Here is a 138,126-nt window from a genome sequence, read left to right as displayed (position 1 = left end):
ACATATGTTTTAATAACTTTTATCGAATACAACCAGACTTTTTCCTCATCTGTAGTCAGTATGCATTTTGGAAACATACTTAATGGTTTACTTCATATTATGAAGCATGTCTTACCTTAATTGAACATTTGACCATAGAAAGGTGGAGGCAATTCTTTTATAGACTTCATAGGCAGTGCGTGAATTTCAGGTTTGGGGAAGCATACAAAAGATCTACTTCTATGATCCATTTCTACTGATCTGCATGTCAGTTAGGATTTTCATATGTGCATTTTCGTGGAACAGTTTGATTTAAATAATAGCAGTTTAGTTTCTCAATCATTGTCATGTGGTTAATGATAATGATAAAAGTTAATTCAACTAAGCCTCTGCCGTATAGACAGGCTGATACACTGGGATCATTGGCGGCTAAATAGCCTAAATGAGCACTTGGTCTATAACTCTTGTCAACTAAGTAAAAATAGCCTTACATAAAGCTGACAAAAACGGTAGATAATACTAATGAAAATACTGTTTTTATCAATCACATCTATGCCTGTCATCCTCCCTTTTCTATCTGTCTTGACTTGAGCTATCGCTAGTGAAGTGCAACATTGTATCAAATCAACTGAATCTGACCTGAAGTAATTGTTTACAGACAGATTATTTCACTTATACGTCACTGTATCACAATTCCAGTGGGTCAGAAGTTTACATACACAAAGTTGACTTTTCCTTTAAACAGCTTGGAAAATTCCATAAAATGTCATGGCTTTAGAGGCTTCTTATAGGCTAATTGAGTCAAATGGGGGGGTACCTGTGGTTGTATTTCAAGGCCTACCTTCAAACTCAGTGTCTCTTTGCTTGACATCATGGGAAAATCAGCCAAGACATGGCCTCAAACCATTTTTCTCTACGTCACCCACGCACTTTCAACATTAAGATAATTAAAGCATTTTTATATTTTTTTCTAATGCTTCTATACCTTTAGTTTTCTATGTAGACCAATTTATTTGTGAAAAATTCTGAAAAGCTATCCAAGGATTGTGTTTTTAGTGAGTGATATTGGTTCTTGTTAGAATAGGTTTCACTTTCGTCCATATTATTATTATTATTATTATTTTTTACCTTTATTTAACCAGGCAAGTCAGTTAAGAACATATTCTTATTTTCAATGACAGCCTGGGGCAGTTCAGGGGCAGAACGACAGATTTGTACCTTGTCAGCTCGGGGGTTTGAACTCGCAACCTTCCGGTTACTAGTCCAACGCTCAAACCACTAGGCTACGCTGCTCTGTTCTTAACTATGACGTTGTTAACAGAGGTCGACCGATTATGATTTTTCAATACCGATACAGATTATTGGAGGACAAAAAAAGCCGATACTGATTAATCGTCAGATTTTTTTACATGTATTTGTAATAATGACAATTACAACAATACTGAATGAACACTTATTTTAACTTAATATAATATATGAAATCAATTTAGCCTCAAATAAATAATGAAACATGTTCAATTAGGTTTAAATAATGGAAAAACAAAGTGTTGGAGAAGAAAGTAAAAGTGCAATATGTGCCATGTAAGAAAGTTCATGTTTAAGTTCCTTGCTCAGAACATGAGAACATATGAAAAGATGGTGGTTCCTTTTAACATTTAACATTTAACATTCTTCAATATTCCCAGTTAAGAAGTTTTAGGTTGTAGTTATTATAGGACTATTTCTCTCTCTACCATTTGTATTTCATATACCTTTGACTATTGGATGTTCTTCTAGGCACTTTAGTAGAGCCAATGTAACAGTATAGCTTCCGTCCCTCTCCTCGCTCCTACCTGGGCTCGAACCAGGAACACAAAGACCACAGCCACCCTCGAAGCAGCGTTACCCATGCAGAGCAAGGGGAACAACTACTCCAAGTCTCAGAGCGAGTGATGTTTTAAACGCTATTAGCGCACACCCCGCTAACTAGCTAGCCATTTCACATCACATCGTTACATCAGCCTAATCTCAGGAGTTGATAGGCTTGAAGTCATAAACAGCAGAGCTGCTGGCAAAATGCATGAAAGTGCTGTTTGAATGAATGCTTATGAGCCTGCTGGTGCCTACCATCGCTCAGTCAGACTGCTCTATCAAATCATAGACTTAATTATAACATAATAACACACAGAAATGCGCCTTAGGTCATTAATATGGTCGAATCCGGAAACTATCATCTCAAAAACAAAACATTTATTAATTTATTCTTTCAGTGAAATACGGAACCGTATTTTATCTAACGGGTGGCATCCATCAGTCTAAATATTGTACAATTCTGGCAAATTAGTTCGCAATGAGCCAGGCGGCCCAAACTGTTGCATATACCCTGACTCTGCGTGCAATGAATGCAAGAGAAGTGACACAATTTCACCTGATTAATATTACCTGCTAACCTGGATTTCTTTTAGCTAAATATGCAGGTTTAAAAATATATACTTCTGTGTATTGATTTTAAGAAAGGCGTGGGTGTTTATGGTTAGGTACACGTTGGAGCAAGGACAGTCCTTTTTCGCGAATGCGCACTGCATCGATTATATGCAACGCAGGACACGCTAGATAAACTAGTAATATCATCAACCATGTGTAGTTATAACTAGTGATTATTACATTATGATTGACTAAGTTTAATGCTAGCTAGCAACTTACCTTGGCTTCTTACTGCATTCGCGTAACAGGCAGGCTCCTCGTGAGGCAGGTGGTTAAGAGCTTTGGACTAGTTAACCGTAAGGTTGCAAGATTGAATCCCTGAGCTGACAAGGTGAAAATCTGTCGCTCTGCCCCTGAACAAGGCAGTTAACTCACTGTTCCTAGGCCGTCATTGAAAATAAGAATGTGTTCTTAAATGACTTGCCTAGTTAAATAAAGATTAAATAAAGGTGTAAAAAACAATATAAAAAAATGGCCAAATCGGGGTCCAAAATGACAGATTTCCGAATGTTATGAAAACTTGAAATCGGCCATTCAGATTAATCAGTCAACCTCTAGTTACCTTTATCCTTTGAAAATAGACAAGTGAAGAGATTCTGGGGGATGAGCATGCGCATCTTCCTTATGTAGCCATTGTTCCTCTTTAGTGCATTTAACCATATGTCACAAGTAAAAGCCTTGGTTAGCGAGATAATGCAATTAAGTCTGGATGGTTAAAACCACCTTCCGACTTATTCAAGATATAAAACTTTATTACCGTATCACCGAAAATACAAAAATAAACGCAACAATGTTAAAGATTGAGTTATGGATCATATAAGGAAATCAGTCAATTAAAAAATTAGTGGTTCTTCCTTTAAAAGGAAGTTTATGAGTTTGTCGCAACCGTTAGTGTGGAGTAATGACAGAATGCTACCACTAACGCAATGGGGAGTTAGAACGCTGATCTATCGGTAGTCTAAACTGTCTCAATTAATGAAGGAATTTTCAGTCTGAGAGTCTGTTCTCTGGCGCTAGAGTCATGCATCAGGCAACACAAAAATCTGTCGGTGGTTCTGGAGAGAACTAAATACAATGTGGACTGACGATTTCGGAAAAATAGGCACAGTGGGCTTTTGGTTTCTCTCCCACTAAAAACAGAAGTTAATCATTCTAAATAACAAACTGGCTTTATTTACAAATCAATAAGAATGTCTCACCCCATGTTCAAGAATGGCCTTCCCAAAATAGTTGGTAAGAGATTTTCAGTATACCGATGGTTTATGAATTGAAACGCATTTTACCATAACCTGCTGCAGGCCTAAAACCTGTGGGTTTAACCTTCTGAATTAGTGATTATATTGAAGATAGAAACCGCCTCTTAATGTGTTCACGAGAGCTGATCTGTTATCCAACTATTATTAACCCTGTATTTAATTATGTTAAAGCCCCTTAGATTCTCACAGATCAGATTTGCCCTAACGAAAAATGCTTTGAATGTTTTTACCATGTTAATCTGCTGGTGTGTGTGTGTGTTCAATTATTTGTAACATTGTGGTTGCAATGAAGAATGTAACAAGCTTCTTTAAAAAAAAATCGAATTCAATAATATATTTGTATCACTTTAGATGCTGTGTTTTTATTTACAGTGGTGAAAGACAGCTGGAGGCATTTAGATTTTCTTTTTCACAAGTGGACTGTAGCAGGTGTAGCCCATCATGCAAACAATGTTTCCATGATGGGCTATTAGCAGGACAATAGACTCTTCATATATCATTTTATTTACAAATGGTAGTTTAATAGCCCAGCTACTGTAGATGTGAAAATCCCCCTAACAATTCCAGTGGGTCAGAAGTTTACATACACTACATTGACTGTGCCTTTAAACAGCTTGGAAAATTAGAGAAAATGATGTCATGGCTTTAGAAGCTTCTGATGGCTAATTGACAATGAGTTAATTGGAGGTGTACCTGTGGATGTATTTCAAGGCCTACCTTCAAACTCAGTGCCTCTTTGCTTGACCTCATGGGAAAACTGCCTGTACTCCCTGTTCACCCACGACTGCGTGGCCACGCACGCCCCCAACTCAATCATCAAGTTTGCGGACGACACAACAGTGGTAGGCTTGATTACCAACAACGACGAGACGGCCTACAGTGAGGAGGTGAGGGCCCTCGGAGTGTGGTGTCAGGAAAATAACCTCACACTCAACGTCAACAAAACTAAGGAGAAGATTGTGGACTTCAGGAAACAGCAGAGGGAACACCCCCCTATCCACATCGATGGAACAGTAGTGGAGAGGGTAGCAAGTTTTAAGTTCCTCGGCATACACATTACAGACAAACTGAATTGGTCCACCCACACACACACAGCCAGCATCGTGAAGAAGGCGCAGCAGCACCTCTTCAACCTCAGGAGGCTGAAGAAATTTGGCTTGTCACCAAAAGCACTCACAAACTTTTACAGATGCACAATCGAGAGCATCCTGTCGGGCTGTATCACCGCCTGGTACGGCAACTGCTCCGCCCACAACCGTAAGGCGCTCCAGAGGGTAGTGAGGTCTGCACAACGCATCACCGGGGGCAAACTACCTGCCCTCCAGGACACCTACACCACCCAATGTCACAGGAAGGCCATAAAGATCATCAAGGACAACAACCACACAAGCCACTGCCTGTTCACCCCGCTATCATCCAGAAGGCGAGGTCAGTACAGGTGCATCAAAGCTGGGACCGAGAGACTGAAAAACAGCTTCTATCTCAAGGCCATCAGACTGTTAAACAGCCACCACTAACATTGTGTGGCTGCTGCCAACACACTGACTCAACTCCAGCCACTTTAATATTGGGAATTGATGGGAAAGTATGTAAAATATATCACTAGCCACTTTAAACAATGCTACCTAATATAATGTTTACATACCCTACATTATTCATCTCATATGTATACGTATATACTGTACTCTATATCATCTACTGCATCTTTATGTAATACATGCATCACTAGCCACTTTAACTATGCCACTTTGTTTACATTCTCATCTCATATGTATATACTGTACTCGATACCATCTACTGAATCTTGCCTATGCCGCTCTCTACCATCACTCATTCATATATCTTTATGTACATATTCTTTATCCCCTTACACTTGTGTATAAGACAGTAGTTTTGGAATTGTTAGTTAGATTACTTGTTGGATATTACTGCATTGTCGGAACTAGAAGCACAAGCATTTCGCTACACTCGCATTAACATCTGCTAATCATGTGTATGTGACAAATAAAATTTGATTTGATTTGTAAAAAACCCAGACTACGGTTTGCAACTACACATGGGGACAAAGATCGTACTTTTTGCAGAAATGTCCTCTGGTCTGATGAAACAAATATAGAACTGTTTGGCCATAATGACCATTGTTATGTTTGGAGAAAAAAGGGGTAGGTTTGCAAGTCGAAGAACACCATCCCAACGGTGAAGCACGGGGGTGGCAGCATCATGTTGTGGGGGTGCTTTGCTGCAGGAAGGACTGGTGCTCTTCACAAAATCGATGGCTTCATGAGGTAGGAAAATTATGTGGATATATTGAAGCAACATCAAGACATCAGTCAGGAAGATAATTAAAGCTTGGTCGCAAACGGGTCTTCTGGACAATGACCCCAAGCATACTTCCGAAGTTGTGGCATAATGGCTTAAGGACAACAAAGTCAAGGTATTGGAGTGGCCATCACAAAGCCCTGACCTCAATCCTATACAACATTTGTGGGTAGAACTGAAAAAGCGTGTGCGAGCAAGGAGGCCTACAAACCTGACTCAGTTACACCAGCTTTGTCAGGAGGAATGGGCTAAAATTCACCCAACTTAATATGGGAAGCTTGTGAAAGGCTACCTGAAACGTTTGACCCAAGTTAACCTCTCTGGGGTAGGCGGGACGCTTGAGTCCCACATGGCCAATAGCCAGGGAAAATGCGGAGCGCCAAATTCAAGTACATTTCTATAAAAATCTAACTTTCATTAAATTACACATGCAAATTAAAGCTACACTCGTTGTGAATCCAGCCAACATGTCAGATTTCAAAAAGGCTTTTCGAGAAAGCATAAGATGCTATTATCTGATGATAGCACAACAGTAAACAATGAGAGTAGCATATTTCAACTCTGCAGGCGCGACACAAAACGCAGAAATAAAATATAAATCATGCCTTACCTTTGACGAGCTTCTTTTGTTGGCACTCCTATTATGTCCCATAAACATCACAAATGGTCCTTTTGTTCGATTAATTCCGTCGATATATATCCAAAATGTCCAATTATTTTAGCGCGTTTCATCCAGAAAAACACTGCTTCCAATTTACGCAACGTCGCTACAAAATATCTCAAAAGTTACCTGTATACTTTGCCAAAACATTTCAAACTGCTTTTGTAATACAACTTTAGGTATTTCTAAATGTATATATTAGATCAAATTGAAGACGGGATGATCTGTGTTCAATACAGGAGCAAAACAAACTGACGCTACCACACTCTACCAAGAGAGGACCCAAGAGAGGATATTCTTCGTAGCAGTCTATTTGCCACCACAAACCGATGCTGGCACTAAGACGGAACTCAATGAGCTGTATACGGCCATAAGCAAACAGGAAAACACTCATTCAGAGGCGGCACTCCTAGTGGCCGGGGACTTTAATGCAGGGAAACTTAAATCAGTCCTACCTCATTTCTACGAGCATGTTAAATGTGCAATCAGAGGGAAAACTCTGGACCACCTCCATTCCACACAGAGACCATAATTACATCCTCCTGATTCCTGCTTACACAATTTAAAGCAGGAAGCACCAGTGACTCAGTTAATAAAAATTTAAAAAGTGGTCAGATGAAGCCGATGCTAAACTACAGGACTGTTTTGCTAGCACAGACTGGAATATGTTTCAGGATTCTTCCAATGGCATTGAGGAGTACACCACATCAGTCACTGGCTTCATCAATAAGTGCATAGATGGTATCGTCCCCAGAGTGACCGTACGTAATACCTCAACCAGCAGCCGTGGATTACAGGAAACATCCTCACTGAGCTTACAAGGAGCGAGACTAACCCGGAAGCTTAAAAGAAATCCTGCTATGCCCTCAAACAACCATCAAACAAGCCACGTGTCAATACAGGACTAAGATCCAATCGTTCTACACCAGCTCCGACGCTCATCGGATGTGGCATGGCTTGCAAACTATTAGACTACAAAGGAAAATACAGCTGAGACCTGCCCAGTGACACGAGCTTACCAGACAAGCTAAATTACTTCTATGCTCGCGTCGAGGCAAGTAACACTGAAACATGCATGAGAGCATTAACTGTTCATCACAGTCGTCCGGACGCTCTCCGTAGCCAATCTAAGTAAACCCTTTAAACCGGTCAACATCCCAGGGCCAGAAGGATTACCAGGACGTGTACTGCAAGCATGCGCTGACCAACTGGCATTTGTCTTCATTGACATTTTCAACCTCTCCCTGTCTGTCTGTTATACCAACATGTTTCAAGCAGACCACCATAGTCCCTGTGCCCAAGAAAACTAAGGTAACCTGCCTAAATGACTACTGACCCATAGCACTCACATCTGTAGCCATGAAGTGCTTTGAAAGGCTGATTATGGCTCACATCAACACCATTATCCCAGAAACTCTAGACCCACTCCAATTTGCATACCGCCCCAACAGCCCCACAGATGATGCAATCTCAACTGCACTCCACACTGCCCTTTCACATCTGGACAAATGGAACACCTATGTGAGAATGCTATTCATTGTATACAGCTCAGCGTTCAACACTGTAGTGCCCTCCAAGCTCATCACTAAGCTAAGGACCCTGGGACTAAACAACTCCCTCTGCAACTGGATCCCAGACTTCCTCACAGGCTGCCCCCAGGTGGTAAGGGTAGTTAACAACACATCCGCCACGCTGATCCTCAACAGGGGGCCCCTCAGGGGTGCGTGCTCAGTTCCCTCCTGTACTCCCTGTTCACTCATGACTGCACTCCAGGCACGACTCAAACACCATCATTAAGTTTTTTCTGTTGACACAACAATGGTAGTGTCTGATCACCGACATCGACGAGACTGCCTATAGAGAGGTCAGAGACCTGACCATGTGGTGCCAGGACAACAACCTCAACGTGATCAAGACAAAGGAGATGATTGTGGATTACAGGAAAAGGAGGACCGAGCACGCCCCCATTCTCATCGACGGGGCTGTAGTGGAGCAGGTTGAGAGCCGAGTTCCTTGGCGTCCACGTCACCAACAAACTAACATGGTCCAAGCACACCAAGACAGTGGTGAGGAGGGCATGACAAAGCCTATTCCCCCTCCAGGAGACTGAAAAGATTTGGCATGGGTCCTCAGATCCTCAAAAGGTTCAACAGCTGCACAATCGAGAGCATTGCTTGCCATGGCAACTGCTTGGCCTCCAACCGCAAGACACTACAGAGGGTAGTGTATGCTGCCAAACTTCCTGCCATTGAGGACCTCTATACCAGGTGGTGTCAGAGGAAGGCCCTAAAAATGGTCAGTCTCCAGCCACCCTAGTCATAGACTGTTCTCTCTGCTACCGCACGGCAAGTGGTACCCGAGCTCCAAGTCTAGGTTCAAGAGGCTTCTAAAGACTCTACAACTGTTACAAAATCAAGCTGGAAGAAATACTCTGCTGTCCTCCTGGTGTAGCCTTTTTGTGAAACATGTCATGTGATGATGCATGAATGAATTTCGGACTTCTATTAAATATGCTCACACATCACAGTCCATATTCTCACCTATTAATGTTAGATAGGTAGAGAGCGTGAGACCGTTTGAGCCTAAGCCTACTTATTATCCTAGGGCCGTGTGAATTAGAGGTCGACCGATTAATCGGAATGGCCGATTTAATTAGGGCTGATTTCAAGTTTTCATAACAATCGGTAATCTGTGGGTTAACTGCCTTGTTCAGGGGCAGAACGACAGATTTTTACCTTGTCAGCTCGGGGATTCGTTTTTGCACCCTTCCGGTTACTAGTCCAACGCCCTTCCGGTTACTAACCACCTGCCTTACTTTGCATTCCACGAGGAGCCTGCGTGGCAGGCTGACTACATGTTACGCGAGGGTAGCAAGAAGCCAGCTAGCATTAAACTTATCTTATAAAAAAAATCAATCTTAACATAATCACTTGTTAACTACAGATGGTTGATGATATTACTAGTTTATCTAGCATGTCCTGCATTGCATATAATCGATACGGTGCCTGTTAATTTCTCATCGAATCACAGCCTATTTCGCCAAATGGGTGATGATTTAACAAGCGCATTTGCGAAAAAAGCACTGTCATTGCACCAATGTGTACCTAACCATAAACATCAATGCCTTTCTTTAAAATCAATACACAAGTATATATTTTTACACCTGCATATTTAGTTAATATTGCCTGCTAACATTAATTTCTTATAACTAGGAAAATTGTGTCACTTCTCTTGCGTTCCGTGCAAGCAGCTTGGGCCGCCTGGCTCGTTGCGAACTGTGTGAAGTATATTTATTCCTAACAAAGGCCGTAATTAATCATGACATAACATTGAAGGTTGTACAATGTAACAGCAATATTTAGGCTTAGGGATGCCATCCGGTAGATAAAATATGGAAAGGTTCCGTATTTCACTGAAAGAATAAACGTTTTGTTTTCGAAATTATCGTTTCCAGATTCGACCATCTTAATGACCAAAGGCTTGCATTTGTGTTATGTTATAGTTAAGTCTATGATTTGATATTTGATTGCTCAGTCAGACTGCTCTATGGTAGGCAGCAGCAGGCAGCATTCATTCAAACAGCACTTTCGTGCGTTTGCCAGCAGCTCTTCTCTGTGCTTCAAGCATCGAGCTGTTTATGACTTCAAGCCTATCAACTCCCGAGAGTAGGCTGGTGTAATCTATGTGAAATGGCTAGCTAGTTACACGCTAATAGCGTTTCAAATGTCACTCGCTCTGAGACTTGGAGTACTTGTTCCCCTTACTCTGCAAGGGCCGCGGCTTTGGTGTAGCGATGTGTAACGATGTTTCGAGTGTGGCTGTTGTCGATGTGCCCCTGGTTCGAGCCCAGGTCTGGGACAGGTAGCACGTCCGGACCAGGAGGTGAGGCCTCATTTAACACAGTCAATTCATCAGGCTTAAGCCATGTTTCAGTCATGCCAATCATATCAAGATTATGATCACTGACTATAAATTTATTTGTAGTGAGGGATCTAACATTAAGTAGCCCTATTTTGAGATGTGACGTATCACGATCTCTTTCAATAATAGCAGGAATGGAGGAGGTCTTTATTCTAGTGAGATTACTAAGGCGAACCCCGCAATGTTTAATTTGGCCCAACCTAGGTCGAGGCACAGACACGGTCTCAATGGGGATAGCTGAGCTGACTACACTGACTGTGCTAGTGGCAGATTCCACTAAGCTGGCAGGCTGGCTAACAGCCTGCTGCCTGGCCTGCACCCTATTTCATTGTGGAGCTAGAGCCCTGTCTGTGTTCGTATATAAGATGAGAGCACCCCTCCAGCTAGGATGGAGTCCGTCACTCCTCAACAGGCCAGTCTTGGTCCAACAGTAAAGCAACCTGAGACTGTTCATGTGAGGAGTTGCTTCTCAGCCAAGGGAGGAGGCTCACTCACAATTTTCTCTAAGAACACAGCCATGAATAAAGAATGGTATCAATACATCCTCAGAGAGCAACTTCTCCCAACCATCCAGGAACAGTTTGGTGATGAACAATGCCATTTCCAGCATGATGGAGCACCTTGCCATAAAGGCAAAGGTGATAACGAAGTGTCTCGGGGAACAAAACATCGATATGTTGGGTCCATGGCCAGGAAACTCCCAAGACCTTAATCCCATTGAGAACTTGTGGTCTATCCTCAAAAGGTGGGTGGACAAACAAAAACCCACAAATTCTGACAAACTCCAAGCATTGATTATGCAAGAATGGGCTGCCATTCAGGATGTGGCCCAGAAGTTAATTGATAGCATGCCAGGGCGGATTGCAGAGGTCTTGAAAAAGAAGGGCAACACTGCATATATTGACTCTTTTGCATAAATTTCATGTAATTGTCAATAAAAGCCTTTGTAAATAAAAGACTACAAAGCCTCCGTAGTAACATCTGACAAAAATATCTAAAGACACTGAAGCAGCAAACTTTGTGGAAATTAATATTTGTGTCATTCTCGAAACTTTTGTCCACGAGTATATGTAGTGGGTGAGTCTCGCTCCCTCACACACACACACACAGCTGAAACGGGATGCCACCAACACCATGTTACTGTGTGTGTGTGCAATAATCACAAAGACTGGATGAGGACTGTAATTAACCACTCAGCCATCTGAGCATTCTAATAACCTGTGATGCCAGGGCCATCAGTGTGGTGACATGGACTGGACAGACCCTAGATTTAATCAACCCACTCTCACACACTGTGACGCCTTGTGCTTGGCTTGTAGCTTAAAATAGGTTGATAAGGGTATTTTATTATCCAAACCTCTCCCTTTGAGGAGTTAAGGTAAGAACCATTTATTTTGCAGAAGTAGTTCATTGTAGGAGAGACAATTCATTTAGCATTTTGTTCTAGTTTTTAAAGCTCTGGTTATGAATCGATGATGTGTGTGAAATCTTTGGATCTTTTTTTTCTGGGCCAGTTTGCTGAACCATTCTTTATTCAATGGCTGTGTTCTTAGGGAAAAGTGAATGAGCCCACTCCCTTGGCTGAGAAGCAACCCCACACATGAATGGGTGGCAGGGTAGCCTAGTGGTTAGAGCGTTGGACTAGTACCTGGAATGGTTGCAAGTTCAAATCCTTGAGCTGACGAGCTACAAATCTGTCGTTCTGCCGCTGAACAGTCACTGTTCCTAGGCTGTCATTGAAAATAAGAATTTGTTCTTAATTAACTGACTTGCCTAGTTAAATTAAATAAAAAAATAAGAAAGACATAAAACATACCTGATTAAAAAATATTCCAAGCTGAGCTCTGTCCTACCATGTCTCATGTCATCTGTTGTGTATATGGCATCTCAATCCCAAATGACTGGAAAAGAGCACTATTTAAATGGCTGTGTGTGTGTGGGGCAGTGGAGGCTGCTGAGGGGAGGACTGCTCATAATAATGTCTGGAACAGAGCAAATGGTATGGCACTAAACACATGGAAGCCATGTGTTTGATGTATTTTTGATACCATTCCACCTATTCCACTCCAGCCATTACCATGAGCCCCTCCTCCCCAATTAAGATGCTAATTAAGTGGGGAGTTGGTAGGTGTGTAGTGTGTTGGGTAACATGGTGCTGGGTGTGTGTGTGTGTGTGTGTGTGTGTGTGTGTGTGTGTGTGTGTGTGTGTGTGTGTGTGTGTGTGTGTTTAATAGTATGGATAGGGAGAAAGGGAGCGTCAATTGACAGTGGGTTTCTGAGTAAATGCACTGTTTGCTATCACCTTGTGTAGGCTACGTGTCTGGCAAGTAGTTGTGTCCATGTGAGTCACAGAATAAAACATTTATTTATTAGTCTGATGTGTGTCTGAATGCTCCTACCTACATCATACTCTGCCCCTATGTTGAACATTTTGTACTCACTCATATCCAGTTGACATGCCACCACCTTGTGGCTACCAAGAGCATTGCAAGGAAAATGCAATAGTCACCATAGTCACAAACCTGAGTTTGGAGTGTTACGTAAGTCTTGTAGTTTGGTGAGAGTCTTAAAGATTAAGGAAAGTAAACTGGGGTGCTCTCTTTAAAAACTAAAAGCATTTGTTTGTGAAGTTAAACCACCTATAATGTCTCCACTTGTTCCCTCTCATCTGTACAACCCAGCACTAATCTCAGTTTCTGCCCTAAAGTGCTCAGCTCTTAAAGTGGGGGTTGTGCACTCAATAAACTTTTTCAAAATATGATCATTATCATGTTTCCAATCATAAAGGCCTGAGCATGTTTAATTTGTAGTGGGCAATATCTGCCCATGTTACTGTCTGCACTTTTTACTATGCTTAGTTCTTGTGGATTTCAAATCACATGACACAGTGTTTCGGGGGATCATTTTGGCCAAGGCGAGCAGTATCGCTTATCTTGATCACATAATGAGTAGTTAGTTTGGATGCAAGGTGATTTGTAATTTGCCGTCCGAATGCAATATAGTCAATCTCAAACATGCAAATTGTGTAATGTGGTTGCTGTCCACCAGGAAGAGCTGTGCAGCAGAATGGCCACTGTGCTGACATCCTGTTAGAAGATAACGAATCATTCATTTTATGACAATGGTTAAGATGGATTTCCATTGTATTCCATGGTGTTATTCACCCCTAGTGGAGCTTTCTGGTACTTAGACTGTAAGGAAAACAGAAAGAGACACGCAGAGCAGGAAACAGGAAGAGACGCCGAGAAGCAGCTAAAAACAACGCTACAGTGCAGGCCTTTTGTCACGCTTCAAAATATTTGTTTGTAAGTTCGATTCAAGCATTTAGCTAGTGATGATAATCTTGTTATTGTTATAATTGCTTACATATCAATGTTGGTTGCATTTACTCACACAAATTGCATTGCAGCTGTATTACCTTGCTCGTTCGTCATGCAAACAAATTGTAAAATATACAATACTGTAGTTTTGTTACTGTTTCTAGTGTAATATGCTTTGTTATTCTACAGAGATGGTTGTATATTATCAAAGTAATGAAAGCAGTTAGCCAATTACTTTATGAGTAACAATTAGCTATATGGTTTGGCGTCATGCCAGATGCATGATACATTGGCACGTGCTTTGTATTTTCATGCAACTTCAACTTGAAATGTATAATGTACAGCAACAATATGTCAATTTGAATTGAATACTAAAGTATATTCTTTTCTGTATTTTACAGTTTCACAACATAAACGTTTTCAATATATTAAATCAAGAAAAGTCACACCTTGGGAGTTTTATTGAAGACTTACTTGTTAGCTATCTGTCTAGTTTTGCATGGGAACGTAATTCAAGGGGAGAATAGCCACACCATAGCAGAGAACATGATTTTTTATGTTAAGGTTTTGACTTGAGGTTATTATTTATAGGGGTGCCAGGTAGGTTGTGCCTACCAGAGAAAACATTGGTTTCTCCTTTTGGTTTGGGAGGGAATGAGTCCCATCTGGTCCGTCAAGTCTACACCAATAGAAAGGACTTATGTAAAAGTCAGGATGGAAATAAACTTTTCATAAACTCATCATTGAAAAAACTTCCAAAACAACTATATTATTTTGCGTGGGTTGTATTAGCAACATCAATGATTACACACACATATCATACTGAGTTCTGGTTCCTCCAGAAATGTCCTGTACCTCGGGCCTAAAAAGAGTCCAGCCCGGTAAATGAGTCCAGTGAACTCAAGTTACTTTTGTCACGCAATGTTTGTCCGTTCATTCAAGTGTAGCGTAAACCCAGTATTAATCATACAATCAATATAACAATTATTTTACCACAGAACTTTAAAGCGTATCAACGCTTACTAAGTCCTCAACTACAACTAACAACATAAATCATCACCGTATACATCACATCAAAACAAATGAAATAACGTATACAAAAAGGTGGTAGTCAGTCGGTCAGTCAGACAATCCAATCTGCCAATAGATCTCCAGCGGAGAAAGGCCACGAAGAACGAAGAGGTGTAGTCCACAGACACAAAGAGTGGATCCGATCCTGGGTAAACTCTATTAGGCTACAAAACACACGTTTAACGGCAACAAAACAAACGGAATACAGAAGCTTCTGAACTGAGGGTTGAACACAGTTCAAGTCTCCATCACAACCAGATGACATGATTGAGTAGAATACAGGAAAGGAAAATACTACACTGTTCCAGATGCCTTATCCAGAGCTCCTGCTTGTGATAACGGTGGCCCTCATCTTACATGTGCTACTGTCCTTGCCCATCTCTGATGAGGCCATATGGAAAGCCCAACAGGATGATCCAGAAGTACAGGTTTTGTACCAAACTATCCTGGAAGATGGAGAAAAGATGGTCAATCCTACCACAAAGCTGACCATCATTGAAAACAAAGTCTACCGAGTTGTACAACTACCTCACAGAACACTCTACCAAATGTACATACCTGAAACTCTACGCCTTCAACTGCTTCAACATTTCCATGAAGACCCATTTGCTGGTCATTTGGGCATGTTCAAAACCTACAAGCGGTTGCAAGCGTTACTGTACTGGCCACATCTGAGCATGGATGTGAAGTCACACATCCGAAACTGTCAGGTTTGTCAAATGTACAAACCAGAAGGTAGAAAGCCTGCTGGCAAGTTGCAGCAAACGGTGGTTACCCGACCTTGGGAAATGTTAGGAGTGGATTTGATGGGTCCATTTCCTAGAAGCTCCAATCAGAATGTGTACATGCTATTCAAAGTGGGTGGAGCTCTTTTCCCTGCGTCAGGCCACAGCAAGGACCGTCTCTAACATCCTTACGAAAGAGATCCTGACTCGCTGGGGAGTGCCTGATTACATCCTGTCTGATCGAGGTTCCCAATTTGTCTCTGATCTCTTTGAGGAGACCTGCCAAAGATGGAACCTGAGACAGAAGTTGACCACGGCCTATCACCCACAGACCAATTTCACTGAGATTGCACCCCTATAAATAATAACCTCAAGTCAAAACCGTTACAGTAGGGAAAGGGAAGTTTGGCGAGGTGCTGCTGGCCAAGGCGAAGGCCATCGAGGAGGGCGAGGAGGATACAGTGGTGCTGGTGAAGAGCCTGCAGAGACGAGCAGCTGCAGTTAGTCTTCAGCCGCCAGGCCAACATTTTCTCCAAGCTGAGCCACGACAACGTGGTGCGAATGCTGGGGTTGTGTAGGGAGGCCGAGCCTCACTATATGATTCTGGAGTACTATGAGCTGGTAAACACACACACACAAAGACACACACACGTGCACACAAAGACACACACACACATAGATACAGCACAGACGCATGCACACACATGCAGACACATACACAAGTGAGAATGAGCGCACACACACACAGGTATTGGGGAGTAACGGATTACATGTAATCTGTTCCATTACCAGCACAAATATTGTAATCAGATTACCGATACTTTAAAAAAAATAGATAATTACTTCTAGGATTACTTTCAAATTTAGAAGGGATGTTTGCAGAAAAAAAATGTCCATGAAACAATTGCCTGTTTTCTTAATGACCTTTTATTTTGACGTCAATCATTAACTGAAAAAGTACTAATTGATCTTCCTGCCTGAGCAACATACACGGTCACAAAAGAAAATGGTATAGCGTGCCAACGCAATGCATTTTTTGGATGGTGCTTCAAATAGCAATTTGTGTTCAAAGAAGAAAAGTGCAGGAATGTAACAGTTCAATCAATGCAAACTATGTTTGCCCACTGTAAAGCTGCTGTCAACATCCAGAGACTTGACTTCGAACCTGAAGAAACACTTAAGGATAACAATTGGCAGGTGTGGCGCGTTAGCTTGCTTAGCTAGTCTCTAGAGGAAGACAGGTGGTCTTCACAATGTTACCAATGTTCCAGCATAGGTCAGAGAGTACTAGCTAACTAGTTAGTCAGATTTCTAGCTAGCCTGTTTAGTTTGCTAATTTGCTTGCCAACTCTACTACACTATGGGGTATGCTGCTCACTTAAAGTTGCTCTGTCGGTTGCTAGCTACTGTAGTTAGAAAGATAACAAATTAGCACAATAGCATACTTGCTATGCTAACAATTGAGCTAATTAAGTCTATTTTAACTAAGATCAAATCAGTTGTAGATAGTTGGGTGAGAAACTGGACTTAATAGCCTAGTTGGCTAGCTAAATCAAAAGTTTAAAAAATAAAGTTTTGAACGCTAGTGCTCTGTAACTCAACATAACAAGATGCTCACTGTCAGGGTTGTTGCTAACTATGGTTTCAGATTAACATGCTACCCAAATCAAAGCCACACTGCAGATGTATTGCTGTTCATGTCACAAATCCCGCTTCCTGAGTCTGTGTTTGCCTGTGTTTCTGTCCTGGAGTGTGTTTCCGGTGTCCTGGAATGCACCCTGTCTGGTTGCCGGGCGAATTAGCTTGTTGGGAGATCGATGTTCACCCGCACCTGTATCCCATCAGTAATCTGCACACCTGTCCTGATCATCACCTCTCCCCTTCAAAAGCTCTGACCTGACATCCATTCCCTGCCGGATCGTTAGCCATGAACAGTATGTTGTGCCATAGTATCAGCCAGAATCAGTATCAGAATTTGTTTTGTACGTATTGCTTGCCTTAAACTTACCTCCGTTTGTTCTGTCTTCAGTTACTCACCCGGATCATTTACCCCATTCCCGCCTGGTCGTCGGAGGATTCCGCTACCCCATTGGATCCACCTATTTACTCCCATCAACTCACCACCGCTGCCTGCTACGCCACCTGGATATATCTACCCATTCACATTCACTTGTAAATAAATACTCACCTTCTTCCTACTCTCCATGTCCTGGTCTGCTTCTGGGTTCGATTTTGAAAGAACGTGACAGATCAATTGTTTTTCAACCCAAATAAAGGCCTGTATTATTCAATCATAACTCAAATATATATTTTTTTATATTTGAGTATTTCTAGACAAACAATATAAATCATATAAACCATAGACATCCTTGCATCCATAGCCTTATCCATGTGTGAGTGGTTCCATGTCCCAACCCCAGCCATGTGTTCATTAGACAGTGGCAGGCTATAGAAAGTGAAACATGTTTCAAAAGGAGGGCAAAAGTTGGGTAAAGCTACAATCCTTAATTGAAACAATAACAAGGTGCTCACGCCAATGTTATAATACTTACATTATACTGTAGTGTCATAGTTTAGTAATTACTATTTTTTTCAGAGGATGCAATACAATCAATGGAAGACCTTGAGCAGGAAAAGGCAGCCAGATGACATGATTGAGTGCAGAGATGCACAGCCATCTACAGATGGCCAAAAAGGGACATCTTGTACATCATTGAAACAAGCAAAACTACAACCAGGAGGTCCACACACCTCACAAAGCTGGGTGAATCACCTGGTATTTGACATCATCATAGAGGACTTGCAACCCTTTTCACTAGTAGAGGTGCCTTCATTCCACAAGATAGTAGCTAGTAGAAGAGGAAACAGTGGTGGGAGAAAGGTCATGTGTCGAAAGACTAATGCAACGAATTGAAGGGAATTTGAGTCCATGAAATATGCTCTCTCCACCAAGAGCATAAAGTCAGTCTGCACCACAACAGACATCTGGTCTGTCCATAACAGAAGCTTCTTCGGCATGACATGCCACTGGATCGAGGAGGGCACCTTGGAGAGGAAGTCAGCTGCTTTGGCTTGTGTGAGACAGAGGACGTCATACCTACGATGTGATTGCTGCAAAGTTTGATAAGGCGTTCAGTGAAAATGAAGAGGAACAAGATGAGACGGATGATGGAGTGAGGTTTGATGTGGGTGTGATTCTTGAACATTGTGTGGCACACACCCTCAACCTCCTGAACAAAGCTTCATCGCAAGGTCCATCACGAAAATTGTACAGAAGTGCAATGTCAATGCACACAGGTCCACATTAGCTTCAGAGGCAATAGAGGACATTGCAAGCATGAAAGTAACTGTTCCATGTGTGACAAGATAGAGCTATCTCCAAACTCATAGCCCTCACAGATGACCAGCTGGGGCAAATTTGTGAAGACCCGGGTGTGAGCAGCAAACTACATCCTCGTGAAATTGCTTTTCTCAAGGAGTACAGTACAGTTATACAGCCACTCACATTCTCTATTGATCTTCTTTAGGGAGAGAAGTGTTTTCTTGGCTTTCTTATCCCAACAATCCTAAGCTTGAAGCCTATGCTCTCAGAGAAAATACCTATTGCGACATTCACTGCACATATCATCACTGCGGTCATTGAGGCTGTAGACTGCCGGTTTGCACCCATGGAACAAAAATGACATCTGCTACCGTGACTGTGTTGGCTCAACCCTGGAAAGAGAGAGGAGATGCGGCGCACATTAGTTCAAGAAGCAGCTTCCATGGAGAACATACACTCCGAAGAGGTCGATGAGGGAGCACAGAACGAGTCCGAGGAGTCTTTTTTTTTTCTGTTCGAAGGTGCAACAACAAGGGCCGGTGGCACTGCAGAGGATGAGGTGAAGAAGTACCTCCAAGTACCTCCAAGTACCTCGAGTCTTTGGACTCCTTGAAATCGTCCCCATAGTCCAGAACTGAAGTACAACACTACACTGCCCTCCATTGCCCCAGTTGAGCGTCTTATGTTGGAAACCTGTTTTACCCCTCAGAGAAACAGGATGTCTGATGCTCATGTAGGGTATGTCCTCTTGGTGCGATACAACAGTAATTTCTGCCTTCAATCATCTGAGTAGGCTAGCTTCAGAATAGGCCTACTGTGTGATATGTGGGTTTATTGCACCTAGCTGCACTTTTTGCTTAAACGTTAAAAAAAACTACTTGGTGGACTAAATGTCTGATTACACAGTGCATGTTGAAAAAAATGTTTCATTCTTGATATTTCTATTTCTCATTTTAGTCATTTAGCAGACATTCTTATACAGAGCGACTTACATGAGTGCATACATTTTGATACTTTTTTGTACTGGTGTCCGGTGGGATAAGTGTTTAGCACCATTTACAGTTGAAGTTGGAAGTTTACATACACTTAGGTTGGAGTCATTAAAAACTTGTTAGGGATTAGGTCCCTCTGTCGGGATCCAATCAGCGGAAATTTCAAGAGCGCAACCTATAGTTTTTGATAAAACTCAAACTTTCATTAAAACACACATGCAAGGTACTGAATTAAAGCTACACTCGTTGTGAATCTAGCCACCAAGTCAGAATTGTAAAATGCTTTTCGGCGAAAGCATGAGAAGCTATTATCTGATAGCATGCACCCCCAAAGTACTGGAACGTCACCTAAAACAACAGATTTTGCGGTAGCCGGCGCTACCCAAAATGCAGAAATAAATTATAAAACATTCATTACCTTTGACGAGCTTCTTTCTTGGCACTCCTATATACCCCATAAACATCACAATTGGGTATTTTTCCCGATTAAATCCGTCATTGTATAGCCAAAATGTTGTTTTCCTTAGACCGGTCTGATCCAGGAATATTACATTTTACAAGACGCAACGTCACTTTTTAAAATTACAAAAGTTGCCTATAAACTTTTACAAATCACTTCAAACTACTTTCCTAAACCAACTTTAGGTATTAATAAACGTTAATAATCTATACAATTCACCACGGGGCGATCTGTATTCGATAGCAGCTAGTCTTGAAATCAGCGTCCATCTTTTCTATTTTAACAACATCCTGTGGAGAGACTAAAACCGGAAAGGCCAAAACGTCATACAACCAAGGATTAAGTCTGCTGGAAATGCCAGCACTGGCGACATCGTGTGGAAGCTGTTTATAGGGAATCTTCATTTATTTGCAGTCGCCTTAAACAATACATTGACTGGCGGATTAATATATTTTTTGTGTTTTTGGAGAACAGTTTTTCGAGGGATTTTTACTCCTAAACACGTTATGTTATAGCCACAGACACGTTTTAACCAGTTTTAGAGACTTCAGAGTGTTTTCTATACACACTTACTTATCATTTGCATATACTATATTCCTGGCATGAGTAGCAGGACTTAGAAATGCTGCGCGATTTTTAACAAAAAGCTGCGAAAATTCGCATGATCCATAACAGGTTTTAACTTAAAACTCATTTTTCAACCACTCCACAAATTTATTGTTTAACCTGTTAAGTCGACCCTCTACTTTTTCGAACATTCTGTTAAAAATCGCGCGACATTTCAGCGCCCTGCTACTCAGGCCAGGAATATAGTATATGCATATGATTAGTATGTGTGGATAGAAAACACTCAGACGTTTATAAAACTGGTTAAATCACGGCTGTGACTATAACAGAATGTGCGTTTCATCGAAAAGCGCAGGAAAATCTGATCACTGAAAATGGAAATAAATATCCTTGCGCTACTTCCAGGAATTGTTCAAAGTGAACCGAATTAAATGACATCCACACGATGTCTAGAGTCTTGTCATTTGATTCAGATTTGATTCTTCGTCAAACCGAATTAAGGGAACCGATTCCCTCCGGTCTCCGACCGGATGTTTTGGTCGAGCTCTCCAGACATTTTTTCGAGACGGACACCTATAGAATTTACATCGCCTCCTGATGAATTTTATCGCTTATTAACGTGTACTAATACCTAAAGTTGCATTACAAAAGTATTTCAAAGTGTTTTGTGAAAGTTTATCGTCGACTTTTTGAATTTTAAAAAATGACGTTACGTTATGAAACGCAATTTTTTTCCGTTTATCACACAGTCTTCATAGATCGATATCTAGGCTATATATGGACCGATTTAATCGAAAAAAAGACCCAATAGTGATTATGGGACATCTAGGAGTGTCAACAAAGAAGATGGTCAAAGGTAATGAATGTTTTATATTTTATTGTGCGGTTTGTGTAGCGCCGAATATGCTAATTATTTTGTTTACGTCCCCTGCGGGTCTTTTGGGGTGTTACATGCTATCAGATAATAGCTTCTCATGCTTTCGCCGAAAAGCATTTTAAAAATCTGACTTGTTGCCTGGATTCACAACGAGTGTAGCTTTAATTCAATACCCTGCATGTGTATTTTAATGAACGTTTGAGTTTTAACTAATACTATTAGCATTTAGCGTAGCGCATTTGCATTTCCAGAGCTCTAGATGGGACGCCTGCGTGCCAGGTAGGAGCAAGAGGTTAACAAACTATAGTTTTGGCAAGTCGGTTAGGACATCTACTTTGCGCATGACACAAGTACTTTTACCAACAATTGTTTACAGACAGATTATTTCACTCATAATTCACTGTATGACAATTCCATTGGGTCAGAAGTTTACATACACTAAGTTGACTGCCTTTATACAGCTTGGAAAATTCCAGAAAAATATGTCATGGCTTTAGAAGCTTCTGATAGAAAACCATCCCAACCGCGAAGTACGTTGGTGGCAGCATCATGTTCTGGGGTGCTTTGCTGCAAGACGGACTGGTGCACTTCACAAAATAGATGGCGTCATGAGGAGGAAAATGATGTGGATATATTGAAGCAACATCTCAAGACATCAATCAGAAAGTTAAAGCTTGGTCGCAAATGGGTCTTCCAAATGGACAATGACCCCAAGCATACTCCTAAAGTTGTGGCAAAATGGTTTAAGGACAACTATGTCAAGGTTTTGGGGTGGCCATAGCAAAGCCCTGTCCTCAATCCTATAGAAAATGTGTGGGCAGAACTGAAAAGTCGTGTGCAAGCAAGGAGGCCTACAAACCTGACTCAGTTACACCAGCTCTGTCAGGAGGAAAGGGCCAAAATTCACCCAACTTATTTTTTACATTTTAATTGTATTTATTTCACCTTTATTTAACCAGGTAGGCTAGTTGAGAACAAGTTCTCATTTGCAACTGCGACCTGGCCAAGATAAAGCAAAGCAGTGTTACACATGGAGTAAACAATAAACAAATCAATGACACAGTGGAAAAAAGAAAGTCTATATACAGTCTGTGCAAAAGGCATGAGGAGGTAGGCAAATAAATAGGCCATAGGAGCGAATAGTCACAATTTAACAGATTAACACTGGAGTGATAAATGAGCAGATGATGTGCAAGTAGAGATACTGATGTGCAAAAGTAAATAAAATAACTATATGGGGATGAGTTAGGTAGATTGGGTGGGCTATTTATAGATGGACTACAGTGTATGTACAGCTGCAGCAATCGGTTAGCTGCTCAGATAGTTAATGTTTAAAGTTGGTGAGGGAAATAAAAGTCCCCAACTTCAGCGATGTTTGCAATTCGTTCCAGTCACTGGCAGCAGAGAACTGGAAGGAAAGGCAGCCAAATGAGGTGTTGGCTTTGGGGATGATCAGTGAGATATACCTGCTGGAACGTGTGCTACGGGTGGGTGTTGTTATCGTGACCAGTGAACTGAGATAAGGCGGAGCTTTACCTAGCATGGACTTGTAGATGACCTGGAGCCAGTGGGTATGGCGACGAATATGTAGCGAGGGCCAGCTGACTAGAGCATACAGGTCGCAGTGGTGGGTGGTATAAGGTGATTTGGTAAGAAAACAGATGGCAGTGTGATAGATTGCATCCAGTTTGCTGAGTAGAGTGTTGGAAGATATTTTGTAGATGACATCGCCAAAGTCGAGGATCGGTAGGATAGTCAGTTTTACTAGGGTATGTTTGGCGGTGTGAGTGAAGGAGGCTTTGTTGCGAAATAGGAAGCCAATTCTAGATTTGATTTTGGATTGGAGATGTTTAATATGAGTCTGGAAGGAGCATTTACAGTCTAGCCAGACACCTAGGTATTTATAGTTGTCCACATATTCTAGGTCGGAACCATCCAGGGTGGTGATGTTAGTCGGGCGGGCAAGTGCGGGCAGCGAACGATTGAAAAGCATGCATTTGGTTTTACTAGCATTTAAGAGCAGTTGGAGGCCATGGAAGAGGTGTTGTATGGCATTGAAACTCGTTTGGAGGTTAGTTAACACAGTGTCCAAGGAAGGGCCAGAAGTATACCGAATGGTGTCGTCTGAGTAGAGGTGGATCAGGGAATCGCCCGCAGCAACAGCGACATCAATGATATATACAGAAAAAAGATAATTGAACCCTGTGGTACCCCTATAGAGACTGCCAGAGGTCCGGACAACATGCCCTCCGATTTGACACTGAACTCTGTCTGCAAAGTAGTTGGTGAACCAGGCGAGGCAGTCGTTAGAAAAACCAAGGCTATTGAGTCTGCCAATAAGAATACTGTGATTGACAGTCGATGAAGACGGCTGCACCGTACTTTCTTTTATCGATGGCGGTTATGATATCGTTTAGTACCTTGAGCGTGCCTGAGGTGCACTCGTGACCGGCTCGGAAGCCGGATTGCACAGCGGAGAAGGAACGGTGAGAGTCGAAATGGTCAGTGATCTGTTTATTAACTTGGCTTTCAAAGACTTTAGATAGGCAGGGCAGGTTGGATATAGGTCTGTAACAGTTTGGGTCTAGGGCAGAGGTGGGCAAACTTTTTGACTCGCGGGCCACAATGGGTTCTAAAATTTGACAGAGGGGCCGGGCCAGGAGCATTTGGAGGGAGTGTTTGGGCCGGATATACTAAAGCATTAAATGTAGTGTGTGCAAACCTCATAGCACAGTAAGAACACTACAACCCAATTTATTAACTGTCTTTCAAATGTGAAAAATAGCCCTTATCAGTTAATACATTTGTCTCAAGGAATATGCAAGATATGGCATTTACATACTATTTCGCAGATACTGGGAGGAGGAAATGTAAATAGATTAAAATAACATATGCACTGTGATTTATCAAGATTGCGTCTGTTTTTAATAAGTTTCAATCGAAGGTGCAAAGTTAAAGAAATCAACATTTATTGAAAAATGGAATCACTTTCAACATTCAAAACATATTATTACACAACGAAATACTCAAGCTCAATAATATCTACTTGTGTTAAACTCCGCAAAATCATGGATGGATTGTCCTGACCGCGCGCTCTACAAACTCGCCACGGATGCCCTCGCCTTCACGCGCAAACAGTACACGTGTATCGTTGCCAAGCACACAGACATAGGCTGTATTAAATATCCTACCTGCAGCTGAAAATTTAAATTTAAATTAAGAGCGATGTGCGGCGTGTTAATTAAGCTACTGTACCGCTGCTGTGCGTAAATGCGCATTGCTCTTAATTAAAAGACGCACTTCCAAACTTTCCATATGCATCTTTTCATAACACAGCAGAAAAACTCACCATTTCAGTGGGAACAGTGTTGTTGGTCTCCCTTTTTCGCCAGTGCATCAAAGTCTGGAGTTAGTTTTGTTGTGGCAATTCTCAGGACAGATCTGAGGTGTTGGTCAGTTAACTTGGATCCGTGATGGGCTTTGTTGATTTTCATGACGCTAAACGTCTGCTCACACACGTAGGTCGAGCCATGCACTCTTTCAAAAACTCGCCTTCGGAGAAAGGCTTGCTAGCCTTTGCTAATTTGAATGCCAGCAGATAACTTGCCTTGGTACTTAACTCTTGAATTGCAGTTTGTCGGTGAAAAAAGTTCTGTTGACTCTGTAAATTAGCTGCCAACCTCTGAGCAGTAGCCGCCCGTTCTTGTGTTGACTGCTTGCTAGCATAGTTTGCATGCTTCGTGGCAAAGTGACGGCTGATATTGTACTCTTTGAAAACCGCAACAGCTTCTTGGCATATCAGACATACAGCCGTTGATCGGACTTCAGTGAAGAAGTATTTTGTTGTCCACTCCTTATTAAACACTCGGCATTCGCTGTCCACTTTCCTTCTCTTTGGTCTGCTCATTTTCACAGAAGGGCTTAATGGTGACGTGAAACGAAGTGAAAATTAAAGTGAAATAAAGAGAAATACGCGCCACTCCAACAACGGTCAATGTGTTTTGAGTGCGCCATCTATTGGGGAAACGTGGGCATTGCAGGGAAAGGGGAAAAAAGGAGGTTTTTACTATAATTTGGACAAGTTCGGCGGGCCGGATTAAAAAGCCGGCGTTTAAAGTTAGTTGCCCGGGGCTAGTAGAAGCGTCTGCTCCGACGGAGGCCGGTTGAAGGCACAGCGGATGGAGTATTTGTCGGTAGACCTGGTGTCGACTAAGGATCCAAGCCCGATGGTGAAAGATGTGTTGTAGTAACTTAGTTTTCTATCCGGGAGATGTGTCTGGCTCATGGCTAACTGGTGCTAGTTTCGGGGCAGGGGCGTTAGCCACTATAGCCACTCGTTAGCAGCGGTGATCCGGCGCCAAGGTCCAGAGCTTACAGCAAGGATCCGGTGGAGTAGTGTGTTCTAGCCGTATTTGGGTGGAGTCCGGGGGAACAACTGAGTAGGCCCGGGAGGTGGGTCTCAGGGATAGCTTCGGTACTGGGTAACTCGGTGGGTGCTAGCTAGCTGTGAAGATCAGGAGAATGGTCCAGGGATTACGGCAGGAATCCAGCGTTGTAGTGGAGAGACAGTCCGTTACTGGTAGGTTGGCGGGTATTATCCAAGCTAAAAAAAGGACCTTACCAGAAGGTAAAGGCCGCTAGCAGTGGCTAAATAGCTTTTAGCTAATTAGCTGGTTAGCTTCTGATGGCTAAGAGGTTCTTGCTATGAGGTTTAAAAATAATAGCGGTTCCGTATCACATTGTGTGAGGCAGGTTACCGGAAGGTATAATTGAACTAAAATGGAGAAGAGATTGAAAATAAAATTGAAATATAAACAAAAAAATAAGAAAAAATACAAAAGTACACGAGAGGACGAACAAAACACGTCTGCACTGCTACGCCATCTTGGATTATTGTGGAAATTTGTGGATGGCTACCCGAAACGTTTGACCCAAGTTAAATATTTTAAAGGCAATGTTACCAAATACTAATTGAGTGTATGTAAACTTCTGACCCACTGGGAATGTGATGAAAGAAATAAAAGCTGAAATAAATCACTCTCTCTACAATTATTCTGGCATTTCACATTCTTAAAATAAAGTGGTGATCCTAACTGACCTAAGACAGGGAAATTTTACAAGGATTAAATGTCAGGAATTGTGCAATACTGAGTTGTACAATACTGAGTTGTGCAATACTGAAATGTATTTGTCTAAGGTGTATGTATGTATGTATTTATTCTGAAAGTATTCAGACCCCTTGACTATTTCCACATTTTCTTCATTTACAGCCTTATTTTAACATTAAGTTGTTTCCCCCCTTATCAATCTACACGCAAAAACAGGTTTTAGAAATGTTTGCAAATGTATTACAAAAAAACAGAAATTTCACATTTACATAAGTACTCAGACCCTTTACTTAGTACTTTGTTGAAGCACCTTTGGCAGCGATTACAGCCTCGTGTCTTCTTTGGTATGACACTACAAACACACACCTCTATTTGGGGAGTTTCTCCCATTCTTCTCTGCAGATCCTCTCAAGCTTTGTCAGGTTGGATGTATTTTTTACTGCACAGCTATGTTTAGGTTTCTCCAGAGATGTTCAATCAGGTCCAAGTTATGGCTCTGGCTGGACCACTCAAGGGCATTCATAGACTTGTTCCGAAGCCACTCTTGCATTGTCTTGACTGTGTGCTTAGGGTCGTTGTCCTGTTGAATGGTGAACCTTCGTCCCCAGTCTGAGGTTCTGTGTGTTCTGGAGCAGTTTTTCATCAAGGATCTCTCTGTACTAGTCTCCCAGTCCCCGCTGCTGAAAAACATCCCCACACCATGATGCTGTCACCACCATGGATTAAATGTCAGCAATTGTGAAAAACTGAGTTTAAATGTATTTGGCTAAGGTATATGTAAACTTCCGACTTCAACTATATGTTGCTGTGTTAAGCCCGTACTTATTCCTGGTTTTAAGATGTATCCTTTGTCCTGCTCATTGTGTTTGTGCCCACATTTTTGACAGGTGCACATGATAAAAAAATGCATTGTGGTCTGACTTTGATGAGATCTTATAGGTGTAAATGGAAAAGATCAGGATGCAGGGCGCATATTAGAGGCAGGTATAAAGGGTTTAAATACATTTTTGTCACAATGTTTTGTGATGTGTTCTAATGTGGCTCTGTTTAGTGGCATCCTGCAATAAATGTTAAATTGGTAATAATCATTTTTTTCTTATGTGTTTACGGGTGAAGTAATCCAAAAGTAACTGAAAGTAATCAGATTACATTACTGAGTTTAGGTAATCCAAAAGTTAAGTTACTAATTACAATTTTACAGGGAACTAGTAACTGTAATGGCTTACATTGAAAAAGATGACCTGCCCAACAACATGCACAACACACACACTACATGATAGATGCTGAACAATTACATACCCATATAACATAGTATAAAAGCCACTATATTCATTTAGACCAACAGTGTCAAACATACACAGATCCGCGAGGGGTTTGAATTGTCTCAATATACTTTAAAATGACTAAAACCAAATTGGCACTATGTAGAAATTATTCTTGACTGTGTCCAGCTCACTAATAATCCCCGAAATGAAAGGTAGAAAGTCAGGGAGCATCCAGAATTCCCAAAATGATAGGACTGTTTTTTGCACATTTTGACGGGGAGGTAACAATCAATTTTGTGTGCGGGCCTCTGGACATTGTTGAAGACTGAATGCAGTTGCTGGGGCAAAAATTGTTTGACACAACTGATATAGACTATATCAGTTATCTATGCAAGGTTTAGGAAGTTATGCAGTTTACATTTGAGTACTCTAATAGATTATGTAACTAACCTTGAGACATGCCTCCAAGTGTATTATATTTATTGTTATGCTGCTGTTTTGATTTTTTTTTACATTTGATTCTCTATTTAAAAAAACAAAAACATTTTTCAGTTTCCTTGGAAATAGGGAGATCTGAAACAGTTCTTGAGAATCTACCAAAGCAAAGATGAGAAAATCTAGTATCAACCTATCAGCACAAAGACCAAAGTAAGTAGCATTCACTACATGTTGGATGGAATTTGCTAATTTAATTTGAAAAACAAGCACACAACACAATCATTATGCTCTGTTGGAAACCTTATGTGCCAGCTGGAGGGTACACGGGTGTCTGCATTTTGATGCTAATGAGTCCCTTTTTCTCTATAATTGGATTGCTATGCCCTATGTAAAACCTACCTGATTCATGCCATTCTGGATCTGAGTTGAGCAGCTTTGTATTATATGCCAATGCCCTTTCTCTGTCTCTCTCGCTCTCTCTCGCTCTGTCTACCCAGGTATCCATCTGTGCCCAGGTAGCTCATGGGATGGAGCATATGTCCAATCACCGCTTCGTAACTGCCTGATCAGCGGCCCACGCAGTGTCAAAATCTCAGCTCTCAGCCTCAGCAAGAACATTTACAACAAGTAAGAGATGGTGCCTGCCACGTGTAGTGACGGTCCATCATGTGAAAAAGTATAGCACATTTGTACTAGGTTAATGTATGCAGCCTTGGTTAAGCATAAAGTCAAGACAAAATAGTAACATCATGCACATAATTAAACTCTCGACATTAGTCTGTTTGTCTGACCCTCTATACATGTGTTGGTCTGTCTGCAGTGAGTACTACCACTACCAGCAGGTTTGGATCCCCCTGTGCTGGCTCCCGGCAGAGTCTGTGTTTGAGGATGACTTCTCCACCAAGTCAGAGGTCTGGGCCTTCGTGTTGCTCGTGTGGGAGGTGTTTAACCACGAGGAACTGCCATACACCAAACTCAGTGATGATGAGGTCCTGGAAGGTTTGTATAAATCAAAATACATTTTGAAATTAAGTACTTTGACTAGTGCAATTTACCAGATTACATAGTGCCCACCAATCTTTGTAATCCAATGGCTGAGCAACCACTGTTCAGAAGGGGGGGGGGGGGCTTTGGATCACTACTGGCTGCAAGCAAACAACTAATGTGCATTTGGAGCAATACTAGCTGCATCCAAGGCTCAGCCAATCATTCACATAACAACAGAATGCAGCAGGCGACTGGAGAGAAGAGACAACCAACAGCATCAGCGCACGCTCTGGAAAGACAGCAGAGAGTGGAAAGGGAGTTTGTCAGTTACAGCAGCGTGTCCCCTGAACGATAATGAAGAGGTAGGTGAAACCCCTGACGATGGGGGTGAGATGGTGATGAAGCTACTTCATGATGCTGTAACCGAAAACCAACTGGCATTTGGAAAGTTTGAGGTGAGGAAGCAAGTGTGCTGGAACAATATTTTTATTTTATTTTTTTATTTCACCTTTATTTAACCAGGTAGGCTAGTTGAGAAGAAGTTCTCATTTACAACTGCGACCTGGCCAAGATAAAGCATAGAAGTGTGAACAGACAACACAGACTTACACATGGAGTAAACAATTAACAAGTCAATAACACAGTAGAAAAAAGAGAGTCTATATTTTATTTTTATTTTTTATTTTTTATTTCACCTTTATTTAACCAGGTAGGCTAGTTGAGAACAAGTTCTCATTTGCAACTGCGACCTGGCCAAGATAAAGCATAGCATGTGCAAAAGGCATGAGGAGGTAGGCAAATAATTACAATTTTGCAGATTAACACTGGAGTGATAAATTATCAGATGGTCATGTACAGGCAGAGATACTGGTGTGCAAAAGAGCAGAAAAGTAAATAAATATAAACAGTATGGGGATGAGGTAGGTAAATTGGGTGGGCTATTTACCGATAGACTATGTACTTTGTTAGCATTGTTAAGTATCTTGCTAGCTGGATCAAATTATCCGTTAGTTAGCCAGAGAACTGTTGACCAACATTAGCCAATTTAGCTGATCAAATAATTAAGTTTATGGTGTGAAAATTAGCTGGCTAATAAAATCAGACAGCTAGTTGACAACATATGAGCTAACGTTAGTAACCTAACCAATTCGCTATAGTATTAACTGGTATACGACTCCTTGCCGTTCCTCAAGTTATAACGTTTGTTGCTTACTGGAACCTGGCAATCTGTGAAATGTTAACTAGCCAACGAACAAACTATCTATGAACTAATATTTTCCCTCTATAGTATGTGGTTAATTTCAGAATGAGGGAATTAGGTGAAAATGAGGCGTTGAAGTGGAGCTGGGCTTGGCTTAAACGGGATGCCACTATAGAGGTGAAAGGAACACCACACTTTTTCCTATTTCTCACTTTTTCAATACAGTGGATAAAAAGGGCTATGCCAGGTGTACTCTCTGCCTGAAAGAGATCAATTATGCCAACAACGGGTCTCATGTTCTGCTTCTAGCACATTGTAGAACACATGTCCACAGGCAGAAAGTATACAATGTAAAAACGTGCAGTGTAGCCCAAAGACATTGCTTTTGTCTTGTTGAACTTGACATAGCGTAACACTTGTGAGTGAGGGGGGATTATAAAACATTTTACACAGTGAACATTATTTTTGTTGGTGCACTTCACGATGTCTACTATAGTGGCCGCTATAATAGAGCAAAAATAGAATGCCTGTTTCATTTGATTTCTACTATAAGATGCCCCCCCTCCCCCAATTGCAATATTTAGATGTATGTGGTCACAAGCGTTCTATAATAAAGTCTATCATGGCTAACTGCAATATTCGTGTATTGTTTTTTTTCTCTGGACTTGTGGCATTTGCAGTAAAGTCTAGGCAACAAATAATGTTGGTTTGCTTTCCTTACATATTTTAGCAGTGAGATAGGTTCACATTTTACCACTTTTTATTTTACACACAGAGACTGATCATGTAGATCGTATTCTTTGTTGTTTAATTAGTTAAAATCTGTATTTCAAGAAGGGATCCAGCCTTAGTCACTAGAAATTAGCATTTTAAAGCTGATGTAAAAAAAAAAAAAAATGTATCCCCCTAGCAGGGATTTCTTTTGCATGTTTCAGTGCCAAAAAAAGTGTCACCTTTTTGGACCCTCACCAGTTTGCATCCCTGGTACTTATGTTCTAAATAGTAGGCTGATCGGGTATGAGAAAATTTAAAAAATCTTATCTGCTCTGTGTATGTACCCTCTAGTGCCAAGGCTGCGAGGGCTGCTGCCCAAGTGGCTGACTGTCCACCAACATGCTGTACTGTACTGTATTGTATACAACACACCCCAAAGGTCTCTATTATTTTGTGGGACTTCAATCATTTCAAACTGGAAATGTCACTACCTGGGTATGAACAATATATTAAATCTGAAAATAGAAATATGTTACGGAAATGTTAAAAATGCATATACTGCTAGAGCCAAGCCAAACCATCCCTGTCTAACTCTGATCACAACATTCTCCAGCTCATTCCCACCTACCGTACTGATTGAGCAGTAAACCCCTTGTGAAATCTGTGAATGTGTGGACTGAGGACAGCATAGAATCACTTCAAGGATGTTTTTTTTGTACAGGATAGTTTTTATGAGTTTGACATGCACAAATCAATACAGATTTGTCACAGACTACATACATTTCTTTGTTGACTCTGTGATACCCCAAAAAACAACAAAGGCATATCCAAACATCAAACCGTACATCACAAAGGAGGTAAAGGACTGTATCAACTGCAAGAGACAAGCATTCAAAAATAAGGACCCACAACAACTGAAATGTGTGCAAAAGGAGCTCAGCCAAAAGCTCAGGGAGACAAGGAAACAACACATGGAATCAATTAAAAAAAGAGTTATTTTACAATGAACTCCAAAAAACTGTTGGGGTCAATGACAACAATCACCAACATGAACTCCAAAAAACTGTTGGAGTCGATGACAACAATCACCAACATGAACCCTGCAAAAATCATTGCACACACCAGATGAGCAGACCAAGGCCAATTAATTAATTGTTTTTTATTTCATTTAAAATGTGACGTACATGACTTCTCTGTTGAGGGTGATAATGTGATTGATTCCATTGTTATTGATGACTGTGCTCATAGAAAGTATATTTTCTGATTTCAATATTGACTGGCTTTCATCAAGCTGCCCACTCAAGAAAAAGCTTCAAACTGTAAGCAGTGCCTGCAACCTGGTTCAGGTTATCAGTCAACCTACCAGGGTAATTAAACAGCACAGGAATGATATCATCATGTATTGATCACATGTTTACTAATGCTACAGAAATGTGCTTGAAAGCATTATCCAGATCTATCGGATGTAGTGATCACAATAAAGTAGTCAAAACCAACGTTCCAAAGGCTGGGTTTAATATAGTGTATAAGAGGTCATACAATAAGTTTTGTAGTGATTCCTATGTTGTTTATGTAAAGAATATTTGTTGGTCCGTGGTGTGTAATGAGGAGCAAATAAACGTTGCTTATCCCAGTTACTAATAAGCATGCACCCTAAGGCTAGGCGTCCCACTAGCAGTACAACTTCCAGGGACACTGGAGGGCATGCAATTCAAATAAAGAATCATAAAGATTATGGATATTTAACATTTAGGAACATACACGTGTCTTATATTGGTTAAAAGCTTAAATTCTTGTTAATCTAACTGCACTGTCCGATTTAAAATAGGCTTTACAGCGAAAGCATGCCATGTGATTGTTTGAGGAAGGCGCCCCACATCAAAATATTTTTTCCACCAGCACAGGTTTCATAAATTCACAAATAGCGATTAAATATTCACTTTTTGAAAATCTTCATTTGATTTGTCATCCAAAGGGTCCCAGCTACAACATGTAGTGTCATTTTGTTATATAAAATCCATCTTTATATCCCAAAAAGTCAATTTAGTTGCCACCATCGATTTGAGGAATCCACTCGTTCAACATACAGAGAAAGGAATCCAAAAAGCTACTGCTAAACTTTGCTAAAACAAGTCAAAATACATTTCTATTTAATCCTTGGGTACCCTAAAATGTAATTAAACTATAATATTTCTTACAGAAAGAAGTATGTTCAACAGGAAAACGATATTAGCAGGTGCGTGTCCTCTTCGTCGCGTGCGCACATACTGATTTCCAAGTCTGTATCCCAGTACTAAAATTCATAATTCTTCCTCGTTTGGGAAGAAACAGGCCTGAAACCTTGAACAAACCTTGGACATCCAGTGGAAGCCATAGGAATTGCATACTTGGAGCTAGATTACATTTTTTCCCTATACGTTCTAATGGAAGAGCATTGGCTCTCAAAGAAAAAAAAATGATGGTTGGTTTTTCTTTGGATTTTCTCTTACCATATCTATTGTTTTATTGTCTCCTACATTATTGTAACATTTATACAAACTTCTGAGTGTTTTCTTTCCAATGGTACCAATTATATGCATATCCTGGCTTCAGGGCCTGAGCAAGTTCAGGCAGCTACTTTGGGAATGTCAATCAGGCATAAATGGAGAAAAATAGACCCTAGCCTGAAGAAGATTTATTTTAAAAATGACTGTAAAAACTGTTAAATCCCAGTGGATGGATAAAGGAATTAAAAAATTGTATGGTTGGGATGAGGCAAAAGGAATGGCAAATAAGTCTGGCTGCACAAACGATTGGCAAATGCACTGTAAATTGAGAGATCATGTGACTAAACGGAAAAAGAAGAAGAAACTATACTATGAAACAAAGATACATGACATGACATAAAGAATGATAGTAAAAAGCTTTGGAGCACCTTCAATGAAATTTTTGGAAAAAAAGGCAAACTCAGCTCCACCATTCATTGAATCAGATGGCTCACTCATCACAAAACCGACTGATATTGCCAACTACTTCAAAGATTAGCAAACTTAGGCATGACATGCCAGCAAAAAACACTGACACTACACATCCAAGTATATCTGGCAAAAATATGAAAGACCAAAATTTAAATTTTGAATTCCGTAAAGTGAGTGTGGAAGAGGTGAAAAAATGATTGTTGTCTATCAACAATGACAAGCCACCGGGATCTGACAACTTGGATGGAAAATGACAGGATAATAGCGGACAATATTTATTCTAAAAACATGCAGAGGAACTGACTCCGGCTTGGTGCCATATCTTTCAGTGGTCTGTTGACTCCCATCCTCTCCCATCCATTTGGAAAAAGGCCTTTATCACTCCAGTCCCCAAAAAGCCTTGCCCAAAAGAAAATAATGACTTTAGACCTGTTTCCCTGACCCCCATCGTAATGAAGTGTTTTGAAAAGACCATAGTGTGGGAGCTCCGTTCAGATGTGAACCCTGTGTTCGATTTTGTGTTCGATTTTGCCTATAAGAAAAATTGTGGGACTCATCATGCAATCAACATCTGGAAAACCCCAAGGCCTAAGCTAGACTGTTATTTATTGATTTCAGTTCAGCATTTAAGACAATACTTCCACATGTCCTACTCAGCCAGTTAAAGCAGATGCGTGTTAACTCCTATACCATAAGGTGTTACCACTCATTCCTGACTAGCCATACTCAACAGGTTAGAGTTAACAGGAGATGGTGTTTGTCCCCAAATCTGTCGGCGACCACGCGCCTATGGTTGTCCACAATGCTGAAAATAATGCTCCTGTTATACTATGCGGTCATAGAGTATCTTGAGATACGGCATCACAGTGTAGTTTGACAATTTATCAGTCCAACTGAAATCCCAAATTACCTGCCTGATACAAACTGCCATGAAGGTTATGGGTGTGATTACATCCCTCCTTGCAGACTATTTTTGAACAGATAAAACCAGATCCTTCCCATGTCCTTTACTCTGAGTATCACCTCAGATGCTATAGGGTCCCTCCTCCCTTCAGGCAGACACTACTCCTCCCTTCCCTCAGGCAGACACAGTCTCTCCTCGCCTCAGGAAGACGCTATAGGATACCTCCTCCCCTCAGACATACGCTATAGGGTCCCCACATGTAAGCTGAACAGGTGTAAGCCTTCCCATGTCCTTCATGGGAAGCGTAGCGTAGTGGTTAGAGCGTTGGACTAGTAACCGGAAGGTTGTGAGTTCAAACCCCCGAGCTGACAAGGTACAAGTCTGTCGTTCTGCCCCTGAACAGGCAGTTAACCCACTGTTCCCAGGCTGTCATTGAAAGTAAGAATATGTTCTTAACTGGTTAAATAAAGGTAAAATAAAAAAAATAAAAAAATACCTAAATGACAATAAGTAAAGCTGAGCTGTTAGTATGCAACTGACAGAATAAGGGAATAAGCAAAGTATGACTTATGTGGCTATATGAGAAGTGTATGATGATAATGGTAATGTGCAATGTATGTATTATGTTGAGTGTGTAATGTAGTGTCTATTTTGTGTACAGTAGTACTGTGTGTCTGACAATTTTCCCCTATGGACATTAAAGTTCATCCTTTCCTATCCTCCTTATGTGAAATTTCTAAAATGTTAAATGCCAGGATGTCAAACTAATTTGGCCTTTTCATCTAGTATGAGAATCATCTTTCCAGACCAACGTGCGTTTGACAACAGCCAATAATCAGATAAGGTGATGAGCTGTACCAAAATGAACAGATGGCTGGAAGCAACGCAATTGTGCATTAGACATACAGTATCATCATTTTATTTTATCAAGCTGAGGGCAGGCTTGTCTGTCCAATCATTCTTATGAATTCCCTACCAGAACCAGTTTTACTCTATTCTTATGATGATTTGACTTATTGCTCTATAAGAATGGAGTGAATGAGTCAAATCACATTGACCTGTACATTCTGTCTCCCAAGTCTAACCTCCCCTGTTTCTCTGCTCCACTCTTTTCTCCCCAGGTCTGCAAGCAGGCAAGATTAAGCTGCCCATGCCCGACGGCTGCCCCTCAAGTCTACAAGCGCATGTGCCACTGCTGGGCCCCCAAGAGCGCTCCTCCTTCAGTGAGTTCGTCAACGCCCTGGGGGAGCTGTCCTTGGACAGTGAAGCTTGAGAGGAGGACAACTGACCCCACCCCACCTCCATCTCTGCCCCCCCTCCCAAATGAACACAGAAATGCTGGATTTTTCTGAGTCACACAGATTTCAGGGACGAGGTGCGTGGCAAGGAGTTATTATTTCTAAGGACGTGTGGATAAGAAGAAGATAATACTTTTTTATACCCTTGCGTGTGTGTAGATGTGAGGAGGAGTGCCAGGAGTTTACATTTGCCTTAATTGCAGCATGGAAGGCATGCCCGCTGACGCTGTCCCTCTTTGCTCATGTGGTTTCACTGTGCCCATGCCTGGCATGAGTCTCTCAGAGTGAGTCCTAGAGACGCTCTCCCTCTCCTCTATGACCCTGCAGCACAGGAACCATAGGAACTACAGTGCCTCTCCTTGCCTACCAGGACCTCAATCTACCAACCCTTAAATCCCCCCAACTAATCCAGGAGGAGAATTTAAACTACTTTTGTCCAGCAGGGGGCACATTGTGTATGTGCTGCACTGGACTCACCACCCGAATGCTGTATGTACAGTACCGTGAAAACGTATTTGCCCCCTTTCTATTTTTCTCTACTTTTGCATATATATTTATTTATTCAATTTTTTTTTTACAAATGTGTATTTTTACCGCTTTGTCTCCCCAATTTCGTGATATCCAATTGGTAGTTAGTCTTCTCCCATCGATGCAACACTGACTCGGGAGAGGCGAAGGTCGAGAGCCATGCGTCCTCCGAAACACGACCCTGCTTCTTGACACACTGCTCGCTTAACACGGAAGCCAGCCGTACCAATGTGTCGATGGAAACACCGTCCAGCTGGCAACCGTGGTCAGCTTGCAGGTGCCCGGCCTGCCACAAGGAGTTGCTAGAGTGCAATGGGACAAGGAAATCCCGGCGGACCAAACCCTCCCCTAAATGCAGACAACACTAGGCCAATTGTGCGCCACCTCATGGGTCTCCCATTCTCGGCCGGCTGTGACACAGCCTGGGATCCAACCCGGGTTTGTAGTGATGGCTCAATTGCCTTAGACAGCTGCGCCACTCGGGAGGCCCTACTTTTGCATATTTTTGAAACTGAATGTTAACAGATTTTCAACCAAAACCAAATATTAAACAAAGGGAATCTGAGTGAACAGATAACACAACAATGACATACAGTACTTATTTCATTTATTTCATACAGAAAGTTATGCAACACACAATGCCCCTGTGTGAAAAAAAGTAATTTCCCCCTTACACTCAATAACTGGTTCTGCCACCTTTAGCTGCAATGACTCCAAACAAACTGTTCATGTAGTTGTTTATCAGTCTTTCATGTCGCTGTGGAGGAATATTGGCCCTCTCTCCCATGCAGAACTCAGCAACATTTGTGGGTTTTCAAGCATGAACTGCTTGTTTCAATTCCTGCCACAACATCTCAATTGCGATTAGGTCTGGACTTTGACTAAGCCATTCCAAAATGTCAAATTTGTCTGGGCCGGGTCATACATTTTCATGTAGACTTGATTTTGTATTTTGGATCATTGTCTTCCTGAATGTCCCAGCTGCGCTTCAGCTTCAGCTCACATACGGATGGCCTGTCATTCTCCTGTAGAATTCTCTGATACAGAGCATAATTCATAGTTCCTTCTATTAAGACTAGTCGTCCAGGTCCTGAGGGAGCAAAGCATCCCCAAATGTTTGTTTTTTATGAAGGCTAATGTGCTTACACTTAGGCATGTTTTTGAATCCGCTTCAGCTAATGGCCACAGTGACCATGATGTATACAAGCTGCTACCAATAAAGTTTCATGTGTTTTTAAACAAGGTGTTTCGTCTTTCTAATTTCTGTGTTACATAGAACTCACTCTGATTGGCCCCATACACACTCAAGTTGTGAAGCCGAAGAACCCTTCTGGAACCCTTTTCTCTAGTAGTGTATGGTTGTGATACAATGGAGTGTTTTTCTGTACAAAAATAAGTACACTAGTGTTGTGGACATGCCACACAATGGCTGTGTAGACATTTTGTGCAGACTAACCCTCCACTGTGTCAGAAAAATATCAGTTGTGCCACAACCATTGTGTCAAATGTGTTGTACATGAGTTTACCAACATGAATGTATGTGTACAGAGCGATGTAGACTGGAGAGATTGGAGATACTGAAGAGCCAGCAGTGTAAGGAACTTTTTAGAAGTTAAAGAAAGATTGTTTGACAAATGCCCCTCTGAGGCTTTAGGGACGTGTCATTGTAGGCCTGTACTCTGTGGGTCTATAAGAGCTGTGTTGTCTCTGATGTGTGTTTACATGAATGGACGGTCACACAGGACCGAGGCTGGAGGCAACAGGATCTTGGTCTGACACAGAACTTTTCATAGAACTTCACAGCCCCATGATGTTGCTACCTCTTCCTAGAAGGACAGAGCTTGAAAAAACAGGTAATGAGAGCCTAAGCAGTGTATAGTCCAGGCTGTTAATGTACAGTACCAGTCAAAAGTTTGGACACCTACTCATTCAAGGGTTTTTCTTTATTTTTAATATTTTCTACATTGTAGAATAATAGTGAAGACATCAAAACTATGAAATAACATATATGGAATCATGTTGTAACCAAAGGAGTGTTAAACAAATCTAAATATATCTTATATTTGAGATTCTTCAAAGTAGCCACCCTTTGACTTGATAAAAGCTATGAACACTCTTGGTATTCTGTCAACCAGCTTTATGAGGTTGTCACCTGGAATGCATTTCAATTAACAGGTGTGCCTTGGTAAACATTCATTTGTGGAATTTATTTCCTTATTGCGTTTGAGCCAATCAGTTGTATTGTGACACGGTAGGGGTGGTGTACAGAAGATAGCCCTATTTGGTAAAAGACCAAGTCCATATTATGGCAAGAACAGCTCAAATGAACAAAGAACAATGATAGTCCATCATTACTTTATGACATAAAGGTCAGTCAATCCGGAACATTTCAAGAACTTCTAGTTTCTTCAAATGGAGTCGCAAAACCCATCAAGCGCTATGATGAAACTGGCTCTCATGAGGACCGCAACAGGAAAGGAAGGCCCAGAGTTACCTCTGCTGCAGGGGAAACATTCATTAGAGCTAACTGCACCTTACATTGCAGCCCAAATAAATGCTTCACATAGTTCAAGTAACAGACACATCTCAACATCAACTGTTCAGAGGAGACCGCGTTAATCAGGCCTTCATGGTCGAATTGCTGCAACAAAAAAAAACACTACTAAAGGACACCAATAATAAGAGACTTACTTGGGCCAAGAAACACGAGCAATGGACATTAGACTGCTGGAAATATGTCCTTGGTCTGACGAGTCCAAATGTGAGATTTTTGGTTCCTTTGGTTCTTGGTTCCTTTTTTTGTCTTTGTGAGACGCAGAGTAGGTGATCGGATGATCTCCACATGTGTGGTTCCCACCGTGAAGCATGGAGGAGGTGTGATGGTGTGGGGGTGCTTTGCTTGTGACACTGTCTGTGATTTATTTAGAATTCAAGGCACACTTAACCAGCATGGCTAACAAAGCGTTCTGCAGCGATATGCCATTCTATCTGGTTTGCGCTTAATGGGAATATATATTTTTTCAACAGGACAATGACCCAACACATCTCCAGGCTGTGTAAGGGCTATTTGACCAAGAAGGAGAGTGATGGAGTGCTGCATCAGATGACCTGGCCACCACAATCACATGACCTCAACCTAATTGAGATGGTTTGCGATGAGTTAGACTGCAGAGTGAAGGAAAAGCAACTCCTTCAACTCCTTCAAGACTGTTGTAAAAGCATTCCTCATGAAGCTGGTTGAGAGAATGCCAAGAGTGTGCAAAGCTGTATCGTCTGTATACCACCCCTACCTTGTCACAATACAACTGATTGGCTCAAACGCATTTACAAGGAAAGAAATTCCACAAATTAACTTTCATTAACTTTCCACCTGTTAATTGAAATGCATTCATGTGACTACCACATGTAAGCTGGTTGAGAGAATACCAAGAGTGTGCAAACTGCCATCAAGGCAAAGGGTGGTGACTTTGAAGAATCGAAAATATATTTTGATTTGTTTAACCTTACCGTTGTCTCGGCGGGTCAGAGTGACCCCGGGCAGCGTTACGAGTTGATCCCCCTTGTCTGTGTGGGTCAGAGTGACCCTGGCAGTGTTAGCAAGGTGTATGTTGTAACCCTCCTACCCCTGTCTGGGCCGGGTCATAGTGACGTCAGAGGGACCCCGGGCATCGTTACGAGTTGATCCCCCTTGTCTGTGTGGGTCAGAGTGACCCTGGCAGCGTTAGCAAGGTGTATGTTGTAACCCTCCTACCCCTGTCTGGGCCGGGTCATAGTCACCCACACTACCACCTGTTGGATACTAGTTGAAGGTCCTGCCCCAGAATTGACATGCGCCACATTCCGGGCAAGGGCCCTATGTGCGAAGCGGCAGGCTATTCCCCCGTACGGGCCCTTGGGCCCTGTGTGAGTTTGGGTATTGATTCTAAAAACGCCCCCCTCCTACACTACCTTGTGGATATTGTGCCTTTTGGGTATGGTTGTTGTTACATAACCCTCCCCTTGTCTCGGCGGGTCAGAGTGACCCCGAGCAGGGTTACGAGTTGATTCCCCTTGTCTGTGTGGGTCAGAGTGACCCTGGCAGCCTTAGCAAGGTGTATGTTGTAACCCTCCTACCCCTGCCTGGGCTGGGTCATAGTGACCCGGGCCCTGTGTAGGCCCTGTGTTATGAGTTGTTCCCCTCTGGTGTCAGAGTGACCGTGGCAGCGTTAGCAAGGTGTATGTTGTAACCCTCCTACCACTGTCTGGGCTGGGTCAGAGTGACCCTGGCCCTGTGTTACGAGTTGTTCCCCTCTGTCTGGGCCGGGTCAGAGTGACCCTGTCACCACTTGTCCCCAAGAACTCAGTGCACGACCTCGGTGCAATCCCACGGGGAGGCCAGCCAAGCGTACCGGATGGGCCGAAGGGCCCGAAGGAGCAGACAGGGCCGACCACGCGCCTCGTCCATTCACGTGGCCACTGTAAGCAGGCCGTAGAGAGGCTACTAATTATTGTCAGGAAGAAGAAGAAGAAGAAGATGAGGATGACGACGATGAGGACGACGACGAGGAGGAATTACGACCCCGCTGAGCGTGAGCCCTCCACCTACGACTGTAAGCCGGCCGTAGAGAGGCTACTAAATATTGTCAGGAAGAAGAAGGAGAAGAAGATGAGGACGATGATGAGGACGACGACGAGGAGGACGACGACGAGGAGGACGACGAGGAGGAATATGACCCCGCCGAGCGTGAACCCTCCGCCTACGACGCCTCGCAGTCCTTGTTTCAGCGCAGCTCAGGTCCTGGAACAGATATCCTCCAGTGTCGACCAAGAAGACGAAGAAGACTACTGAGAATCCGAAGAGGAGGACGTTTCGGAAGATGAAGATGGTGAGGAATACAACCCCAAGCGTGATGCGGACGACGACGACGATGACTCGGCCTCGTGGTCGTGCTCCTCTTCGGATAAAGAGCTAGAGGGAGAGCGAGAGGGAGACATGGCCGCTGCCCGAGAGCGAGACAGAGAGCCAGACAGAGAGCGAGAGCGAGACAGAGAGCCAGATCGAGACAGAGCCAGACAGCCAGAGCGAGACAGAGAGCCAGATCGAGACAGAGAGGACGCGGCGGCAGCCGCCCGAGACCAAAGGGAGACGTTGCTGTCAAAAAACATCAAAATCAAATGGTCCTCCGTGGCCTATCACGGCCCGGACCGGCCCAGCGCAATCCGCCACCCCGGCCCCGTCGTGACGTCGGGCCCCACGGCCTATGCCGCGTCGCGAGCGCTCGACATCGCGTCCACCTTCCGGCTGTTTGTCACACCGGCGATAGAAAGGATAATTGTGGACATGACAAATCTGCAGGGGGTGAGAAAATACGGCGACAGCTGGCGACCCATGGACTCCACCGACCTGCGCGCCTACGTAGGGCTGCTGATCCTAGCCGGGCGTCTACAGGTCCCGAGGCGAGGCCGCGGCCAACCTGTGGGACGCCGAGAGCGGTAGGACTGTGTTCCATGCCACCATGCCGCTCAAGGTGTTTCACAAGTAATCGAGGCTGCTGCGATTCGACAACCGCCAGTCGAGACCCGCGAGACTCGCCACCGACAGACTGGCGGCCATAAGAGAGGTATGGGACCTGTGGGAGGAGCGGCTGCCGGCCCTCTACAACCCGGGGCCCGACGTGACGGTGGACGAACAACTAGAAGGTTCAGAGGTACCGTCTATGTATTTGTGTATGTACATGTAGCATAGAGAGGTAGCAGTAGTAGCATGGCCAGTAGTAGCAATCGGCAGTAGTAGCAATCGGCAGTAGTAGCAATCGGCAGTAGTAGCATCGGCAGTAGCGGTGGCGGCGGCTGCGTGTAATATAAACGTAGTGCGCCCCGATGGTGAGCCAGTAACGATGACGCTGCTAATCTCCTCTCCCCGCTCCCCACCGAGGACGCTGTCCTTTCCGACAGTACATTCCCAGCAAGCCGGCCAAATACGGCATCAAGTCGCGGGTGGCCTGCGACGCCAAGTCCAGCTACGCTTGGAAGAAGCAAGTCTACACCGGCAAGGCGGCCGGCGGAGGCCCCGAGAAGAACCAGGGTGCGCGCGTCATCCTCAATCTGACCGAGGGACTGCCGGGTGGTCACAACGTCACGTGTGACAATTTCTTCACCTCCTACAAACTCGGGCAGCGGCTCCTCGAGAGGAACCTCACCATGGCCGGCACGGTGCGAAAGAACAAGCCCAATCCCTCCCGCGTTGCTCCAGTCAAAGGGCAGACAGGTCTCGTCCTCCAGGTTCGCCTTCACACCCACTGCCACTCTAGTGTCCTACCTGGCAAAGAGAAATAAGAATGTGCTACTTCTGAGTACGCTGCACACGGAGCCCGACGTTAGCGATCGCCGCGACCGGAAGCCGGCCCTCATCCTAGACTACAACTGCAACAAGGGCGGCGTGGACAACCTAGACAAGGTGGTCGGGACCTACAGCTGCAGACGGATGACCACCCGCTGACCCCTGGTCATCTTCCACAACATCCTCGACGTGTCCTCCTACAACACCTTTGTCATATGGCGAGAGAACAAGCCCGACTGGATGCCTGGGCAGCGGAACAAGAGGAGGGTGTTCCTGGAGCAGCTCGGAAAGGCACTCAAGCCGCGTCCGCACTTGTCAAAGTCCTACAGGGTGCCACCGCCGAGGCTCGTCCGCAAGCCCGGGAGCAAGTCGCTGGCCCGGCCGACGCCCCAGCCGTCCCGCCGGGGGTGAGTAAGAGAAAGAGGTGTCAGCTCTGCCCACCCAAGAAGGACGTCAAGACACACACCGCGTGCTGCAGGTGTAAGAAATACATCTGCAAAGGCTGTTCACACGCATACTGTCACACTTGTGCCCATTGGGCCTTTAGCCTAGAGGGGACAGGGTGACCCGGGGGGACACTGTGTCGTAGGCATAATAGGAGGACAACGGGAGGTTCAACACTTTTTTTGGTTACTACATGATTCCATATATGTTATTTCATAGTGTTGATGTCCACCCTATTATTCTACAATGTGGAAAATAGTAAAAATAAAGAAAAACCCTTGAATGAGTAGGTGTGTCCAAACTTTATCCTAAAAAAAATATAGAAAACAAATCTGGGGGGGGTACTGATATGGGAGAGCTAGTTGGACTCATGCTTACGAATACTTTTTCCATTGAGTATTTGCATAGGCATTGAGGATATTTATGTGCAATACTGTGATCCTACTGTGCTCCCAATATTGTGTTGCCTGTGATATGTAGGCCTACTGCTTATCATTAATGATGACATTGACCCTTGATTTACCTGATTTATTCTACAATGATCTACTGGGCTTGTTGTCCATGGCCCTTGATTGAAGGTGATTTGTGTAAGGAGGAGTGTTAATTACCTCTAATATGTAAAGTTATAACATTTTATTACTAAGTATTTAACAACATCCAATGTCGCTCATTCTAACAAGATTATAGCAAAATTATTTACGCTATTACTATCAGATAAAGTATTCATCAAAATTTGGAACATGTAATGTTCCGATTCAATCTGCTTTTGAATTATTTTCTAAATGTGATATTTTAGATAGTACCACCATTTATTTAGCTATGATAAATGTAGTAAATTCTAAAACCCACTATCCTATTCTTAGGCACAAAACTTTTATTATTGTCTATAAACACGTTTATTATACCCTTTAATTTACTGTCTTGATACAAATTAAATACTATGCTGCTTTGAGGACATGCATGTTTTGATATTTCAATATCTCAACGCATGACCACATTGACGTCGTGTACAGCGCGACCATTTTGGTATTTATTCTAATAAACATGCTATATTGACCAATGGTAGCTCTACTGAGATCCCCATCGGCCAATCCGCAGACGACGCTTTGACTCGCCAAATAAGGAGAGACAACTCCATAAAAGGAAACATTGTATCTCTTTATAAGGAGGAAAGTAGTTCTTGGGTTGTAATATTCGTCCACTATCTGATACATTATTTCAAAAGGTATCAGGTTTGTGTGCAAATGCACGGCTAATATACTGCGTGACATTCGATTAAATATTTACGGCGTTTGTGCATTGAAGGCGGATACCGATGACACTTAAAGCGTTTAAGGTGTGAACTACATGACATGGCGGAGTAATAACTAATGCGCTCTAAGCTTTTTCCTTTTAGAGAAATTGCTCGGAGTTTTGGAAATAGAGGAGGTTGAGCCAAGCTGGACCGGGCTGAAGAGTCCTAGGGGCAGCATCACTTTTGGAAGTTTACGCTGGTGGTTTCAAACAGACGCCAATTTCGCAATGTCCTCATTTTCGCTGCTTCTTTACCTTTTGGGTGGTTGGGTTGCATGAGCTGTGCCGTAATTTTACTAACACACGCGCTCCAGCAGTCGGCTGACGATTTCAGAGACCGGGTCCTCTAAATAGAATGTTACCAAGCCAGGCTGGATCATCACCATCTGGAAACGGATCAGCGTCTGTCAGTGGTAACACAGGTCACGGTTCTGTGGTTATTGGAAGTGGAATTCGCCCCGTGTTGGTCAGAGCAGTGCAGACGACAACTGGGGTCAGCGACAGCACCGGTGCGGTTGGGATGTTGGGGGGCAACGGTCCAGAAGTGGGTCCAAGAGGTGGGGCAAGACCAGTGAGCGGGACGGGACTGACGACTCTACAGACCGCCGGCCAGGGAGGCATCGGAAGTATGAATACGGGAGTTGGGGTTCACGGAGGGAGCCGGTACGACCCGGACAAAAAGTGTGCACCCATGGGGTGCAGTGGGTCAGACGCTGATTCGGACTCGGGGGATGATGACGACATGATGGGATCAATCAGAGACAACAGAAGAGGTGTAAAGCGGGAGAGACTGGAGATGGAGGCTGCGGTGACAGGGCAGGGGACTGGGGTACCACCGGGTGCTTATGGTTTAGTCCCCGGAGGTGTTGCTGGGGCAAAACCGGGGAAGAAGACACGTGGACGTGTAAAGATAAAAATGGAATTTATCGACAACAAGTTGAGACGATACACAACTTTTAGCAAGAGGAAGACCGGCATAATGAAGAAGGTGAGTAATCACAGTGAAATTTCCAGCTGTTGCATCTCATCACAAGTGACAATTGATGTGAATTTTAAATGTTTCATTTGGATTTCAATGTTGTAAAAAAAAAGTGAATTGTTCTTCATCCTCCCCTGATTCAGAATATAAAATATTAATTGTCATGGCATGCTTGGTTCCATAGCTATTGACGAGCGAACCGATTTATCCAATATGAAACTAATTTTACCTTGTTGAACTGAACCATATCTACAGGCTCTCTAAAAAGTCTAGTAAACAATACTTTCCTGTGGATATTTTATCTCATTTCAAGCAGCTGAAGGACAAACCACACCTTCAACCGGTAGAGTAAGTTCAAATGCAATATTATTAAACATTGGTGGAAGAGGTCAACCGATAAATCGGAATGGCCGATTTAATTAGGGACGATTTTCAAGTTTTCATAACAATCAGAAATCGGTATTTTTGGGCGCTGGTTTAATTATTATTATTTGTTTTAAATTTAAAAACTTTATTTTTAAAATATTTTTTATATATACCTTTTATTTAACTAGGCAAATCAGTTAAGAACAGAAAGGTTGCAAGTTATATCCCCGAGCTGACAAGGTAAAAATCTGTCGTTTTGCCAGCAGCTCTTCGTTGTGCTTCAAGCATTGCGCTGTTTGTGACTTCAAGCCTATCAACTCCAGAGATGAGGCTGGTGTGAAATGGCTAGCTAGTTAGCGTGCGCTAATAGCGTTTCAAACATCACTCGCTCTGAGCCTTCTAGTAGTTCTTCCCCTTGCTCTGCATGGGTAACACTGCTTCGATGGTGGGTGTTGTTGTTGTGTTGCTGGTTCGAGCCCAGGCAGGAGCGAGGATAGGGACGGAAGCTATACTGTTACACTGGCAATACTAAAGTGCCTATAAGAACATCTAATAGTCAAAGGTTAATGAAATACAAATGGTACAGAGGGAAATAGTCCTATAATTCCTATAATAACTACAACCTAAAACTTCTTACCTGGGAATATTGAAGACTCATGTTAAAAGGAACCACCAGCTTTCATATGTTCTCATGTTCTGAGCAAGGAACTGAAATGTTAGCTTTCTTACATGGCACATATTGCACTTTTACCTTATTCTCCAACACTTTGTTTTTGCATTATTTAAACCAAATTGAACATGTTTCATTATTTACTTGAGGCTAAATTGATTTTATTGATGTATTATATTAAGTTAAAATAAGTGTTCATTCAGTATTGCTGAAATGGTCATTATTACAAATACATTTTTTTTAAATCGTCTGATTAATCGGTATCGTCTTTTTTGGTCATCAAATACTCTGTATCGGCGTTGAAAAATCATAATCGGTCGACATCTAGTTGCACCTTAATTGGGGAGGATAGCTTGAGGTAATGGCTGGAGTGGAATGGTATCAAAGACATGGTTTCCATTCTATTCGCTCCGTTCCAGACATTATTATGAGCTGTCCTCCCCTCAGCAGCCTCTACTGATTTTAAACGATTTTGCAGACATTAGTTTCAAGCTGTGTGTATACTAGGCTTGGGCGGTATCCAGATTGTCATGTCAACCATGTGCCATCCTGGGATATTCTGTAATACCGGCACTGAACACAAGGGGCACAATACATACATATAAAATCCCATAGCACTCTCTGACAAACTGTTTGCAGGGCAGACATCCCAGCTCATAAAGTGACTTATAAATCCTACTGACAGTTTCCTGCACACACAAAACAAATATTAGACCAAAAGTCTCTTGATCCAGTTGGGGGGATTCTCTGCTGTTACCAAGAAGAGCTTGATTGCAAGAAGCTAACCACTTAGCTAGCTAGATAACTAATTACTAAGTTGGCAAACCAAATGCACAACTGTAGAGCATTTAGCAGGGTTATCAAGTTATAGCAGCAATCTACCTCACCAAGCAAAGTGAGAAGAATAAGAGCACCACATTGAAGCTGCCCAGCAACACCCATTGAGGTCTCCTGGAGGGGAAGGAGTCTCCAATAAATGGCCATATCAGTCTGCCGATTATGGACGGCCCCATCAAGAGGATCCTCCTAGATTATGTATTTTGGAAGAGAATGGTAAGCAACCTGAAAATCCTGAAACCTATAGCAGTAGCCATTGCGCGGATTGAGGGAGACAATGCCACCTCGTCTGATGTTCAGACTCTGCTTGCAGATGTAAGAGAAGAAATCTGTACTTCCCTGCCCACTTCACTGTTGCTCCAAGAAGAGGAATCTGCAGCTCTGAAATACATCAAGAAGCGTGAAGACTTCTGCCTGAAGCCCATACATGCCGCGGCGTACATGTTGGACCCCAAGTATGCTGGCGAGAGAATCCTGTCTGGTGCAGAGATCAACAAGGCCTATGGTGTCATCAATACTGTGTCTTGCCACCTTGGCCTGGATGCGGTCAAGGTTCTTGACAGTCTGGAGTACAACTTCCAAGCAAAGGCTTTGGGATGGAGATGCAATATGGCAGTCATGCCAACATATCTCACCAGCCACCTGGTGGAAGGGACTTTGTGGATCTGAGCCTCTTTCCCCTGTTGCCTCCATCATCCTCCAAATCCCAACATCAGCCGCCTCAGAGTGCAACTGGTCCTTGTTTGGGAACACACACACCAAAGCACGCAACAGTCTGACCAATACAAGGGTTGAAAAATTGGTGGCTATCCGGGCAAATTCAAGCCACCCACAACAAGGGTGGAAAGTGACAGTGAAGGTGAGGCCTCAGTCTGATGTTCAAGAGGTGAGCAATTAAGGAGGTCCAGGGAGAAGACATGTAAGCCTGAGAGGAAGACAGCCAAAGCTTTAGATTCTAGACTATCATTTTACAGATGTATGTTGAAAATGTTATTGTGAGATGCGATGGATAATTCAATATTCCCTTTTGTTGTTCAGTGAAATCATCCCATGTGATGAGTCAACTCATTTAATTAAAGTTAAATTCGCAATTAAGTTGTTTTTATTTCTATTGGAAGGTTTAAATAATTTGCAATTATGTCCACTAAGGTTTATGTTTCTGTCTTCATATGATATTGTAAATATATCCAATGCAAAAAACATTTACATTTTAAATAGATTAATATTAATTTTCATATGTTTCTGTTAATTCCCACGGAAAGTTTCCACCTCTGACTATTCCCCAAAATGTGCAACCCTAGTCAAGAGGTATGAATACTTTCTGGAAGCCCCTGTATATTACGCTTCTTTCCCTGATGGGGCTGTATGTGTACAGAAGCGAACGTTTTGATCACATCGAATTGGGGGAGTGGTTAACCCTTTTACCTCAGATTTGTGATGTTAGTATAAGAGTTTTAGTCAACATAGTGACACACTCAATTGCTTAATGTATTTGGTTTTGCAGTGTTGAGTTGATAAAACGTGCTGGAACTTAGAACGCAGCTATAAAAAAATAAATCTCAAATGGTACTGGATAATTCTGGGGGAGGTCTCTCTATAAAGTCGTTGGCCACACATCAATATGGAGTTGACCGTCAAACTATCACTTAAATAGCAGCCAACTGTTGTCACTGTTAATATACTGTGGTGGTTCGGGATTCATTGAAGTTGACTAACAACACATTTTTCTTCCCTTTTCCATGATGGCAGCCTCCCGAAATCGACGTCCGCCATTCCAAAATATAGATGGAAGCCTTCTACAAATTTTCAGCTAACCAACCATGTATAGGTTATTCCAAGTTTCAGTGTGGCCTTTGAATAATTTTAGTTTAAACAGCGCTGCACCCCAAATGTTTGCCCACTGTACTATTGATTTCTGCGTAATACCGATGGAAGTGATTTAACAAAAGTGTTGTTATACTTACCACATTGGTGACCCACATGATTCAAAATGCAACACTTCTAAATGTAGCTTGCTGTCTTATACAAATTGTCCCCTAACCAGTGATGTACTTTAAATTATGTCTGCGTGTTGTAGTGTTCCCTTGGCTATCCGTAAATAAATACAAAATAAGATTGTGCTGTCTGATTTAGCATATTATAAGCAATTTGAAATGATTTATGCTTTTTGATACTTAAGTATATTTTTCACTTTTGCTTGAGTCATTTTCTATGAAGGTATCTTTGGGTAATTGGGCACTTTTTCCACCACTGCCAGATTTCGTGTGGTTTTTGAGCTGTGTTAGTAATTATATTGCTTGGGGGGGTTAAAACTATTATTGCACGTGTAGGTTGTTGTCAACAGGAAGCAGCGACCGCATCAATGTATATTCTTAAGTTAAAAATGAACTTTCAACATTTAATTTACAATGATATTGTACTTAATCAGGTAAAAACTGCTGAATGAGCTCAAAAACATGTTGTGATTTTATTTTGATTTACCTGAAATCACCCAAACTGGTTTGCCCTGCCTAATACGACATCTAGCTGGCAAATATTTCGCTGTGAATTCCATACTGTAACTAGATCAGTGTGTGGTGCACAACAGTGAGTGAGTTACTCACAAGGCTCCGGTCTCTCGTCGTTGTGTGCTTGTAAACAAACGTGACTAGGGACCATCTCTAAGCCTCATAATGTGACTGTTGAAATAACGTGAACTGCTTTATATCCTAACGTATTGCAGAAGTTGACTGCAGGTATTTAATTTAAAAGTTGCTACAAATATTCAAATGTATTTAAAAAAAACTTCAAAACCATCCCGTGGCTATTTCCAAGTACTCCGGTATACCATCCAAGCCTTGTGTGTGTGTGTGTGTGTGTGTGTGTGTTATAGCCTGATTATTCAGACTAGATGTTGCATTGCTTGATGTGTATGGGGCATCATCAAGTCCTGTGACTCTGTAAAACTCCTGAGTGGCGCAGCGGTCTAAGGCGCTGCATCTTAGTGCAAGAGGCGTCACTGCAGTCCCTGGTTTGAATCCAGACTGCATCACATCCGGCTGTGATTGGGAGTCCCATAGGGTGGCACACAATTGGCCCAGCATCGTCCGGTTTTGGCCGGGGTAGGCCGGCATTGTAAATAATAATTTGTTCTTACATGACTCACGTAGTTCAAGGTAAAAAAATATATATATAGATTAAAAAAACTAAAACTAGATTTAGCTGCGTGCCATTTAAAAAATGTAATAAAATATTCAAGAGAGGATGGTTAGGGGGCTCGAACATAAATACAAATAATTTGTAGGCTGCAAATTGACCGCAAGAAGCCCAAACGGATATAATTTAATCATTTCAAACTTTGCTTCCATGTGTATACGTTCACATCTCTCTATCATGCATGAAAATACTTTGGAATAGATTTCAAAAATTATAATCACTTGGAGCTTGTTTTTAGTCTTATGTCCAACAATTAAAAATATATATTTTTTGGGGGGTGCCGACGCTGCCAGTTGGGGAGCCCTGACCTATAGGCTACACTGACCAAGAATGTCATCATGAGGTAGATTTCAACTTCCCTGTACAATATCCTTCCCTTGTCACTTTGACTTATACATTATTTAACCCGTGGAAGACCCAATTCAACCCAAAATCCAACAGAATTTGCCATAATCTGATGTATTAAGACTCGCAGACATAATGTGTAAAGAACCAAGTGGGACATGCCATCTCTGTCCTGGCACTGAGTGACGGGAAGTCACAACATTCATGTCTGGATTTGTGTTTTAAATAGACTAGAGCAACTGACATTCCTATTTCTAACCACAATGTCACCTCCTTTATACATCTCTGTGTCTGGTAGGCATAGTTACAGTAACATATTTTCAAAGAGCAGTTTGTGCTCAGTATGTTTGAATGTTTCTCATTCAACCTTTTAAAGTAGCTATTTCTATTTATTATGGATCCCCATTAGCTTAAAATGGTGTGAACCAAAGCAGCAGTTACACTTCCTGGGGTCCAGCAAAATGAAGGCAGTTTATACAATTTTAAAAACATTACAATTACATTCACAGATTTCACAGCACACTGTGTGCCCTCAGGCCCCTACTCCACCACTACCACATATCTACAATACTAAATCCATGTGTGTGTGTATGTTATCGTGTGTGTATGCATGTGTCTTTGCCAATGTTTGTGTTGCTTCACAGTCCCCGCTGTTCCATAAGGTGTTTATTCAACATGTCAATACCTCTCATAAATAAAAGTAGTGATGAAGTCCATCTCTCCTCCACTTTCAGCCAGGAGAGATGGACATGCATACTATTAATATTAGCTCTCTGTGTACGTCCAAGGGCCAGCCGTGCTGCCCTGTTCTGAGCCAATTGCAATTTTCCTAAGTCCTTTTTTCTGGCACATGACCACACAACTGAACAGTAGTCAAGGTGCGACAACTGGGGCCAGGAAGACCTGCCTTGTTTATAGTGTTGTTAAGGCAGAGCATGGCTTTATTATAGACATACTTTTCTCCATCTTAGCTGCATTAATACGTTTACAGTTTACAATTTAGGGTTACTCCAAGCAGTTTAGTCAACTTGCTCAATTTCCACATTATTTATTTCAAGTTTTAGTTGAGGTTTAGGGTTTAGTGAGTGTTTTTGTTCCAATTACAATGCTTTTGGTTTTAGAAATATTTAGGGCTAACTTATTCCATGCTACCCACTCTGAAACTAACTGCAACTCTTTGAGTGTTGCTGTCATTTCATTCGCTGTAGTAGCTGACGTGTATAGTGTTGAGTCATCCGCATACATAGACACTCTGGCTTTACTCAGTCAGTGGCATGTTAGTAAAAATTGAAAAATGCAAGGGGCCTAAACGGCTACCCTGGGGAATTCCTGATTCTAACTGGATTATATTTGAGAGGCTTCCATTAAAGAACACCGTCTGTGTTCTGTTAGACAAGTAACTCTTTATCCACATTATAGCAGGGGGTATAAAGCCATAACACATGCTTTTCCAGCAGCAGACTATGCTTGATAATGTCAAAAGCTGAATTGAAGTCGAACAAGACAGCCCACACAATCATTTATCATCAATTTCTCTCAGCCAATCATCAGTCATTTGTGTAAGTGCTGTGCTTGTTGAGTGTCCTTCCCTATAAGAATACTGAAATTCTGTTTGTCAATGTGTTTACTGTGAAGTAGCATTGTATCTGGTCAAACAGGTTTCTTCCCCCCAGAAGTTTACTAAGGGTTGGTAACATTTGTTGATTTCTAGGTACACTGGAAGGAGAGCGAGTGCACAAATTGTTGCAGAAATTTATGGTTAACAGGCTAGTCTATTTGTTTCATTAAATGTAAAAAAAAAAATTGGTGTATTTACCGATGACCTGTCTTTTTTTTACTCTACCTGTAAATCGTTATCTCAGCAACATAATCTGTTTTACAATGTCTCTTCTCATGGAGGCTTCCCTGTTCAGATGTAAAATTTAGCATTTTGTGCGCTGCAGGAGCTGTATTTACTACGCGCTCTTCCAGGACAATGTGCACCAACTGGAGTTCCAATGCAACAATTGTTTACCCACAGAGGACTATAGAGAAGAAGTTGCTACTATTAACAAATAGATTTAAGAGCTTGCAAAATCGACTGGGGAAAGCACCCTCGTCTACCTTCTCCTCTATTCCACAGTCTGGACGATGTGCTGAGAGTATCACCGCCATGTCAACACTCATTGACTACATGGCCAATGCCTTCCAGGGACCCCTCGCCGAAGAAATCTCCCACTTCCCTGGAAAATGAAGCAGGACTGTCGCTTCTGATGGATTTAGTGGGTGATACTGCCAAATGGAGGGAAGCAGCCTGTGGCGATTGTCACTTCTTTGGTGTTGGGAGCCTGACCCAAATCCAGTTGTCAAACAGCCTCGTCCTCTTGGCTTTGGAGATTTCAGCGCCATCGGCCCCTATCCTGACTCCTTTCCTTCCCAGGGAGATTCTGACCCGGATTCTACCTTGGAGTCAGATCACTGGACCTTGAGGGTGTCTGATACACTAGTTCCTCTGTCAGCCACAATTGGTTTTGCGGCCGGCACGAGGTGAAAAAACTGCCGGATCCCCTCTGCCATCTCTTCCTACCTTTTTATGCCAGAATATGGAGGCTGTCGCTGTCGTAATCCATGTGCGATCTAATGACATTAGGATGGCTAGCTCGGAATGTCTGAATCTGGATTTTATAGAACTGATTGGAACTCTGAAAGACTCAAATAAATAAATTTAAATCAAATGATTTCAGGCCCAGTGCCATCACTGAGCATGGCAGCGAAAGATTCAGTAGGTTGCTGGCACTACATGACTGGCTATGAGTCTACTGCAATTCTGTTGGAGTTAATTTTGTGGATAACTTTGACACCTTTTGGAAATGGAAGATGTTCTATAGAGAGGATGGGGTCCATCCAAATCATCTTGGTGCCTGGACCCTGTCCTTGCATTTTAAGACGTTGACTTATCAACACCCCAAGTCCCACTTTGGTAATCCCAACCATAAATTCTTAGTATTATCATCATATTGAAGGTCTGCAACAATTCAAGCCAACCATGGTATTTTCTATTAGGGGGGTTTATCTGTTGAATCTGTATTAGAATCTCCATTTGATCTGAAATCCTGCAATTAGGGCTGTGGTGGTCACAATTTTGTCTGGTGATTGTCAAGCAAATAACTGTCGGTCTCACGGTAATTGACCATTTTTAATTAATATAAACACATTTAGTATCTCCTGGCTTCCACTCACAGCCTACAAGCCACTGATGCAGACTTTTTGGAATGTCTACATTTTTAAACGTCTAAATCGATGGAATGTAGTCTACACCTTCACAATAAATCCCTGATGTATTTTAGACGGGTCTAAAGAAACACCATGATATGGAGAAAATGTAGTCTATTTCAGAAGAACAGAATAGCGTACCCTTAGTTGTCCTGATCTGGCTATGCCATATGGCTGTGTGCTACACAAGTTCATTTAGTAGACAAGATCTGCTTAGAATTCCGTGGCAGAAGAATTAAATTGAACAAAGCTGAATACATTTACATTACATTTAAGTCATTTAGCAGACGCTCTTATCCAGAGCGACTTACAAATTCACCTTATGACATCCAGTGGAACAGCCACTTTACAATAGTGCATCTAAATCTTTTAAGGGGGGTGAGAAGGATTACTTTATCCTATCCTAGGTATTCCTTAAAGAGGTGGGGTTTCAGGTGTCTCCGGAAGGTGGTGATTGACTCCGCTGTCCTGGCGTCGTGAGGGAGTGTGTTCCACCATTGGGGAGCCAGAGCAGCGAACAGTTTTGACTGTGCTGAGCGGGAACTGTACTTCCTCAGTGGTAGGGAGGCGAGCAGGCCAGAGGTGGATGAACGCAGTGCCCTTGTTTGGGTGTAGGGCCTGATCAGAGCCTGGAGGTACTGAGGTGCCGTTCCCCTCACAGCTCCGTAGGCAAGCACCATGGTCTTGTAGCGGATGCGAGCTTCAACTGGAAGCCAGTGGAGAGAGCGGGGGAGCGGGGTGACGTGAGAGAACTTGGGAAGGTTGAACACCAGACGGGCTGCGGCGTTCTGGATGAGTTGTAGGGGTTTAATGGCACAGGCAGGGAGCCCAGCCAACAGCGAGTTGCAGTAATCCAGACGGGAGATGACAAGTGCCTGGATTAGGACCTGCGCCGCTTCCTGTGTGAGGCAGGGTCGTACTCTGCGGATGTTGTAGAGCATGAACCTACAGGAACGGGCCACCGCCTTGATGTTAGTTGAGAACGACAGGGTGTTGTCCAGGATCACGCCAAGGTTCTTTAGCGCTCTGGGAGGAGGACACAATGGAGTTGTCAACCGTGATGGCGAGATCATGGAACGGGCAGTCCTTCCCCGGGAGGAAGAGCAGCTCCGTCTTGCCGAGGTTCAGCTTGAGGTGGTGATCCGTCATCCACACTGATATGTCTGCCAGACATGCAGAGATGCGATTCACCACCTGGTCATCAGAAGGAGGAAAGGAGAAGATTAATTGTGTGTCGTCTGCATAGCAATGATAGGAGAGACCATGTGAGGTTATGACAGAGCCAAGTGACTTGGTGTATAGCGAGAATAGGAGAGGGCCTAGAACAGAGCCCTGGGGGACACCAGTGGTGAGAGCGCGTGGTGAGGAGACAGATTCTCGCCACGCCACCTGGTAGGAGCGACCTGTCAGGTAGGACGCAATCCAAGCGTGGGCCGCGCCGGAGATGCCCAACTCGGAGAGGGTGGAGAGGAGGATCTGATGGTTCACAGTATCGAAGGCAGCCGATAGGTCTAGAAGGATGAGAGCAGAGGAGAGAGAGTTAGCTTTAGCGGTGCGGAGCGCCTCCGTGATACAGAGAAGAGCAGTCTCAGTTGAATGACTAGTCTTGAAACCTGACTGATTTGGATCAAGAAGGTCATTCTGAGAGAGATAGCGGGAGAGCTGGCCAAGGACGGCACGTTCAAGAGTTTTGGAGAGAAAAGAAAGAAGGGATACTGGTCTGTAGTTGTTGACATCGGAGGGATCGAGTGTAGGTTTTTTCAGAAGGGGTGCAACTCTCGCTCTCTTGAAGACGGAAGGGACGTAGCCAGCGGTCAGGGATGAGTTGATGAGCGAGGTGAGGTAAGGGATAAGGTCTCCGGAAATGGTCTGGAGAAGAGAGGAGGGGATAGGGTCGAGCGGGCAGGTTGTTGGGCGGCCGGCCGTCACAAGACGCGAGATTTCATCTGGAGAGAGAGGGGAGAAAGAGGTCAGAACACCGGGTAAGGCAGTGTGAGCAGAACAAGCGGTGTCGTTTGACTTAGCAAACGAGGATCGGATGTCGTCGACCTTCTTTTCAAAATGGTTGACGAAGTCATCTGCAGAAAGGGAGGAGGAGGGGGGGATTCAGGAGGGAGGAGAAGGTGGCAAAGAGCTTCCTAGGGTTAGAGGCAGATGCTTGGAATTTAGAGTGGTAGAAAGTGGCTTTAGCAGCAGAGACAGAGGAGGAAAATGTAGAGAGGAGGGAGTGAAAGGATGCCAGGTCCACAGGGAGGCGAGTTTTCCTCCATTTCCGCTCGGCTGCCCGGAGCCCTGTTCTGTGAGCTCGCAATGAGTCGTCGAGCCACGGAGCGGGAGGGGAGGACCGAGCCGGCCTGGAAGATAGGGTACATAGAGAGTCAAAGGATGCAGAAAGGGAGGAGAGGAGGGTTGAGGAGGCAGAATCAGGAGATAGGTTGGAGAAGGTTTGAGCAGAGGGAAGAGATGATAGGATGGAAGAGGAGAGAGTAGCGGGGGAGAGAGAGCGAAGGTTGGGACGGCGCGATACCATCCGAGTAGGGGCAGTGTGGGAAGTGTTGGATGAGAGCGAGAGGGAAAAGGATACAAGGTAGTGGTCGGAGACTTGGAGGGAGTTGCAATGAGGTTAGTGGAAGAACAGCATCTAGTAAAGATGAGGTCGAGCGTATTGCCTGCCTTGTGAGTAGGGGGAAGGTGAGAGGGTGAGGTCAAAAGAGGAAAGGAGTGAGAAGGAGGCAGAGAGGAATGAGTCAAAGGTAGACGTGGGGAGGTTAAAGTCGCCCAGAACTGTGAGAGGTGAGCCGTCCTCAGGAAAGGAGCTTATCAAGACATCAAGCTCATTGATGAACTCTCCGAGGGGACCTGGAGGGCGATAAATGATAAGGATGTTAAGCTTGAAAGGGCTGGTAACTGTGACAGCATGAAATTCAAAGGAGGCGATAGACAGATGGGTAAGGGGAGAAAGAGAGAATGACCACTTGGGAGAGATGAGGATCCCGGTGCCACCACCCCGCTGACCAGAAGCTCTCGGGGTGTGCGAGAACACGTGGGCGGACGAAGAGAGAGCAGTAGGAGAGCAGTGTTATCTGTGGTGATCCATGTTTCCGTCAGTGCCAAGAAATCGAGGGACTAGAGGGAGGCATAGGCTGAGATGAACTCTGCCTTGTTGGCCGCAGATCGGCAGTTCCAGAGGCTACCGGAGACCTGGAACTCCACGTGGGTCGTGCGCGCTGGGACCACCAGATTAGGGTGGCCGCGGCCACGCGGTGTGGAGCGTTTGTATGGTCTGTGCAGAGAGGAGATAACAGGGATAGACAGACACATAGTTGACAGGCTACAGAAGAGGCTACGCTAATGCAAGGAGATTGGAATGACAAGTGGACTACACGTCTCGAATGTTCAGAAAGTTAAGCTTACGTAGCAAGAATCTTATTGACTAAAATGATTAAAATGATACAGTACTGCTGAAGTAGGCTAGCTGGCAGTGGCTGCGTTGTTGACTTTGTAGACTAGCTGGCAGTGGCTGCGTTGTTGACACTACACTAATCAAGTCGTTCCGTTGAGTGTAATAGTTTCTACAGTGCTGCTATTCGGGGCTAGCTGGCTAGCTAGCAGTGTTGATTACGTTACGTTGCGTTAAAAGAACGAAAATAGCTGGCTAGCTAACCTAGAAAATCGCTCTAGACTACACAATTATCTTTGATACACAGACGGCTATGTAGCTAGCTATGTAGCTAGCTACGATCAAACAAATCAAACCGTTGTGCTGTAATGAAATGAAATGAAAATGTGATACTACCTGTGGAGCGAAGCGGAATGCGACCGGGTTGTTGAGTGCGGAAGTTCTATTCAGTAGACGTTGGCTAGCTGTTGGCTAGCTAGCAGTGTCTCCTATGTTAAGGACGACAAATAGCTGGCTAGCTAACCTCGGTAAATTAAGATAATCACTCTAAGACTACACGCTCTAAACTACACAATTATCTTGGATACGAAGACAGCAAAGACAACTATGTAGCTAGCTAACACTACACTAATCAAGTCGTTCAGTTGAGTGTAATAGTTTCTACAGTGCTGCTATTCGGTAGACGGTGGACGTTTGCTAGCTGGCTAGCTGCTGGGCAGATAGCAGTGTAGACTATGTTAGGACGACGAAATACGAAGTTGCAATAGAAGTGCTGATTGTTTCACTTTGTTGTCCTCTTTCTTTTCCTTTTTCTTCTGTCCTTCTTTTGTCCTTATTTTGTCTTCCTTTCTTCTGTTAACTAGATATTTTTTGTTATTCTTTGTAAGCTAGCTAGCTTCTTCCAGGAGAGTCCCTAGCAACTGCTTAGCAACAAGTAAACAATTCTGCTAGCAATTCAGCTAGCTAAGATAACTGTACAATTTTATGAAAAATAGTTAATTTTTCAAAAGCCTGTCTTTTTTGGTTTGTTCCTTGTTTTGTCTTCTATTGAGTCTTGCAGTTTTCTCTTGATTTTTTCGATGTACTTCACTCTAAAAAAACATTTAAATCTCAATATATACAGGAGCTCATTTTTCAGCAGCTGCTCAATTTAGAACTCCGGAACACTACATAAATAAAATAAAATAAAATAATAAAATCAAAAGGATATTTTCTCCAAACGATTTGAGTGGGTAACAAAGAAATAGGTACTCATATGCTTAATTTAGAGTTATTACTGTAACTTTAGTTGTTCTACAAACGTTTGGCTGTATGTTGATTTTTAATCTATTGTAAGGTTGCATGATGCAACAAATGAGTATTTTAAAAAAAAGTTGCTTGAAAGGCATGACCTCTGCTTTGTTTTAATGCGCAGGCTCTACACACTTCGTCAGTCTCTCATTCACAATTTGAGAAGCACTTGATAATGCCTCGAATATCCTGGGGGCATCCCCTTTGTGTGGCCATAATGCACCCTAAAAAATCCATGCCTTTTGCAGCCCTGCTCCCTGAGTTCTGCCTGCTCCAAAGCTCATCTCACTCACACGGCTCTCCAAGTGATCGGGTCTTTCTCACAGGCTACAAGTGAAGACCGACACATCGGGGACGCAACTACGCACATCCTTATCCAATTACAAGGTGCATATTGAAGATATTGGAACTGTCCACATTTTACGTTTTGTCAGCCAACAAGATGAGTAGGCCTAACGAACAACAAAAGCACTCGCCTATGTCAATCTACTATCCACCATAGTACAAAAGTTGTGCTGTTCTGTGTGAGAAATAAATATTCCCAAACAGTCCCAAACAGTTGTGGGATGCGATAGATCCCAAATGAGTACAAGCACTAACATCAAAACACTTTTTTACGCAATGAGGATGACTCAGCCGATCAGAACGTTTAGCTGTTAGAACTCTAGGGGCAGTATTTCATTTTTGGATAAAAAGACGTGCCCGTTTTTAGCGCGATATTTTGTCACGAAAAGATGCTCGACTATGCTTGGAATTGATAGTTTTGGAAAGAAGACACTCTGACGTTTCCAGAACTGCAAAGATTTTCACTGTGAGTGCCATAGAACAATATCTACAGGCAAAACCAAGATGTTTGAGTGACCAGGAAATCAACAGGATTTCTGAAGGCACGTTTTCCATGATCTCCTTATATGGCTGTGAATGGCACAGGAATCAACGGACACTTCCTATCGTTTCCCCAGGTGTCTGCAGCATTGTGACGTATTTGTAGGCATATCATTGGAAGATTGGCCATAAGAGCCTACAATTACCAAGTGTCCCGCATGGTGTCTGCGTGGAAATTGGTGCGCAAAAGTCAGGTCCCAGTATTTTTCCATCCGAATCAGAGAAGAATGCACGCGTCTAGGACTGGCATTTCAATGAAGAGATATATGACCAAACACCTTGAGGATTGATTCAAACAACGTTTTCCATGTTTCAGTCGATATTATGGAGTTAATTCGGAAAAAAGTTCGACGTTTAGGTGACTGAATTTTCGGTTAGTTTCGGTAGCCAAATGCATAGTAACAAAACGGAACGTTGTGTCCTACACAAGCATCTTTCAGGAAAAACTGGACATCTGCTATGTAACTGAGAGTCTCCTCATTGAAACATCTGAAGTTCTTCAAAGGTAAATTATTTTATTTGATCCCTTTGCTGGTTTTTGTGAATGTTGCGTGCTAAATGCTAACGCTAAATGCTACGCTAGCTATCACCACTCTTACACAAATTATTGATTTTCTCTGGTTCTAAAGCATATTTTGAAAATCTGAGACGACAGGATTGTTAAGAAAAGGATAAGCTTGAGGACAGGCATATTTATTTCATTTATTTTGCAATTTTCAGAAATCGCTAATGTTGCGTTATGGTAATGAGCTTGAGGCTGTAGTCACAATCCCGGATCCGGGATGGGGCGGCCTAACAGGCTGTTTTTAAACTATTAGGCTATTTCTTCACATTATAAGCGCAGCAATGCGCACACAGCAGCAGGCTATAAGCACGAATGTTCCATTAGCAGAAAACAACATTCTCAAAAGCGACCATAAATGTGATTATGCATGAAAATTATATTCCCCAAACTTGAAACTCATGTGCTGCATATGTATCCCAGTTAGGCTCTACACCCCTTGTAAAGTGGATTAATGTGCTTCATTTTAATAAGGTATTTGGCCACTCTAGTTGTAACTGACTAAACGGTCACGTTGAATTTGACTGCCTTCCTGACTCCTGACCGCCGGTGTGACGGTAATACGGTCACCACAGCAGCCCTAGCTGCAGCCTTTGACTGATTCATGTAAATGCGAGAAGTTTTGATTTCAATTTTATTGTTAGTCTGACATCTCAAACCAACACGGACATTCTGGTTATAACTGAAACTTAGCTAAAGCAGTATGCTGGACTCTTGCGTATCTGACTGGCTGGTTTTAATGTTTTTAGATCTGATAGTTGGCAGAGGAAGGGGTGTCGCAAATTACATAAAGAGCCCTTTGAAATGTTTCTGTATCCATCACCACCTCTGTCTCAAAGCAATTTGAATGGCTAGACCTAAATGTGGGACTTGGTAAAAATGCCTATCTAATGCTAATGGGAATTTATTGCCCTCCCTTGGTCTCCATATGTTATCTTAGCAAATTCTGACCTGCTGTCTAACTGTGCTCAATCTGAATTACTGAGTGATCTTAATCTACACCGAACAAAAATATAAGCGCAACATGTAAAGTGTTGGTCCTCCATGTTTCATGAGCTGAAATAACATTTCCTAGAAATTTCCAAAAGTTTTATTTCTTTCATTTTGTGCACATTTGAAAATGCATCCACCTGACAGGTGTGGCATATGAAGAAGCTGATTCTGATTAAAGAGAATGATCATTACACAGGTGAACCTTGTGCTGCGGACAATAAAAGGCCACTCTAAACATGATGCCACATATCTCTCAAGTTTTGAGGCAGCAATGCAGTTGGCATGCTGACTGCAGGAATGTCCACCAGAGCTGTTGCCAGAAAATTGGATGTTCATTCTTTTACCGTAAGCCACCTCAAATGTCCTTTTAGAGAATTTGTCAGTACGGCTAACCATGCCAGCCCAAAGACCTCCACATCTGTCTTCTTCACCTGTGGGATAGTCTGATACCAGCCACCCGGACAGCTATTGAAACTGGGTTTGCACAACCAAAGAATTTCTGCACAAACTGTCAGACACCGTCTCAGGGAAGCTCCTCTGCATGCTCGTCGTCCTCACCAGGGTCTTGATCTGACTTCAGTTTAGCATCGTAACTGACGTCAGTGGGCAAATGCTCACCTTCGATGGCCACTGGCATGTTGGAGAAGGGTGCGCTTCACAGATTAATCCTGGATTCAACTGTATCGGGCAGATGGCAGACCGCGTGTTTTAATGTTTTCTGATAACGTTGTGAACAGAGTGCCTAGCGGGGTGGGGGGGTGTTGGTTATAGTATGGTAACCTACGGACAACAAACACAATTGCATTTTGTCGGTGGCAATTTGAATGCACAGAGATACCATGGCGAGATCCTGAGGCCCATTGTCGTGCTTCATGTTTCAGCATAACAACGCCATGTCGCAAGGATCTGTACATAATTCCTGGTAGCTGAAATTGTCCCAGTTCTTCCATGGCCTGCATACTCACCAGACATGTCACCCATTTTAGCATGTTTGGGATGCTCTGGAACGAAGTGTACAACAGCGTGTCCAGTTCCCGCCAATATCCAGCAACAATGAAGAGGATTGGGACAACATTCCACAGGCCACAATCAACAGTCTGATTAACTCTATATGAAGGAGATGTTGCGCTGCATGAGGCAAATGGTGGTCACAAGATATTGACTGGATTTCTGATCCACTCCCCTACTTAAAAAAAAAATGGATTTGTGACCAACTGATGCATATCGGTATTCCAAGTCATGTGAAATCCATAGATGAGGGCCTAAATGAATTTATTTCAGCTGACTAATTTCCTTATAAATCAGTCAAATATTTTGCATTTATGTTTTTGTTCAGTGTTTATGAACAGAATGGCGTGAAATGGAATCTGTCTAAATCTGGTTTTTCTTACGGCCTCTGCACGATGAATCAATGCTCACATGCTGACCAAACCGGACGTGCGCAAGTTGATTTTGTTCAGGACACGCAGGTTGAAATATCAAAACAAAATCTGAACCAATTATAATAATTTGTGGACAGGTTGAGAGCATTAAACATTTATGGCAATTTAGCTAGCTAGCTTGCTGTGGCTAGGTAATTTCTCCTGTTTAGCTAGCTTGCTGTGGCTAGGTAATTTGTCCTGTTTAACTAGCTTGCTGTGGCTAGGTAATTTGTCCTGGGATATAAACATTGGGTTGTTATTTTACCTGACATGCACAAGGTCCTCTACTCTGACAATTAATCCACAGATAAAACAAATACGCTCCTTGTCATCTCTCCTCCTTCCTACAGGCTTCTTTATCTTCTTTGGACTTTATATGGCGGTTGGCAATCAACTTCACGGTGCATTACTAGAACACTCCAGTCAGTTGATCTTTCAATCACCCACGTGGCTATATGCTTCTAAAAAACAATGAGATTTGAAAAGCAGGACTTGCAGGGTCACAAATAGAACCAAGGTTTATTTTAGCACTTGGCCACGCAGACGCTCACGAGCAGTGTGAGTGCAGTGTTTGAATAACACGTATGCTGACCACACGTGAGCGGTGTGGTCAGGGTGGGAACAGACCTATCTCAGTATGGAGCACACTTCACAATGCATGTAGACCTATCATCTCATGGTAAAAAAATCTTGTCACATGCAGGCCTAAATTTGCCGTAGCTTAGCCTATGCTACAGTAATATAAAGACAATGTGCGTCTAATTGACCCATCTTCATCTGGCTTTCGGGGGTCACCTTGTTTAAAAATAAATAAATATATGCGTTGTTAATTGCAGCTCAAGTTTTAACAGCCTATCAATATGGAATGTCGTTGCTTTAAATCAGTGCACACACACGAGTGCTCTCGCAGTCTTTCTCTCCAACTCCATTGAAATCGCATCTAAAATAGTGCATCCTTTTGTAGATATGTTGCCTTATTTAGATATCCTAGACTACCTCTTTCGGGTAACATATTCAATGCAGTATTTGTCTTTTATATTTAGCTAAATAATGATGGGTTATACATAATATGCTTTTAAGTTATAGCTTCTGTCTCTTGCGCAATACGCTCTTGGAGTCCCATGCAAGAAAAGCTAGAATAGCTCGCTGAACATTTATTTTTGTTTTAGCATTTCTTATACCAATATTTGAGGAGTGAGGCAAGTTCTATTTTGCTGAATGTTAAATACAGCAGCCAATAGAACTCACCGGTAGTTTGAAAGAAGAGCGAACGCGTGATGGCGGTAGGCTATAGCAGTTAACCCATAACCTTCCAATCTTCGTGAAGAGAAGTGAAAGCCTTCTGCATCTAATTCTAGTCCTATATTATTCAAGGATGTCATTAGAATGATTAAGACGAGGACAATGAAACTTATTTAATTTAACTGTTGAAAGGAATGAAGCAACAATCGAGAGCAAAAGGGGAGGTAGGCTAACATTAGGGGAAATATTATGAAGGCTATATATGCGACAGCCTACTAATTATACAAATGGGCCCTATTATATATCAGATTCGCTTGCCTATATTTGTAACTTTGTAGGCCTTATGTGCTGCAGGAGAATAACATGTTCTCTTCTGCTTTATCATGGTTTGAACAATGTGTGTAATTCCAGTCCATATAATTCCAGTCCAGTAAGACGGTACACACTCAAAACGATTAGCCTACTGGACCTAGTTTAATTTATTTACCAAAGATCATAAATACTGTAGCTAGCTACATCTATGGGCTTTTATAATTTTCTGTTGTGCGTAATGTGCAATAGCCTATCATATGTGACTGACTGCCTCGATTTAGTCTTGTGCAACAAAAATTGAAATTTTATTTTTTACATAGGCTAAAAGTAGAGACTCCGAGTTAGGAAATTGTATGTCATACACTGCAGCGGAAGAACACTGGGATAGTAATTCCGCTTTGAAAGTTGATAGACTTGTCACCCCACTTTTGAGAAAATGGCCCTTGAAAATGTCAGTCTCTCGATGTGCAAAACTGATAGAGACATACCCCAAGCGACTTACAGCTGTAATCGCAGCAAAAAGTGGCGTATTAACTTAAGGGGGCTGAATAATTTTGCACGCCCAATTTTTCAGTTTTTGATTTGTTAAAAAAGTTTGACATTTCCAATAAATGTTGTTCCACTTCATGATTCATACAGTTTTATATCTGTATGTTTGAAGCCTGAAATGTGGCAAAAGGTCGCAAAGTTCAAGGGGGCCGAATACTTTCGCAAGGCACTGTATGTTGTGACAAGGTAGGGTGGTATACAGTGAGATAGCCCTATTTGGTAAAATGGCAAGAACAGTTCAAATAAGCAAAGAGAAACGACAGTCCATCATTTCTTTAAGACATGACTGTCAGTCAATCGGGAACTCAAGAACTTTGAACATTTCTTCAAGTGCAGTCGCAAAAACCATCAAGCGCTATGATGAAACTGTCTCTCATGAGGACATCCACAGGAAAGGAAGACTCAGAGTTACTTCTGCTGCAGAGGATAAGTTCATTCGTGTTAACTGCACCTTTAGGCCAAGAAACACGAGCAATGGACATTAGACCGGTGGAAATATGTCCTTTTGTGAGTCCAAATTTGAGATTTTTGGTTTCAACAGCTGTGTTTTTGTGAGACGGGGAATAGGTGAATGGATGAGCTCCGTATTTGTGTGGTTCCCACCGTGAAGCATGGAGGAGGTGTGATGGTGTGTGGGTGCTTTGCTGGTGATACTGTCTGTGATTTATTTAGATTTCAAGGCACACTTAAACAGCATGGCTACCACAGCATTCTGCAGCCATATGCGATCCCATCTGGTTTGCACTTTGTGGGACTATAATTTGTTTTTCAACTGGACAACGACCCAAAACACACCTCCAGGCTATGTAAAGGCTATTTGACCAAGAAGGAGAGTGATGGAGTGCTTCATCCGATGACCTGGCCTCCACAATCACCCGACCTCAACTCAATTGAGATGGTTTGGGATGAGTTTGACCACAGAGTGATGGGAAAGCAGCCAACAAGTGCTCAGCATATGGGATAACTCCTTCAAGACTTTTGAAAATGATTCCTCATGAAGCTGGTTGAGAGAATGCCAAGAGTGTGTAAAGCTGTCATCAAGGCAAAGGGTGGCTACTTTGAAGACTCTCAAATATAAAATGTATTTTGATTTGTTTAACGCTTGTTTGATTACATATGTGTTATTTCATAGTTTTGATGTATTCACTATTATTCTACAATGTAGAAAATAATCAAAATAAAGAAAAACTCTTGTTGTGTTCAAACTTTTGACTGTTGCTGTATGTATTGCATAATGGCACAATGTTGGGGTTTGTTCATTTAAATGTCATTTATTATAATACACAATTAGAATGCCACTCTTTGCGTTGTTTGATCTTTGTAAAAAGGTTGAATTCTGACTGATGAGCAAGTCCCTATCTTGCTTGTTTCCTTTTGGCATCCTCCACTGTTGTTGTGGAAACTGAGGTTTCTGTATATTGTACAGTAGGCAGCAGCATGACTGATTGTTCTGTGCACTCTGGTTTTGACAAAGTATGACAGCATTCATCAGTTTGGTTTCAGATCTCTGAGGGTGCAGGCCAGGGCAGTGTAAAATGGTTGAAATTAATGGATTTCTATATCTGAAATCTGCCTCTGGTTCAGAAAAGGATCTGCAGGCTCATTCAAATGCATGTCAAGCCTGCACACCCTCTAGCAAGTCTATTTCTCCAAGACCAGGATTTTACTACTGCTCGAAATTATCATGCCCCTGAGCTTTAATGTATAGATAGATCTGAATGACTGTTCATCACCACAGTGCTAATTTCTGTGACTGCTTCAATGGAGCCACATGCCCCAAAGCTTTACATGTAAATCTAATTTGATTAGTCACATGCGCCGAATACAACCGGTGTAGACCTTACAGTGAAATGCTGTTGTCCCTAACAACAATGCAGTTGAAGAAATAAAAGTAACAAGTAATTGAAGAGCAGCAGTAAAATAGCGAGACTATATACAGGGGGGCACCGGTTAGTTGAGGTAATATGCACATGTAGGTAGAGTTATAAAAGTGGTATGCATAGTTGATAACAACAGAGTAGCAGCAGTGTAAAAGGGTTGGGGGGTGAAATGCAAATAGTCTGTGTAGCCCTTCATTAGATGTTCAGGAGTCTTATGGCTTGGGGTAGAAGCTGTTTCGAAGCCTCTTGGACCTAGACATGGCTCTCCGGCACCGCTTGCCTTGCAGTAGTAGAGAGACCAGGCTATGACTAGGGTGGCTGGAGACTTTGACCATTTTTAGGCCCTTCCTCTGACACCGCCAGGTATAGAGGTCCTGGATGGCAGGGAGCTTTGCCCCAGTGATGTAGTAGGCCGTACGCACTACCCTCTGTAGTGCCTTGCGGTCGGAGGCCGAGCAGTTGCCATACCAGACAGTGACGCAACCTATCAGGATGCTCTCGATGGTGCAGCTGTAGAACCTTTTTGAGGATCTGATGACCCATGACAAATCTTTTGAATCTCATGAGGGGGAATAGGTTTTGTTGTGCCCTCTTCATGAGCTGACAAGGTACAAATCTGTCGTTCTGCCCCTGAACAGGCAGTTAACCCACTGTTCCTAGGCCATCATTGAAAATAAGAATTTGTTCTTAACTGACTTGCCTAGTTAAATAAAGGTAATACTGTCTTGGTGTGCTTGGACCGTGTTAGTATGTTGGTGATGTGGACACCAAGGAACTTGAAACTTTCAACCCTGTCGATGAGAATGGGGGTGTGTTCGGTTCTCTTTTTCCTGTAGTCCACAATGATCTTCTTTGTCTTGATCACGTTGAGGGAGAGTTTGTTGTCCTGGCACCACACGGCCAGGTCTCTGAGGCTGTCTTGTCGGTGATCAGGCCTACCATTGTGTCATTGGCAAACGTAATGATGGTGTTGGAGTCGTGTCTGGCCGTGCAGTCATGAGTGAACAGGGAGTACAGAAGGGTACTGAGCATGCACCCCTGAGGGGCCCCTGTGTTGAGTATCAGCGTGGCGGATGTGTTGTCAGGAAGTCCAAGATCCAGTTGCAGAGGGAGGTGTTTGCTCCCAGGGTCCTTAGCGTGTTGATCAACTCTGAGGGCACTATGGTTTTGAACACTGAGCTGTAGTCAATGAACAGCATTCTCACGTAAGTGTTGCTTTTGTCCAGGTGTGGAGTACAATAGTGATTGCATCATCTGTGGATCTGTTAGGGCGGTATGCAAATTGGAGTGGGTCTAGGGTTTCTAGGATAATTGTGTTGTGAGCCATGACCAGCCTTCCCAAGCACTTCATGGCTACAGACATGAGTGCTACGGATCGGTAGTCATTTAGGCAGGTTACCTTAGTGTTCTTGGGCACAGGGACTATGGTGGTCTGCTTAAAACATGTTGGTATTACAGACTTGGACAGGAAGAGGTTGAAAATATCAGTGAAGACACTTTCCAGTTGGTCAGCGCATGCTCACAGTACACATCCAGGTAATCCGTCTGGCCCTGCGGCCTTGTGAATGCTGACCTGTTTAAAGGTAGTAGTCTTCCGGATCAGCTGGTGCTCTCATGCATGTTTCAGTGTCATTTGCCTCGAAGCGAGCATAGAAGTAGTTTCGCTCGTCTGGTAGGTTTGTGTCACTGGGCAGCTCTCAGCTGTGCTTCCCTTTTTGTTGTCTGTACTGGTTTGCAAGCCCCGTCACATCCGATGAGCTTCAGAGCCTGTGTAGTATGATTCGATCTTAGTCCTGTATTGATACGTTGTCTGTTTGATGGTTCGTCTGAGGGCATAGTGGGATTTCTTATAAGCTTCCGGGTTAAAGTCCTGCTCCTTGAAAGAGGCAACTCTAGCCTTTAGCTCAGTGCGGTGTTGCCTGTAACCCCATCCAGAAGCCATGGATATGTACATACGGTCACTGTGGGGACGACGTCATCGATGCACTTATTGATGAAGCCAATGATGGATGTGGTGTACTCCTCAATGCAATAGGAGGAATCCCGGAATATATTCCAGTCTGTGCTAGCAAAACAGTCCTGTAGCTTAGCATCTGCTTCATCTGACCACTTTTTTATTATTATGTAAGGCCAGAAATAGAGCATACAGTGCCTTCAGAAAGCATTCACAACCCTTGACTTTCTCCACAATTTGTTGTTACAGCCTGAATAAAAAAAGGAAATTCTGTGCCACTGGCCAACAGTGTAATGTCAAAGAGGAATTATGTTTTTAGAAATGTCTACAAATTAATAAAAAATTAAGACCTGAAATGTCTTGAGTCAAGTATTCAACCCCTTTATGGCAAGCCTAAATGTTTTTTTTATATATTTCTTAATTCCGCTAGCGTAACCCCTCGACAACATTTCGCGGAAAAGGCAGCGTGCGAAATTCTAAAATATTTTTTTGACATGTATAACTTTCACACATTTAACAAGTCCAATACAGCACATGAAAGAAACTTCTTGTTGATCTACCCATAGTGTCAGATTTCAAAAATGCTTTACAGCAAAAGCACAACATATGATTATGTTAGATCACCACCAAGTCAAAAAAAACACAGCCATTTTTCCAGCCAAAGATAGGAGTCACAAAAAGCAGAAATTAAATTAATCACGAACCTTTGATCTTCATCAGATGCCACTCATAGGACATCATGGTACACAATACATGTATGTTTTGTTCGATAATGTGCATATGTATATCCAAAATCTAAGTTTACATTGGCTCGTTACGTGCAGTAATGTTTTGATTCCAAAACATCTGGTGATTTTGCAGAAATACTCATAATAAACATTGCTAAAATATACAAGTGTTATTCACAGAATTAAAGAGACTTCTCCTTAACCTCTCTGGGCCAAAAGCCAGGGAAAATGCAGAGTGCCAAATTTAAAATAAATGACTATAAAAATAAAACCTTCAATTAATCACACATGCAAGATAGCAAATTAAAGCTACACTTGTTGTGAATCCAGCCAACATGTCAGATTTCAAAAAGGCTTTTCGGCGAAAGCAAACAATGCTATTATCTGCAGGCGCGACACAAAACGCAGAAATAAAAATGTAATTCATGCCTTACCTTTGACGAGCTTCTTTTGGTGGCACTTTGACAAAGTCAATAATACTGGCAGCGCAATATTGCTTAGAATCAAGGGCAATGGTGACATCATTGAGGACCTTTAAGGTTGCAGTGGCACATCCATAACCTGAGAGGAAACCAGATTGCATACCCCAGAGAATACTATAGACATTAAGAAAGCCAGTCAGTTGATTATTGACAAGTTTTTCCAACACTTTTGATAAACAGGGTGAAATAGAAATAGGCCTATAACAGAGCTCAGCCATGTGCTTCTTGTCAGTAACAACCACATCATCAACATTAAGGGACATGGGCAGCTGTGAAGAGGAGGGTTTATTCTCCAGGTCTTTAACCGTTTTCCAGAATTTCTTGGGGTTAGACCCATAGAGAGAGAACTGCTCCTTAAAGTAACTAACTTTGGCCTTCCGTATAGCCTGAGTGCACTTATTTCTCATTTGCCTGAAGGATAGCCAGTCAGCCTGAGTATGCATGTGCCGAGCCTTTCACCAAATGCAATTCTTGAGGTGGAGTAACTATGCAACATCACGGTCGAATCAGGGGCTGAACCTATTTTTTAACATTTTCTTCATGGGGGCGTTAACAATACCACTGAAAATATAAAAAAAGAAGGGCCAAGTGTCTTCGACAGGGTATCAAGCTGATTCATACCATTTTACAGAGGCCAGTTCATGAACGAAGGCTTTCTCATTAAAGTGTTTTATCAAACGTCCTATGACAAATCAGGACCGTTTTTTTTTTCACTGAGCAGCCATTACGAATACAGGCTGTAAAACAGTGATCACTAAGGCCATTACAGAAAACACCAGACTGATACCTATCAGGATTATTTGTGAGGATAACACCGAGGAGAGTAGACTTGCCTGGGTGTTTAAAGTCACACTTTCTGGTATTGGTAATAATCTGATAAAGATTCAGGGAGTCCCATTGCTTTAGGACTTGGTCAGGTGGTTTAAGTGTGTCCACAGTTTAGGTCACGAAGCAGGACAAATTCAGGCTGGTGCTGATGGAGGACGATAGCACCCAGCAACAGTCAACAAAGAGATATTTGAAAGTTGAATTGTTAAAACCAGCAAATACATTTTTTGGGGTACAGACTTGGTGGTATTCAAAGCACTCTTTCTTAACTACGTCTCCATAATGACCAACACATCTGGATTGGAGCTGTGAACCCACACTTTCATTTAATCCATTTTAGGTAATAAGCTTCTAGTGCTAACGTGCAGAAAACCCAGGCTTTTACGAGAGCAGAAATCAGTGAAGCAGATATCAAAGCACAAGTCAGAATTGGGGCTAGCAACAGTAGATGGGCCAGGGTGTACATGTATATTTCCAGATATCATCAATAGTAATAGAATCAAGGCACGGCATAGGACAGGAGTAAACAGTTGCCTGTCAGCGTTAGTCATGTGGGTGAAAACAGCTTGTTGATATTAGAGGTCGAAGGAGAATGGCAATCTAATGGGTGGGCCACAAACAGACAAATAATGGCTCAGTACAACAGTGGTGTGCTGAATTGCATCTCGGAACGCACAACGAGTCGACCTTTGTCACAGATGGGCTATTGCAGCAGACGACCACACCGGGTTCCACTCCTGTCAGCTAAAAACAAAAGTGGCACCAGTGGGCACACGATCACCAACACTCGTCAATTGAGAAGTGGAAAAACATATCAAGTGGGTAAAACGGTATGTAAACATTTATTAAAGTGACCAGTGTACATAGGGCAGCAGTCTTTAAGGTGCAGGGTAGAGTACAGGGTGGTAGATGGCTAGTAACAGTGACTAAGGTTCAGGCCAGGGTACTAGATGTCGTTATGGGTCTGGGTGGAACTGATATACCCAAGACTCGACCTGGGCTCGATTGGGTTTGGCTCTGAAATTCTAACTTTGGTCTCGGGTCTATGTAACTACAGCTGATAGACCCGACCATGGCTCCACGGCTCTGCTAATAAGGTGAATTTATTGACGTATAGAAGGCCTAGCCAACATCTATGAAGAATTATTAATTAACCAGAAAAGCAACTTAGCTGATAAACATATTTTTTTGTCACCCGTGCCCATTCTGGTGTAGACCCCCGGACCTGTTAGACCTGACCAGTACCTTATGTTGAGTGTACCTCGGGTCCATTCAGGTCTGATTATTCTCTGGTCCGTCCAGGTCCCCATTTTTGTTATTTTATTTAAAAAAAATTGGGGGTCCATTCGGGTCAGTTCTGATTTGTCCTTGGGTCTAACTTTTTGGACCCGTGAAGACCCCTGCAAGGTACTGGGTGTCGGCCGGCTAGTGGTGACTATTTAACAGTCTTATGGCTTGGAGATTGAAAAACAGCTTCTGTCTCGGTTCCAGCTTTGATGCACCTGTACTGTCTCCTAGATAGTAGTGGGGTGAACAGGCCATTGCTCAGGTGGCTGAGGTCCTTGACAATCTTCTTGGCCTTCCTGTGACACTGTGTTCTGTAGATGTCCTGGAGGGCAGGTAGTGTGCCCCCGGAGATGTGTTGGGCTGACCGCACCAGCTCCTGGAGAGCCCTGCGGTTCTGGACGGTGCAATTGCCGGTGATACAGCCCGACAGGATGCTCTCAATGATGCATCTGTAGAAGTCTGAGAGTGTCTTAGGGGCCAAGCTGAATTTCTTCAGCCTCCCTGCCTCCTTATTCAACATGCTGTCTATGTGAGTGGACCATTTCAGGTCCTCAGTGATGTGCACGCCAAGAAACTTGAAGCTTTTCACCCTCTCCACTACTGCCCCGTCGATGTGGATGGGGGAGTGCTCTCTCTGCTGTCTCCTGAAGTCCATGATCAGCTCATTCATTTTATTTGACATTGAGGGAGAGGTTATTTTCCTGGCACCACTATGCCAAGGACCTCCCGTCCTCCCTGTAGGCTGTCTCGTTAGCCAATTTGACGATTGAGTTGGAGAGGTGCTTGGCCACGCAGTCATGGGTATCGGAAGTAAAATTACAGGAAAACTGGCATGCTACTGTGCATTTCTAGATCTTAAACTGTCGAGTAGATCCACGACTGATCCAAATGGAATGAAACACTCATCACTGGGCTTTTGCACCGTTATTCAAATGACACTTTCACTGCAGGTTAGAGTAGAATTTTGTACTCCCTTATAAACAATAATGCAATTATTCATTGCATTGTGGTAGACTAGTCTAGGCAGGATAATTGTATTGTCCCTCAAGATCAATAGGGAAGCTTGTTTGTAAACAAAGTAAAAAATAAATGAACACTATACAAAACATTGTTAAAACTATCATTTTGATATCATGTATGGTCAGTCTGTGCATCCAAATCTCTGTTTGTGAATTTAATTGGTTACATTTCGCCAGCTCCATCATGCTTTTTACTGAAACAACAGGGGCGAGGAGGCTGCTTTATTGTTTCAACTGTTGATTGCCTCTCTAAGGAATACATTTGATGTTTTATCACTTAATTTCATGTTATTTTTCTGAAAATAACACTTACTAAGCTATTTTAAACACGACTATTGATTCATTACATCTACATTGGCAGCCATTCTGAATTCCGCTTCCTGCCTAAAGTTTACAATGAACACCGCTTCTAGGATGTTTTCATATCACAATCACTGCATTGCACTACACGCTGCCCTATCCCACCTTGACAAGAGTAATACATATGTGAGAATGTTGTTAATCGACTACAACTCAGCCTTCAACACCATAGTGCCCTCCAAGCTCATCACTAAGCTCAGAGCCCTGGGTCTGAACCTCGACCCCAGGTGGTGAAGGTTGGCAACAACTGCTCCACCAAGCTTATCCTCAAAACGGAGGCCGCTAAGGGGTATGTGCTTAGTCCCCTTCTGTACTCCCTGTTCACCAACACCATCATTAAGTTTGCTGACAACACAACAGTGGTAGGCCCGATTACCAACAACAACGAGACAGCCTACAGGGAAGAGGTGTAACCTCAATGTCAATAAAACGAAGGAACTGAGGAGGCTGCAGTGAGCATGCCCAACGGGGCCGCAGTGGAGAGAGTAAAAAGCTTCAAGTTTCTCACTGAGGACCTGAAATGCTCCCTCCACATCGGCACCGTGATGAAGTCGCAACAGCGCCTCTTCAACCTCAAGAGGATGAAGAAATTCGTCTGAGCTCCTAGGACCCTCCAAAACGTCTACAGATGCACCATCGAGAGCATTCTGTCGGGCTGCAGGGCTCTCCAGAGGGTGGTTAGGTCAGCCCAACACATCACCGGGGGCACACTGCCTACCCTAAGGACATCTACAGCACCCGGTGATACAGGAAGGCCAAAAAGATAATCAAGGACCTCAGCCACCCGAGTCCCGGCTTGTCACACCCTGCTACCAGACTGAGACCGTACAGGTGCATCAAAGCTGGGCCCATCAGACTGTTGAACAGTCATCACTAGCCGGCCTCCACCTGGTTCCCTGCCCTGCACGTTAGACACTGTCACTAGCCGGCTCTGCACGGTACTCTACCATGGATTTTTGTCTACTGCCCTATGTATATATAGTCATTGAATACTGATCACTTATTACTTATTGTTGTTCTGAAATCGTTTCTGTAGTTTGAAACGGATAAGAGTAGCATTTGTGAAATATTGTTTTGTTGATTTATTTACTCTGAGAAATAAAGGTAATTGATTACAGTTTATATGTACATACTGCATTCTCAACATAGCTCATCCTATATAACCACTGCCATAGATACCTTTTCTTACTTGTATATTGTCCATACTGTCTATACACACCACGTATTAGTATTCCAGATTCTGACGTTGCTTGTTCTGATATTGCTCATTCTGATACTTGTTAATTTCTTGTTTTTGACTGTTTTTTATTTATTTATTTTTTTTGGGGGGGAGGGATTATTTGTGTATTAGTATTTGTACTGCTTTTTTTGTATTGTACTGTTAGACACTTACTGCACTGCTGGAGCTAGGAACACTAGCATTTCGCCGAACCTGCTTTAACATCTGCTAGTCTGTGTACGTGACAAACCTCGATTTGATATGTCACTAAATGTCATGATTTTATCTGTTGCATCATACTTGCATACATTTTCTTCGGGTCAAATACCAGCTATTATGGCAACCATTTGGTATTTTTGCAATAACACGTTTCCTGGTGAAGTTTGAAATGGGCACCCCTTCTGGGATGTTTTCGTATCGCCTGAAGACAGTTTGTACCACATTTCATGCTTTAATCCACCAGGTAATGTTTTTTTTTGCTCAGGCCCTGGACTATAAAGCAAACAAGCTAGAATGACAGGGTACAAATAGGAATGAACAAACTCCGATTTTCAACAGTATGTAGTTATCAAGCCGTGCACTTGGGTATTGGCCAAGCCACCCTGACACACACACACACACACACACACACACACACACACACACACACACATATAGCCCTGGTATGGCTGAGACAAGCTGATCACACAGTTCTTGGTACAGCAAGACATCCTCTCATTGAATTATGGATAAAATCAATTGGAAATGTTACTGAGCGCTGCATACTCTATGCACTCCATTTCTAAGAATATTTCCGCAGGGCCCACTGAAGTTGAATAATTAAATGGTGAAGTGAGTCCAGCCAACCACAGGTCTCATCTTCGCTGTTTTCAGAGCATGCATATATTTCCAGAAGCTGGCTGTCTTTGATTCGTTCATTAGACACATCAGCTCTAGAAGTGAAGCCTGCACCGCTGGCCTAGCAAGTATGACAGACTCACAGAAAGAGTGTTGGAAGTTGCTCATACACTCATTGACCCTCTATTTATTTTCCCCTTTTTCCCTCCAATTTTGATCTTGTCTCATCCCTGCAAACTCCCCAATGGGATCCGGAGGCGAAGGTCGAGTCATGCATCCTCTGAAACATGACCCACCAAACCAAACTTCTTAACACCCACCTGCTTAACCCGGAAGCCAGCCACATCAATGTGTCTGAGGAAAAACTGTTCACCTGGTGACCAGAATCAGCCTGCAGGCGCCCGGCCCGCCAGAAGGAGTCGCTAGAGTGCATTGAGCCAAGTAAATTATGATTTAGCATAGGCTATTTGATAAAGGTAAAGAAGCGATTGTTGGTTGTGTGAATGACAGCCATCCTCTAGTCCTCCTTCCTACTCTGCATTTCTGCCAGAATGATACCCTGTGGCTAGCAATGAAATCATTCATCAGCCTACAGAAATTGTATTCATTAAGGTGATGTAGAGTAGGCAGACTACCATTATCATCTCTCTCATTTTCTCCCTTTCTCTCTGAAAAATGTGCCACCAGAAGCATCCTACACTTTACTGATCACTCAAGTAAATCAAAAGGCTCTCTTAGGGAGTGCACAAGGTTCGCTCCAAGTGCAACAATAAGTCTGTGTGAGAATAGCTCATGGTGTGGGTTGCACATCTGATGCAAGACCTATGCTGTATTCGTGGAACACTACACAACTGGCTTTGTGTTTAGTGTCCACCCTGAGTTTGGATGGTTGGGAGTTCGTTCTCTGACCGAGTCATACCAAAGACCAAAAATGGGGCCTGATGCGTCCCTGATTGGCACTCCATATTAAGGAGACAGATTGGGGGAAGGGCCTGTGATAGACTAGTGTCCTGTCCAGGGAGTGTACTTGCACATCAAGATGCCTCATGCCACAGAAACAGGAGATAGGCCCCTGCTCCTATGAGCTGTTCCGGCTCGCTCGTGCAAGGTTAGTTACTTAGTTACTTATACCACTTGTGTGTGTGTGTGTGTGTGTGAGATGTCTGGTGTAATGTATGACAAGGCGGGACAGCTCATGTTCTAATGTTTCACAGCTTGTGAGAGGAGTCATTGCTCATGTGCTCTATTTATGATCTACAGTGCCTTTGAAAAAATATTCAGACCCCTTGGCTTTTTCCACATTTTGTTACGTTACAGCCTAAACATTTTCCTCATCAATCTATAGTCAATACCCCATAATTACAAAGCAAAAACATGTTTGCTAAATTATTAAAAATAAAAAACTGATATCAGGTTTACATAAGTATTCAGACCCTTTACTCAGTACTTCTTTGAAGCAGCGATTGCAGCGATAGGACGCAACAAGCTTGGCACACCTGTATTTGGGGAGTTTCTCCCATTCTTCTCTTTCAAGCTCTGTCAGGTTGGATGGGGAGCATTATCAGGTCTATTTTCAGGTCTCTCCAGAGATGTTCAAGTCCGGGCTCTGGCTGGGCCACTCAAGGACATTCAGATACGTGTCCCGAAGCCACTCCTGCATTGTCTTGTCTGTGTGCTTAGGGTTGTTGTCCTGTTGGAAGGTGAACCTTCAACCCAGTCTGATGTCCTGAACACTCAGAGCAGGTTTTCATCAACAATCTCTCTGTACTTTGCTCTATTCATCTTTGCCTCGATCCTGATTGATCTCCCAGTCCCTGCCGCTGAAAAACATCCCCACAGCTTGATGCTGCCATCACCATGCTTCACCGTAGGGATGGTGCCAGGTTTCCTCCAGAGGTGACACTTGGTATTCAGGCCAAAGAGTTCAATCTTGGTTTCATCAGACCAGAGAATCTTGTTTCTCATGGTCTGAGTCCTTTAGGTGCCCTTTGGCAAACTCCAAGTGGGTTGTCATGCGCCTTTTACTGAGGATTGGCTTCCGTGTGGCCACTCTACCATAAAGGCTGGATTGGTAGACTGCTGCAGAGATGGTTGTCCTTCTGGAAGGTTCTCCCATCTCCACAGAGGAACTTCGGGTTATTGGTTATCTCCCAGACCAAGGCCCTTCTCATCCTAATTGCTCAGTTTGGCCGTGAGGCCAGCTCTAGGAAGAGTCTTGCTGGTTCCAAACTATTTCCATTTAAGAATTATGGAGACCACTGTGTTCTTGGGGACCTTCTTCAATGCTGCAGATATTTTTTGGTACCCTTCCCCAGATCTGTGCCTCGACACAATCCTGTCTCTGAGCTCTATGGACAATTTCTTTGACCTCATGGCTAGTTTTGTTTCCAAATCATGTCCAATCAATTGAACTTACCACAGGTGGACCCCAATCAAGCCATATAAACATCTCAAGGATGATCAATGGAAACAGGATGCACCTGAGCTCAATTTAGTCTCATAGCAAAGGGTCTGAATACTTAAGTAAATAAGGTATTTCTGTTTTTCGCATTGTCATTATGGGTTATTGTGTATAGATTGCTGAAATGTATTTAAAAAAAAAAATCTGTTTTAGAATAAGGCTGTAACGTAGCAAAGTGGAAAATGTCAAGTGGTGTGAATACTTTCCGAAGGCACTGTACATGGTTATTACCACTCCCCCTTTCCTTTCTCTCCCTTACAACCAAGACACCCATCATAAGGAATGCAATTATTCTCACAATATCACACTCTATTCTTGGACCTTTTATCTCATGATATTTTAGCTACATTTGTGCTATATGTCCAGAATTCACCAGAGACGTATTGTTAGACTTGCAGTGTGTTTCTTGGCTAGTTGGCTGCAATTTCAACCAGTTATCCTTGGGTAACACCACCAAGAACTATGTTTTTTCCTATTACAATTAAGTCTTGTCTGTGTTGGTAAGGAAAGTTTAAAATAATTTGTTTCAGTTATTAAGAACGTGGTGGGATGTCAGCTTACTTTGTTTATTTTGGCACATGATGCAGACTGATGTTGATGCTCATGCTGAAGCTGATATGGATGTTGAAACTGATATTAGTTGTTGATGCTGATTCTCTCCCTCCCTGCCATGACAGGCTTATGAGCTCTCCACGTTGACAGGAACCCAGGTCCTGCTACTGGTGGCCAGCGAGACGGGCCACGTCTACACGTTCGCCACGCGGAAACTCCAGCCCATGATCACCAGCGAGACAGGCAAGGCCCTCATCCAGACGTGCCTCAACTCTCCGGACTCCCCGCCCCGCAACGACCCCTCCACTGACCAGCGTATGAGCGCCACAGGCTTCGAGGAGACTGACCTTACCTACCAGGTGTCTGAGTCGGAGAGCCTTGGGGAGACCAAGGTGAGTTCTGCTGCTGCTCTTCACCATAAGGACCAGGGTCGTATTCATTAGGCACCGAACATACCAAAAAAGTGGACTGAAACAAGGAGGGAGTACATGAACTTGACAAATAAAAAAATGCTCATTTTTATTTTCCGTTGCAAAACTTTTTGCTACAGAGTGCCCTAATGAAAATGACCCAGAACAAACTGGCTTTGGAACAGAAACAGAACACATCTGCATGTTCTGCTCATCACTTTACCTGTACTGTACATGCTGTTCGGTTCCCAAGTGTTTACAAAGAATGGCATTGCTATTTTTTTGTTAACTGTTGTCTGTATTTCAATGCTAAAGGAATACAGTAATTGCAGTCAACATAGTCACTTTCTGGTGCAATATCTTTTTTAAGATAATAGATTCTCAGTCAAATCCCCCCAGAATTTTATAGCCAAGCACAGCAGAGGAGAACTAGACTAGTTCATCAGATTCACATTCAGTTATGGAAACTCTTACTGGTATGTATAGAATGAGCTTACTGGTATGTATAGAATGAGCTGTGGTTTGTCACCGGTTTTAAACCTTTGTGTCAAACTCAAGGCAACCTCTTTTGGCTTGTTGCTCGCAGTTTTGTTTGATTATCTACTAAATATTTTTTTGTTGGCTCAAACAGCCTGGTTACGTCTCTTGTGGCAGGAAGCAGGGGTGTAAAGACAGACAAAAGTAGTGGAAGACAAAACCACTCAACAGAATGGATTAGAAGTCATCTTCAATCTACCTCGCTTCAATCTACCTCGCACAGAAAAGCTCTCAAACCCCTGACTATAAACCTGTAGGTCAAGGCAGGTCGGGGTTGTAATTATGAGAAGCCTACAGCCGGTTGTATATGTATGTATGGATGTTTTTTTTACAGTATGATTATTCATGTCGTCCTATGTCTATAATACAATACATATATTTTTTTACCTTTTTAGAATAAAAGTTTTAGTTTTTTTGCATGCTGATTCAGCATGAGCACTTCACTGTAGTTACTCACTGTATTAGTGGAAGAAGGGTTTTTCATGAGAAACTCAATATTGCTATTCTAATTGTGCAGTGATATACCTGATACTGTTCTAAAAAGGTAGTAGGCTTTGTGATGTGCAGTGGAAAGAGATTACAATGTTTTAAAGCCATTTGGACGTTCTTTATAGTCAGATGTGCTTCATTACCCAATGGAACACTGTGATGCTGTTGCTTATATAGTCACATGCTAGCCACCGGGATTTCCTCCGCTGTTGACTTGATTTAAGTACACTCCTTTGAAGAGGACCTCCTTTGGAGAGGACCATACACTATGTGCTCATTTCATGTTTTCACAAGCCAGTTACTTGCTGTCTACCTTGAGGATGGTGATCAACCTTTGGATTGTTAAGTCACTAATGCCCGCTTCACTCATTGGTATAAAAAAAAAAGAAAAAAGGATTCTGCCTCCAAGGCCATATATGGTATGGTTTCCCTGCCTGTTCTCTTGGCTGAGGCTCCTCGCATTCCTTATAAGCTGCAGCTGTCTTTGGAGTCCTGCAACAGTGATGTGGTGGTGGGTTGTATGTACATTTGAGTGAGGGGGGTTGTAGATAGGGATATATTATTCAAGAAGACCGATGGAATGGAAACATTTGGCTGTTATCAGTGATATGTCCCCTTGGATGTCATTTGTCATTGAGACTGTGGATGGTTGGTGATGGGGCCTCAGTTCAGTTATTGTGTGGAAGATCAATGTGTGTGTGAGAGAGAGAGAGACTCTTGAGTATGGTTTCATTGTAAAGGCAATCCAAGTTTAATACATGTGGGGGATCAACACTTGTATTAGATGCTGGCAGATGGTTACTGTAGCCATGATGAACTCTTGATCCCTTTGCTTTAGTTTTCAAGGCTGCTGCTTTGTGCTTCCCTGAAGTCTCTAGATACCATTGGTCTTGAGAACACTATGTCATACATACTGTAGAAACTAGTCTAAACATTTCACCTTTTGGTCTGGTTGGTGGAGGGAGAGGGGGAGATGAAGGGAGGGACGGGTGCAGGGTGAAACAGAAGAGTTAGGTCAGCAGCACCCACGTGACAAGATGCAGTCGAGCCATGCTGCGAACATCATGTGACATTTGGAAACCTGTCGTAGCTACTACTGTACATCATATGATTACTTTCAATAGGTTTTCTCTACATCTGTCACTTCTATCTCCTTAGTTTTTTGTGTATTTCCCTGTTCTGTCTGTTAGTGGGGTTACTCAAGTTACTCAAGACACTGATCTAAGGCATGTGCTTTTTTTTCTCCTTAAACGGTTATGGTTATAATTTGGGGATCCTAGATCTGTGTGTAAGGGTTGCATCCTAGTGACACCATGCCCCCCCTCTTGCACTCCCTCCCTCCTGCTCTCTCTGCCTGGCTGCTAGTATTGTCGTAGTTGTAATTGAGGTGGTTTTATTTGTTCCCAGCGGTTGTTAGTGCAGATCGTGTTTCCTCACCACCACTGTTGTAACATTGTTGCATTCTTCTCACCAGAGCTCCTACACAAAGACACCACTAGGCCAGAGAATGCAAACTAAGATTTAAAATGTTTGTTTTTCTAGATATTGGTGATCAATTAGTTCAGTTGTACAATAATTGCCACTCAGGGATGAATAATATTGAATTATAATGTTCTCATTATTCAAATAATTCGAAGCTTAATTTTCTCTATTAGTCCTCATTCCCCATAGTAATGAAGGTCTGTTATATTATTCTAGTTGATGGAAAATTGCTGTAGGTAAATTAAGTTTTTCTACTTCTGCTCTCCCACCACTGTACCTCTCTTTTTAATTATTATTATTATTTTTTTTTTTAACCTTTATTTTACTAGGCAAGTCATTTAAGAACAAATTCTTATTTTTAATGGCGGCCTAGGAACAGTGAGTTAACACAGATTTTGTACCTTGTCAGCTCGGGGATTTGAACTTGCAACGTTTCGGTTACTAGTCCAATGCTTTAACCACTAGGCTACCCTGCCGCTCTGAACACAAGGTGAGCTTTGGCTGTGGAGGGCTGCAGCAAGGCAGGGGGCATTCTGTGACAATTGAGTGTCATTGAGATAATAGAAAGTTAATTTACTCAGATATGCAGCCTTATCACAAGGTTACTCCTAAATAGGGAGTCTGACACATTTAGTGGAAGTGGGTGGATGGGGGGAAGGTGAGCGCAATGTGTCGCTGTGCAAGAGAGGGAGGGCTATGACATTATGTTACCCCCCTTTTAGTTTACAGCGAGCAAGTGGACAGGCCAGCTGCCATTGGCTGCACCTCCTCCACTTGGGCTGCCTTGCCTTTTTTAGAAGTCCCCCAAAAGGAGCCGTGAATTCCATGTTGCTGGCAGGGTGCCAGTGCGTGAGTTTCGGAGCCAGCAAATGGGAGATTATTAGGGGGACAGACAGCTACCAGTGAAGTTGTAGCTAGCTACGATGGACACTCAAAGCAGAAAAGGGTCTGAAGTAGTGGTGGGCTGCCAGTTGTCACCTTCATTTGAGATTTGTATAACCTCCCATGAATACTGAATCATCTCACAAGCCTCCAATGGGGGAGAGGGGGGTAATTCTCATTTCCCCTCACTTTATCTATCATCACAACATTACTTCTAGTTGAAAAGAATTGTCACCTCAGTTAAATAGAAGAATGAGCACAAGGACAGGCCATTGTGTGTATGTGTGTGCGCTGTGCGTGCCGTGTATGTGTTACGTAGACATTTGACCATGTCTGTGTGTGTAAAAATGATTGGTAATATCTCTCCTGGCTTAAGTAGTACAATATTGTTCCTCACATGTAAGAAGGTATTTAAGTACATGCATTCTCACTGGAGGGGGCAGATAGATACATTAGCCCAGAGAGGACCCATCCATCCATAACTCCTGTCCCAACTCGTTGCTGGCACAGGCTTTTTTATTTTATTTTTTACCCCGAACAATCTATTTGGACGTACTTTGTTAAATCCTGTTGCTGCTCCATTATGTTAAGTGGTGTGTTTCTCTGCGTCAGTGTTTTTCTTTGCGTCAGTCTTGGTTTCCTTAGAGATGGTTGCAGTGCTGGAGATGAAGTAAAGGAGTAAGGAGTAAGGGGTGTGGGGGCTGAGGTTCCATTAGTGACTAAGCTTCTCTCACCAAGGTCCCATGGAAAAATTACAAAAGAATATAGTGCACCCTTCATAAATAAATGCAGCTGTGTGACATGAGTAGTGTTTGAATGACAGAGAGACAGGTTTCAGGTAGAGAATACTACTGGAGGAGAGTTTCAAGAAAATGTAATGCTGCTCTCGTAGAGTTGGCTCCCGTAAGTGGAATCTTTGTCAAGGACAGATGTTTTCTTCTGTACCACCGGACTGAAGGAGTAACTTGAGTGCACTGTGGTAGGCTACATTTAATACACTGCTAGCCTGGCTTGCAGCCTCAGAGCTCGTTGCTTTGGGGAGAGACTAATGCAAGGCTGTGGTTGAAATCTGGTTCAAATTAGTGTATTTCACCACTTTTTTAGTGTTTTCAACCAAAACTATAACTGATGTTCAACATCAGTATGTTGAAAAGAAACTTGGTTTAACATTGTTTTTTTCCAGGTCGGTCTGAACCAAAAGCCAATGCAGATGTTATGGTTCAATCAATTTCCAAATAAGTTTAAAATACCCCTAGGACCAAACAGCAATGTTGTAGTACTCGAGTCCGGGCTTGAGACAACATTTTGAGTGTCTCGGTCTTGTCTCTGGGTCAAATATATACACTGCTTTCTTGAAACATTAATATGTGCAGTCTTTATATCTATTATAGACATGTTTGTGCAATAGCGATCCTATTGGTCCTAGGCCTTCAGTGTGTGACAGGTTTGTGATGCTGAAAGAACAGCAACAGTAATACCAATACACTCCTGTAGGAGAGTGCACTTTTTGTAAAACACAAAGGGCCAGTGGCGTAGTGGAGGCTATACGCAGGTGCTGTATACCCCCCCAAAAAATGTATGGGCGTTGCGTATACGCACTTCTTAATCCCTACTGATGCTTATCAAAGTAGTGTGGTGGAGGTATACGTCTTATCAATTATGTAGCACAATAGAGAAATCATGCACAAAGTAGCCTACACAGTTGCAAAACAACACAGCCTAGTTTCAGCTGAACATCATCTGCAGGCATCAAGAGCGCACAGCTCTCAACTGGTTTTGGCATGGGACAGCTCACAGACCAATATATTTTTTGTAAAAACTGTCCCACCAATTACAAGTCAAAATGTGATTGGTTGAGTCCACTGTCACTCCAACTGTTGCCCTAATACAGCTGAATGGCACACGCCTCCTTTCTAGCTTCTGATGGCCAAGCCAATTGTTGACTTATGCTAGTTAGATTTATCTTCCCAGAGACCACTAAAGGAAAATCCCGATTGGATCTTTTTTCTCTTCAGTGTTAACCCTTTCCTTTCCAACAAAAACTGAAGAGTGGTAGTAATAATTTGTTGAGTGGCTCTATTTTCTCTCAGCATGCATTTTTCCAACATTCTGAATGTCTAAAGAATCCATATGTTTTTCTGAAATATGAACACAGAAATACTGGACATTTTTAACTCTTATTATGGTGGCGATTTGACAAATTACAATCATGGTCTTGAATTAGACTCGCATTTTTCTGGTCTCTGTTTTGACTCGGTCTCGGACCCCTTGTTCCCCTCCTGGTCTCGACTCTGTCTCACCCCTCTCCGGTCTTGGTCTTGAATCGGTCTTGCTTTTGGTGGTATTGAACACGACACTGCCAAACAGACCTGGGTTCAAATGCATGACGTTTTAAATATTTGTATCTGTACATTTCACTATTTTCAAATGCATGCCAATACTTTCCTAATGTATTTCCAAATAGTTTCCAATATTCGTCTACTTGTACTTTCAACAATTTTTTTTTCAAAATACTTACATCAACTTATGTGAAGGTAATTGAAATACTTAGTGGTATTTGAATCTCAGGTCTGTACTGAAGCAATGTCCGCCCGGAGATTGCAAGGTTGGTGGACTTTAAAATTTGGACCCAATGTCTCTCTGTTTGGCATTGGGGGTAAGGCCCTGAGACAGACTAGCGTCCTGTCCAGGGGATGTACTTCATCAAGCTACCTCACACTTCAGAAACAGGAGATTCACTCCTGCCCTATGGTTCAGACAAGGCTTACTTACTGCTACTACTGAAGAAGGATGCGTTTGAGTGTCACAAGAACGCAGTCTTCTCATACCACTCATGTCAGACCAAAGGGCTGCGACATGACATCTATTCAGGCTGTGGCCTGTGGCTCTTCACTCAGGCTGGCCTCCTGCCCTGTCGTCCCAGCTGGTGTGGAAAGGGTTAACTCCCCTCCCGAGGTGCTTGGGTTACCCCTCCCACCAGCTGTCTACTGCCCCCTCAGCTGTTCATACACTCACCCTTGTCCTCTCTCTGTCCCCTGTCCCAACCCTGGCCCTCATGGCCCTCCCTCCTGAATACCTCAGACACTCCTCACACCCTCACTCCCACCCTGTGGTCTTGCCGGCTAACAACTGGTCCTCACCCTGTCACTCTCTCCTTTTAGCCCCTGGCAAAAGCACTATAGTAGTTATTCAGTGCATTTTGGGCTATTCCTCTCGGGTCGATATATCTCTGTTGATTTGATGTGATTGAACCCAAACACCAGAGGCACAGAGTTCTTTTTTTCTAGATCTACTGTTATCCTATCCCACACATACAGACATGCATGCACATAAACAATGGCCATATGATAGACACACAACTGTGATTACATGATATGATGGCACATATTGGTAAGATAAAATTATGTATAAATCAACCAATTTTTGCACTCTAGTAACCTCGACCCCAGGCTCATTTGCTACCAAGCCGGCTGCACAACACACATCTCACGCCCCCATGCTGTTTAACTAGAGAGGGAAAGGACCTTGGCCTAGTAGAGCTCCCTTTCTCTGTGTGGATTAGACTTGAGGTTTGGAGAGTATGGACACTGCACTGCTTTGCATTTGTGCCATGCTTATGCTGCTCCCCTCTGTCTGTTTGGCAGTCAGGAATACTCATTTGTCTCTAAGGAGCATGTTTACAAATTATTAATGTCTAGTAGTGGACATTACTCATATACTATGCATTTTAGTATGTAGATTATATTCTCAATGGAAATATTTGAGAGTAGATGTCATTTATTGAACCTCTACCTCTATTTTGTGATAGCCCCAAAATGCCTTCCTTATTTTCCTGTCTGCGACATGGGACTGTGGGTTTATGTTGGTGGGTGTGTGGGTGGTTGCAAGTGTGTGTGTGTGAGAGGAGGGCCCTATCAGTAAAGCTTCTGTAGTCCATGGTGCACCCAGTACCTCTCACCCACTCAATCAGTCACATATAAAAACCAACAGGGGTGTTACTCTGGTTTGCTGCTGCTGCAGTAGCCTGCACTGATCACGAATCAAATGTTATTCGTCACATGCTTTGTAAACAACGGATGTGGACTAACAGTGAGAAGCTTACTTACTTATGGGCCCTTCCCAACAATGCAGAGAGAAATAAAAAAGAGAAATAATAGAAAAGTAAAACTCATAATAATAATTTAAAAAAGTAATAATAGATACACAATGAGTAATGATAACTTGGATATATACAATGGGTACAAGTACCGAATCCATTTGCAGGGGTACAAGATAATTAAGGTAGTTATGTACATATATCTAGGAATCAAGTGACAGATAGTAAGCAGCAGCGTATGTGATAAGTTAATGCAAAAAGGTTCAATGCAGATAATCAAATAGATACCCGGACTAACTATTTAGCAGTCCTATGACTTGGGGGTAGAAGCTGTTCTAGGTTCTTCTGGTTCCAGACTTGTAGTACCGGTTCGCATGCGGTAGCAGAGAGAACGGTCAATGACTTTACAGTGTGATGCTTACTTACAGTTGAAGTCGGAAGTTTACAAACACTTAGGTTGGAGTCATTTAAACTTGTTTTTCAAACACTCCACAAATTTCTTGTTAACAAACTATAGTTTTGGCAAGTCAGTTAGGGCATCTACTTTGTGCATGACACAAGTAATTTTTCCAACAATTGTTAACAGATAGATTATTTCACTTATAATACATTGTATCACAATCACAGTGGGTCAGAAGTTTACATACACTAAGTTGACTGTGCCTTTAAACAGCTTGGAAAATTCCAGAAAATGTCATGGCTTTAGAAGCTTCTGATAAGCTAATTGACGTAATTTTTGTCAATTGGAGGCGTACCTGTGGATGTATTTCAAGGCCTACCTTCAAACTCGGTGCCTCTTTGCTTGACCGCATGGGAAAATCAAAAGAAATCAGCCAAGACCTCAGGAAAAAAAAAAAGTCTGGTTCATGCTTGGGAGCCATTTCCAAACGCATGAAAGTACCATGTTCATCTGTACAAACAATAGTACACAAGTTTAAACACCATGGGACCACACAGCCGTCATACCGCTCAGGAAGGAGATGCGATCTGTCTACTAGAGATGAATGTACTTTGGTGCGAAAAGTGCAAATCAATCCCAGAACAACAGCAAAGGACCTTGTGAAGATGCTGAAGGAAACAGGTACAAAAGTATCTATATCCACAGTAAAACTAGTCCTATAAAACGAGTCCACTCAGCGAGGAAGAAGCCACTGTTCCAGAACCGTCATAAAAAAGCCAGACTACGAATTGCAACTACACATGGGAACAAAGATCATACTTTTTGGAAAAATGTCCCCTGGTCTGATGAAACAAAAGTAGAACTGTTTGGCCATAATGACCATCGTTATGTTTGGAGGAAAAAAGGCGGAGGCTTGCAAGCCGGAGAAGACCATCCCAACCGTGAAACACAGGGGTGGCAGCATCATGTTGTGGGGGTGATTTGCTGCAGGAGAGACTGGTGCACTTCACAAAATAGAATTATGAAAAATTATGTGGATATATTGAAGCAACATCTCAAGACATCAGTCAGGAAGTTAAAGCTTGGTCGCAAATGGGTCTTCCAAATGGACAATGACCCCACGCATACTTCCAAAGTTGTGGCAAAATGGCTTAAGAAAAACAAAAAAAAGTTGAGATACTGGAGTGGCCATCACAAAGCCCTGACCTCAATCCTATGGAAAAGGAATGTGCCAAAATTCACCCAACTTATTGTGGGACGCTCATGGAAGGCTACCTGAGACGTTTGACCCAAGTTAAACAATTTAAAGGCAATGCTACCATACTAATTGAGTGTATGTAAACGTCTGACCCACTAGGAATGTGATGAAAGAAATAAAAGCTGAAATAAATCATTCTCTCTACAATTGTTCTGACATTTCACATTCTTAAAATAAAGTGGTGATCCTAACTGACCTAAAACAGGGAATTTTTACTAGGATTAAATGTTAGGAATTGTGAAAACCTGAGTTTACATACACCTTAGTCAACTACATTTTAAACTTCCGACTTCAACTGTACATGCACTTTCCCAACAATGCAGAGTTATAAAATAAGAAGAATTAGCAACTAAAAAAAGGAAATATCAACACAAAAAAAATAACAAGGCTATACAGTATACAAGGAGTACCGGGACCCAGTCAATGTGCAGGGGTACGAGGTAATTGAGGTAATACTTAATTTGCAAATAAATTCATTAAAAATCCTACAATGTGATTTTCTGGATTTTTTCTTTCTTCTCATTTTGTCTGTCATAGTTGAAGTGTACCTATGATGAAAATTACAGGCCTCTCATCTTTTTAAGTGGGAGAACTTGCACAATTGGTGGCTGACTAAATACTTTTTTGACCCACTGTATATTCCAAATAATATCCATAATTTTTTTCAAATGAAACTATGTCTAAAGACTTGACACCTTTAGGGAAGCCATAGAAAACGGAATCTGGTTGATATCACTTTAAAAGGGGGATAGGCATGCATAGGAACAGGGAGGTTTCAAAATAAGAGGCACTTCCTGATTGGATTTTCCTCAGGTTTTCGCCTGCAATATTAGTTCTGTTATACTCACAGACAATATTTTTTCAGTTTTGGAAACTTTAGTGTTTTCTATCCTAATCTGACAATACTATGCATATACTTGTTTCTGGGGCTGAGAAATAGGCAGTTTAAAATGGATATGTTTTTTAGCCAAAAACGAAAATACTGCCCTCTACATGCAAAAGGTTAACAAGAGGTTTATCTACCCATTGTGTCCAATTTCAGAAAGGCTTTTACAGCGAAAGCACAACATGATTATGTTAGGTCAGAGCCAAGTCACAAAAACACAGCCATTTTTCCAGCCAAAGATAGGAGTCACAAAAAGCAGAAATGTAGATTAAATTAATCACTTAGCTTTGATGATCTTCATCAGATGACACTCATAGGATATCATGTTACACAATAAATGTATGTTTTGTTCGATAATGTACATATTTATATCCAAAAATCAAATTTTACATTGGCTCGTTATGTGCAGTAATGTTTTGATTCCAAAACATCCGGTGATTTTGCAGATAGCCACATCAAATCCCAGAAATACTCATAATAAACATTGATAAACGTGTTATTCACAGAATTAAAGATAGACTTCTCGTTAATGCAACCGCTGTGTCAGATGTTTTTTAAACTTTACGGAAAAAGCATAATCTGAGTACGGCGCTCAGAGCCCAATCCAGCCAAAGAAATATCCACCATGTTGGAGTCAACAGAAGTTAGAAATAACATTATAAATATTCACTTACCTTTGATGATCTTCATCAGAATGCACTCCCAGGAATCCCAGTTCACCAATAAATGACTGATTTGTTCCATAAAGTCCATAATTTATGTCCAAATAGCCACTTGTTGTTAGTGTGTTCAGCCAGTAATCCATCATCATGAGGCGTGCGTGAGCACTACGTCCAGACTAACTCGAACATTTCCGTTACAGGTCATAGAAACATGTCAAACGATGTATGGATTCAATCTTTAGGATGTTTTTAACATAAAACTTCAATAATGTTCGAACGGGAGAATTCCATTGTCTGTAGAAAAGCACTGGAACCAGAGCTAAGTCTGTCGGGAGCGGGTTTTCACGAGCCTGAGACACTCTGCCAGACCACTAACTCATTCAGCTCCCATTCCCCCCTCCTTTATCGCAGAAGCCTGAATACCAGTCTCTAAAGACTGTTGACATCTAGTGGAAGCCTTGGGAAGTGCAACTTGACCCCATAGACACTGTGTATTCGGTAGGCCAAGCTTTGAAAAACTAAAAACCTCAGATTTCCCACTTCATGGTTGGATTTTTCTCAGGTTTTCGCCTGCCATATGAGTTCTGTTATACTCACAGACATCATTCAAATAGTTTTAGACACTTCAGTGTGTTCTATCCAATACAAATAATAATATGCATATATTAGCATCTGGGACTGTAGGAAGCAGTTCACTCTGGGCATGCCATACACCCAAAAGTGAAAATGCTGCCCCCTATCCCAAACAGGTTACTTTCCAGCTGAAATAATACATTTTATTAAAAAATATATTATATACACTTCCTAAAGCAAAAATATACCAAATAATTTGTCTGATGCAATTGCTTTAGAAAGGGGCACATGTCGGGGATGTCTCCTCTACCCCTCCTGTTTGCACTGGCAATTGAACCACTTGCAGAAATAATTAGACAGGACCTAAATGTAACCGGTATTGGTAAACATGAACATAAACTAAACTTAATTGAGGTGATCTCCTGATATACCTGACCAATATTGAAAACGCAATGCCCCCCTTGATAAGAATATTTTCAGAATACTCTAAAATCTCAGGATATCAAATTAATGTGGAAAAAACGGAAATAATATCAACAGGGAAAATAATAACACAAATAAGTATAAAATACTTAGGATGCTTAATAATTGACAACAAATATATGAAGAACTTTATTTCATTAATCAACCATATGAAAGTAGATCTAATTAAACAGAATAATCTTTACATAAATCTCTTCAGAATGGCATGGCTCCTAAAGTTTTTATATTTATTCTCGGTAATACCGGGAAATGATGGAAGCTCACAATACCATTGCATTTGGAAGAAACTGAACACAGAGACACTGAACAATGTTCATTAGCACCTCCTTCGCAGGGCTGTAATTTACACGTAGTCATTGCGAACTATTTCAGTCAGAAATGCATCGATAATGGCTAGTAAGCTAATTTTTTATTTTATTTATTTTTTATTTTTTTTTATTTCACCTTTATTTAACCAGGTAGGCTAGTTGAGAACAAGTTCTCATTTGCAACTGCGACCTGGCCAAGATAAAGCATAGCAGTGTGAACAGACAACACAGAGTTACACATGGAGTAAACAATTAACTAGTCAATAACACAGTAGAAAAAAATGGGCAATCTATATACAATGTGTGCAAAAGGCATGAGGAGGTAGGCGAATAATACAATTTTGCAGATTAACACTGGAGTGATAAATGATCAGATGGGCATGTACAGGTAGAGATATTGGTGATATTGGTGTGCAAAAGAGCAGAAAAGTAAATAAATAAAAACAGTATAAAAACAGTATGGGAATGAGGCAGGTGAATAAGGGTGAGCTATTTACCTATAGACTATGTACAGCTGCAGCGATCGGTTAGCTGCTCGGATAGCTGATGTTTGAAGTTGGTGAGGGAGATAAAAGTCTCCAACTTCAGCGATTTTTTGCAATTCGTTCCAGTCACAGGCAGCAGAGTACTGGAACGAAAGGCGGCCAAATGAGGTGTTGGCTTTAGGGATGATCAGTGAGATACACCTGCTGGAGCGCGTGCTACGGATGGGTGTTGCCATCGTGACCAGTGAACTGAGATAAGGCGGAGCTTTACCTAGCATGGACTTGTAAATGACCTGGAGCCAGTGGGTCTGGCGACGAATATGTAGTGAGGGCCAGCCGACTAGAGCATACAAGTCGCAGTGGTGGGTGGTATAAGGTGCTTTAGTGACAAAACGGATGGCACTGTGATAGACTGCATCCAGTTTGCTGAGTAGAGTGTTGGAAGCCATTTTGTAGATGACATCGCCGAAGTCGAGGATCGGTAGGATAGTCAGTTTTACTAGGGTAAGCTTGGCAGCGTGAGTGAAGGAGGCTTTGTTGCGGAATAGAAAGCCGACTCTGGATTTGATTTTTGATTGGAGATGTTTGATGTGAGTCTGGAAGGAGAGTTTGCAGTCTAGCCAGACACCTAGGTACTTATAGATGTCCACATATTCAAGGTTGGAACCATCCAGGGTGGTGATGCTAGTCGGGCATGCAGGTGCAGGCAGCGATCGGTTGAAAAGCATGCATTTGGTTTTACTCGCGTTTAAGAGCAGTTGGAGGCCACGGAAGGAGTGCTGTATGGCATTGAAGCTCGTTTGGAGGTTTGATAGCACAGTGTCCAATGACGGGCCGAAAGTATATAGAATGGTGTCGTCTGCGTAGAGGTGGATCAGGGAATCGCCCGCAGCAAGAGCAACATCATTGATATATACAGAGAAAAGAGTCGGCCCGAGAATTGAACCCTGTGGCACCCCCATAGAGACTGCCAGAGGACCGGACAGCATGCCCTCTGATTTGACACACTGAACTCTGTCTGCAAAGTAATTGGTGAACCAGGCAAGGCAGTCATCCGAAAAACCGAGGCTGTTGAGTCTGCCGATAAGAATTTGGTGATTGACAGAGTCGAAAGCCTTGGCGAGGTCGATGAAGACGGCTGCACAGTACTGTCTTTTATCGATGGCGGTTATGATATCATTTAGTACCTTGAGTGTGGCTGAGGTGCACCCGTGACCGGCTCGGAAACCAGATTGCACAGCGGAGAAGGTACGGTGGGATTCGAGATGGTCAGTGACCTGTTTGTTGACTTGGCTTTCGAAGACCTTAGATAGGCAGGGCAGGATGGATATAGGTCTATAGCAGTTTGGGTCCAGGGTGTCTCCTCCTTTGAAGAGGGGATGACTGCGGCAGCTTTCAATCCTTGGGGATCTCAGACGATATGAAAGAGAGGTTGAACAGGCTGGTGATAGGGGTTGCGACAATGGCGGCAGATAGTTTCAGAAATAGCGGGTCCAGATTGTCAAGCCCAGCTGATTTGTACGGGTCCAGGTTTTGCAGCTCTTTCAGAACATCTGCTATCTGGATTTGGGTAAAGGAGAACCTGGAGAGGCTTGGGTGAGGAACTACGGGGGGCGGAGCTGTTGGCCGAGGTTGGAGTAGCCAGGCGGAAGGCATGGCCAGCCGTTGAGAAGTGCTTATTGAAGTTTTCGATAATCATGGATTTATCGGTGGAGACCGTGTTTCCTAGCCTCAGTGCAGTGGGCAGCTGGGAGGAGGTGCTCTTGTTCTCCATGGACTTCACAGTGTCCCAGAACTTTTTGGAGTTGGAGCTACAGGATGCAAACTTTTGCCTGAAGAAGCTGGCCTTAGCTTTCCTGACTGACTGCGTGTATTGGTTCCTGACTTCCCTGAACAGTTGCATATCACGGGGCTATTCGATGCTATTGCAGTCCGCCACAGGATGTTTTTGTGCTGGTCGAGGGCAGTCAGGTCTGGGGTGAACCAAGGGCTGTATCTGTTCTTGGTTCTGCATTTTTTGAACGGAGCATGCTTATCCAAAATGGTGAGGAAGTTACTTTTAAAGAATGACCAGGCATCCTCAACTGACGGGATGAGGTCAATGTCCTTCCAGGATACACGGGCCAGGTCGATTAGAAAGGCCTGCTCACAGAAGTGTTTTAGGGAGCGTTTGACAGTGATGAGGGGTGGTCGTTTGACTGCGGCTCCGTGGCGGATACAGGCGATGAGGCAGTGATCGCTGAGATCCTGGTTGAAGACAGCGGAGGTATATTTGGAGGGCCAGTTGGTCAGGATGACGTCTATGAGGGTGCCCTTGTTTACAGAGTTAGGGTTGTACCTGGTGGGTTCCTTGATGATTTGCGTGAGATTGAGGGCATCTAGCTTAGATTGTAGGACTGCCGGGGTGTTAAGCATATCCCAGTTTAGGTCACCTAACAGGACAAACTCTGAAGCTAGATGGGGGGCGATCAATTCACAAATGGTGTCCAGGGCACAGCTGGGAGCTGACGGGGGTCGGTAGCAGGCGGCAACAGTGAGAGACTTGTTTCTGGAGAGAGTAATTTTCAAAATTAGTAGTTCAAACTGTTTGGGTATGGACCTGGAAAGTATGACATTACTTTGCAGGCTATCTCTGCAGTAGACTGCGACTCCAGTTTAACTCCAGTTTAATGATAAAAACAATAGCAGATCTCGCTCCGGAAGTCATCAACCCGATCGGAAGTAAATTAGAACGTTGGAGGCGGTATAATGCATAGAGCCTAAGATTAAACGTTGACACTGTCTCCAACACATTTTGACCATGATGACAGTGTCCCACAGGAGATGTTTAACAAGGTCCCTAGTAGCTGTCTATAACCTTTCCCTGCTCTCATGCTGTGTGGCTTTTCACTCTTCCTCATGGACCTGTGACAGGCAGCCCTCACGGTGATCTCTCCTGTCAACGTATCTTTGTTAGATACTGTGTAGAAGACATGAATAACAATTATTTTTAGCTAGCAAATATAGCTAGCAAGCACAAATATAGCTAGCGCACATTCTCAGGTAGATTCTGTCAACGTTACATAATTTTACGAAGTAACTAGCTAGCTACAGTTAATAGTTAAATTAGCTAATGATTGTAGCTAGCTAACATATCTGTCACTGACTTGGTACTCACCTTCATAGTTGTCTATGTAGCTTCCTATATACATATTGAACCCCTTTTCATTCTTGCTAGCTGGAGTCTCGGAGGCTGATTTAACAATTTGATGTACATCATTAATATTAATTTGAGGCAAGTCCTGAAGACACCTAGTAAAAAAACTGTGACATAGTGGTAGTAATGGTATATTGTCGATAACAACTAGGATGACCTAAAAACACAATCCTATGGAACAATCCTTGGATAGCTTTTCAGAAATCACAGATAAATTGGGCCACATGGGAAACTGAAGAAACTGTATTTATTCCATGATATAATTAAAAAGCAATTTTGGATTAACCAATGATTAACCAATTTTTAAATACAGTAGATGCAACTTAAGACATTTTTTATTTTAAATCTTTTGGACATCAGAGCAAATTTGAGGGAATCCTATTTGAGTTAGAAAAGGAAAATATATAAGTAAGATATACAAAACCTTGCAGAGAGCCTATCCAACAGACAATATTGTAGAACAAAAATGATAAACTATTGGAACCAAGACTTAAAAATAACTAATTGAGGGGATATTGGAACATAACCAACAAAATTACAGTTCATGAATATGTACGCTTAATCCAGTATAAATGAATGTATCAAATATATTACACGAGACAAAATTCACATTCTACAGCACAACGGCAGAGTCATTTCTGAAGTGTGAAACTAATAACCACTCAATAATCCATGTCTTCTGGGAATGCTATAGGGTCCAAAAGTTATGGGTGGAGTTCGAAAGTTGGTTGTTAGAAGTATTACAACGTAAATTAAATTTGTATCCATCTGTCTGCATATTTCAAGACGTGGTATATCAGGGTGCAGGGAAATACTGATGGGTTGGACGATACTTTTCTCATCAATCATCTTGAAATAATGTATACATAAAAACTGGAAATGAACCAATACTCAATTTCTAACACAATGGAATGGTCAAATACTTTATCAAAATGTTGAAAGTGTGTAAGCGACAGAGAAAATAATGGTGCTGTTTTAGGCCATGTGGCTGAGAGTGATGTGGGCGCTGGGTCTTGGCAGGGGTGATGTTGTGGATTAAATCAAATCAAACTTTATTTGTCACATGCGCCGAAGTGTAGTGTTTACAGTGAAATGCTTACTTAAAAGCCCAACAGTGCAGTTCAAGAAGAGTTATGAAAATATTTACCAAATAAACAAAAGTAAAAAAAATAAAATAAACAAAAGTAAAAAATTAAAAAAAGTAACACAATAAAATAACAGTAACAAAGCTATAAACAGGGGGTACCGGTACCGAGTCAGTGTGCGGAGGTACAGGTTAGTCGAGGTAATTTGTACAGTTACTATGCATAGATAATAAACAGCGAGTAGCAGCAATGTACAAAACAAGTGGAGGGGGAGGGTGGGTGTCAATGTAAATAGTTTGGTGGACATTTTATTAATTGTGAAGCAGTCTTATGGCTTGGGGGTAGAAGCTGTTAAGGAGCCTTTTGGTGCTAGACTTGGAGCTCCCGTACCGCTTGCTGTGCGGAAGCAGAGAAAATAGTCTATGACTTGGGTGACTGGAGTCTGACAATTTTATGAGCTTTCCTCTGACACCGCCTATTTATATAGGTCCTGGATGACAGGAAGCTTGGCCCCAGTGATGTACTGGGCCGTACACACTACCCTCTGTAGCACCTTACGGTCAGATGCTGAGCAGTTGCCATACCAGGTGGTGATACAACTGGTCAGGATGCTCTTGATCAGGGGTGTCAAAGTCAAATGGACGGAGGGCCAAATAAAAAATTTAGCTACAAGCCGAGGGCCGGACTGTTCGAATGTTCATTGAAACATTTTTAAATGACGCATATAGTCTAGTGAACCTAATTGAACCTACTGAAAACCTAACAAATATATTCCAATATGATCAGATAAATAAAGCAATATTTTCTTATGGCTCTGTCAGTAATCTTTAATTTTCAACAGACACAAAAGACAAATTTCCTTTATATAAAAATCCCCATAACATGAACATTAAATGAAAGAAACCGGTATTCAAGGCACCATCAGTAGCCTATATTTTCTATTTTAGCAAAAGTGGGCTAAATTTACTTCAAAGAAAAAAACAATAATAGCAATTTTCTATCATCCACTCAACTGAAATATTTTAAAAATATAATTGGATTGAAATACAATAAAATAAAGTGCAAAAATCTATTAATCAAAAACAACACTTTGTTTAAGGAGAAGTAACATGCAGTGAAAACAAATATTAAACTTTAACTTTTAAACTTGAACTGAGTAAAAACTCTAAATATGTGATTGCACAGTAATGTTCACTTGTTTGAGGTTGAGGGTGATACTTGGTGGTGTCCCATCTTTTCCAAAAGTTCATCAATGTTCGGGGTAAGGCTCTGAGCTGAGGAAATCCTCAGAATTGAGTGGAGGTGTTCAGCAGTAAGTCGACTTCTGTGTGATGTTTTGTTCAAGTTCATCAAAGAAAACAGTTGTTCACACAGGTATGTGCTGCCAAACATAGACAACGTTTGAGCAGCCTGGATGCGCAGCTGGGGCATTGTGTCGGGGAGGAAACGGGCGAACTCCGCAGCACCCACTGCCGCATATTTTGCCCTCAGTGCATCATTGCATTGGAGGTCAATCAACTCCATTTGGAGGTTTGGTGGTGAGCTTTCCACGTCAACAGCAAATGGGTTACCGAGCAGTTCCAACCTGCTTTTTTGTGCTTCAAAGTCAGCAAATCGGCGTCGAAAGTCAGCGGCAAGCATACCTATTTTATCAGCCAACTGTGCGCTCGGGAACGCACTGGTAGAGAGCTTCTCTTTCATGGTCTGGCAGCTGGGAAAGTGGCTCAAATTTTCTTTCCGCATCTGCGTCTCCCACAGAGTCAGTTTGGTTTTAAATGCCTTCACTGTACTGTACATATCAGAGATGACACGATCCCGACCCTGCAGCTGCAAGTTCATTGCATTCAGATGACTCGTAATGTCACACAGAAAAGCCATTTCACACAGAAACATTTCGTCTCGGAGTTGTGTTGTGTCTTTCCCTTTGCTGTCCAAGAACAGACAAATCTCCTCACGAAGCTCGAAACATCTTTGAAGCACCTTTCCCTGGCTTAGCCATCGCACCTCTGTGTGATAAGGCAAATCACCATGCTCCGTTTCTAACTCCGTCAGAAATGCCTTGAACTGGCGGTGATTCAAACCTTTGGCTCTGATAAAGTTAACTGTGCGCGTGATGATGCTCATTACATGCTCCATTTTCAAGGCTTTACCGCACAACGCTTCCTGGTGTATGATACAATGATAAGCTGTCAGCTCACCTGTCGCGTTTTCCTCTTGCATCTTTTCCCGTATCTTCGCCACCAGTCCGCTCCTGTGTCCACACATCGCAGGTGCTCCGTCGGTTGTCAAACCCACAAGTTTTTCCCAAGGCAGCTCCATCTCATTTACACATCTTGACACCTCTTCATACAAATCATGCCCCGTAGTTGTGCCATGCATAGGACGTAAAGCCAAAAACTCCTCTGTCACGCTTAGGCTGGAGTCCACTCCGCGGATGAAAATTGACAACTGGGCAATGTCAGAAATGTCGGTGCTCTCATCCACAGCCAAGGAATATGCAATGAAATCTTTTCCCTTTTTCACAAGCTGCTCTTTTAGATTGATGGACAACTGGTCTACTCTCTCGGCAATGGTGTTTCTGCTCAGACTCACATTTAAAAAGAGTTGCCTTTTTTCTGGGCAAACTTCGTCACAAACTTTAATCATGCAGTTTTTGATGAAATCCCCTCCGTAAATGGCCGGGTGATTTAGCGATCTCTTCTGCCAAAATAAAACTGGCCTTGACAGCAGCCTGGCCTTGTGATTTGGCTTTTTGAACAGAGCCTGTCGAGATTTGAGGCCTCGTTTTAATTCCTCTGCCTTTTGTAGCCTTTGTTCCATGTCCATATTCTTGTTTTTGTCCGCGTGTTTCGTTTCATAATGTCGTCTCAGATTATACTCTTTCAGTACCGCCACACTTTCTCCACACAGAAGACACACAGGTTTTCCAGCTACCTCCGTGAACAAATACTCCGACTCCCACCTTGTTTGAAACCCCGGTTCTCAGTGTCCACCTTCCGTTTTGCCATTTTTGATGGGTATCTGAAAGTTAATTTTACTGTGATGCTGACAACTGCTGTGCCAATAAATATTGAAATGAAGCAGCCTACTGCTCGGTGCGTCACCGTTGCATTGTGGGAAATGTAGTATTGGTGCGTGTAAAAGATCTGCGGGCTGCCGGCTTGCTGCGGTCTGCGGGCCGGTTCTAATAATAAATCAAGATCATCCCAGGGGCCGTAAAAAACCTTCTCGCGGGCCGGATGTGGCCCGCGGGCCTTGACTCTGACATATGTGCTCTTGATGGTGCAGCTGTAAAAAAACAAAAAACAATTGAGGCTCTAGGGACCCATGCCAAATCTTTTCAGTCTCCTGAGGGGGAAAAAGTTTTGTTGTGCCCCCTTCACGACTCCACTACAGCCCCGTCGATGTTAATGGGGACCTGTTCGGCCCGCATTGTCCTGTTCGTCCACGATCAGCTCCTTTGAGGGAGAGGTTGTTTTCCTGGCACCACACTGCTAGTTCTCTGACCTCCCTATAGTCTCATCGTTGTCTGTGTGTTGTCAGCAAACTTAATGATGGTGTTGGAGTTGTGTTTGGCCACACAGTGGGTGAACAGGGGGTACAGGAGGGGACTAATTACACACCCCTGATGGGCCCTAGTGTTGAGGATCAGCATGGCAGACGTGTTGTTGCCTACCCTTACCACCTGGGGGTGGCCCGTCAGGAAGTCCAGGATCGCAATAGGAGGTGTTTAGTCCCAGGTTCCTTAGCTAGACCCAATAGACCAGAGGGTAGAGGTGGTTTATTTACGAGCAGACGAGTTTCATCAGGGTGCCCGCACATCGGCTTCTATATTGCTTTCTGTTTCTCTTCCGAGTGTTGGGGATTAGGGCCTGGTCTGTGTTGAGCAGTATGTCCTGTGCCGCTGACCTGTTGAAGTGGAAATATTCATCCAAATCCAAAAGCTTTTTTCTGTCATAGGACATTTATTTCTTCTGCATTCAGTGTGCAGTCTGCTCTGCCTTTCCTATCTTTTGGTAGTGTTGTCTGTCTTATATGAATGGCAGTGGCAGTATGAAATCAAACTTTTAGGGGCAGTTTCCTGGACACCGATTTAAGCCTAGTCCTGGACTAAAAAGCATGTGCATTCTCCATTGAGTTTGCTATTCAGTCCAGGACTCGGCTTAATCTGTGTCCGGGAAACCCTCCCTCAGAGTTGAAAATAATCTAGATCACAATGACAGTCCATCCAACCAGTGTGTGTTGTAATAATACTGATGTTAAGGATTTCTGAAATAGCCCTATCAACAGGGTGTGTGTGTGTGGGTGGGCGTGTGTGTGTGTCTGATATGTAGCTTTTCTCTGTCTAATGCCCATCTTTCCTTGCAGCCCACTCACAACAATGTTTACTGTTGTATACTATGGTTGTGACGATACACATCACAATAACTCTTTGGGCCTTTTAAAAACCTGCTGTATGTAAAATATTGTGTCCTATAATTTGGAAAATAAATAAATGTGATTCTGGATGGAAACATAATGATGTTTGTTTCCAACATTAGGGCTGTTTTCAACATCAGGGCTTTTCCTAAAGGAGTTAAATCTTCGTGTTTTGTTTCCTTGCCAGCATACTAATGAGTATCGTGATACAGGTATCATCCCGACCCTATTGTGTACCCTCACATAATCATGCTTATGTATTGTTATTATGATGTACACTATACTACCACTTCTTGCCAATTTATTACACAGGTTTGTTAAATAATTTGAATTCAATATTTGTTTGTTGTTTGATTGGTATGATTCTACTACGATGATTTTGAGGACAGAGAGACAATCAAGGCAAAACAATAAGGCTCTGTTAAAACATGTAATTAGTCCTATTATGCTGATACAAGCGGAGTACTTAACTTATGTGACAACTTTAACGTCCTGTAACGATTATTCCTGTTTGACACTACTTTTCCATCCACTGACATGTGTTTACACTGGAATAAATGCTGTGGCATTGATGTCCAGTAGGCCTAAGTGCAGTAAGTGGTTGGGTTCCGATTCTCTTTAATGAGATGTGTGTATTGGACTCGTTCAATCCCCCCATGCATTTACAAGCATTTGATTGGTTCAAGCAAGGGGAGTGTACATGAAACTGTATTGACTGATATTCGGCTACGGACATTTTCAGGTGTGTAAATGCATCTTAGGACTGTCTCCGACTAAAAATAAAATGGTGTCGAATCGAGGCTGTAATCGCTGCCAAAGGTGCTTCTACAAAGTACTGAGTAAAGGGTCTGAGTACTTATGTAAATATGATATTTTAGTTTTTTTTGTAATACATTTTGTAAACATTTCCAATAACCTGTTTTGCGTGTAGATTGATGAAGGGTGGGAAAAAACTACTTAATTTTAGAATAAGGCTGTAATGAAGAAAATGTGGAAATAGTCAAGGGGTCTGAATACTTTCAGAATAAATACATATATACATACACCTTAGCCAAATACATTTATCTAGTTATCTAGTTATCTAGTTGAAGTTGGAAGTTTACATACACCTTAGCCAAATATATTTAAACTCAGTTTTTCACAATTCCTGACATTTAATCCTAGTAAAAATTCCCTGTCTTAGGTTACTTAGGATCACCACTTTATTTTAAGAATGTGAAATGTCAGAATAATTGTAGAGTGATTTATTTTAGCTTTTATTTCTTTCATCACATTCCCATTGTGTCAGAACTACATACACTGAATTAGTATTTGGTAGCATTGCCTTAAACAATTTAAACTTGGGTCAACTTGGGTAGCCTTCCACACGCTTCCCACAATAAGTTGGGTGAATTTTGGCCCATTCCTCCTGACAGAGCTGGTGTAACTGAGTCAGGTTTGTTGGTCTCCTTGCTCGCACACGCTTTTTCAGTTCTGCCCACAAATGTTCTATAGGATTGAGGTCAGGGCTTTGTGATGGCCACTCCAAAACCTTGACTTTGTTTGGGGTCATTGTCCATTCGGAAGACTCATTTGAGACCAAGCTTTAACTTTCTGACTGATGTCTTGAGATGTTGCTTCAATATATCCACATAATTTTCCTCCTCATGAAGCCATCTATTTTGTGAAGTGCACCAGTCCGTCCTGCAGCAATGCACCCCAGAACATAATGCTGCCACCCCCGTGCTTCATGGTTGGGATGGTGTTCTTGGGCTTGCAAGCCTCCCCCTTTTTCCTCCAAACATAACGATGGTCATTATGGCCAAACAGTTCTATTTTTGTTTCATCAGACCAGAGGACATTTATCCAAAAAGTTCAATCTTTGTCCCCATATACAGTTGCAAACTGTAGTCTGGCTTTTTTTATGGCGTTTTTGGAGCAGTGACTTCCTCCTTGCTGAGCGGCCTTTCAGGTTATGTCGATATAGGACTAGTTTTACTGTGGATACAGATACTTTGTACCTGTTTCCTCCAGCATCTTCAAGGTCCTTTGCTGTTGCTCTGGGATTGATTTGCACTTTTCGCAACAAAGTACGTTAGTCTCTAGGAGACAGAACGTGTCTCCTTCCTGAGCGGTATGACGGCTGCGTGGTCCCATGGTGTTTATACTTGCGTACTATTGTTTGTACAGATGAACGTGGTACCTTCAGGCATTTGGAAATTGCTCCCAAGGATGAACCAGACCTGTAGAGGTCTACAATTATTTTTCAGAGGTCTTGGCTGATTTTCCAATGATGTCAAGCAAAGAGGCACTGCGTTTGAAAGTAAGCCTTGAAATACATCCACAGGTTCACCTCCAATTGACAAAAATTATGTCAATTAGCCTATTAGAAGCTTCTAAAGCCATGACATCATTTTCTGGAATTTTCCAAGTTGTTTAAAGGCACAGTCAACTTAGTGTATGTAAACTTCTGACCCACTGGATGGTGATACAGTGAATTATGAGTGAAATATTCTGTATGTAAACAATTGTTGGAACAATTACTTGTGTCATGCGCAAAGTAGATGCCCTAACTGACTTGCCAAAACTTATAGTTTGTTAACAAGACATTTGTGGAGTGGTTGAAAGACGAGTTTTAATGACTCCAACCTAAGTACATGTAAGCTTCCGACTTCAATTGTACGTACAGACAGACAGACAGACAGACAGACAGACAGACAGACAGACAGACAGACAGACAGACAGACAGACAGACAGACAGACAGACAGACAGACAGACAGACAGACAGACAGACAGACAGACAGACCAAAGGTTCTGTACAGGTGAAAACAGACAGCAAAAGTTTTCACACTTCACAGTTTATATGCATCCTACTTAAGACACTCCCCTTTTTCTCCAATCCTTACATTTTATGGTTCTACAGAAGCTAATAAAGAGGGTAACAGAATTCCAAACATTCATTACTCTCGTAGGAGAATCTGTCCTGACCTCAACCCCTCTTTCATCTAATATACAGATGTACATCTGTCTCCCCTGTTTCAACACATCGCTCTCCTCTCCTCCATCAAACACATTCCAAAGCCTTCTTCTTTCTTCTGAGAACCATTAACTTCTAACATAACCCAGTCTCTTTCATTTCCTATCATTCATTTAATATCTGTAAATGTAATGTAAATGTAATGTAATCTCAATGTTCAAAGTTTAGCCAATTCCAACCATACATACATACAATATATTAAAGGGGGGAAATGGCTACCTGCTGAGAGTAAATCAATAGTAATTGCTTTGCTATGAACTTCCTCTCTACCCCACTAGCTCTAGTGAATAGTGCTGTCATGGGCTTGGTTTGTTTATTAAAATATGTCTGTCAGTAATTGAGTTAGTCAGTAAGTCCCGTGGATAAGAGCCAAAAAATACAACATTTTTGCACTTTCTGATGGAAACATGAAACTGCTATTTTGACAGCCCCACTCATAATTCATATTTTCTCTCCTTTCCCAGGACCAGCTAAAGCCTGCGTTCACGGTGGCCAGCCTCCCAGGCACCACCAGTACCCACACGCCCACGGCCCCCACCACCTCTACCAGCATGCAGGTAAGCAGCGGGCCCTCCTTCCCAATTACCAACTACCTGGCGCCCGTCTCGGCCAGCAGCAACGTCAATGCCAACGGCACCATTCTCAAGACCACCGGTGCCTCCGGAGGGCAGGTCATGCAGCTGCCCAGCGGCTTCACCTTCATGTCAGGTAACTATAGCTATGCTATGCTATGCTATACTTTAATAAAAAATACTAATCTATGCTGTACTATACCATACCAGTCAGCATCCAGGGTCATGTTTTGATATTTTTTGCAACAGAAAATGAAAATGAGCGCCTGTATTCTTCTGCTTGGTGGCTAAAGGAGAACTCACCAGACCAAATATTCGTCTGTACAGTAGGGGGCCTTTAGTTTGCTGTTCGTTCGCTTTCTGACTGTGCGCGGTGTGTTATAGGCACCATCCGCCAGTGGACGACTGACGGATTTCCTTTTTGCCCACTTCTACATGTAGAATCAGTTGGCACTAGGTTAGCAAATTATGTCTGGCACTGGATAAGAGCGTCTGCTAAATGACTTAAATGTAAATGTACTAAGTACTCTCGGACAGTAGAAGCTCGACAATCCTACTGGTCTGTCTGTGTCTTAATGAACACAACCCATCTCTAAGGAGAAACGCATACCATTTACTGCAGTTTGTTTGTTTACTGGGATACATAGACATCCTTCTCTACAATGGAGTTGGTGTTCACCGGGATCAACTCGGTGACACATGCTTGTGTGTCACTCAAGAGGGTTAGTTCTTCACAAATACTTTTTAAAGTATCTAAATTACTTTCACATATCTTTCAAAGTAAGTATTTGGATATTTTTTCTTAAAAAATACAAGTAGTTGAATATTTGGAAATGTAATTCGGAAATACACTTGGTAAATTGCAATGTATTTGAAAATACTCAAGTACATTTTTTAATACAAACATTAAAGTACTTCCATGCATTTGAACCTTGGTCTTTTTGGTCCTAGGGTTATTTCAATTGTATTTGGAAACAAGTATTTGAAAATATTTTCAAATAATATTTATAGGAAATATTTCAAAAAACTTCAAATAGAAGTATGTAATTCTGCTAAATTATAAAAAATAAAAATAAAAAAATACACAGAAAATAAGTATGTAGAATACAAATACTTAAATAAGCGTATATTTGAATCCAGGTCTGGTTGTCGACATATTTTTTTGCTTTGTCATTATGGGGTATATTATGGGGTATTGTGTGTAGATTAATGAGGGGGGAAAATTAATTGAATCCATTTTAGAATAAGGCTGTAACTTAACAAAATGTGGGAAAAGTCAAGGGGTCTGAACACTTTCCGAATGCACTGTATAGCAAATCCTGTTTACAAGTGGCATATATTATACACCATCTCTCTAGATGGATACTGTAGCTTTTCTGGCACGATGTGATGTAATGAGGGGCCACGCCTGGTTCCTCAACACTCTGTCTGAGCCGTTGCTCCATGAAGTAGGACTAAATAATAATCTCAGCACTAGCTGCCCAATATTCATTGAATATTCATTACTAATTATAGGCAGAGCTCGGCAGCCCTCTCCACGATGGCCATTGTGTTGGACCTTCCAATTATCCCTCTATTACAATGGAAATCAAAGGCAGGAGCTGCTGAGCCCATATATGTAGACGTTTCCTTCCTGGATACTGGTGTTTTGTTATACATGTAAAACATAGCCAAACTGAGAGGACTTCCTGGAGATGTGAAATGCTCCATAAGGTAAACAGTTGATGTGGAGACGCAAGTCACGCTACTGCAACGAACCACCTTGAGGTCATAATTGCTACCAAAGGTGCTTCAACAAAGTCCTAAGTACTTATATAAATAAGGTATTTCATTTTATTATAATTTTTCTTAATAAAAAAAATAAAACAACATAACTTTGTCATTATATGGTATTGATTGATGAGGAACTATTTTTTTATTTCATCAATTTTAGAATAAGGCTGTAATGTAACAAAATGTGGAAAAAGTGAAGGGGTCTGAATGCTTTCCAAATCCACTGTATATCGCATACCAGACGGTGTCAGAGGAAGGCCCTAAATATTGTCAGACTCCAGCCACCCTAGTCATAGACTGTTCTCTCTGCTAACACACGGCAAGCGGTACTGGAGCGCCAAGTCTAGGCCCACAAGGCTTCTAAACAGCTTCTACCCCCAAGCCATAAGACTCCTGAACATCTATTCACATTGCCCCCCCCTCCCCTCTCCACACCACTGCCACTCTCTGTTTTCACCTATGCACAATCACTTTAATTAATTAACTCTACCTACATGTATATACTACCTCAACTAACCGCACATTGACTCTGTACCGGCACCCCCTGCATATACAGTGCCTTGCGAAAGTATTCGGCCCCCTTGAACTTTGCGACCTTTTGCCACATTTCAGGCTTCAAACATAAAGATATAAAACTGTATTTTTTTTGTGAAGAATCAAAAACAAGTGGGACACAATCATGAAACGGAACGACATTTATTGGATATTTCAAATTTTTTTAACAAATCAAAAACTGAAAAATTGGGCGTGCAAAATTATTCAGCCCCCTTAAGTTAATACTTTGTAGCGCCACCTTTTGCTGAGATTACAGCTGTAAGTCGCTTGGGGTATGTCTCTATCAGTTTTGCACATCAAGAGACTGAATTTTTTTCCCATTCCTCCTTGCAAAACAGCTCGAGCTCAGTGAGGTTGGATGGAGAGCATTTGTGAACAGCAGTTTTCAGTTCTTTCCACAGATTCTCGATTGGATTCAGGTCTGCACTTTGACTTGGCCATTCTAACACCTGGATATGTTTATTTGAGAACCATTCCATTGTAGATTTTGCTTTATGTTTTGGATCATTGTCTTGTTGGAAGACAAATCTCCATCCCAGTCTCAGGTCTTTTGCAGACTCCATCAGGTTTTCTTCCAGAATGGTCCTGTATTTGGCTCCATCCATCTTCCCATCAATTTTAACCATCTTCCCTGTCCCTGCTGAAGAAAAGCAGGCCCAAACCATGATGCTGCCACCACCATGTTTGACAGTGGGGATGGTGTGTTCAGGGTGATGAGCTGTGTTGCTTTTACGCCAAACATAACATTTTGCATTGTTGCCAAAAAGTTCAATTTTGGTTTCATCTGACCAGAGCACCTTCTTCCACATGTTTGGTGTGTCTCCCAGGTGGCTTGTGGCAAACTTTAAACAACACTTTTTATGGATATCTTTAAGAAATGGCTTTCTTCTTGCCACTCTTCCATAAAGGCCAGATTTGTGCAATATACGACTGATTGTTGTCATATGGACAGAGTCTCCCACCTCAGCTGTAGATCTCTGCAGTTCATCCAGAGTAATCATGGGCCTCTTGGCTGCATCTCTGATCAGTCTTCTCCTTGTATGAGCTGAAAGTTTAGAGGGACGGCCAAGTCTTGGTAGATTTGCAGTGGTCTGATACTCCTTCCATTTCAATATTATCGCTTGCACAGTGCTCCTTGGGATGTTTAAAGCTTGGGAAATCTTTTTGTATCCAAATCTGGCTTTAAACTTCTTCACAACAGTATCCCGGACCTGCCTGGTGTGTTCCTTGTTCTTCATGATGCTCTCTGCGCTTTTAACGGACCTCTGAGACTATCACAGTGCAGGTGCATTTATACGGAGACTTGATTACACACAGGTGGATTGTATTTATCATCATTAGTCATTTAGGTCAACATTGGATCATTCAGAGATCCTCAGTGAACTTCTGGAGAGAGTTTGCTGCACTGAAAGTACAGGGGCTGAATACTTTTGCACGCCCAATTTTTCAGTTTTTGATTTGTTAAAAAAGTTTGAAATATCCAATAAATGTCATTCCACTTCATGATTGTGTCCCACTTGTTGTTGATTCTTCACAAAAAATACAGTTTTATATCTTTAAGTTTGAAGCCTGAAATGTGGCAAAAGGTCGCAAAGTTCAAGGGGGCCGAATACTTTCGCAAGGCACTGTATTGTTATTTTTTTATTTCTCGTATTATTATCTGTATTTTTTGAAACTACACTGTCGGTTAGGGGCTCGTAAGAAAGCATTTCACTGTAAGGTCTACACCTGTTGTATACGGCGCATGTGACTAATACATTTTGATTTGTATATATTCTGGTTCATATTTTTGAAAACTTTGTAATATAAGGTGGCTGTCGCCTTTATAAAGGAATCTTTGATTCTGTATATTTGCATTGCCATGAATTCATTGTATTACTCTCACTGGAATATTGATATTAAAATAGGTCAAATCAGTACAGGAGGTCCAGGTCTCTTACAACTATGCAGTACTGGGCAATAACCACCTTAAAGCTTAGAAAGTCTTATGTCGTGTAGTGGCGCAGTCACTTATGGTAAGGTATTACCCTTGTTGTTGCTGGGTGAAGTCTGTATGTAGTGACAGTGTGGCTGAAGCTGTAGCTAGTTGAGGTAGCAGATCATTCTTCCCATCTGTCTTTTCTCTCCCATTATGACAGCAGGCTGAAGGGCAGCTTGGGAGCCTCTCTATCCCTTTCCTCCACTCTCTCTGCACCACCTGTCTGGTACATGACCAGTGCCAGGTGGAACAACAAACTACTTAAAAAAACTTTAAAAACTCTGAAATCTCAAACCCTAATAGTAGGGTTTGAGTAGGGTTAAAGAAACTGTCAATGGACCATATGACCAAGTGTGGCTATGCAACACCCTCCCACTGTTTAACTCTTCCTTTTCTCCTCTCCAACCTGCAGCAGGCACTTCGCTCCCCCCCGGCACCCCCACCATTCCTCTTAGCCAGCTGCACCAGCACTCCTTGGCCATCCAGGGGCAGACGCTCACCTCATCGCAACTGACACAGCAGGGACAGCAGGCCGTCTTCCGCTTCCCCACTGCAGTCTCCCTAGGTCAGTCAGTCTGTCGAGAGAAAGAAAGAGACTAGTCTGTTTGTCGATAGACTAGTCTGTGTCTGCCTGTGGAGAGAGAAATCTTGCACACCGTTAGAGCCTGGCGCAGTCCAGTCAATGTGGTGCTGGGTGTAAGATGTGCGCTACAGAAACACAGAGCCCTTTTTCTCCCCTTCCTATATCAATGGGTAAGCGGGCATCCCCTGCCCCAGTTGTGTTTTTTGAGATTCGTGGGATGATAAGGCCGATGTCTTGAGGTCTTTATAAAATAAATGTGATTGTAAGAGGGGGGGAATTGGGTATAGGCCTTACTACAGATTTCCATAAATGGCTAGTATTTATCTTTCATTTGATGCGGATGTAGTTACTCATGTTCTGATTTGTGCTCCGGGAAAAAATAGGGAGACTAGTCTGTCTGTCTGGCTGCAGAGGGGATGTACAATGGATAACAGGCATGAGGCAGGCATGAACTTTAGTTGATTATACGTAGGTGTATGAAACCATGTCCAAAACTGTATGGGTCAAAATTGTAGTATTATTATAATTTATGTGTTCTGACATTAAGATAGAATAGTGTACAGGTGAGTGAGCAGGTGTTTGGTGTTGCCTGTTCTCCTCCAGGGGGAGGGATGACCCAGCAGCTGCAGGCCATCCAGGTGCACCCCACCACACATGCCAACGACAGCAGCTCGGAGATATCCCAGACCTCCTCTGTCTCCACTGGTAACTATCCTTTGATAAACACAGGGCTGTACAACTCTGGTTATGTGTGAGAAGCTGAAGCCATAGTCTAACTTAACTCTAACGTATCTCTCTGAGTGAGCTGAGTGGGTGAAGGTTGTAGTCTACAATACTGTTATGAGGGTCAACTAAGGTTGAACAGAATGGACCATCTGGTGGTGCCATCTGGTGGGCAATGTCTCTTATAAACTAATCTTTCTTTGTCTCACACACTAACTTTTCTACTCCCCCCAGCGACCATCGTCACATCGTCAGTGCCCACATCTATGGCGGGTCACATGATGTACACCAGCCCCCATACAGTGATGTATGCGTCCACGCCCACGCTGGCAGATGGTGGCCTGGCTGTGCTCAATACCTTTTCCCAGGGCCCCTCGGCCATGCAGGTGTCCCATGGACAATGCCAGGACACAGGTGAGACCATGCTAGACTACAGTAGGCTACGCTGGGACACAAGTGAGACTACATCAGTCATGGGCTAATGGGGAACCAGGGAGGGGGAGGTTGATTGACGTATGAATTAGACCTGGGTTCAATAAGTATTTTTTTCTTGACAATATTTTTAGTTGGGCAGATTGAGCTTGGAACTTTCAAAATGCTCCCATTCCAGGCAGGCTCAATCAAGTGCTCAAAGGATGAAAACACATCCTATTTGAACCCAGGTCTGGTATGAATATAGCTATATAGTCAGGATGTTGATTATGACAGGCTAGTGAGTTTGATCATGACCCAAAGTGGGGTGGTATACATTACACACCATGCACATAGTGTCTGTATATATTCAGTGATAAAATGTTAGTTTAGATGAGAGTGCTGTGTTCTTCATGTTGTTTGTGTCCGTCTCTCTCTGGCTAGGTGCTGTCCCTCAGGTATTCCTTACGGCACCCTCGGGCACCATGCAGATCCCAGTCTCGGCAGTGCAGCTACACCCAGTACGGCAAGACCTACATTTTACAAGTGAAACTCTCATATTCTATCTGCAACCAGCATGCCACTGACCTGCACTAATGCATCCGGACAGAGCACTGTCTTCTCACTGTGGAGGGATAGGGTTTGTCCTGCCTCCTGTACTGTTACTGTATGTGGATGATATAGTCCTATGACATTTGGACAACACGTGTGACACAAGCAAAACCATATGTTATTTGGAAGACTGGTTTTGTTACTATAATTGAGAAAGTCATGCAAGATTGAAATTTCAGATTGACTAAAGTTTAGGAACAGAATATAAGCCATTGTGTTTCAAGAGCCCTAGTTAGAGTACATAGTTACACTGTAACAACACAAATGACCAAACTTGTGCAAAGTGATGCTTTTAGAAAAAGCTTTCTTATCTAAAAGAGATGAGCGTCTGCTAAATGACTTAAATGTAAATGTAAATTTAAGTTAGTAAATTTAATGTCAATAATTTGGTGCTTAGGCAGCAGGGTTTGAGTCTATTCCACTTCATTTCCAGTCAATTCAGGATATTCTCTTAACAAATATCAATTAAGTGAATTAAGATCAAATTCATATTTACAGTGAAGGCCTGGCAAGAGGCAAAAGGGACTGAAAAACAACAACAATGTTAGACAAAACGGACAACACAGACCGAAGAAACTGGCAACAGTACAAATACAGCAGGAAAAAAACAGTGGATGTGTGTATGTGTGCAGGCATGTGTGCGGGTGGTATCAATGCTTTTCAATGAGGAAAAATTGTCATTTGAATTTGGTTTAATTCATGAATTTACAGGAATGGAATTGAAATTAAATTGACCCTAACCTTGTTGACCCTAACCTTGTATTGTGTGACAGAAGGCTACTCAACAATCACAAATTAAAGCATGCAAAGTGGAACTGAGGTCTTCAGTGGCGCATGCTGACGTTGATGTGTTGTGTTGCAGATGGTGATTAGTCAGAAGTCGAGCTACAGCAGCAGTAAACTGACAGAGCTGCAGATGGTCAACCTGGACACCACACAGAGCGCTAAGAACGACTGACAGAGAAACGCATGAAAACTGGCCAAATAGACCAAGACTCTCTATTTATTGATGCCTTAGCACTTCATTTTACACCTCTGTTGCTTTACAGTAGAATACTGTAAGTAAACAGTCCATTCGGAAAGTATTCAGACCCCTTGACTTGTTCCACATTTTGTTACATTACAGCCTTATTCTATAATTGATTCAATTGTTGTTGTTTTTTCTCTTCAATCTACACACAACAGCACACAATGACAAAGCAAAAACAGGATTTTAGAAATGTTTACACATTTATTACAAATTAACAACTGAAATATCCAAAGTTTGGGCTCACTTAGTAATTTCCTTGTTTTCAATGAAAACATACATGAAATGAGTTGTAAAATGAATAGGAAATATAGTCAAGATGTTGACACGGTTATAAATAATGATTTTAATTGTGTCCTTCAAACTTTGCTTTCATCAAAGAATCCTCCTTTTGCAGCAATTACAGTCTTGCAGACCTTTGGCATTCTAATTGTGAATTTGTTGAGGTAATCTGAGGATATTTCACCTCATGCTTCCTGATGCACCTCCCACAAGTTGTATTGGTTTGATGGGCACTTCTTACGTACCATAAGGTCACGCTGCTCCCTACCTCTTGAAACTAGGGGGCACTATTTTTATTTTTGGAAAGATAATGTTCCCAAAGTAAACCGCCTATTTCTCAGGACCAGATGCTAGAATATGCATATAATTGACAGCTTAGGACAGAAAACACTCTAAAGTTTCCAAAACTGTCCAAATATTGTCTGTGAGTATAACAGAACTGATATTGCAGGCGAAAGCCTAAGAAAAAGCCAATCAGGAAGTGACTCATGTTTTGAAACCGTTGTGTTCCTATGTTCCCCTATTGGCCACTGAAAGGGATATCAACCAGTTTCCTTTTTCTACATATTCCCTAAGGTGTCTACAGCATTGTGACATAGTTTCACGCCTTTATGTTGACGAATGAGTGTAAACGACTACATTGCGTAAGTGGCCAGCTGAGGGCTCTCAGAGTGATTCTTGCGTAAAAGACAGAGGTAGTCATTTTTCCTCTCGCTCCTACTGAAAAGCCAATTGTCCCGGTTGATATATGGAATAGATATTTGAAAAACACCTTGAGGATTGCCATGTTTCTGTCGATATTATTTGAATTTTTTCCGGTGTTGTTGTGACCGCTGTTTCCAGTGGATTTCTCAACATAACGTGACAAACAAACGGAGGAATTTGGGGTATAATAATCTGTAAAGCATAATTTCAAAATCTGAGATGACAGGGTGATTAACAAAAGGCTAAGCTGTGTTTCACTATATTTCACTTGTGATTTCATGAATATGAATATTTTCTAGTAATATTTTTTTGACCCTGCGCTATGCTAATTAGTGTAGTTGATGACAATTCTCCCGGATCCGGGATGGGTAGTTCCAAGAGTTAACATCTCAATATGGTTGTGATCCGGTGACTGTGCTTGCCACTCCATTATAGACAGAATACCAGAATATAATATCCATTATAGACAGAATACTGACTGCCTATCCCCTAAATAGCTCTTGCATGGTTTGGAGCTGTGCTTTGGGTTATTGTCCTGTTGTAGGAGGAAATTGGCTCCAATTAAGCGCGGTCCACAGGGTATGGCATGGCATTGCCAAATGGAGTGATAGCCTTCCTTCTTCAAGATCCCTTTTACGCTGTACAAATCACTTTACCACCACCAAAGCACCAGCAGACCATCACATTGCCTCCACCATTCTTGACAGATGGCGTCAAGCAGTCCTCCAGCATCTTTTCATTTTTTCTGCATCTCACGCATGTTCTTTGTGATCCAAACTTAGATTTGTCTGTCTATAACACTTTTTTCCAATCTTCCTCTGTCCACTGTCTGTGTTATTTTGCCCATCTTAATCTTTTCTTTTTATTGGCCAGTCTGAGAGATTGCTTTTTCTTTGCAACTTTGCCTAGAAGGCCAGCATCCCGAAGTCGCGTCTTTATTGTTGACGTTGAGACTGGTGTTTTTCGGGTAATATTTAATAAATCTGCCAGTTGAGGACTTGTGAGGTGTCTGTTTCTCAAACTAGACACTCTAATATACTTGTCCTCTTGCTCAGTTGTGCACTGGGGCCTCCCACTCTTTCTATTCTGGTTAGAGACAGTTTTCACTGTTACTCTGAAGGGAGTAGTACACAGTGTTGTACGAGATCTTCAGTTTCTTGGAAATGTAGCCTTCATTTCTCAGAACAAGAACAGACTGACGAGTTTCAGAAGAAAGTTCTTTGTTTCTGGCCATTTTGAGCCTATGATCGAACCCACAAATGCTGATGTTCCAGATACTCAACTAGTCTAAAGAAGGCCAGTTTTAGTACTTCTTTAATCAGGACAACAGTTTTCAGCTGTGCTAACATAATTGCAAAAGGGTGTTCTAATGATCAATTATCCTTTTAAAATTATAAACTTGGATTAGCTAACACAATATGCAATTGGAACACAGGAGTGATGTTTGCTGATCATGGGCCTTTGTACAAGCTATGTAGATATTTCGTACAAAATCAGCCATTTCCAGCTACAATAGTCATTTACAACATTAACAATTTCTACACTGTATTTCTGATCAATTTTATGTTATTTTAATGGACAGCAAATGTGCTTTTCTTTCAAAAACAAGAAAATTTCTCAGTGACCCCAAACTTTTATATGGTAGTGTAAGTATTCAGAACCTTTACTCAGTACTTTGTTGAAGCATCTTTGGCAGTGATTACAGCCTCGAGTCTTCCTGGGTATGACACTACAAGCTTGACACACCTGTATTTGGAGAGTATCTCCCATTCTTCCCCACAGATCCTCTGAAGATCCTCCCATTCTCCTCATCCAACCTCTGTCAGGTTGGATGGGGAGTGTCGCTGCACAGCTATTTTCAGGTCTCTCCAGAGATGTTCGATCGGGTTCAAGTCCGGGCTCTGGCTGGGCCACTCAAGGACATTCAGAGACATGTCCCGAAGCCACACTTGCGTTGTCTTGGCTGTGTGCTTTGGGTCGTTGTCCTGTTGGAAGGTGAACCTTCACCCCAGTCTGATGTCCTGAACACTCTGGAGCAGGTTTTCATCAACAATCTCTCTGTACTTTTCTCTGTTTATCTTTGCCTCGATCCTGACTAGTCTCCCAGTCCCTGTCGCTGAAAAACATCCCCACAGATGCTGCCACCACCATGCTTCACCGTAGGGATGGTACCAGGTTTCCTCCAGAGGTGATACTTGGCATTCAGGCCAAATAGTTCAATCTTCGTTTCATCAGACCAGAGAATCTTGTTTCTCATGGTCTGAGAGTCCTTTGGGTGCCATTTGGCAAACTCCAAGTGGGCTGTCATGTTCCTTTTACTGAGGAGTGACTTCAGTCTGGCCATTCCACCATAAAGTCCTGATTGGTGGAGTGCTGCAGAGATGGTTGTCCTTCTGCAAGGTTCTCCCATCTCCACAGAGTGACCTGTCTCATAGCTCTACAGACAATTTCTTCGACCTCATGTTTGTTCTGATAATTCACTGTCAACTGTGGGACCTTATATAGGCAGGTGTGTGCCTTTCCAAATCATGTCCAAGCAAATGAATTTACCACAGGTGGTCTCCAAGTTGTAGAAACATCTCAAGGATGATCAATGTTAACAGGATGCACCTGAGCTCAATTTTGAGTCTCCTAGCAAAGGGTCTGCAATATTTAGGTAAATAAGTAAAAAAATCTAAAAACCTGTTTTCGCTTTGTCATTATGTGGTATTGTTTATAGATTGATGGAAAATGTTTATTAGATTAATTTTAGAATATGTAACAAAATGTGGAAAAAGTCAAGGGGTCTGAATAATTTCCGAATGCACTGTACACAAGCACGGAAGGGTGTGTGTTGTTAACCCTTGTATGTTAGTAGATGTTTGAAAAAACATATGTATTCATTCACTAAAGCAGAGGAAGGAATTTAAGTGTTCACTACATCCCCTTTTCTATTGGGTGTTTTATCTTTTTGTTTATATTTTTTAGGAAGATCTGTAAGTAATTGCCATGTGAACACGATGCAGGTGCTGCAGCTTCACACGTCAGCCAAAGATACATTAATTGTCTGAATGTTTGTGTGTGTGTGTGTGTGTGTGGGGATTTATAAATGGGTGGGGAATGCGGGACATTGAGGTTAAAGGCATTTGGAAATGTACATAATTATTTTTTAAATTGAATCAAATTGTATTTTTAGCCTGTTTCTGCGATGGCATGTAGTTGTTTTCTATTTAGTTGTTTTGTGTGTGTGTGTGTATATATGTGTATATGCAACTAATTTGCATATACATCAATTATTTACACACTATGTATGTAAATTAATGTAATATTCGTGCATATTATGTTGATTTATATATGCGGATGGGAATTGACATCCAGGACAATTTATTCTTTACAAGTCAGTGCAAAGACGCTGGATATTTGTTGACGTTTTCCATTTTGACATCTGAGAGTATTTCTTAAAGCAGGATTAACGAGTTGGCTAAACCTTACTAAATAAAATAGTCTGAAACAGCCACTTACTGGACTTCCTGCTTGATCTGTAATGAGTAGTATTTTGATTTCAATAACTATTTTTACATTAATTTATGAATCTTAAAGTATAAACATGAATATTGAGTAGGATAACCTTGAAACGGGCATGATAAACATGTTTAAATAATGAGCTAGTTGGATAATGTAATGATCCTGCATTTTGAAATACAAACCAGCTTGTGCCAAACTGACAATGATAGTGGTGAAGAAATGCATTTTCCCTAGTGATGAATTCTTTCTAGAGTGATCCACAATGACCCCTTGCCTTGCTGAAGGCATTATTGCCATGTAGGCTACTGAAAGATACTGTTATGTTCTCTAATCAGGGCAGATGTGAGCAGGACACTGGCAAGCTCCTGTGTAGAGGTATTCACAGGTCCAAAAAGGTGGACCTGGACCCGAGGGCAATCAGAACCGACCAGAATGGATAATTAAAAATACATGGGGACCCGGATACGAGAACAATCAGACTGAACCCGAATGGACCAGAGGACAACTCAACCTAGACCCGACCGGAGTACCACTGAAGTACCCCATCATGTGCATTTTACCAGTAAGCGTATGGTCTCGTGAGTCTTTTCAACTACCCCCTGTGGCTAGGCCAAGTACCCCCAGGAGTCCTTGTACCCCTGGTTGGGAACCACTGCTATAGGCTATGCAGAGCAGTGGTCGGATCTATCAGCTGTAGTTACATAGAGCCGATAACAATTAAACAGGACCAGAGGGACAAGTTAGAATTTCAGACCCGAACCCAATGGGGCCCGGGGCTCTGGTATATTGGGTCCACACAGACCTGTGACGACCTCTACTCCTGTGCCGTTTAAGAGTTAGACATAAAGCCAAGATAATACACTGTCATTTTCAATGGTTTTCTGCTATTCTCATAAACTGAAATAAAAAGGGTCTATCCACGTTCTATAGGTGTACTGTATTATGGGTTTGTTAGTGTCCTTTTAACCATACCTGGGTTCAGGTATTATACATAGTATCTTTCAAATACTTTAAGCATTTGCGTTAGCCTGTCTGGAGTGCTAGGTGGGTGTGCTTTGCACTTATGGGACTTTTCTATTGGTTCCATCGCAACAGGCAAGCTCATTCAAGCACAACTTAAGTATTTTAAATGACTTCAAATAGTGTTTGGACCCAGGTCTGCTTATACAGTAACATGGTTAATCAATCAATCTGTCATTCTATTGCCTCTGGACCATTTACATTACATAGCCAAAAGTAGGTGGACATCCCTTCAAAATAGTGGATTCGACTATTTCCAACACACCCATTGCTGAAAGGCGTATTAAATCGAGCACACAGCCATGAGATCTCCATAGACAAACATTGGCAGTAGAATGGCCCGCATTGAATAGCTCAGTGACTTTCAACTTGGCACCCTCAAGTCAATTCATCAAATATCTGCCCTGCTAGAGCTGCCCGGTCAACTGTAAGTGCTGTTATTGTGAGGTGGAAAAGTCTAGGAGCAACAATGGCTCAGTTGCTAATTGGTAGGTCACAGAAGCTCACACAATGGGACCTCCGAGTGCCAAAGCGTGTAAACACATAAAAATCGTCTGTCCTCAGTTGCAACACTCACTACCGAGTTCCAAACTGCCACAGCACAAGATCGGTTTCGTCGGGAGCTGAATGGGTCATGAAATGGGTTTCCATGGCCGAGCAGCCACACACAAGCCTCGGATCACCATGTGCAATGCTGAGCATCAACTGGCGTGGTGTAAAGCTCGCCGCCAATGGACTCTGGAGCAGTGGAAACATGTTCCCTGGAGTGATAAATCACGTTTCAACATCTGGCAGTCCGACAGACTAATCTGGGTTTGGCGGATGCCAAGAGAACTCTACCTGCCCGATTGCATAGTGCCAACTGTGAAGTTTGGTGGAGGAGGAATAGTCTGGGGCTGTTTTTCATGGTTCGGGCTAGGCCCCTTAATTCCAGTGAAGTGAATTCTTAACGCTATAGCCAATGACATTCTAGACGATTCTGTGCTTCCAACATTGTGGCAAAAGTTCGAGGAAGGCCCTTTCCTGTTTCAGCATAACAATGGCCCTTGTGGACAAAGCAAGGTCAAGATCGGTGTGGAAAAGCTTGACTGGCCTGAACAGAGCCCTGACCTCAACCCCAATTGAACACCTTGGGATGAATTTTAACGCCGACTGTGGGCATAATCGCCCAACATCAGTGCCCGACCTCACTAATTCTCTTATGGCTGAATGGAAGTAAGTCCCTGCATCAATGTTCCAAAATCTAGTGGAAAGCCTTCCCAGAAGAGTGGAGGCTGTTATAGCAGCAAAGGGGGGACCAAATCCATATTAATGCCCATGATGTTGGAATGAGATGGGACACCTGCTAGTCAAACATACTTTTGTCCATGGAGTGTACACATACTATACTGGTATTTGCTTGTATTTGTTTAACTGTGTTGAGGAAAAATGTTTGAGTACTTCATAAAGTAATACATTTACTGTCAACCCCAAACAAGTATTAAAGACAGCGGTTATATCCATAATTTCATAGTATTTATTTGGAGAAGTAATGGTGGATTGGGTGTAGTGAAAGCACCATTTTATTTTTATATACCACAATGCCTCTTTCATAAGTGTGGGTTTATGTTTACATGAAGGGAATTTAAACATCTTTATTCTGCAAACCATCACAAGAGCCTTGGCCCTTACCTTATACTGTATATTGAAACTGTCATGTTTTTCTCCCAAACCACAAATTTGTTTCACCAGTCAGTGGAGTCTTTATGAAGTCAGTTTTTTATTGTGTATGGACTGGGCTGACAAGATCTGTTGAGCAGGGTCATGCAATGCTTAGATTTGATTTTCCTGAAGTTGCAAAGACCAGGAACCAATCCGGTCGCGTTTGAAGACAATGTGTATTTTACAGGCACTTTACTGTGTTCGCAGATGTCGGCTCAATTGGAGAAAATGTTTAAATGTCAAGCGTGCTACAGCGTGGTTTTGGCTTGAATCCCATCCAAAGTCTCTTGTGTGTTAGAAGTTGACACTTGTTATATCAGATACTCAGGTCCCTCCAATAGTTCTTAAAAACATAAGAATAGTGCATTTTAAAGGAGATTATGAATAAATGGAATGTGCAGTCCACTCAGTCATGGCAAAATATAAATGGTTTGTTTTAGTACTTTTGAATCTAAATGTAATAGTATATGTCCAAAACTTTTGTAATAAAAACCAAATTAAACCTTTTGAATGTATTTTGTCCATAATCCCACAATTTCATTCAGCAATAACAACCAAACAACTTGATGAAAGCGCTCTTTAAATGTTAGCCATAATGTCCTGTATGATTTATAATACACACCGAAAAGTAGCAGGCATAAAGTAGAAATGGCAGATGCGAGAAAAAGATGTGATGTGCATGAGAGAAACTGTAGAAAATAACCCACCCATCAGAGATAGTCACCTTCGACATTGATCATAGGCATGATGAGGAATGAGCATGCAATTTCTTACATTTAAATAGCATTTCACTAATCACTGAAATCATACTGGTCGTCAAACCAATTTAAGAAAACATCATACCCCATTTCACTCCATGGAGGTTTTAACGATTAAAAGCAGCAAATATTTTTTTATCAAAGATATACAGTAAATCTTTGCTGCATTTAATCGATAACTCCATTGCTGCTTAACATGGAGTGAAATGGGATATGATGTTTTTTAAGGTCTATGGTGATACATAACAGGAAAGGAAACAAAATAAGTTGGCATCAGATTTTGCGATAATAATACTGCTAGAATCTTGCCCAGACAAAGAAATACAAGTCCTGTATACCTTCACAAATCAAACACAAAAGAGTGCATCATGTGTAACAAACAAACCCAAGCAGGGAAACAATCGTCTATTTTTAAATGTTGTCATTGAGAACCACAATGTGAAGTAAGGCATTGTTTTATTCCCCTGTCAGTGTCTTCAGAAGAGGAGTAGTGCTGACAGCTAAGAAATCATTATGGATTGGAAGAGAGCCTGGTTCCAGATCTGTTTAGCCCGTCTTCCCAATTCCTATGGTCATTTGCGTGACAATGGCCGTAGGAGTTGGCCAGACCGCACAAACTGATCTGGGACTATGCTAGGAAAGAGGCTGCTTTCCTCATTACTATAAATGATATGCATGCATTTATACCCAGCAGCAGGTCCAGAAAAGTTGGAAATGTTGACAAACAAATGTGCATGATTAAGACAATTTTTTTCTTCTATTAAAATAGAAAGGTCACTGCTACACTATATATACACAAAAGTTTGAGTTTGAGTTTATTTTTTATTTTTACAGGGACAGTGCACATTAATCAATGTTTCAGTAAAAGTGCCGGTTTTAGCCAGCCGGCTAATTTTCAACCGCAGTCCCTGGGCAGGTTATTAAAAACAATTACAATATAGACAATAGCAACATAGAACAAGCAAGACATAGCAACATAGGACAAGCAAGACATAGCATACAGACAGAGCAACATAGGACAAGCAAGACATAGCATACAGACAGAGGAACAGAACGAAAAGCAGCAAGACAAAATTCATAAAAGCAACAAAAGTGTTTCCACACCTCACAAGCTACAGACAACAGACAACATGGAAAGCGGCAACACACAGCTAGGGACCTTGTTCACAAATCTGATTGACCTTTAGCCATGTCTTCAAGCATTTTGTGAAAGTGTGATATGTGGTGCAGTTATGTGTGTCTGATGGCAGTGTATTCCAGACATGGGAAGCTCTCACAGAGAATGCAGATTTACTAAAGGTGCTTTTCCTTAGGGGAACTATACAGTCACCTCTCATGGCAGACCTTGTGGATCTGCTGCCATATGTCTGGGTTTTCTGTTTAACAAAAATATTGAGTGGAGGGGGAGCCAGGCCATTAAGGATCTTGAATACAAGACATGCGTCGGTGTATTGCACAAGATTTTCCCAACTCAAGAGCTCATGCTTTCTAAGGATGTGACAATGATTATGGCTATTGGGCTTCCTATCAAGCACTTTGAGAGCCTGTTTGTAGACAGACTGAATAGGTTTTAATGTTGTACAGCAAGCTTGGGCCCAACTAGTCAAGCAGTATGTTAAGTGGGGGAGTATCATAGATTTGAAGTACAGTTTTGCTACCTCTGTAGTCAAACAATTTCGTATAAATCGGAAATTAGATAGGTTGAATTTAGTTATTTGAATTACCTTTTTCACATGCTTTTTAAAAGAGAGGTTGGAATCAAGTATGATGCCAAGGTACTTAAAATCAGATACCACCTGGAGCTTCTCACCTGACACATAGACATCTGGCTCAGTAGCATCTGTTGCCCTCTTTGTGAAGAACATGCAAACAGTTTTTTTCACATTGAGATGCAAACACGAGTCACTGAGCCACTTTGTAACCTGGACCATTACAGTAGTGAGTTCTTGTGCAGCTTGTTGTTTGCTCTTTGCATGCACATATATCACTGTATCATCTGCATACATTTGAACTTCAGACCCAGTACAGACAGAAGGCAGATCATATAAAGTATGTGGATATGTCCATTTCAGCCACACCAGTTGCTAACAGGTGTATAAAATCGAGCACATAACTATGCAATCTCCATAGACAAACATTGGCAGTAAATTGGTCTTACTGAAGAGCTCAGTGACTTTCAAGTGGTACCGTCATAGGCTCCCACCTTTCAAAAAAGCCAGTTTGTTAAATTTCTGCCATGTTAGAGCTGCCCAGGTCAACTGTAAGTGCTGTTATTGTGAAGTGGAAACGTCTAGGAGCAACAATGGCTCAGCAGGTAAGTGGTAAACAAGCTCACAGAACGGGACCACCGAGTGCTGAAGCTCGTAAAAATCCTCTGTCCTCAGTTGCAACATTCACTACGAAGTTCCGAACAGCAGTTACAGTGCCTTGCGAAAGTATTCGGCCCCCTTGAACTTTGCAACCTTTTGACACATTTCAAGCTTCAAACATAAAGATATAAAACTGTATTTTTTTTGTGAAGAATCAACAACAAGTGGGACACAATCATGAAGTGGAACAACATTTATTGGATATTTCAAACTTTTTTAACAAATCAAAAACTGAAAAATTGGGCGTGCAAAATTATTCAGCCCCCTTAAGTTAATACTTTGTAGCGCCATCTTTTGCTGCGATTACAGCTGTAAGTCGCTTGGTGTATGTCTCTATCAGTTTTGCACATCGAGAGACTGAATTTTTTTCCCATTCCTCCTTGCAAAACAGCTCGAGCTCAGTGAGGTTGGATGGATAGCATTTGTGAACAGCAGTTTTCAGTTCTTTCCACAGATTCTCGATTGGATTCAGGTCTGGACTTTGACTTGGCCATTCTAACACCTGGATATGTTTATTTTTGAACCATTCCATTGTAGATTTTGCTTTATGTTTTGGATCATTGTCTTGTTGGAAGACAAATCTCCGTCCCAGTCTCAGGTCTTTTGCAGACTCCATCAGGTTTTCTTCCAGAATGGTCCTGTATTTGGCTCCATCCATCTTCCCATCAATTTTAACCATCTTCCTTGTCCCTGCTGAAGAAAAGCAGGCCCAAACCATGATGCTGCCACCACCATGTTTGACAGTGGGGATGGTGTGTTCAGGGTGATGAGCTGTGTTGCTTTTACGCCAAACATAACGTTTTGCATTGTTGCCAAAAAGTTCAATTTTGGTTTCATCTGACCAGAGCACCTTCTTCCACATGTTTGTTGTGTCTCCCAGGTGGCTTGTGGCAAACTTTAAACAACACTTTTTATGGATATCTTTAAGAAATGGCTTTCTTCTTGCCACTCTTCCGTAATGGCCAGATATGTGCAATATACGACTGATTGTTGTCCTATGGACAGAGTCTCCCACCTCAGCTGTAGATCTCTGCAGTTCATCCAGAGTGATCATGGGCCTCTTGGCTGCATCTCTGATCAGTCTTCTCCTTGTATGAGCTGAAAGTTTAGAGGGACGGCCAGGTCTTGGTAGATTTGCAGTGGTCTGATACTCCTTCCATTTCAATATTATCGCTTGCACAGTGCTCCTTGGGATGTTTAAAGCTTGGGAAATATTTTTGTATCCAAATCCAGCTTTAAATTTCTTCACAACAGTATCTCGGACCTGCCTAGTGTGTTCCTTGTTCTTCATGATGCTCTCTGCGCTTTTAACGGACCTCTGAGACTATCACAGTGCAGGTGCATTTATACGGAGACTTGATTACACACAGGTGGATTGTATTTATCATCATTAGTCATTTAGGTCAACATTGGATCATTCAGAGATCCTCACTGAACTTCTGGAGAGAGTTTGCTGCACTGAAAGTAAAGGGGCTGAATAATTTTGCACGCCCAATTTTTCAGTTTTTGATTTGTTAAAAGAATTTGAAATATCCAATAAATGTCGTTCCACTTCATGATTGTGTCCCACTTGTTGTTGATTCTTCACAAAAAAATACAGTTTTATATCTTTATGTTTGAAGCCTGAAATGTGGCAAAAGGTCGCAAAGTTCAAGGGGGCCGAATACTTTCACAAGGCACTGTATGTAAAACTTGCCGCCATTGGACTCTGGAGCAGTGGAAACGTGTTCTCTGGAGTGGTGAATCACGCTTCACCATCTGGCAGTCCAACGGACTAATCTGAATTTGGCAGACGCCAGGACGTTACCTGCCCGAATGCAGTTTGGTGGAGGAGGAATAATGTCTGGGGCTGTTTTTCATGGTTCGGCCTAGAACCCTTAGTTCCAGTGAATGGAAATCTTAACGCTACAGCATACAATGACATTCCAGACGATTGGAAGAATTTGACTGGCCTGCCCAGAGCCCTGACCTCAACCCCATTGAACACCTTTGGGATGAATTGGAACGCCGACTGCGAGCCAGGCCCAATTGCGCAACATCAGTACCCGACCTTACTACTGCTCTTATGGCTGAATGGAAAGCAAGTCCCTGCAGCAATGTTCCAACATCTAGTGGAAAGCCTTCCCAGAAGAGTGGAGGCTGTTATAGCAGCAAATGAGGGACGATCTCCATATTAATACCCAGCAGTTGTACACATATTTTTGGTCATATAAGTGTACATCCAAATTCGTTTTGGGTTCATTAAAAACCTATTAACAGTACTAGTCAAAAGATTGGACACACCTACATTTTTATTTACTTCAAAGTACCCACCCTTTGCCTTGATGACAGCTTTGCACACACTTGGAATTCTCTCAACCAGCTTCACCTGGAATGCTTTTCCAATAGTCTTGAAGTTCCCACATATGCTGAGAAAATTTAAAAAGGAGGAAGGTAGTAAGTTCCTAAGGTACACAATAGTACATTTTGGTAGACAGAAGGTACTCTTTGGTAAAAGGTACTCTTTGTCAGAAGGTACTCTTCATATAATTAATTAAAATGCCTTTATTTGTATGGCATGTTCAATAGAAACAAAGTTTTATATATAGTCGTGGGCAAAAGTTTTGAGAATGACACAAATATTCATTTCCATAACGTTTGCTGCTTCAGTGTCTTTAGATATTTGTCAGATGTTACTATGGAATACTGAAGTATAGTTACAAGCATTTCATAACGGTCAAAGGCTTTTATTGACAATTACATGAACTTGATGCAAAGGGTCAATATTCGCAGTGTTGACCCTTCTTTTTCAAGACCTCTGCAATCTGCCCTGGCATGCTGACAATTAACTTCTGGGCCACATCTTGACTGATGCCAGCCCATTCTAGCATTATCAATGCTTGAAGTTCCCAATGGGATTCAAGTCTGGGGAGTATCCTGGCCATGGACCCAAAATATCAATGTTTTGTTCCCCGAGCCACTTATAGTGGGGCGGCAGCGTAGCCTAGTGGTTAGAGCGTTGGACTAGTAAGGTTGCGAGTTCAAACCCCCGAGCTGACAAGGTACAAATCTGTCGTTCTGCCCCTGAACAGGCAGTTAACCCACTGTTCCCAGGCAGGCCATCATTGAAAATAAGAATATGTTCTTAACTGACTTGCCTGGTTAAATAAAGGTAAAATTAAATAGTTATCACTTTTGCCTTTATGGCAAGGTGCTCAATCATACTGGAAACGGCATTGTTCGTCACCAAACTGTTCCTGGATGGTTGGGAGAAGTTGCTCTCGGAGGATGTGCTGGTACCATTCTTTATTCATGGCTGTGTTCTTAGGCAAAATTGTGAGTGAGCCCACTCCCTTGGCTGAGAAGCAACCCCACACAAATGGTCTCAGGATGCATTACTGTTGGCATGACACAGGACTGATGGTAGCGCTCACCTTGTCTTCTCCGGACAAGCTTTTTTCCGGATGCCCCAAACAATCGGAAAGGGGATTCATCAGAGAAAATTACTTTACCCCAGTCCTCAGCAGTCCAATCCCTGTACCCTTTGCAGAATATCAGTCTGTCCCTGTCCTGGAGAGTGGCTTCTTTGCTGCCCTTCTTGACACCCAGGCCATGCTCCATAAGTCTTTGCCTCAGTGTGCGTGCAGATGTACTCACACCTGCCTGCTGCCATTCCTGAGCAAGCTCTGTACTGGTTGAGCCCCGATCTCACAGCTGAATTAACTTTAGGAGACGGTCCTGGCGCTTGCTGGACTTTCTTGGGCGCCCTGAAGCCTTCTTCACAACAATTGAACCACTCTCCTTGAAGTTCTTGATGATCCGATAAATGGTTGATTTAGGTGCAATCTTACTGGCAGCAATATCCTATGTGCAAAGCAATGATGAAGGCACATGTTTCCTTGCAGGTCACCATGGTTGACAGAGGAAGAACAATGATTCCAAGCACCACCCTCCTTTTGAAGCTTCCTGTCTGTTATTCAAACTCAATCAGCATGACAGAGTGATATCCAGCCTTGTCCTCGTCAACACTCACACCTGTGTGAAACGAGAGAATCACTGACATGATGTCAGCTGATCCATTTGTGGCATGGCTGAAATGCAGTAGAAATGTTTTGGGGGGATTCAGTTCATTTGCATGGCAAATAGGGACTTTGCAATTCATTTAAATCCATCTGATCACTCTACATAACATTCTGGAGTATATTCAAATTGCCATCATACAAACTGAGGCAGCAGACTTTGTGAAAATTAATATTTGTGTCATTCTCAAAACCTTTGGCCACAACTGTGTATATACACGCACGCACGCACGCACGCACGCACGCACACACACACACACACACACACACACACATATATATATATATATATATATATATATATATATATATACATACACACATATGTATATACACACATACATACATATATAAAATATATATATATAGGTGTACTGTTTTTTTTCAGAGATTTTGGCTGATTTCTTTACATTTTCCCATGATGTCAAGCAAAGAGGCACTGAGTTTTAAAGTAGGCCTTGAAATACATCCACAGGTACACCTCCAATTGACTCAAATGGTGTCAATTAGCCTATCAGAAGCTTCTAAAGCAATGACATTTTCTGGAATTTTCCAAGCTGTTTAAAGGCACAGTCAACTTAGTGTATGTAAACTTCTGACCCACTGCAATTGTGATACAGTGAATAAGTGAAATAATCTGTCTGTAAACAATTGTTGGAAAAAAGTACTTGTGTCATGCAAAGTAGATACATGTCCTAACCGACATGCCAAAACTATAGTTTAACAACAAATTGGTGGAGTGGTTGAAAAACGAGTTTTAATGACTCCAACCTTAAGTGTATTTAAAGTTCCGACTTCAACAGAATGTATGTATGTATGTACACACACATCTATCTATCCATCTATCTATATACAAATCCACAGAATTTGTCATTTCAGGATCCACATTGTACAAAATGTGAAGCCACATTAATCTAACGTTACCCCATTGCTAGTGAGGTTGAGGGTGCAAGCAATAAGAAATATGCACAACTACTAACATAGTTTGGTAGGTAGCCTCAGCAATGGTAACACTAGCACATCTCAACAGTGAAGTTTACCAGTAACAGATAATTCAAAAGTTGATGGATTTGTTGCAAACAAAGCATTATGAGCTCCTGTTAGTCCACATAATTTGAATTATATTTACTTGGTTTAAAAACTTTTTTTTTCTCTCAATACAAATATGTATCAGTTAAGAAGGCAACCTGAAAGCAAAATGGTGAGAATAAATTCTGCCACACCAGTATATTTGATACTACAGTTAAACTTCTCCATCAGAAAATGAAGTTAAATAAATACAACTTGTTAATTGTTTTCAAACAAATTGAGTAAATTACCTGATTTTGGTAAACAACAGATGGGCTAATTTGTCTATATTTCACCAAGACTTTTTGAGACATTGATAATCTGACAGAATATGAATATATTAGACATGTGGGCTAAAGATAAGATGTTTCAATAGGAAACAATCCCCTAAAAGTAACTAACTGAACAGTCGTAATAATCCAACACTAAGGCATTCTGAAATCCAGAAATAGATACACGCACAAATACACAATAAACCTCTTCTCTCGACACACATAGTGAAGGGGCTACCATCTTGTTTTGGCTGGCGAGAAAGATAATGACGGAGAGAGAGCATGAAGGGACTCCGCAGGCCCTGCCTAGCCCAGGTCAAACCGTCCAGAGGATGTCCCCTCTCTTCTGCATCCATCCGCTTCCTCACCCTGAGAAGAAGACTCTAGTGCCTTCCCCGGTGGCCAGTCATACTGTTCTGTACTGTACTGGGTAGAGCAGGGGCAAAATACTTTCTCTGTAGTGGAGCCCGGAGACATTTGATGAAACGTGTCCTGCTTACAGTATGTCCTTGGGACAAAACCTATATAGGGATGACCAGTGGGTAAGTAACCAGTGGTTTGTTGATCCTGTTCTTTGCCATCCAATTCCCCCCCAAGGGTCCAGTCTTGGGGCTTGCCTGCCTGGTCTTGGCAGCTGGGTTAGGGTGAGCTGGAGGCAGATGTGTGGAACTTGACAAAGACAATGGCAGCCAGCTCCTTGCAGAACTCCTCCAGTAGGATCTCCCCCTCCAGCAGGGTCATGTGGTCGATACTTCATAGAAAAGACCAGAGAAACACTGTGTCAAACCTTAAAACATCCACTTCAAGTCAAATACATCAGGATATCTGAACGAAATGTGTCTGTGGTCAATGCTACACAGAAAAGGCAAGAGAGACACTGGGTTCTATTTTTGGCAGGCGATAAGGAGGCACAAGTGGCAAACGCACATTAGTTTGCAATTTCATCATGTAAAAACTGGCACACTGGCATTTTTCAGCCCAAACGCCAGGTTTGTCAATTTATCGTCTAACATCAGCTCGCTGAGTTGGGAGGAATGGCAATATTTGAAGTATGTCCTTATAAACAAGCGCAAAAGTGACAATTTCATGCAAGTGCTAATGGGAAGTTTTAAGACCATGGATTTTGAGAGCGGATGCGCAGCCTATCCAGCCATGATCCACATTGCCCATGGAAGGAGAGATGTGCCTTATTAGCCTATGAATCTCGTATTTAGAAACATTAAAAAAAATATTTGTTTCCCGTAGTGATGGCGTGGGACATACACTTACATATCATGATACTATTTTTGGACGATATTATATCAATATTTGACTCCAAGTACCAGTGCTTGTGTGTGTAGACTACCTGCCCCTCCCCCTCTGAAGCCTACTGACAACGTTACAAGCGTGGTTTATAAATTAGGGAGAGATGTTTAATTAGAGAAGATTGGATTCACCTTTTTAACGCTAGTTAAGGATACTATAGTTATCACGTTTCACATTGGATTTATTAACTACAAAAAGGTAAGATGTTTTTTTTATCTAGTGCTGCTCTGCACACACAAGCTTGTTAGCTAGCTAGCTACTTAGCATTTGCTCTGGTTCAATGTTAAACCAACTCGGAATTTTAAAGATCCTCCATAGAAGCCTCCTCCGTAGGTACTGTATAATTCTGTGGGCCTAATTTAGACAATGCCTGTCATAGGATGACCAGCGCTTCAAGGCAAGCTTCCTCCATCCTATCTCGCTCTTTCCTCACCCGCAAAATCTCTGTTGCACCTCGCGCCATACACTATGATTGGCAGCACAGTGTGTGTGTGTGTTTGTCTTTTATTATTATTAAACCATGCTGTTAAGGCAAAATACAATTTGCTCTTAACGACTTTCCTATAGAGATTAAATCGCTTACCTGCTCCATAGCAAACTGCTCTACCCACACTGATTGGTGAAGTAATTTAATGTCGAGCTAGATGTACATTTGTCTTGCTGATTTCAGAGGTTTAAAAAGAAACAGAAAGGATTGATATATATCTGTACTTTTTCGGGGTTCGAATTGGTTCAGAACTATATTTTGCTGATCGGAACGGAAAAAAATGGTGTTGTTCGGAGGAAACAATTTGAAAATAATTTTGCTTCAAACCCCTGGTATTTTTCATCCTATAGCTTGTTCTCCATCTTATTTTTTTGCATTGAGGTGGGAGGGATAGCAATATTTGAGGTGTGTCCTTAGAGGGATACTTTGGGATTTTGGAAAGGAGTCCTTCATTTACAGTGCCGACAGAAAATATTCACACCCCTGGACTTTTTCCACATTTTGTTACGTTAGAGCCTTATTATAAAAAGGATAATCTACACACAATACCCCATAACGACAAAGCAAAAATATTTTTTCAGTGCAAATGTATTACACATTTTTAAAGCTCTAACAGAGTTCTAGAGTACCTCTGTGTAGATGCAACACTCCACCAATCAGGCCAGATGAAAGCCACTCCTCAGTAAAAGGCAGTATCGCTTCGTAGCACTCACTCACTCAAAACTGTCAAAATATTGTCTGTGAGTATAACAGAACTGATATTGCAGGCGAAACCCTGAGGGAAATCCAACAAGGAAGTGCTGTTTTTCCTGAAACCTCTCTCTTCCATTGCATGCCTTCCCTCCATTTAAAGGGATATCAACCAGATTCCTTTTCCTATGGCTTCCACATGGTGTGAACAGTCTTTAGACATAGTTTCAAAAGATCACATCGCATCATTGGATGGCTGGGTGCCATCTCTCTCTCCTATTGAAGAAGCTACAGTCCGGTTGAAATATTATCAATTATATATTGTAAAAACAACCTGAGGATTGATTATAAAAAACATTTGGCATGTTTCTACGAACTTTACGGATATTATTTGGAATTTTCATCTGCCCCGTCGTGACCGCTCGAGCCTGTGGATTTCTGAACATAACGCGTCAACCAAATGGAGGTATTTTGGATATAAAAATAATCTTTATGGAACAAAAGGAACATTTATTGTGTAACTGGGAGTCTCGTGAGTGCAAACATCCGAAGATCATCAAAAGTAAGCGATTCATTTTATTGCTTTTCTGACTTTAGTGACCAATCTACTTTGCTGCTAGCTGTTTGTAATGTTGTCTGCTGAGAGAGATGTCCTTACATAAACGCTTGGTATGCTTTCGCTGAAAAGCTTTTTTGAAATCTGACACGCCAGGTGGATTAAAAGCTAGTCGCGATGTTGCCATCTCCATCGGCGCCATTATAACATCCATTGCTATATATTTTTTAAATAATGACATTTGACATTATTTTGTTTTCAAATAACCTAAAGTGAACGATTGTAATCTGAATAAAAGGCCAAAATAATATTCATAAAGGCCAAAATATTTATGTTTTTAGAGGGAGAGAAACCAACCATTTTCTGGACAAGGTCATCCTGGCCGGGTAAACTCTCCCCTAAACTGGACGATGCCGGGCCAATTGTGCATCACCCAATGGGACGCCCAAACACGGTCGGATGGGATACAGCCTGGATTCGAACCAGGGACTGTACTGATGCCTCTTGCACTGAGATGCAGTGCCTGCGCCACTCGGGAGCCATCACCAATATATATTGTCCTAGAAACATTGTTTGCAGAATTCACAGCCTGCTACGCTTGTGAAAAACATGGTTAATAATACTTTTCCTCCCTTCCACATGTTAAAATGTTCCAATTGATAACGTTTTTTTATTTTATTTTATTTTAATTTTTTTTTGTTTTACTATATATTTTTTTTCAATTTAAAGTTTTATTAAGTTATTGTTTTTCAATCAACCAACAAAACACATTCACAGATGTGACAAAAATAAAAAGTCAAAAAATAATAATACATTTGAAAAAATAAAAATACAATTAAAATGAATGATAAAGTCTTAATCTATGCATTTTCCTTGGTACATATATATATATATATATACATACATACATACATACATACATACATACATACATACACATTCCTGTAGGTTCATGCTCTACAACATCTGCAGAGTACGACCCTGCCTCACACAGGAAGCGGCGCAGGTCCTAATCCAGGCACTTGTCATCTCCCGTCTGGATTACTGCAACTCGCTGTTGGCTGGGCTCCCTGCCTGTGCCATTAAACCCCTTACAACTCATCCAGAACGCCGCAGCCCGTCTGGTGTTCAACCTTCCCAAGTTCTCTCACGTCACCCCGCTCCTCCGCTCTCTCCACTGGCTTCCAGTTGAAGCTCGCATCCGCTACAAGACCATGGTGCTTGCCTACGGAGCTGTGAGGGGAACGGCACCTCAGTACCTCCAGGCTCTGATCAGGCCCTACACCCAAACAAGGGCACTGCGTTCATCCACCTCTGGCCTGCTCGCCTCCCTACCACTGAGGAAGTACAGTTCCCGCTCAGCCCAGTCAAAACTGTTCGCTGCTCTGGCCCCCCAATGGTGGAACCAACTCCCTCACGACGCCAGGACAGCGGAGTCAATCACCACCTTCCGGAGACACCTGAAACCCCACCTCTTTAAGGAATACCTAGGATAGGATAAGTAATCCTTCTCACCCCCCCTTTAAGATTTAGATGCACTATTGTAAAGTGACTGTTCTACTGGATGTCATAAGGTGAATGCACCAATTTGTAAGTCGCTCTGGATATTATCAAAGGAGGAGCTTCCTTTCTCAGAAAGGAGTCTATAGATGTAAGATATTTTGCCTTTAATGGATTGTGCTCTGACAAGAAGAGTTTCAACTTCATTCAACTGAGTTCTAAACCTCCTCTTGGAGGTAAATTACATGTCTAATTTGAAGATATAAAAAAAAAAATGGGATCTTGGCACATCGAATTCACTGCAGAGCTCTTGAAAGGATTTCAGTGAGGTGGTTTTCTGATGAAATAGGTCTGAAAAGGTCCTGATTCCTAGAGTATGCCAAAGATTAAAGTTGGCATCCCTCAGGGCTTTTGGCAAGTCTGGGTTGCCTACTATAGGCGAGTGAGAACATATTTGAGAGGAAATGCCCAGGTATTTCTTACAGTCCCTCCACGCTAGTAGGGTGCTGTAAATCGCAAAGGTTTTGGCTATGTTGCCCACTTCACTAAAGTTATTAATGAATATAATTGAGCTTTAGGGCAATGAACCACAGGATTGGGCTTCTATCTGAATCCACGTTGACTCTTGTCTGTTTGTAATCCATGTTAGCATGTTGTGGATTTGGGCAGACCAGTAGTACAATTGAAGGGAGGGAAGGGCAAGACCACCTTTAGATTCAGGTTTTGATAAAGTGGAAAACTTGATCCTAGGTTTTTTATTGCCCCATATAAATTTGGTGATGCTTTGGTTAGTTGTTTTGAAGAAGGAAACTGGGAAATAGCATGGGAGCATCTGAAATAAGTAGTTCAGTCTAGGGAGGACGTTCATACGGATTACATTAATTCTTCCTACTAAGCTAATTGGGAGGGAGATCCAGGTTTGGAGATCGTTCTTGATTCGATCCAGGAGTGGAAGATAATTTTCCTTAAAAAGGCTATTCAGATCTGGTGTTATGAAGATCCCGAGGTATTGAAACCCCTGTGTTTTCCATTGGAAAGGACAAAGTGTCTTCATAGAGCTGGTGAGTGTAATATTGAGAGGGCAGACAGTGGATTTGTAAAAATTGATCTTATAACCTGAAAACTTGCCATACTGAGCAATTGTGTCTAAAATGAGAGGGAGGGATTTCTCAGGGTTGGATATGTAGAGCAAGACATCATCCGCATAAAGCGAAATCTTGTGCTGCAGGCCACCTGCAGAAACACCCATAATACTTGGATTGCTCCTTATCAACTCTGCCAGAGGCTCCGCCCCCAACAAGTAGAGCAGCGGGGACAGCGAGCACCCTTGTCTTGTGCCCCGTTCCAGAGGGAATCTGTCAGAGTTCAGTCCATTAGTAGTCACCATGGCATTTGGATGAGAGTATAGTGATTTGATCCATTTCATAAAATTTGGGCCCATATTGAACTTTTCTAACTAAGACTGAAAACAGAAAGCTCCACTCCATCCTGTCAAACGCCTTCTCAGCATCCAGTGAAGCCAGCAGGACAGGGGTCTTTTGTGCGTTTACTTGATCAATAATATCAAAAAGACGGCGAATGTTATCAGAAGAGTATCTGTCTCTAATAAATCCAGTTTGGTCCGCTTTTATTATTTTGGGAAGAAGAGTGTTTAGTCTTTTGGCGAGCAATTTGGTAATTATTTTATAGTCGAAATCCAACAAGCTTATGGGCCGGAAGGACGAGCAGGATAGGGGGTCCTTGTCCTTTTTTAGCAACACTGTAATGCGAGCTGTGTGCATTGAGTCTGGGAGAACTCCGTTTTTGCAAAAATCCTTCAGCATTGGCATGAAGATAGGGCTGAGCTGGGGCCAAAAAGCTTTGTAGAACTCTCTGGGGAATCCATCTGGGCCTGGGGACTTATTAGGTGGCATGGAGGTAATTGCCTTCAGGATCTCCTCAGGAGTGAAGGGGGAGTTGAGATCTTCCTGGTCGGTCTCTGATAGTTTAGGTAGCGAGATTCCCTCTAGGAAAGAGTGGAGTTCTGCCTCCGTGTGTTTTCTCTCAGAGGTATATAGTTTGCAGTAAAAATCATGAAAAGTTCAATTGATCTTTTTTGGGTCATATGTGACCTCATCCTCTGCTGTTCGGATAGCCATGATTGTACGCTCTGACTGCTCCTTTTTTAATTGGTAAGCAAGCAATCTACTGGGCCTATTGCTATACTCATGGTATTTCTGTTTAGTAAAGAAAACTTTTTTTAAATCTCCCGAGTGTAGTCCAAATTCAGTTTGGCTTTGGCTGCTTTAAGATGACTCTAGGAGGTGCTGTCTAGAGATTGTTTATGTATTTTTTCACAGCATTCCAGCTCCCTCTCAAGATCTAGCCTGTGTGCTTCCATTGCTTTTTTCTTAGAGGAAGCATATGCAATTAGATGACCTCTTAGTGTGGCTTTAGCAGCGTCCCACATTGTGGCCGGAGAAACAGGAGAATCCTTATTGTTAGTGTGTAGTTGTCTATCCATATAGTTACCAATGTATGGAACTCGTCATTTGATAGCATGGAGGTGTTGAATTTCCAGCTCTTTGACCTCGGGATGTTTTTGCAGAGGTCAAAGCGGAGGTGGACAAAGGCGTGATCTGAAAGTGCTATGGGTCCGATTGTACAAGTGGCTAAATTTATGAAACTCTTTGGGATAAAAATGTCATCTATACGGGAGTAGGTGTTATGGACATTAGAGTAGTATGTATAGTCCATAGATTAGCTATTATTCTCTCTCCAGATATCTATCAGTCCCATCTCTTTAGTAAGAGAGTTCAACATCTTTGCAGATCTAGGATTTGTGGTGGGGACTTGAGATGATTTGTCTAGGGTTGGGTAAAGGGTACAATTAAAATCTCTGGCCATCACGCCAAAGGAGACACAATGCTCATTGAACAGGGTTATCATTTTTGACATGAAGACAGGAGTATCTGTGTTAGGGGCGTATATGTTTAATATAGTAATTGGTTGACCATATAGTGACCCAGTTATCAAAATAAATCTCCCCTCCGGATCAGATATGTTTTTGTCAATTATGAATGGAACATTTTTATGGATAAGTATGGCTGTGCCTCTACTGTTTGATTTGAAAGATGAGAAATACACCTGTCCCACCCAAGCTCTGCGGAGTTTGGCATGTTCAGCATCACAGAGGTGTGTCTCTTGTAATAGCGCAATGTCTGCTTTTTCCTTTTTTAGAGCACATAGTATCTTTTTTCGTTTTATTGCATGCCCTAGACCATGGCAGTTCCATGTCAATAGATTTAAGGTACTAGTCATCGTCATCGAGCAGTAATCGAACTTTAGTGCAAGTCATCACTTGGTAAAAGTGGATAGTAATTACAGCTGCGTTCACATAAAAGGAAAATAAATCGTGTACATCAAATAATAATCTCTGAACACCCCAGCCGAGTTCCCAATCAACTCGACACATCCAGTTGGATCTATTACCCCCCCGCTCAGTCTCAATTCTGTGTTCCGAATAAAACAAAAACCGGGAACAGTTAGCAACGCACAACGTCTCCCTCTCCCCACCAAAGAAATGCCTCATCCTCTCCACCCCGCATTGAGTAAATAACACAGTTTCCCTCGTCCAGACCACAGTAAAAGAGGGGAGAAAAATAAAATCAATAGCCCAGCCTACATATACCTCCCCCAAGGGACATAGGGAACCCCAGGTAATATTAGCAACAACAAAAAAACAGGGAAATAAAAGTAGGCCTAGGTTAGGCTATACAGCCCATCCCTCTCAGTTAAAGGAAAATAAATATAAATTGGACGGCTATAATGACATTTAGGGGGTGGGTCTCTGGATATCGGCTATATGTCGTCTTACCTCCTTTAGTAATGGCATTAATCGCATTTAGTCATTGGTCTGTTTCTCATTGGCCAGGATTGTCTTTCAAAAAACGTTTTGCCTCTTCGGGAGTTTTGAAGTGTCGCAAGGCTCCTTGGTGAAGAATCCTGAGCTCGTTTGGGTATTTGAATCCCCTGAAGATGCCTCGGTCAATGGAGTATTTCTTCACTTCGTCAAATTCTCGCCGCTTTCGGCGTATTCCAGCTGACAGGTCCTGGTATAAAGCGAGTTTGGCGTTTCCCACTGTGATGGTGTTGTTTTTCGCCGCCTGTAGGACTCGTTCCTTGTCGGTGAATCTCAGGAAACGTATGGTGATTGGGCGCGGTGGTTGCCTGGCTGCTGGTGGGGGCCTCAATGCTCGGTGAGCTCTCTCTCGAGTTCTATGGGCCTGTCGGTGGACATGTGGAGCCACTCGGGAAGTTTGTCTTGTAGGTAGCGGATCAGTGGCATGGTTCCCTCTTCTTTTTCGCCCAGATTGAATAGAACACAATTATTCCTTCGCCCCCTGTTTTCCAGGTCCTCTGTTTTCTCTTCCAGATGCTCGATTTTCTTTTTAGCATATTCTATTGTTTCCATGGCATCTGTCAATAAGTTTTCCATGGATAGGATTCGCCCCTCTGCCTCGTCCAGGCGCCCCGCGTTTATGGTTATCTTGTTGTTGATGTCAGGCAAAGCATTTTCCAGGATTGTCACCTTGCCCCCTATCGCACTGAGCTGAGAGTTAATGGCATCTAATTTGGTGTTTAGTTCTGTACGTTGGGATCTCAACTCAGAAAGGATGTCTTCGACAGAGTGTGAGGTTGGCATTCGTTGTGCCTCGTGGGGGAGCGGGTTCTCTTGCTCCTGGCTAATGGCGCTAGTTTTTTCTGAAGCTAGCTTCTTCTTGGAGGCTTTTTCCGTCGCTAATACTCGAGTCCGGGTAAAAATGTCACCTGTAGTGTCGCCTTTTGTAGCCGCCATGACTTTTTCTTACGAAAGCTAAATGAGTTTGAACTTGGAGTGGAGGTAAGATTAGGAATTGGAAACTACTTGTGCGGAGCTCTTAGTTCATGCGGCCATCTCGTTCAAGGGTCACGTGATCCCCCCTGATAACGTTTTCATTTTTTTTTATCAATTAGTATAATTGAATTTAACCACAATATTTGTTGTATTATTTAGTCAGTCTTTTCTGGTGGATTAAACTGAAATTGCAACCAAATTTCTATGGCTTGTTAAAAAAGAACGATATTTTGGAGATTATTTTGTTTTCAAATTACCAAAAGTGAGCAAGAAAAAGGCCATTCTTGAACATGAGGTGAGACATTCTTACTAATGTGTAAATAAAGCCAGTTTATTATTTAGAATGATTTATTTCTGTTTTTAGAGGAAGATAAACCAAAAGTACACCGTCACCTCATAAAACCTTTTATAAAAACATAGTATATGGGATTGATTTTAAGAAATTACGATTAATTAACGTGAATCATATTATGGTGTTTCTATTCCAAGAAAAATGAAAAAATGAAACCCTGTACAACGTGACCTTTATTTAACAAGGCAAGTCAGTTAAGAACAAATTCTTATTTACAATGACGGCCTACACCGGTTGTGATACAACCAACTTAACTAAGAAATACATTTGACGATACCCTCCTTCTTGGCAATAGTCTGTTGTCCTGCTAATAGAACATAATGGAGCTATACAATGTGACAGGTCGGGAGTAGGCTACAGTACTACAGTAAGAGCAAAATAATCCTAACATTTCCACACCCCTAATTGTAGTCTAACCAATACCCAC

At 42.2% G+C, this 138,126-nt stretch overlaps 1 protein-coding gene and 1 pseudogene across 4 annotated transcripts; both read left to right on the top strand.

Moving 5' to 3' along the window:
- Positions 1–42,305: 42,305 nt before the first annotated feature.
- Positions 42,306–44,063, top strand: LOC118362084 (piggyBac transposable element-derived protein 4-like; annotated as a pseudogene).
- Positions 44,064–45,254: 1,191 nt separating this feature from the next.
- LOC118402412 (serum response factor-like) lies at positions 45,255–117,643 on the top strand. 4 transcript variants are annotated; one of them, XM_035800602.2, is made up of 8 exons: positions 45,255–46,377; positions 79,420–79,653; positions 104,427–104,670; positions 109,253–109,405; positions 110,027–110,128; positions 110,381–110,560; positions 111,002–111,078; positions 112,032–117,643. In XM_035800602.2, the coding sequence occupies exons 1-8, from the start codon at positions 45,745–45,747 to the stop codon at positions 112,125–112,127; spliced, it is 1,719 nt and encodes a 572-aa protein (XP_035656495.1). In that variant the 5' UTR covers positions 45,255–45,744; the 3' UTR covers positions 112,128–117,643. The 4 variants fall into 4 exon arrangements, with proteins under 4 accessions (XP_035656495.1, XP_035656488.1, XP_035656503.1 ...); XM_035800595.2 differs by having other exon boundaries at positions 45,256–46,377; positions 79,420–79,686; XM_035800610.2 differs by having other exon boundaries at positions 45,256–46,377; positions 79,420–79,686; positions 111,002–111,103.
- Positions 117,644–138,126: the final 20,483 nt, after the last annotated feature.

Source organism: Oncorhynchus keta, chromosome 2 (genome assembly GCF_023373465.1).
Source record: "Oncorhynchus keta strain PuntledgeMale-10-30-2019 chromosome 2, Oket_V2, whole genome shotgun sequence".
Classification (NCBI taxonomy): domain Eukaryota; kingdom Metazoa; phylum Chordata; class Actinopteri; order Salmoniformes; family Salmonidae; genus Oncorhynchus; species Oncorhynchus keta.
This window is presented reverse-complemented; position numbering and strand designations above follow the sequence as displayed.

What these genes read in the sequence shown, in the direction of transcription:
- LOC118402412 (XM_035800595.2), top strand. Translation starts at nt 45,745, where the DNA reads ATGTTACCAAGCCAGGCTGGATCATCACCATCTGGAAACGGATCAGCG. An exon ending in AGACCGGCATAATGAAGAAG is followed by an intron (nt 46,378 to 79,419) that starts GTGAGTAATCAC and finishes CTGCCATGACAG; the next exon opens with GCTTATGAGCTCTCCACGTT. An exon ending in AGAGCCTTGGGGAGACCAAG is followed by an intron (nt 79,687 to 104,426) that starts GTGAGTTCTGCT and finishes CTCCTTTCCCAG; the next exon opens with GACCAGCTAAAGCCTGCGTT.